The 144179-nt window shown below is 39.3% G+C and overlaps 2 long non-coding RNA genes across 3 annotated transcripts; one reads left to right on the top strand and one right to left on the bottom strand.

The window, feature by feature from the left end:
• Nucleotides 1-29784: 29784 nt before the first annotated feature.
• Nucleotides 29785-50490, bottom strand: LOC123383762. Its single transcript, XR_006593922.1, has 2 exons — nucleotides 50354-50490; nucleotides 29785-30394 (listed from the first exon to the last, which is right to left on the bottom strand). It is a non-coding gene; the product is annotated as an uncharacterized LOC123383762 (long non-coding RNA).
• A 4727-nt stretch (nucleotides 50491-55217) lies between these two features.
• LOC109497422 lies at nucleotides 55218-127410 on the top strand. 2 transcript variants are annotated; one of them, XR_002740673.2, is made up of 7 exons: nucleotides 55218-55425; nucleotides 61996-62117; nucleotides 91912-92113; nucleotides 124253-124406; nucleotides 125822-126041; nucleotides 127036-127154; nucleotides 127287-127410. It is a non-coding gene; the product is annotated as an uncharacterized LOC109497422 (long non-coding RNA). The 2 variants fall into 2 exon arrangements; XR_002740663.2 differs by having other exon boundaries at nucleotides 127036-127410.
• The last annotated feature ends 16769 nt before the right edge of the window (nucleotides 127411-144179 follow it).

Here is a 144179-nt window from a genome sequence, read left to right as displayed (position 1 = left end):
TCACTGGGTTATTTGTTTTTCGGGTGTGGAGTTTGGTGAGCTCTTTATAGATTTTGGATACTAGCCCTTTGTCCGATATGTCGTTTGCGAATATCTTTTCCCATTCCGTTGGTTGCCTTTTAGTTTTGTTGGTTGTTTCCTTTGCTGTGCAGAAGCTTTTTATCTTCATAAGGTCCCAGTAATTCACTTTTGCTTTTAATTCCCTTGCCTTTGGGGATGTGTCGAGTAAGACATTGCTACGGCTGAGGTCAGAGAGGTCTTTTCCTGCTTTCTCCTCTAAGGTTTCGATGGTTTCCTGTCTCACATTTAGGTCCTTTATCCATTTTGAGTTTATTTTTGTGAATGGTGTGAGAAAGTGGTCTAGTTTCAACCTTCTGCATGTTGCTGTCCAGTTCTCCCAGCACCATTTGTTAAAGAGGCTGTCTTTTTTCCATTGGATGTTCTTTCCTGCTTTGTCAAAGATGAGTTGGCCATACGTTTGTGGGTCTAGTTCTGGGGTTTCTATTCTGTTCCATTGGTCTACGTGTCTGTTTTTGTGCCAATACCATGCTGTCTTGATGATTACAGCTTTGTAGTAGAGGCTAAAGTCTGGGATTGTGATGCCTCCTGCTTTGGTCTTCTTCAAAATTCCTTTGGCTATTCGGGGCCTTTTGTGGTTCCATATGAATTTTAGGATTGCTTGTTCTAGTTTTGAGAAGAATGCTGGTGCAATTTTGATTGGGATTGCATTGAATGTGTAGATAGCTTTGGGTAGTATTGACCTTTTGACAATATTTATTTTTCCAATCCATGAGCAGGGAATGTCTTTCCATTTCTTTAAATCTTCTTCAATTTCCTTCATAAGCTTTCTATACTTTTCAGCATACAGATCCTTTACATCTTTGGTTAGATTTATTCCTAGGTATTTTATGCTTCTTGGTGCAATTGTGAATGGGATCAGTTTCTTTATTTGTCTTTCTGTTGCTTCATTGTTAGTGTATAAGAATGCAACTGATTTCTGTACATTGATTTTGTATCCTGCAACTTTGCTGAATTCCTGTATCAGTTCTAGCAGACTTTTGGTGGAGTCTATCGGATTTTCCATGTATAATATCATGTCATCTGCAAAAAGCGAAAGCTTGACTTCATCTTTGCCAATTTTGATGCCTTTGATTTCCTTTTGTTGTCTGATTGCTGATGCTAGAACTTCCAGCACTATGTTAAACAGCAGCAGTGAGAGTGGGCATCCTTGTCGTGTTCCTGATCTCAGGGAAAAAGCTCTCAGTTTTTCCCCGTTGAGGATGATGTTAGCTGTGGGCTTTTCATAAATGGTTTTTATGATCTTTAAGTATGTTCCTTCTATCCCGACTTTCTCAAGGGTTTTTATTAAGAAAGGGTGCTGGATTTTGTCAAAGGCCTTTTCTGCATCGATTGACAGGATCATATGGTTCTTCTCTTTTTTTTTTGTTAATGTGATGTATCACGTTGATTGATTTGCGAATGTTGAACCAGCCCTGCATCCCAGGAATGAATCCCACTTGATCATGGTGAAGAATTCTTTTTATATGCCATTGAATTCGATTTGCTAGTATCTTATTGAGAATTTTTGCATCCATATTCATCAGGGATATTGGCCTGTAGTTCTCTTTTTTTACTGGGTCTCTGTCTGGTTTAGGAATCAAAGTAATACTGGCTTCATAGAATGAGTCTGGAAGTTTTCCTTCCCTTTCTATTTCTTGGAATAGCTTGAGAAGCATAGGTATTATCTCTGCTTTAAACATCTGGTAGAACTCCCCTGGGAAGCCATCTGGTCCTCGACTCTTATTTGTTGGGAGATTTTTGATAACCGATTCAATTTCTTCGCTGGTTATGGGTCTGTTCAAGCTTTCTATTTCCTCCTGATTGAGTTTTGGAAGAGTGTGGGTGTTCAGGAATTTGTCCATTTCTTCCAGGTTGTCCAATTTGTTGGCATATAATTTTTCATAGTATTCCCTGATAATTGTTTGTATCTCTGAGGGATTGGTTGTAATAATTCCATTTTCATTCATGATTTTATCTATTTGGGTCATTTCCCTTTTCTTTTTGAAAAGCCTGGCTAGAGGTTTGTCAATTTTGTTTATTTTTTCAAAAAACCAACTCTTGGTTTCGTTGATCTGCTCTACAGTTTTTTTAGATTCTATATTGTTTATTTCTGCTCTGATCTTTATTATTTCTCTTCTTCTGCTGGGTTTAGGCTGCCTTTGCTGTTCTGCTTCTAGTTCCTTTAGGTGTGCTGTTAGGTTTTCTATTTGGGATTTTTCTTGTTTCTTGAGATAGGCCTGGATTGCAATGTATTTTCCTCTCAGGACTGCCTTCGCTGCGTCCCAAAGCGTTTGGATTGTTGTATTTTCATTTTTGTTTGTTTCCATATATTTTTTAATTTCTTCTCTAATTGCCTGGTTGACCCACTCATTCGTTAGTAGGGTGTTCTTTAACCTCCATGCCTTTGGAGGTTTTCCAGACTTTTTTCTGTGGTTGATTTCAAGCTTCATAGCATTGTGGTCTGAAAGTATGCATGGTATAATTTCAATTCTTGTAAACTTATGAAGGGCTGTTTTGTGACCCAGTATATGATCTATCTTGGAGAATGTTCCATGTGCACTCGAGAAGAAAGTATATTCTGTTGCTTTGGGATGCAGAGTTCTAAATATATCTGTCAAGTCCATCTGATCCAATGTCTCATTCAGGGCCCTTGTTTCTTTATTGACCGTGTGTCTAGATGATCTGTCCATTTCTGTAAGTGGGGTGTTAAAGTCCCCTGCAATTACCACATTCTTATCAATAAGGTTGCTTATGTTTATGAGTAATTGTTTTATATATTTGGGGGCTCCGGTATTCGGCGCATAGACGTTTATAATTGTTAGCTCTTCCTGATGGATAGACCCTGTAACTATTATATAATGTCCTTCTTCATCTCTTGTTACAGCCTTTACTTTAAAGTCTAGTTTGTCTGATATAAGTATGGCTACTCCAGCTTTCTTTTGGCTTCCAGTCGCATGATAAATAGTTCTCCATCCCCTCACTCTCAATCTAAAGGTGTCCTCAGGTCTAAAATGAGTCTCTTGTAGACAGCAAATAGATGGGTCTTGTTTTTTTATCCATTCTGATACCCTATGTCTTTTGGTTGGCGCATTTAATCCATTTACATTCAGTGTTATTATAGAAAGATACGGGTTTAGAGTCATTGTGATGTCTGTATGTTTTATGCTTGTAGTGATGTCTCTGGGACTTTGTCTCACAGGGTCCCCCTTAGGATCTCTTGTAGGGCTGGTTTAGTGGTGACAAATTCCTTCAGTTTTTGTTTGTTTGGGAAGACCTTTATCTCTCCTTCTATTCTAAATGACAGACTTGCTGGATAAAGGATTCTCGGCTGCATATTTTTTCTGTCTAGCACCCTGAAAATCTCCTGCCAATTCTTTCTGGCCTGCCAAGTTTCAAAAGAGAGATCAGTCACGAGTCTTATAGGTCTCCCTTTATATGTGAGGGCACGTTTACCCCTTGCTGCTTTCAGAATTTTCTCTTTATCCTTGTATTTTGCCAGTTTCACTATGATATGTCATGCAGAAGATCGATTCAAGTTACGTCTGAAGGGAGTTCTCTGTGCCTCTTGGATTTCAATGCCTTTTTCCTTCCCCAGTTCAGGGAAGTTCTCAGCTATTATTTCTTCAAGTACCCCTTCAGCACCTTTCCCTCTCTCTTCCTCCTCTGGGATACCAATTATGCGTATATTATTTCTTTTTAGTGTATCACTTAGTTCTCTAATTTTCCCCTCATACTCCTGGATTTTTTTATCTCTCTTTTTCTCAGCTTCCTCTTTTTCCATAACTTTATCTTCTAGTTCACCTATTCTCTCCTCTGCCTCTTCAAGCCGAGCTGTGGTGGTTTCCATTTTGTTATGCATTTCGTTTAAAGCATTTTTCAGCTCCTCGTGACTGTTCCTTAGTCCCTTGATCTCTGTAGCAAGAGATTCTCTGCTGTCCTGTATACTGTTTTCAAGCCCAGCGATTAATTTTATGACTATTATTCTAAATTCACTTTCTGTTATATTATTTAAATCCTTTTTGATCAGCTCATTAGCTGTTGTTATTTCCTGGAGATTCTTCTGAGGGGAATTCTTCCGCTTGGTCATTTTGGATAGTCCTTGGCGTGGTGAGGACCTGCAGGGCACTTCCCCTGTGCTGTGGTGTATAACTGGAGTTGGTGGGCAGAGCCGCAGTCAGACCTGATGTCTGCCCCCAGCCCACCGCTGGGGCCACAGTCAGACTGGTGTGTGCCTTCGCTTCCCCTCTCCTAGGGGCGGGATTCACTGTGGGGTGGCATGGCCCGTCTGGGCTACTTGCACACTGCCAGGCTTGTGATGCTGGGGATCTGGCGTATTAGCTGGGGTGGGTAGGCAAGGTGCACGGGGGCGGGAGGGGCAGGCTTAGATCGCTTCTCCTTAGGTGATCCTCTTCAGGAGGGGCCCTGTGGCAGCGGGAGGGAGTCAGATCCGCTGCCGGAGGTTTGGCTCCGCAGAAGCACAGAGTTGGATGTTTGCGCTGAGTGAGCAAGTTCCCTGGCAGGAACTGGTTCTCTTTGGGATTTTGGCTGGGGGATGGGTGGGGGAGATGGCGCCGGTGAGCGCCTTTGTTCCCCACCAAACTGAGCTCTGTTGTCAGGGGGCTCAGCAGCTCTCCCTCCCTTTGCCCTCCAGCCTTCCCGCTTTCCGAGCAGAGCTCTTAACTTATGACCTCCCAGACGCTAAGTCGCGCTTGTTGTGGGAACACAGTCCGTCAGGCCCCTCCGCTTTTGCCAGCCAGACTCGGGGGCTCTGCTTGGCCGGCGAGCCGCCCCTCCGCCCCGGCTCCCTCCCGCCAGTCCGTGGAGCGCGCACCGCCTCGCAGCCCTTCCTACCCTCTTCCGTGGGCCTCTCGTCTGCGTTTGGCTCCGGCGACTCCGTTCTGCTAATCCTCTGGCGGTTTTCTGGGTTATTTAGGCAGGTGTAGGTGGAATCTAAGTGATCAGCAGGACGCGCGGTGAGCCCAGCGTCCTCCTAAGCCGCCATCTTGCTGCTTCCTATTTCATTATAACCACAAGTGTTACCTACTATTTACAAGGGACTTTGGGGTTTCTCAAAGTGATATTAGGAAGAGAAAAACAAATACTTAGCATAGAGTTATTAGGAAGAGAGAATAAGAATAATTACAGTTGGCAATTATTCAGTACTTATTTTGCATCAGGCGTATCACATATTGAGGTACGATCTCATTTACTACAAATTGCCTCATTTAAATGTCACCATGATTCCCACAAGGTTGCTATTTGATAGTAGGTATACAGATGCTCATGATGATTAAGAAGCCTGATGAATAATAAGGATATAAATGGAGTGAAATTACAGTGACGTGGGAGGTAGGCTCAGAGAACACTGGTCAGGGAGGCAGCATGTGAATGAGTGAGATAGCACTTATCTTACGTGGATGAGAAGCCTGCCTTTTCCTCAAAATGGCGGGCGTCTCTCCATGTAAATAGACATGACCATATATCATTTTACTGGCTGTGTAGTATTCTACCTTGTAGTTGTGCCATGACTTGTGTCTTATTTTTGAACACTTAATTCCAGTTTTTGCTGCTACAAACAATGCTGCAGGGAGCTTCTTGTTCACATATCCTGAGCCCTCCTGATTATTTGCCTTTGTGAAATTCCCAGAAGTAGGATTTTGTAGTTGACAAGTGTAAGCATTTAACATTTTACCCACAATTCTACACAGCCTTGTGTGGCTTTTGTGTGGCAGTGGCCACACACCCAAGGCTGTCTAAACCAAGGCAAGGTTCCAACCACCAGGAGACTCTTCTACAGTCCTATTGGGAGCCCCTCCGCATCGTTTTTTATCTTTAAGTATTTGCCAACCTGGTAATTAGGAATTGTGCAAATTCTTATGATTTCTCTCTCCCTCCCAACATGCCCAAGACTGAAACGATTATCTGCCTCATTAACAAAAAGAAAAAAATCTATTTCCTCTCCTGTGTTCTCATTTTGTTTATCCTCATCACCATTCATTTCGTCCCTGAGACTGGGAATCTTGTTGGTTTCACCCCTGCTGTTCACCAGCCACATCCCATCAGCCACTAAACCTTGCCCATTTGACCTCCTCTCTCTAGATCTGTCTCATTTTTCCAGCTCCACTACCACTGACATGCAAGAGCTTTTCATCTTTCATGTGATCTATATTTCATATATTCTGTATTCGGTATATGTTGGTGTCCAGTATTACAAATGTCCACAGTGCCTCTGATGGCCTATCTTAGAGGAAGTGTATGGGAGAGGGTCACGTAAAACCCCGCTCAAATCCTTCCAGTGTTCCCCATTGCCACAATCGCTATGATGTCAAGTCCAAGCACTGCCATTGGGTGTGCTGGTCTTTCACAGTTGGCCCCAGCTGCCCCTTTACCTCCGAGCCTGCCTTTCCCCTCTTCCTTACGTCCTCACCTCCAGGCCCTGCAGTATTTCCAGTCTTCACAGAAACTGTGCTTCTCTGGCCTATTCTGATTTGGCTCTGCTTGCCCTTCACTCATGCTTTAAGACCTGGTTCCTGTCCTGTAGGACTCGTTCATTGACCTCTACAGTCACTGCCCGGCACCCCCTTCTTGGGGTCATCCATGTACCTCGTGCATACCACCAGCAGAGCAATATAAAAGGATTTTCACTCCTGGAGGCCAAGCAACAAACCTCGGTCTGGGCGGTAAGATAGAAGAAATAAAGTGGAACTCTTTTAGTGAATTTATCATGTGGGGATAACACAAGTACCTGTATCATGAGGAGGTTGTGAGATAATGCTTGGAAAGCCCTTAGACGTATGTTTGGCTCACTTAGTACATGTTGATTATCATTACTGTTTTTCATTCAAAATGTGTTTCTGATCCGATGGACATTGTAAAAAGAGAAACAAAACAAATTCACAGTGAGTTAATAAATAAGTACGAAAAGCTATCGAATACAGGAGACCTATTTCTTTCCAGAAGGATATTGAACAATACTGCTGTGCGTTACTATGGAAATTACCTTTAGGTGTCTGAGATCATACAATAATATTAATCCTTACTGTGATCACAACAACAACAGAACCAATAAAGATAATATTCCTAATAGTCATTCAATGCCTACTCTGTATCAGGCCCTGCCAGGCTAAATATTTTCTGTGAGTTGTTGCATTTAATTTCCACAGAAACCTCTCAAGGCAAGACTTTTTGTCCCCTTTGGACAGATGTGAATCCCCGAAATTTAGGAATTTCCTTACCCAAGTTTCCATAATTGGAAAGAGTGGAACGAAGGTTTGAAGAAGGTATAATTCATTGTGATTTCACCAAGTCCCTGATGCATGTGAGTCAATGTTTTAGCCCTCTTTTGGAACGTTACCCCCTATCTCCCTGCGCAAAGGTCGTTCCCCTTCGGACTGATGGAAGACAACTTAAGCCATCTCCTGGTTGAAGAGAATCAGGAATCACTTTCTGGGTCATCATCCGTGTGCATTTGGGAATATGCTTTTGAGAGTTGCAGGGGATATAGGAAAACTTTGTCTGAATTCTAAGTTCAGCCACTGTGGGTGATTTGGGACCCTTTCTATGCTTCTGAGTGGACTCGTGTAGCTAAAGAGGGAGGGGGTATGCATGCCTCTCTCTTTGTAGACTATGAATCCAGTAGGTGCTGAGCAAAAGTAAAGTGGGGAGAGAAGCTTGTATTTGAGAAATGTTATTCAGTTGGATTTTAAAAATAAGACATTTGGAACATCATATCAATGTGTAATAATGTGTCTATGCATTAAACCTTTTTTCCAAATAACTATAGGGTGTGCTATGGTCTAGATAGAATAAAAAGAAAAAAAATTTGCTTCTTTACATATTACAATTTGAATTTTCTTTTTTTTCTTATATTCATTAACTTCCATTATTAATAAACTGAGTAATTGACAATGTATCTCCTATAATTTGCATGCTTATTGTAGAAATGCTTGGTAAATATATCTGCTATCTACTGTGTAATTATCACTGGAAAGCCACATTTCCCAGGTAAACTGTTCATAGATACACATCAGTTCTTTAGAGATGTAGAGCCCTTGTCTCTCAGTCTCATCCACAGGTTCCCTCAGCTAGATTGCTAGATGGCTCAATAGCTGGTCAGGAGGATATGTGTGTTGAAAGAGGCTTTTAATTTTGGCCTTTCATTTAGACAACTTAGATCTCTTCTGATGAATCCATCCTATATCTCTTTGTTCAGCATAGCATCTCTGACTAGCTGATAATCATTGTTTCATGGGGATGGGGATGGAGCGGGATGCAAACAGATGTGGAAACAAGAGTCTGCTCCAGCAGAGCAAATGAAGTGCAGGACATTTGCACTTTCCTATTTTTTGGCTATTACAAATAATGTTGCTATAATCATTCCTTGCATGTCTGCTGGTGTGTACTTCTGTGGAGTTTATACCTAAAAGTAGAATTTCTGGGTAATGGAGATTGTATGTGTTGAGTTTCAGAAGAGCTTGCCAGTTTTCTAAATTCATTGGAACCATTTAAATGCACTGATGATTCCAGTTTTCCCTTATCCTTGTAACATTTTGTATTTATTGTCTTTTTCGTTTTTTGCCATTCTAGTGGTTCTATGTTATTATTGTTTTAATTCAATGCCTCTGATAACTAGTGACATTGAGCACCTTTTTAAATGCTTAATAACGTTTGGATATCATCTTTTCTGAAATACTTAAGCAAGACTTCTGTTACTTAAATTTTGGGCTCTTGGATTTTTGTCACTGTGTAGGGATTCTTTAGGGGTTACAGATACGAATGTAGTGTCACACATACTGATTGCAAATACAGTAAAACCTTGGATTTGAGTAACTTGTTCTGTGAGTGTTCCAACATCTCTAATAAATTTTAATTTGATAAACGAGCGACGTCTTGCAATACAAGTAGTACATAACGCCGAATGTCATGTGATCACAACTGAACCAATGGTTCTTCTCTTTCTTGCTGCGGGATTGTGGGGGATCATCTCCCATGCTCAGGTGCCCAGTCTCAGGAATGAGGTGGTTGGCAGAAATCAGTGACTTTTCGGAACATTGGAAGGTGCCCACAACTGGCACTAGGGTATTTTTTGTCACTTCAAAGCACGTGTGGACAGTCCTTTGCTTTTCCATACAAGAGTAAGCTTAGGAATGTTTTGCTTCATTCTAGGTCAGGCTGCCTGCATGTATAGGCCCTTTCCTCTGCTGCCTTATTGCCAGTTACATTACATACAGTACCTGGCAAGAGTTTATTAATACTGTGCTGGAGTTAAAATCTGTGCGAGCATATACAATGGCCCCCATGTAGAAAAAAGGATTCCACTGAACCAATAGATAGCAGTGATTCTGTTAGTGATAGTGAAAGTCATCCTACACAATAACTCTCCTCTCTCTTGTCTCCCACACACCAGTCATGAAGGTTTTCAAAGGTAAGTGCAGGTTAATTTGTTTATTTTTCTTTATATTTTGTATTTCCTTTATTGCTTTGCATTATATTACAGTTTTGCAATTATTTTTATATGAATATTTTTGGGTTGTGGAATGAATTATGTGAGTCTCCATTATTTCTTGTGAGGAAATTCACTTTGATATACAAGTGCTTTGGATTACAAGCATGTTTCTGGAACGAATTATGCTTGCAGACCAAGGTTTTACTGTGTCTTCTTGTCTGGGGCTCATCTTTTCACTCTCTTACTGGTATTTTGATGAACACATTTCCCAGTTTTATGAAGTCTAATTTTATGAAACTAGTTTTTCAGTATTTTCCTTGATAGTTAGTAATTTTTGTGTCCTGTGTAAGAAAATATGCCCACCCTCACTGTCTTGAAGATATTCTCCTAAATTCATTTTTAGAAGTTAATTTCCTTCCTGCTTGCCTGCATGCCTGCTATTCCTTCCTTCCTTCCTTCCTTCCTTCCTTCCTTCCTTCATTCCTTCCTTTCTTTTTTTTTAAATTTCCATTTAGGTTTGCAATCCACTTGGAATTGATTTTTATGTTTGTTTGTTTGTTTGTTTTAATTTCATTAATGAAGTCTATTGCCTCTAGCTATAGGATTCCAGGTTGGGTTTTTTTTTCTTTAAGCACTTAAAAAATGTCATTTCACTGTCTTCTGGACAATGCATACAGTCGAAAAGTCAGCCATCAATCTTATTATTGCTCTTTGAAGGTAATGAGGCTTGCCTCATAGACTTGAGTCTTCAGCAGTTTTCTAGGTGTGGTTCTCTTTGTATTTATACTTCTTGACATTGGTAGAGCCTCTAAAATCTTTGTCTCCATTGTTTTATGTCATTTGTCAGTTTTGCAAAATTCACAGCCAGTCTCTCTTCACGTATTGTTTCTGACCCGTTATTTCTCCTCTCCTTCTGACACTATCACTTGTAAGATTTGGTTCACAGTGTCGCAGGTTTCTCTCAGCTTTTTCTCTTACTTGCCATTCCTTATTTCTCTGTGTGGTTTCAGTGCATATATTTTCTATTGATCCTTTTCCAGTTCACTAAATCTTCCTTGTGCCCTGTTTAATGTATCATTTAACTCATCTATCAAAGTTTTCATTTAGGCTATTTTAATTTTTCATGTCTTTAATTCTCATTGTATTCTTCTTATAGCTTATGTTATCTGGTGAAACTCACTGTGTTGCCACCTGTTAAATAAGAATTACCAATAAACTAAAACCCATGTCTGATAACTCCAATTTCAGTTCCCCTTAAGTGTTTCAGTTTTTTTTTAACTTCTCTTGCTTTTTAGTCATTTGCTCTTCTTGCATATTTGAACCTTTTCTGCCCCCTCCCCCTTTGTTTTGGTTATTTCACTATCTTGCATACCTATTTTTTTCTTTAAAATAAAATTATTATCTACTGGAAACACTTGATCTATCATAAATGTGAATTTATTTTTTACTTTCAAAAGTTATTTTAATGTTTTTATTTTATTTTTGAGAGAGAGAGACAGAGTGTGAGTGGAGGAGGAGCAGAGAGAGAGGGAGACACAGGATCCGAAGCAGGCTCCAGGCTCTGAGCTGTCAGTACAGAGCCCAGCATGGGGCTTGAACTCAGGAGCCCTGAGATCATGACCTGAGCTGAAGTCAGATGCTTAACCAACTGAGCCACACAGGTGTCCCTCATAAATGGGAATTTAAATGTGTAATTACAATCTTCCCTCTACTTCACTTAGACTTCTTTCCTTTATATTTTTCTGTTGTGAGTCATATACAAGTTTACTTTATCCCCCAAACTCTAAGTCGCATATCAAGTTCCATGAGTTATCTCTTTTCTGATGATCTTTGAAGTGAGGTAGGTAGAATATCTCTCCATTTCCTTCTGTGGGTAAAGAAGGAAATGTCACAGCACTTCAATAATATTTTCCAATGAAATTTTCTTTTCGATCTCAGATCTCCTTCCTAGCCTTAATAAACACATTTGGAAATAGTTTAGCACATCATTTCAGAATAAAAGAATACTGATCATTGTCTTGTGGCCTCAGGTAAAACAGACAAAAACAATTCTTTTTAATAACCTGTTACAGTGACACCTGGGTGGTTCAGTCGGTTGGGCGTCCAACTTCAGCTCAGGTTATGATCTTGGAGTTTACGAGTTCAAGCCTCACGTTGGGTTCTGTGCTGACAGCTCAGAGCCTGGAGCCTGCTTCAGATTCTGTATCTCCCTCTCTCCCCCTCACCTCTGCTCTCACTCTGTCTCTCTGTCTCTCTCTCTCTGTCTCAGAAATAAATAAACATTAACATTATGTTAAATAAACTATTACAAATGTGAGACAATATCATCCTTCTTCCTGAAATAAAAAATTTTGTTAGTACCTATTTAAAATGTTTTAGTTTTAATTGTCTAAAATTTGATGAATCCCTAAAAAATGTAAAAATTATTAGTCTGCGTATGCCAATGAAGTAGTTAGCTCGTGTGTGCTAGAAGTTTGAGAAAACTGACCTGAATTTGTTGTAATTGGACATAATCACATAATCTAACTGCTAAGAACAAAACTAACAAACTTGGATTCTGTGCAGTCCTATGCTTTTGAACGTGTTGGATTTGAGGTGTCTGTAGAACACCACTATCCGATACCAGTAGGCAGTTCGAATTAGGAGTCTAGACCTCAGATATTAGGATATCGTCAATAGATAGAAGTCGTAGAAATGGCTGAGACACTAGGGTAAAGGATGCAAATGGAAAGACAACAGAAGCCAGAACGTGTAAGCTCAGAGGAAAGTGAGCTGATGCTGTTAAGACTTTATATATGATGAAAAAGAGATTCCCTTTACTCTGATGTACACAAATTAGCCTTATCACTCTTGCTGTGATCCCTAATTCCATGGCCCAAACTCAATATATATATTTCTAGGGTAGTTGACCCTGGAACAAAGCATGGGTGAGTAGCACCAAACCTCCTGAGCAGTATATAATTTTTGAGCAAATATAATTTTTGATTCCCCTAAAACTTAACTACTAATAGCCTACTGTTGACTTGAAGCCTTACTAATCAATAACATAAATAGTCAATCAACACAAATTTTGTATGTTGTATGTATTATATATTGTATTCTTAAAATAAGTTAGAGAAAAAAGTTATTAAGAAAACCTTAAGGAAGACAAATACATTTACAGTACTGTACTGTATTTATTGGGGGGAAAAAACTACATGTAAGTAGACCCATGCAGTCCAAACTTCTGTTGTTCAAGGGTTGATTGTACTTTTAACTCCACCTACTCAAAATCCAATAGGAGCTGAGCAGAGCAGAGTCTGAGATTATTTAAGTCAGTGTGTGGTGTGTGTGTGTGTGTGTGTGTGTGTGTGTGTGTGTGTGTGTGTGTTTGAAGTACTCCTGACCCTGTGACTCCTGATAATGATTACTTGGGGACAGAATGATGATGATGATGATTATGGAATGAAATGCCATTTTAGCTAAACTAAGCCGTTCTGTCTTCCTACAGATGCAAAGTTCCACATTCCCTTTTGCCATCAAACTTGCTGATATCTCACGTATCCTAAACTATCATCATTTTGACATTCTATCACTGCTACATGCCATTAGCATCCTGTTCCATAGCACTCTTGGAGAATCTTGACTGCCCTGTGAATTGACCCAGCTATTATGGCCAAATGCTTTAGGAATGCTACTATACATTATAAACACATCAATGGGCATGTTGATGTGATAATGATAATGATGAAATTACACTTTCTCACTTTCTGTAGCTTCCAGAAAGCCACTCACATGGGGATGCTTACTGGTCTAAAGTAAAACTCTTTGCTCACCAGTCCCCACAATGTCTAGGGCCTTGGAAGCTGGGGGGATTGTCCCAATGAGAAATCACCTTGGCCTTTGTCTTTGTTTCTAGTTCAGTGAGAGACATAAACATAGTATTATTAGAGTCTTCCAATAGGGTGCCTGGGTGACTCAGTTGGTTAAGTGTCTGACTCTTGATTCTGGGTTCAGTCATGATCTTGCAGTTCATGAGATAGAGCCCCACATCAGGCTCCATGATGGCAGTATGTGCCTGCTTAGGATTCTCTCTCTCCCTTTCTCTCTGCCCCTTCCCTCTCACTCTCTCTGTATCTCTCTCAAAATAAATAAATAAACTTTAAGATAAAAAGAATCCCCCAAGATTTTATACCCATTGGATTTATGTAAATTATTAATCTCAGAATATTCCTTTTTTCTCAGCCCACTTGTTAAAGATTGTGCTAAAGATTGATCACTTGCAGGGACTTGAAGGATTATAATGCAGAAATAGAGGAAAGTAGAGTCAAAATCTCTGTCTCCACCTTCCAGCCCCAGATGATGTTCCCACTCCTGTAAGTTGACTCCTTCGCTCCTCTCTGATGGTATCGTTACCATTACAGCCTGATCAGCACATGAATTTGGTAGTGTCTGTCAATCGAGTGTGTGTTGGCACTTTGGGGGAAAGAAGAGGTCAGATCCAGAAGGAATACTCCTTTTTGCTAGGCATTGATATATTTTTCAAAGTATGTGGGGGCTTTCACTGGATATTTAGACAAAAGTTTCAGAATTTTAGTGGACAGTATTGGTTTTGTTATTCTTTATACCATCTGTGGTCCTTCCCAGTATATACCCGATTCTTGTCGGGGGTAAAAAACACACTATCGTTTCCCTAACATTAGACATGCTAATGGATCCACTGAGGATCTTTTGATTTAATTCTCCATTTTTAGCTTTGATAATGTTATCTAGGGCAGGACTCTGAATCTCTCTGGACTGGAGTTTTCTCTTGTGTAAAACAAAAGAGTGAGAAAGAAAGAGAGCAAAGAGAAAAATTCTGGCTTTTTTTTTAAATTTTTTTTTCAACATTTATTTATTTTTGGGACAGAGAGAGACAGAGCATGAACGGGGGAGGGGCAGAGAGAGAGGGAGACACAGAATCGGAAACAGGCTCCAGGCTCTGAGCCATCAGCCCAGAGCCCGACGCGGGGCTCGAACTCACGGACCGCGAGATCGTGACCTGGCTGAAGTCGGACGCTTAACCGACTGCGCCACCCAGGCGCCCCCTGGCTTTTTTCTTTCGTACATTTTTTTCATCAAACATTTAATGAGGGAACGACAGGAATATCAGAAGAGTGAGATACAGATAATTCCACCAAAAAATATCATAGTCTACAGAGTAGAAAAGAAAAGCCCGTGAACAAAAGGCACTTACATAGTATGGCCAATGCTATATAGTAGGGCTATTACAATATACTAGAGGATCATACTTTCAGGAATAAATTATGCTTAGAAAGACATTTGGGAGGGTTTCCCCAAAGAAGATGTCAATTGAGTCGGGGATTGAATAATAATTAGGGTTTTATCCAGTGTGGTTGCAGGAAAGCAAATTCCAGGCAGAGGGAAGGGAATAGACAAAAGTTTATGCAATGACAGACACTTAGATTTTACTAGATAACATGTATGGATAAGGGGAATGGAGGTAAATGGAATGGTGGAAGCATGTGGCACAAAATCGTTAGGAGCACTGAATGTCATGCTAAGGAATTTAAGAAAATGGGCAAGCTAAGTGATTGTTTTTCTTCCGAATTTTGAAAACAGAAACCAAGATACTTCCTTAAAGGTGCTAATTCTTAGCTGGATGATTTCTTAATAAAAAATAAATAAGAAGAAGTAGGTATCAAATTGTCTATCTTTAGTGCACTGTGGACTCCTAGAGTAAGTCTCCTCCTTCAAGTATTCACTTCATCTGTTAATGTTTACTTTGGTTACTGGTATTTGGATTGGCTCTTGAACTATCCTGGCATTGATTCATCTTTTCAGACAGCTGCTCCTTTTGAAGCATCATTGCAAGAGATGCTTCCCTACTTATCTAGACAGTGTGTGTCCTTGTCAATCAACACATAAATAGCCCTGAAGCTACCTGCATGTCCAGGGGCTGGAGGAGAGACAGGGCTGCTTTCCCATTGAAGATCTGCCAACTTTAGAAAGATCAGATTCTTTGTGAGCCCTCTGAAATTGTAGAGAGGAACCCCAACATGAAAACTTTTGTTTCTGCTGTCAGTCTTTTAGAGATATCTTTTACTCTTCCAATAAGAAGTTTCTAAAAGGCTTCCTAAGACTACAAAATTACTACACTGCAGTGTTGTACCTCCTTTAGAGGCAACTGAATATACTTTTCCATTGCCTTGCCTTCTTCCGTATTAGCAGTGGAATTTTTTGCTTTTCTCTTAGTGCCCTACACCCTCAAAGGCTCAGGCCTGAAGTTTCTTGTTATTCAAATCACTGAATCTCTTTCTTTAGTGACATATAACAACGAAGGCCTCACGGGGCCTGAGAGATGACCTGTGAGGACAATCCATTCACAGTTTCTGAATCAGACCTGTCTCTCATGCCAAGAAGAGATTAATCCCAGGAGTCTCTGCAAAAGCCCCAGTAGGGCTTGTGATGGTCCAGTCACATTTCTTACAATGCCTAGAAGGTTGTGAGTATGACTCTTTCTTGTCTCATACTGTGTCTCCCTTTTCAAAGAAGGACTGGCTAGCAAACAGAGAGACTTGGCAAAGCAGGAGAGACTGAGTGGCACTGAGACCAGGGTTTCTGGTGTGTATTTGTTTTCCTGTCAGGTGTTGCTGGGAGATTCATCGCCTTCAAACCGCTGCCAACTATGTGAACTCCAACAATTTGGTAGGGCAAAGCAATCATTGGCAAATACAGCACAACAAATTGTTGGCTAATAGCAAAAGCTGGAGATGCCTCTGTTAATGAATCCAGCCAAGCCTTTTGTCAACTAGGTGAAAAGTCTAATCTAAATCCTGAGAAGCTGAACCTGGAGGAGGGACAGTGAGTCCAGGGAAATTGCAGAAAACAGAGGATTTGTTTCCATCATTCATCGTCTTTTAGAAAAGAAACCCAGGCTTAGGGTAAATTATGAAAAATAATGATAGTCTGGATGCTCAGAAACTCCAGTGACTTCAGAAATTGTAGAGAACAAAAACATATGGTATCATCTCCCTGTAGAATTTCAGTCTTTCCTCATCAGTTTCTTTGACAAAGAAGAAGAGATGTCACAATAATTTAAATGTGTTGTTCCTTGGCCCTGTCTCACAGAAATGAGATGAATTAGGAGTGAGATGATGATAATGTCAGTTCACAGAATTCATTGGTGCCACTTGATTAACTAACTCTACAGATTTTTTTCATGTGTCTTTAAATGTGTGATACCACTTTACTGTTTTCAACTTCTTCTACTGTGTTCAAATTTGTTGGTATATATTCACAAACATATAGATCAAAATTCTGTTGAACATTTATTCAGAAAATATTGTCAATTACTGTTTGTTAGGGAAATCCCTCACCTTTTATTCATTAATTTATTTCATCAGTAAATATGCTTGAGAACTCACTATGTGTTCGGCACCATATTGGGTGCTCAGGATATAGCAGTGAACAAAAAAAAAAATTCTTACAATCATGGAGTTTATATTCTAGTGAGAGAAGACAGATGACAAATAAATTTGTAAGCAAATATATAGTATTTTGATGGTAATAGAGAGGAAACTAGAGCAGGAAAAGGGGATGAGGTGTCAGGGGTGCCTGGGTGACTCAGTCCATTGAGAGCCTGACTCTTGATTTTTGGCTCAGGTCATGATCCCAGGGTGGTGGGATGGAGCTCTCTTCCTCTGCTCCTCTTTCCCACTCACACACACACACACTCTCTCTCTCTCTCTAAAATAAAAGAAAAAAAAAAGAGTAGTCAGAGAAGACCTCTGTGATTAAGAGTCATTTGCACAAAGACTTGAGGGCAGGAAAGGAGTGAGCCATGTTGGGTAAGAATATTCTAGGCAGAGGGAATCACAAGCAGAAAGATCTTAAGCCTGGAGGATGCTTGGTCTGGTTTGAGCAAAAGCAAGAAGGTTGGCGTGGCTGCAGTTATGTGCACAAGAAGGAGTTGTTGGTCTCGAGATGAGATTAGGTTTCCTGAGAAGGGCAAGCCAGTGCTGAAACATCAGGTAGGGTTTGGTTGCCATGCACAAGAACTTTGGCTTTTATGTAAGGTAGAGGGAAATAATGGAGGACATGACAAGACATGTTTTAAAGAAATCGTTCAGGCTATAGGGTTGAATGAGGGATATACATTACAAAATTATTGCAAGAATCTAGATGAGACATGATGAGGGCATTGCTTGTGCTAGAAGTGGTGAAGGTGGAGAGTTGGAATCTGGAGATATTTTGAAGCTGGATCAATAAGCTGTTGGAGTAGGCAGGCCCTGAGGAGGCAGATCTTGGGAAAGGCTAAGAACATTTCCCTGAAGGGACGTCGGCAGTTAACAGTTCTGGGAGCTGGAGAAATGAGTTGTTGGTCCTCTCATGGGCATCTAGATCAGTATCCACAACATCTACATTTGTACCTTCCGGTGAGGTAACCAGAGTTATGACTGTTATTTCCATTGGACAGATAAGAAAACTAAAGCTTAAAAACATTGAACAGTTTACTCAGATTCCCAAAGTTGGAGGTTATGCATCTGGATCTCAAACATATTCTGCCAACACCCTTTCCTCAATCCCATAATGCACCTGCCACCTGCCTGCCACAGGTGTTTACTTACTAAGTTGAAGACCAGATTCCATTTGCAGTGCTGAAGTACCTGCTCTTAGAGTGACTGTTATGACTAAGTTGCATGACTTCATGTGTGGTCAACCTGAAGATCTTTGCCCGTGAGCATGGGCATAGGCTGGCACATACCTGTATGTATGAAGGAGTGAAGTGTGCACCTTGCCTCTTCTTCAATTCCTCCCTCCCTCCTTTTGTTCGTTCTTTCTTTCTCCTTCCTTCCTTCCTTCCTTCCTTCCTTCCTTCCTTCCTTCCTTCCCTTAAGTAACTCATAATAAGGATAATTACATTTTGTGCCCAGCAAAATACTAAGTACTCTATCCATTTCCCATGTATTTATTACTAAAAGTTTGAATACGAAAGTTAGTGCAAGAACCTGAGTCTGGAGCCCTGGAGGGAGATTGGTTTGAGGTGGGGGGGGGCAGTATTCCGCTTTGAACACGCTCCTTCAGAGTTGCCTGTGGGCCACTTAGGATGAAAGATATAAGGCTTACGTTCAGAAATGTCTGCATAGAGAAACCAGTTTGAGAACTTCTGAACAGTCTCTTCTAAAAACATTTCCTAAATTTCTGACTGGCAAACCATGAGTTGGTTTCCTACTTTACCTTATCCTTCCTGTTGTCTCTGTGTGTGTGTGAGTGGAACAGGTAAGCTGAACAAACAACAATTGCATTTAAGACAAGCATAACTTTATTTTGCGTCTCACAATCCCTTCAAACTTTATTCAGTGAAGGTTTTCTTTCTCAGATGCTGGATGAATATGCTGGCAGATCCCCAAAGGAGAATGGGGTACCAGTTCCTACCCTTTGAGGGGCTGGAGGCCACACTTATCAAGGTGAGGGAGAAGATGTGTGCTCCTTCCTTTCTTCCTACTGAGGGGGCGAATGATTCCCTGGTAAAGAAATGATGGCAAATAACCCTCCTTCCCTTACATGTTTCTTCTCTGTTCCTCAGATACATAGGTAAAAAATACCCTGAAGGGGGAAATAAAAGTAACTTAGGAGGTTGCTTAGGCAAAAAGTTTGAGAGAGGTCATGAAGATTCTGGAAGACTGATCCCTATGATTACCCCCAAAGGAAGGGATCTTGAGACAAGCTGGAAGAAGAGCAAAGGAGAGGGTTCTGTTCCTCTCTCTGGTAGCCATGTCTCTCTTTACCTCAAATATCCTGGGATGTAGATTTGGTGGCACTGGCTTCCTGCCTTGTTATGTGCTGTGACATTTCATAGACCACGGTGTGCTTATGCACTAAAGGGGAAACCAGCAATTAGGAGAGGGGCATGGGACTGGAGATAGGCTGAGGTCCTGACTCTCAGAAGGTTCTCTTCATGCATGTACATTTTGTTCCTCCATAAATGTTAAGTAAAGGGAAATAGGTGATTTTGTGGATGGGAAAACCATTCTCAACTGCAAAAAAAAATGCTTATATGATTCCAAGAATTTCAGATTGCAAGTCAGAAATTTCACACTCAAGATGAAATTGGCAAAAAGCCCAGAACTCGCCATTTTCACTCTAGATACGAAAATTCTCACGTGGATTTACTTAGAGTAACCAGGGTGTTAAAAATGTCCTTTAGGCTTAAGATTTATTTGCATATGATCTATTGACATGATTATTTAGTTACCAAATGAATTTGGAGTTGGTTCTGTTATTTTGAAACTGTTCAGGAATCATATGTTCATTTATTTTTAAGATATTTTGTGATCAGAAAACATTGAGGTTCTTACAAAGAAGATGGGTATAACTAATGATCTATTGGCATACATCCACATCTTAGATATTTGTAAGAATTCAATATAGTGTTTTTCCCTAACTGGATGCATTAGAACCTTTATTAAGTGGTTAAATCGGTTGAATAAGAGCCTTGGCTTAATCCTCTCTAATTGGATATAGCAATTTCATATTTGTTGTACTCCTATAGAGGGCTATAAACTGCATAGGATACACTGACACATTGTTGTCAGTTCTCCATGCTCCAGAACGTATGTGTGCTCACCCATATAACCGTGCTCCACATGGGCAAAAAGCCTTTTAACAAATACAGTGGTCCTCATTCTTTGCGGATCCTGTATTTGCTTGCAAATTTGCCTGCTCACTAAAATTTATTTGTCACCCCCAAATCAATATTTGCAGTGTGTTTGCACTCATTTGCAAACATTTGAGTCACTGAAAAGGTGCATTCCCTGCTAAGGTCAAACAAGGTGACACCCTGCCCTCTTGTTTTAGCTCCTGTACTGTAGACAAGTATCCATTTCACATCTAGTCAGTGCCCTGTTTTTCACCACTGCTGATTTTGATGTTTCATAGGCCCCAAATGTGAAGTACTGTCTAATGTTTTCAAGTACGGGAAGGTTGGGATGAGCCTTGTGGAGAAAAGACGTGTGTTAAATAAGCTTTGTTCAGGCACGAGTTTCACTGTCGTTTTCTGTGAGTTCAACATTAAGGAATCAACTATGTATATTAAAGTGTCTTAAATGCATGTAAAGCAAGGTTATTTATTGATTGGTTGATGAAAATGGCCGGAGGCTCCTGGGAACCTAATTTGTATTCCCCTTAGGAACAACAGTTCAGTATTCACTAATTCAGTGTTTAGGCTAACTTTATAGAATATGACTACTGCAAGTAACAAAAATCAACTGAATCTGCTTTTGACTACATGTTGACTTGGGTATCTCATGCCCTTTGTCCACTGGATTTGATATATTTACACGGATGAGTCCAGTTTTTCATTCAACACATTTTTACTAGGCACTACCTACCTGGCAAGCCCAGTTGGATATTGGGGAAAAATGGAGAGCAAAGATACCCACAGTCCCCGTCTCACAGGCTAGAGGGAAAGACAGGAGATAAGCACACAGGTCAATGGAAAATTACAAAGATATGATAATGCTGACAAGACAAAGCATAAGGCATTAGGGGAGCAGAGCATGTATTGGAGGGACTGGTCATCATCTCATGGTGTTAGGGCGAGAAGTTCAGGCAGAGATCTGAGGTAAGAAAAACAGTTAGTTAGACGCGGTGTAGAGGTGTGGGTGAGATTTCCAGGCAGAGGAGGCAGTACCTGCACAGGCTCTGTGGCAGCAACAGGCCTGGCTCCTCCAGGGAACTGAGACCACCAGAGCTCCTGGAGATGAGGAGTAAGAAGGGCTTGGAGTAGGATTTGGCACCATAGATAGACACGAAGAGTCAAAAGGAAGCTTGCAACATCTTTGAAGACTCAGGTTTTTATCTAAACGTCCTAGGTAAGTCATTAAAGGGCCTTAAGCCTGGATATGGTCAGGTTTGTAGTTTTAAGCGATCATGCTTGCTTCAGAAGAAAGAATAGATTGGAGCAGTTGAGGAGCCCAGGAGGCTGGTTCTTGTAGAAGTTTGTGCACCAGGTGATGGCGGCAGTGAGTGGATTGGTGGGCGAAGACAGAGGAGAAGGTGCGCTGTGAGCGGTGGAGAAGGCAACATTGCTGGTGCGAAAAGCAGACTGACGGATATCGAATGGCAGCAGGTGCAGGAGGCTAATGATGGCCCCATAGATGCTAGCCATATGAGTGCTGGCATAAGAGCATGACGAAATGTGATGCTCCCCTCCCTGAGTGTGGGGACGCTTGTGAGACTCCATCATAAAAGTGAGATGTGGGGCTTCAAAGTTCAGCTTCCACGTTTGCATGTAATTCTCTTCCAGATTTGCTTTCTTTGAGTAAAATGTTTTTTTCTGCTTTTGAGAACATGTTTTAAACAGGCATACAGGGCTTTGTTAATATGACTCCCCCCTCGACCCATATTTTACAAAACAAGCAAATAAAGATAGCAAAATGCAGCTTTGCAGAAGTTTTACTGGCCATTAAGAATTATTATGGGATTGAAAATGATAATACTGATTTTATACATTACTTGTCATGGCATCATTTTATATTATTGTCTGATGTATTTGTAAGGTATGAATTAGGTCATTTTATTTCTTGGATATGTTTCGTCATGCCAACGAAAATTTTTAAGGGCATATAATGTTCTAAATAGTGCTTTTTTAATTGATGAAAAGATGAAAACGATTCATTCTTTAAAATGTAAGGATTAATGGGTCTATGCTTAATGAGGTAATTTCTACTTCAGAAAAGTATAAACTAGTATTCTTTTGATTTTTTTTACCATCTATTCTGTTCATTGAATGGGTATGCAAGAAGTGAATTTGATTCTGCCCAAATATGCCTTTGCTTTTTGTGTTCCAAAACATCTAGAGAAATTTTCTGTTTAGAAAGTGTTTGTGGCCAACAGGTTAGAAGATAAGCTTACAAGTGAACATATTGTTCAAGGTCTGAGGTCTCCAGTTCCACCTCTATTTCTCTTGTCAACTTATTAATTCAGTTATAGGAGCCCCCAAGGCTCTGCAAATACAGACATGAAAGGAACCTAGTTTATGTCCTTTGGGGTCTACTAAAAGAAATGGTCATGTAAATGAACCAAACCTGATAAACTAATGGGGAAGGTTTTATAAGTTGCTGTGAGAGCACAGAGGAAGAAGAAATATCAGGAAGGTTTTCTAGAGGAAGGGACATTGAAAGCTTAAAGGAAGAGTTAGGATTGACCAGACAGGTGGGACAACATATACTAAAGTAAGCAAGCATTAAAAACATGACATATTTGGAGAACTGCAAATATTTGGAAGATGGTTATTAATGAATGTAGAAAGATGAAAATCTCATAATGGAAGGCCTTCTCATTCCCCAGAGTCTGCCTTTTGGTGTGGGGGATGATGTTGGCTATGTAAGGAGAGATGTTGTGAATGAAGTATTTGATATAATTTCATTGAATTTAAATTAATTAGATAATGGATAGTGTAGACAAGAAAATAATCCTTTTGGGTTTTTATAATTAATTTTGAAAACTTACACCTGCTGGGATGTTGATAAAATAATTAGAATGATCTAAATTTATTTTTTTAAGCTTATTTATTTATTTTGAGAAGAGAGCATGAGTGGGGAAGGGGCAGAGTGAGAGGTAGAGAGAATCCCTACAAGCTCTGCGCTGACAGCACAGAGCCCCATGCACCTGATGTGGGGCTCAAACTCACAAACCATGAAATCATGACCTGAGCCAAAATCAAGAGCTGGACACTTAACTGACTGAGCTACCCTGGCGCCCTGGGTCTAAATGTCTTATAAATTGCTTTCAGGTTTTTTTTTTTATTAACCTGAAACATCCTCTGTGAGCAGGTCTCTTCTCCTTTCTTCCTTTATTCTTCTTTTCTTCTCCCAGTTCAAGCATAATAAAGATCAATATTTACCATCTTGTAGTTTTCAAGGTAAGACTGAGGCTTTGCAGGCAGAAGGAGATCATGTTTGAACACCTTCCTTCTAAGTCTCTGTTTAGATTAGTATCAATTCATTCTTGCAATCTAAGAATTAAAAGTTCCCCTTGATCATATTTTTTTGCTATTAAAAAAAATTAAAAACCAATTCCAAATTCTTTCAGATATATTCTCTATTTCAGAACTATCTGCCAGTAGAAAATTATTCAGCCCCAAGATTTTTAAAATCATGCTTTTAATAAAAAGCATGCAAACAGCTTACTTTAAACAGAATATTTCAAGGGAAGTAATGCTGAATATTAGCTAAACCATTTAATATAACTATTTAATCACCTACTCTGATTATAAAATTTTAAAGATCTTAAAATAGATTTCATGCAAAGCCTATGTCTTCTTACATAAACGAAAACAGCATTCTATTATCTCCAGATTTATTATTATAAAAGGTTTTAGGTTTTTCTTTCCAAATTGGATTCAGATCAAAGTTCTAAATAAATGAAACATCTTTTTCTTCTTCTTTAAGCTGTTCTGACTCTGAAGGCCTTGGTTTCCTCAGGTTGGAGCTGATTCAACATCTTGAAATGAAACGACTAATTAAAGTGTTTTTGTATTGGCTTGGAGTCTTTCTTTTTCTCTGGCTGGAGTTCTGTCTCTAGCTGCAGCCAGTGTGGCATGTTCACATTCCTAAATTTTGGTGGAAAATACCGTTGGTTGGGCAACAACAACAAGAAAAATAAGAATGAAGCATTTGACAATTGATTATCTACCTTTCTCTGCCTGATGCCAAGTAGGATATGTGCCAAGAATCCATCACCACTTTCTTATAACTTCATACCAACCAGGTCCTGTGATAAAATATTTTCTTTATGTGACTATCGACTTTATGCAGTACCTTCTGTCCCATGTTTCTGAGTGCTTATTGATTCCGGAAAAAAATAACTTATTTTATCAGCATTTTTTGAGAGCTTATATTGCCAGGTTTCGAGGATATCATACACTTTGATATTATTTCTTGCCTATTACTTGCCCTGCCCTCTAGACCACAAGGTCTTTTACGGAGAGCCCATGGCTTTCTTGCTCCCTGCTTAATCCCTCCCATGGGACAGTGTCTGAACATGGTAATGTACTAAAGAAATTGTTAACTGAATAAGTGAGTAGATGGGCTGAATAGAAATAGTCTCTGTGTTCAAAAAGAACATAGACAAATTGGGACAGAAAAGCGAACCAACTGAGGCATTCATAAAAAGAACTACAGAGTACCAATGATAGACCAGTTCCCAAGTGTTTAGGAGGGCTAGGAAATGTCAGAAAACAATTCATAAAGGAGATCCTGTCTCAACAGTATCCTGAAGAGTAAATAAGATCTCCCTAGTGGACCTGAACAAAGAGAGGGGAATATATGGCAGGCCAGGGAAACCACACTGACAAGACATGAAGACTTTATGACCATATTTAATTTCAGATATTTGGGGGCCACGTGGGGGAGATTCCCAGTGGGTTTGGAGCTGAAGATCAAGTCTCTTAACATAATCTTCTTGACTAATCATATGATATATGCATTTATTTATTTACCTTATTTTCCATAGATAGGTTAGGGACCCTGTGAAAGTCAAATAAATAATAGACAAGTTGTAGATTGATCAGATTTAGCTTAAAAGGCTCCTATGCACAATTGTGTAGAATAATTGAAAACTATATAGTTGAGATAGTACAATGCAGTTTTTTTAAAAGGTCTTCAAAATATAGTTGTCTATTTGAGAAGGACCCTCTCATTCCTACACACAGGAGGCATCATTACTTCCAACAATTTATTTTGTGTGGGTCATGTGGAGAAGATTTTCAAGGTGTTATTATCCTCATTTTCTAAGAACTTACAATATAATGTGTACTTTCCCATAAGAGGACACAAATAAACAAGAAAAACCATTGGGAATAGGTCTACTATAATGGGCTTTGCAATGTTAAAGGCAATGAAGAGTGAAGAATAGAAGAAACTCAGAGTTTGAGTCCAAGCCTGACTAATTAGAGCAGAAAGTGCCTTGCTTTGTGCACGCAGACCAGTGGGAAAAAGCATCGTGTACTAGCCTCAGAAGCTTTCAGTTCAAGGAGTTAGTTTGGGGAGACACACTCAGGCAATGGCTGAGTTTGGAAAGGTGGGGAGGTGGGAAATGGGTGGCCAGCGGAGTGTTGAAGGAGGGCTAGAATGTATTTGTGCCCAAAAGAAGTTAAGTAATCTAGGGCACTGAGAGAGAAGTTTTTGAAACACAAGGAAAGAAATCTGGGCCTTATCTTTCATGCGAAAGGCATTATAAATAGGTAGTGAATGTCTCCTTTCTCCAAGAAAAGAATATTGTAAGGGTAAAAAAAGTTATACCTCTGCAGGTAAATTTTGGGGATTATAACTCCATCTACCAATTAAATTTTGACTTTGAAATGCTATTGTTTTAAAATATCTTTCTCAGTTAGGGTCTTCCTACATGATAGACTATGACAACATCTACTTGGAAGTTCCCTTCCATGTGTATTGTGCTGAGCAGATGTATTTCTGTTTCAACATGGGCATTCTGAGATCTCTTTATGTGGTAGCCTTGAAAGTTGGCCTCCTCTGGTTATGGTTACGGCGGGAACTAAGAGTCCTGTTCTAGTAACCTGTAGAATATGTGCTATGTTTGTCTTCTCTGCTGAGATAGTCATCAGTTATGTGTGCTCTAAATGCATACTAATCTTTCTTTTAGAAGAAGGTTAAAGGATGCCAGGAATGTACCTCTGTGCTCCAGCATATTAAGGAGAATGAAATATCCCTAGAGAAGATGAAAAGAAAATAATTCAGGAGGCATGCTAAAAATAAAAATATATTCTAAAGAAGTACAAGGGAGTACCAGGAAAATCAATACCAGTGTTGAGAGGTATAGGAGTGAATGAATGTGACGTTGGGGGAAAAAGACAAGAAAAAAAATGATCACCTTTATTGCATGACTTAAAACTCTGCTTGAAGAGGAAACAATGTTCTCTTTTTCTGGGAATATTAAGAAGAATTTCTAAGTATTAGCCAGTGAGTAGAATCCTGCTAGAACCTCAGGAGGAAGTGACCCACATTCACTCCCTCTGCCACCCAAACACACACACACTCACACACACACACACACACACACACACACACACACACACACACACAGAGTGATGATGATGTTTGATGACTCCTCACCAAGAAATATGTAGGTAATAAGATGAGAGTGAAAAGCTGTCTGACAAAACCCAATGTGTCCCCTATTTTCAACTACCCAATGCATTTGCTTTTTGTATACTTAGCTGGAAATGGATGTTTCTGCAAAAATGAACTTAAGATGTATTCCTAGTGATTTGGAAGATTTGAATAGGAAGTTAATGGGCTTATTGGTATAATATATTATTTCTTCTTCCAAAGTCATGACTTTGAAAAAGAGATAAAAAGATATAGGACATAATTGGACAGCAGGATATAAGTAAGAAAATAAAAGAATTTGATCCTCTGGTGTGTGGTTTATGATAAGAAAATGGTAAGTAGCAGATCACATTCCATGAGAACTAGGAAGAAAATATTGTTGAGGAAAGTAGCTGACTGATCTCCTGAGAGCAAGGACCATATCTCATTCATCCCTGCATCTTCAGCATCTAGTACAGTGCTTTGCATATATCAGGGACTTAAAATTAAGATGCTTTAATTTAAGAAGTAGAAAAAAGAAATTGTTAAGCAAATGAAACTATAAATCACAATTCTATAAATGAGAATAGGTGAGAGCAAAAACTAAAACATAACAAAAACAACAAACGGAAGTGCAAGAGGTGTCCAGTTATGCTCATGAAAAAACAGCAGGGAAACTGGGCAAGAGCAATAACTTGTGGCTGAACTTGTTACATGTAAGTGCAGAACAATAAGGAATTCAAGCAAAATGAGCTTGAAATGTTAACACAAGGAAGCAGAAATTATCTCATAGCTATCACTATGATTCAGTGAACCAAAATAATAGAAGACCACACACTGTTCCAAGGAAAAACAGTTGAGAGGGACGGGAGTCTAGGGGGGTAAATTAAGAACACGATTAATTCCAATCAGTAATGAGCATGTGCTGGGGCTATCAAGATACGAGGATGACTAAGACATAATATTTGATATCAAAAACTTCACAATCACAAATGGATATGGATACATAAGTATTTAACTAAAGTGAGAAGTATAGATAAGAACTATAATTGGTAGTCCCAAAGGGCTACGTAGTCCTTTCCTGGAGCTACCATAACAGTGTACCACACGCTACGTGACTTAAACAACAGACATTTATTATCTCACCATTGTCTCTGGAGGCTGGAAGTTCAAGATCAAGGGATGGATGGAGTTGATTCTTACTGAGGTCGGTGAGGGGGGATCTGTTCCTTGCCTCTCTCCTTGCTTCCAGCAGTTTGCAGATGATCTCTGGTGTCTCTTGGCTTATAGAAGCATCACTGATGTCTTCTTCACATGGCGGTCTTCCTGTGAGCACGTCTGTGTCCAAATTTCTCCCTTTTGTAATATTATCAGTCTATTGGCTTAAGACCCACTCTAATAACTTCATCCTAACTTGATAATCTACAAAGACCTTGTTCCTAATAAGGCCACAATCACAGATCCTGGGGGTTAGGACTTCAATATTCTTTCTGAGAGGCACACGTCAACTCATAATAGCTCATAGAACATTGGAATCATTTTGGCATATGGCACAGCATGTCTATCCTGGTGGGAGATAGTAAGAATAGATTTAAAAATTGTTTAAAAATACAAAATTTAGCACAAAGGTGAGAAATAAGACGGTTGGAAATGGGGAGGTCTGCCTATTCAGTTAAGAAATTGAATTTGTGAAATAGAACTTGATTTTCAAATTCGCTAACCATGAACTGACCATGTACTATGGGCCAGATGCCATGCATGCCACCACAGATACAAAATTGCTAAGATAGTCACCATTTCCAGAGCATATAATAAGCACTTAATTTTATTTTGGCTGAAAAATGTCTCTCTCTCGGTCCATAGAAAACATAGTGTGACCATGAGTGTGGATTAAACTCATAATATCTGGAAATAAGAATTTACTTCTGATTCTGTGGGGAATTTGTGAGAACTTGGGAGAGAGTGACCACATCATCACAACATGATTACAGTGAGAGAAAGAATGGCAGGTATAACCAGACACATCCCCACACTTTAAGAAAGCACATGCTATAAATCTCAGGGGAAAAAAGAGTTGCAGTTCTGCAACCAGAGAGAACCATAGGATGCTAGCAGTCTCGTATAATGAGTTGGCCCAAACTGGGTGAGGTGCCCCACACAGGGTTGTCTGTCTCCCTCACAGCCCTAAGATTTGACTTTCATATCCAGCACCTAGGGCTTGTAGACCTTGAATCCATCCTTGCTGAATTGTGAAATCTGTTACAAAAATAGTATAGAGAACACGCACACACAAACACAGATACAAAATCACTTTTTGACGTAATATTATAAAAGTTTGAAATAAGTTTTTAACAAAAACTTTAAAAAGTGGACATTTAGTTAATCTTCAGGTTTTCATTAGGAGAAGCAATGCTGTTATGAATGCATTCTTGCAGATGGGCTCTGGGTACTTGTCTGCCCATTTCTGTAGGATTTGTATGACCCTTTACTGCATCCAATCTGATTTAAATCTCTCTCCCACAGTGCAGCCAGAACGAGCCATGCGACACGAGCATCTCTTGAGTGTCTCCCCATTGCCTGCAAACTAAATGTTTACAATATTTTTGTGACTTGTCCCAGCCTCCACACCCACACTTCATCTCTAGCCATACAGGACAACATGCTGAAGTCAATTTTACAACTCTGCTTGTGCTCTCACTGTTCCCTTTCTATTTTCACCTGATTCAATCTTACCTTTCAAGATTTCAGAAGTTCCCTGAATTTCCAGCCTGGGTGAAATGCCAACTCTGACTCCATAGAATCCTTGCATAACTCTAACTTAGCAAAGGCATGAAAATGATCTCTCGATAGTCCCTCTGTGCCACTACCAGAGTAAACTCTCTTTGTGGAAAGGCCATGAGTTTTCATCCTTGTAACCACACAGTCCCAAGTGTAATGTGTAATGTCAGGCTTAATATAGGTTGGATTTTAATATTCATAACCATGGAAATAAGGTGTCTGTGCTGATGCATCATCACACACACTGCCAACCAATAGTGTGATTGGTGAGAATTGACTGTTTGGGATAGGAGAGGGTGGGAGGCCAGAATGCCTTCAGAACATTCTATGAATGAGGTGACCTAGGTGGAATCAATTGGAACTTCGTGGCCTAATGGAAGGGCTCAATTAACATTTGCTGAAATTGAATGAAATCAATCATTTATTTATTCATTCACTCAAAAATATTTTACTCAAAAATTGCAATATCCCAGAATAGTGCTGGAGGAACGAAAAGAAAGAAGTTGAGGCAGATATGTAAACAAAGTGTGACTATGTGATAGCGTGAGTGTCCTAATAATTCTCTGCCTAATGTGCTGTAAGGGTGCATAGGAGGAAGACACTAACTCCATCAGAAGGCATCAGAGAAGGTGTAGGAGTTGTTCGCCTGTTTTCCCTCCGATGCATCCTCTGCCCTTCTCTGCCCTCTACTGTGTGTCAGGGAGCGATATTTCCAAAGCTGTCTTGTCTCCTGGCTCCCAAGGAGGCCACTGCAGAGGCACGGTGGAGAACTGAAGGGCAAGTTGAGGGAATAAATCACTGTCTCTCTTTCCATTTCTTTGTTTGGACGAGCATTCACTCCAGTAGCTGCTGAGTTTCCTGCATGACTCCAGGTTCCACTGGGTAGGTCCCTGTCATTCCAATGTTCTCCAAGCAGCACAGCTCCTTGGCTCTGCAAACACCATCTTCTTCCTGAACACCTCTTGCCTTTTCTAGTCTCTTGACTGTCCCCAGATAGGCTTCTTGGCTTTTCTTTTGCCTGTGAAATCCATATTCAATAGTAAAAGTCAATGAAACACCTCAACTGCTCTTTCCCAACTCAGCCTTGGCTGATTGAGAAGCTTCCCACAGAAAGGCAGATTTAAAAGCTAGTACGATGGGGCTGATTCTACAGATTTCATTCCTTTTCATACTTAGTATTCTGCTACTGTCTTGCTTGTGGCTATAGGCAAAGTTTTAATTTGTCCTGGACTCATATTTCTTACCTTAAAAAAATCAGAAAAAATATAATGTATTTGGTCATCTTGGAATTCACTCATTCATTCATTCATGCATGCATGCATTTGGCAAATTTTGCTGAAGCTCTACCCCCTGGAGATGCCATGCCAGACCTAGGAATGTATCACTATCAGGAAAGATGTGATCCAGGTTGCACCACAGACAAAGGGAATGAAAGATGCTTGAACCACATTCACTTTTGGAAGATGCTAGCTTTGATAACAGCACCTTAATATTCATATTTCCTTTAAAGCATTACCTTTTCCAGATCAGCATGCTTGATCCTTGAACAATGCAGGGGTTAATATGCTGACCTCCTGCATAGTTGAAAACCCACGTATCACTTTTGAGTTCCCCAAAACTTAACTACTAAGAGCCTACTGTTGACTGCCTTAACAATAACAGAAATGGTCAATTAACATATATTTTGTATGTTGCATGTGTTAAATACTGTATTCTTATAATAAAGGAAGCTAGAGGAAAGAAAATGTTATTAAGAAAATCATAAGGAAAAGAAAATACATTTATAGTGCTGTACCAGAATTTATCAATCAATCAATCAATCAATCAATAAAAAGCCATGTGTAAGTGGACCCGTGCAGTTCAAACCATGTTGTTCAAGGGTCACCTGTGTTAGTAAATGACCATGTTATTGTTTGAGGATCACAAAGTCTGTGGAAATCTCTCATTAAAATTAGATGGAGGCCACGGATGTTTTTAGCTCATGCAGCTTTATAAATACAACTAAAGGAATTGTGAAATTTATAGTTTTGAATAACCCCAAAATGATTTGCTGTAACCTTCTTAATCAACAGACCTGCAATTAGGGAACACATGCACCCTCTTTGTGGCTCACTCTGAATGAAATATGTTTGGCAAGAATTTCTTCTCAGAAACTGCTTTTGTTCAGGAATGCTTGCCCTTCCTTTATGTGCTAGGATAGGGTCTTTCACAGTGAAGAACAAATGATTATCTCAAAAGGATGAGGGATGAACTTAATCAATCCCTTATTCTGTAGGTGGGAGCATATCAAATTCATTGAATTTTGATCAGGAGAAATCTTAGTTTTACATACTTTCAGAATATAAATTTTAATATCCTCCAGAAATACATTTCAGTATCAGGAAGTTTTTCATCTTATCTAAACCTCACAGGCTGTTCTTAGCGACGATGAAGGACAATTGGCTACAATCCTCTGTATCACAGACTGAAACCATAACTATGTGTGCATTTACTCTTCCACTCAACAAATTTTTACTGAGCATCTACTACTAAGAGTCAGGCCCTGGGATAAAATAGTGAGCAAAACCACACATGGCCCCGCAGATTTCATGGCCAAAGGATCTTCGTTTCTTATATTTTTCTTTGACCTATTTTTCCAACCGTTAATTTCTATTCATACCATCTCAGTTACATGCCTTGTGGTTTTGGGTAAGCCACTAATACTGTAACATCAGTTTTCTGAATCTGTAAAATGGGGTCAGGTGTACTACTTAGTTCACAGAGTTGTTTTGAGGCTTGAATGAGCAAATTGATGCTCAATGGCTTCTCTGAGTCTCAGTTCATTTGTTTTTAAAGTGGAAATAACATTACATACTTTCCAAAATTGGGTTGAGTATTAAGTGAACTAACATATGTGAAAGCAAAGGTACGTTGCAGTTACTAAATAAATGTTATTTCCTTCCTACCTTTTTTTTTTTTTTTAGTAGTACCACTAAAAGTTACAAGAAATCCTTAATATCACAGTTGATTGCCCTCTAGGGTTACCCAACCTTGCATGTGAACAGAGAGTCCTACAGTAAGTTAAGCATCCCACTTTGGCTCAGGTCACGATCTCACAGTTCATGGGTTCGCACCCTGCGTTGGGGTCTGTGCCGACAGCTGAGAGCCTGGAGCCTGCTTTGGATTCCGTGTCTCCCTCTCTCTCTGCCCCTCCCCTGCTTGTGCTCCGTTCTCTCTCAAAAATAAATAAACACTAAAAAATTTAACAATAACAACAACAACAACAACCCAGAGAGCCCTGTAAGATAAAACACAGATTTTGCAAAGCAGATAATCTATTCTCCTTCCTGACATTCTGATTACCATTTTGTGTGTTCTTAGGGCAACTCAGATTATAGTACATTTTCAATTACCTAACCAATAGAAGGGAGAAATGGTGAAAATAATCTACTATGACAGATAACCCAAACCCTAGATAGATGCAAAAATCATCAATATTCATTTATTTTAGAATGTTTGCTGATTCAATCCACGTTTATCAAAAGTCTTCCAGGCAAAGCCTTATGTTGGGTGCTATTTGTTTCAAAATAATTGTGACAACAGATTTACCCTAGCAATTGATTGGCTGGTACTTATTTTTAAATTGGTTTACATTCCTTAAGCACAGGGTGGCTGATGTTAGAAGATGGGGCAGCTCAAGGTGGAGTGGTAAGAGAAGGGTCAGGCTGAGATTAGAAATTCACTCCAGCAATAGTCTGTGTGTAATTTCACCTGTAAAATGATGACTTCCCAGAAAGAAAGAAAGTTTAGCACTTCATGAGCAGGACTTTCAGCCTGAGAGAGCCTTCAGGACATTTCCACATGACTGAGCGCTACCCTCCCTCTCTATAGAGGCTGCAGTGATGACCTTCGATCGATCATGTGCCTCCAATGGGCCATGGAGAGGGTACTGGGCACAGGATACAGATATTTCCAGTGTGAGCCTACAGGGAGCATCAGGTACTGAAAGGATGATTTAAAGACTTAGCAGGATCACCCACTTCTTCACACGATTCAACACTGGAGGATGGGATGACCAGCGAACTGTACAAAGGGAACGCCAACTGATAAAACAGCAATGCATCTCTTCTACGATTTCTTTAAAATGGCCCTGGTAACTTAAGATGGAAATACCTGTTTACTGGATTTTAATTTAGTAAATTAAAATCATGCACCAAGATCATTTGGGAAGTGAAGGGCAACAAAGCCAGAGTCAACTCACGAAATATGTTTTGGTCTCGACAGGGAAGCTTCTGAAGTCTGTGAAGTCTGTTTTGAGATGTCAGGGTGCTTTGGGTGTTGCTATGACCAAGTTCCAATTCTTCCTTTAGTAAACCTAGGCAGCATTTGGCAGTATCCATTCAAGAGTATACCATTCTCATTAAATGTTCTAGCAATTCAGAGTAGTGAGTTCTTGGTGTATCAGATTTGGAGTTGGAGGGAAGAACATTGAGTAGGCACTTCTGCACCTGTGGTGGCGGTAGAGATGTAATTTACATTTTGGCATAATTATTGACAAAGTTAGGGATGAATGGATGAATACGTTGATGTGGTATTTACATTCGCTGAGAATTCAATGTAGAAAGCCGATAATTAGGATATTTGGAAACATGTAGTTTTGACCATTTTTCTCTTTCACTGGGAAAGTACGTGGGACACAACTAGAAGCCCCGTATAGTGGACAGGAGACTAAGAAAATATTCATAAATTTCTCTCATGCTCCCTAATCAAAATGTTCCTGTGTTTTCTTCTCAAAAATCATCACTATATCAGGAAACACATATCTCCGTGATATCTCCTGAATCCAAATAGGATCAAATGAAATGAGTTTATTTCTCCTTGTTCAAAAATCCTTTTTTTTTTTTTTTGGTACCAGGAAGAGATAAATATCTCCAAAGGAAAATGAAGAGGAACTCAGAAGAGAATCTAATTGCCCACTTCAATCACTCCCACTCAAAATGCCTGGCTAAAAGATGGGCAGACAGAGCAGCAGCCTTTTGGCAAAAATTTTAATAAAAAGAAAGGGGAAAATTTTTTCCAGCAAGAGTTCTGTAGAAAAATGGAGACAGCTGCTGCTTTTTCTCCCGCCTGCTATCTCTTGTACCAGACCCGAAGACCAGCCAGTTCTTAGTTTTAATTAATCACTTGCAGGTTTGATGGTAGAGAAAAATGGGGTTCACCTACTGCCTCTTGGCCAAGGAGCAAAGTTCCCAGAGAGGGGTGGACTACATGTCACTCAAGGAAAAAAAAAAAAAAAACAAAACACTTCCAAAGAGACCAGAATGTGAATTTTTCTTAATGTTTCCTCAGTGGCTTTCATTTTCCTCACTGAGGCGACTTTGCAAGCCCTATTATTAACCCATTTTAACTTTTTGCACCCCTGTAAATTCAAACTCAGATCAACACAACTACTTTAAAGTTGTGTCCAGATCCCTCCAACATTCCGAAGCCCTCGTTCAAATTCTTTCCCCTCCAGGAGACCTTCCTTGATTAATTAAAACATCCACACTGTCTAAACTTCCTCCATCTGAGGAAGAATCCTGGGGCTGCTTTTAGACTAAGCTGGAGCAGGGCAATTGAAAGCACTAGAATGAGAGCCAAAGAAGCAAGAAAGCCAAAGGTCAGTTTTTGAAAAGCAGCTGAGTCATACTTGAATGCAATTTACAGGCTGTAGTTAGGACTCGAGGCTGGGACTAAGAATTTGGAACTGCAGAATTAAATCAGGAACCTAGATTTCATGCTGTTTAAGAGGAAAGTGTCAGAGTATTGACCATGAAAGAGATGAACTCCCCAGAGTCCACACTGGCTGGTAGCTGGCATCGGTGGTGGAGGGAGAGTGTCGGAGCCCTACAAGGTTCTTGAACTGCTTGGCTCACACCAAGTACTAATTAATGCATTTTCTGTTTTCTCACATAACCCTACAAAAACCCCAGGGGCTTCTGGTGTCTTAAGGAGGTCAAGTTGGAGGAGGTCAGTTAGTGTTAACATAGAAATAAAAAGGAAATCCATTTTTTTTTTACCTGCCTCTATTAAAGAACTTTCAAGGGGATCCGATTCTACATTGACTGCTCCTTTTTAATTGTCCAAGACCCTGCAGCCTTTCTCATCACAAACTCCAAACTTCCTTCACTGCTCAGCCTGAGATTTTCTTCACTCTGTTCCCCTGGCAGGAGTCCTTCATTATGTACACAGTGAAACCTCTCGACTATTCTTACAGGTTTCTTCTCAGTCTTCCGTTTGGTCCTCTCACCCATTGTCCAGATTCTACATCAGACAGATCAAGGACCTGGACTAGCCCAGCCTTGTTAGCAGGCAGGAAGTTGGGAAAGAAGGCGGCAGGCTGCGCTCATTAGTGAGTCTTGGCTCCCGCTCAGCTTTTTGTCTTTTATGTTCCCCTGCATCGATCCTCTTGTTTTTGATGAGCCCTGCTTTTCTGACCCCGTAAAATAGTCTGTCCCATCACTTTGACCTTTCCAGATTTGAATTCCTAGAGGATAAGGTCTAAAATATTAGGCACTTTCGAATCACTTACCGTGTGATGCAAATAAGCTACTTGTAATCAGAATGACAGTGGGGAAGATTAGATCTGAAATGACTTAGAGAAAAGTGGAAACGCAGGGCTGAATCTCGTTGGGTAGGTGTCCAGTTGAGTCAGGGGCAGTAGGAAGGATTGAAGACACTGGCATATCTACTCAACTTCTTAATGATCTTTTCACAGTAACCCATTTGCTTTGAGGACTGCGTAAGGGAGTGTTGTTATAGAAACATAATCCCGAATATAGGGAACATTTAGGGAGGAATATTAATAATCGATACCATTTACTGAAAATTCACTATATGCTAGACTCTATTACATACTTTGATAGTTCTTATAATAGACCTAAAATGTAGCTATTTATCTATCCCCATTTTACGGTTATAGATACTGAACCTCATTCTGAAGAATTTATCTAAGGTCATGCAATGAATAAATGACAGAACAGTAAATTAAACTCATGCTTTCTTCACCATTAATCTGGATTCACAAATGCACCTACCCATACACAGAACACATGCCTCATGTGACTACATGTACCAGATACAGAACACACGCACAGCATGTATAGTACGTATTTATATACCTACTTATTTATACCTAGAACTATATGTGTGTCAGACCAAATAGAACTACTAAGAATAGAAAGAGGCAGTGGGTTAATCTTGTTGTGACCAAAGGGATCAAATTTCATCTGAAACAAAATTCAGTTTTATAGGAGGTTTTCAAAAGGACAGAATTATCAATTATTTTGGTTTATCCTCACATGCTATCACGGCAGTTACTCATTTTTCTTGTAATGTGAATTTTATAACTAAACTTAAGGAAATAGTTTTCCATTTAACTTAAAGATATCCATGGGGTATGTGAACTTGATTTTTAAAGTGGGGGAAGGTAAAAGATAAAAGCAGAGCTTGGAGGGGTGCCTGGGTAGCTCAGTCGGTTGAGCGTCCGACTTCGGCTCAGGTCACGATCTCACGGACCGTGAGTTCGAGCCCCGCGTCGGGCTCTGGGCTGATGGCTCAGAGCCTGGAGCCTGCTTCCAGTTCTGTGTCTCCCTCTCTCTCTGCCCCTCCCCCGTTCATGCTCTGTCTCTCTCTCAAAAATAAATAAACTAAAAAAAAAATTTTTTTAATAAAAAAAAGCAGAGCTTGGAACGTGGGCATGGGGGGAGACCAGAAAGTCTCATGTCTCCATTCAATTCTGTGTCAGTTACGACCACCCCTTCCATACCCAACACATAGCAAATGTGTCACTGAGAAGGTGGATGCGAAGTCTCCATGTTCCAGGACTCATCTTCTGATAAGCCAATAATGAATAAATGTGATTGGTGCTCAATGTTCTCAAGCCATGGGACTGCAAAGGAGAGAGCAACACATTCTATAGATATACGGATGGATTGAAAAGGAAGTTTTCTGCTGTGTCATAGGATGGAAAGGCATTTTAAAAATGGAGAACAAGAGGCACCTGGGAGGCTCATTCAGTTAAGCATCTGCCTCTTGACTTCGGCTCAGGTCATGATCTCATCATCATGAGATTGAGCCCTGCATTGGGCTCCATGCTGAGTGTGGAGCCTGCTTAGCATTCTCTTTCTCCCTCTCCCTCTGCTCCTCCCCAGTTTGTGTACACACATGCAAGCTCTCTCTCACTCTAAAAATAGAGAAAGAAGAAAGAAAGAAAGAAAGAAAGAAAGAAAGAAAGAAAGAAAGAAAGAAAGAAAGAAAGGAAGAAAGAAAGAGAAAGAAGAAAGAAGAAAAGTTTTAAAAAATGGAGAACAAAGGATAGGACAGTTCTATTGGGAGTTCCTGCATGAGCAAAGGTAGGGAGTTGCAGAACAGGCAGTGCTTGCAGAAAAACAAAGTAATTAGCTAGTTGACTACTTGGGGTTGGACAATAGGTATGGACCAAAGGAAAGCAAGTGGGATTAAAAACGTCTGGGGCCCTGCTGGAAATAGATACATTCATGTATTCTTCTGGTTCTCAAGGAAAACATGGAAGCTGTCTTCTTTGGATCAATATTGAAAAGTTGGCACAGCTAGAGGAATTTTTTTTTGTTTAATAATTGGGCTTCACTGTCTCTCTCACCAGCTGAGAGAGGAGTTAGTTTCATTTATAGTTAGTTTCTTTAAATATTAGTTTCCATGACTTCATTAACAAATTGCTAAAAGAACAGACATTTATTTTCTTACAGTGGTGGAGGACAGAGGTCCAAGATGATGTTAGAGGTCTAAAACCAAGGTGCCAGCAGGGCTGGTTCCTTCTGGAGGCTCCCGAAAAGAATCAGGTCCTTGTCTCTTCCAGCTTCTGATGGCTGCGCACGTTCCCTGGCTTGTGACCACATCACTCCAATCTGCTCTGTCACATTGCCTTCTCGTCTCTACTCAAATCTCCCTCTTTCTCTCTCATACAAGGACACTTGTGATTACATTTGCGGAAGATCCTGACAAGCGCTCTATATCCAGATCCTTAATATAATCACCCTGCAAGGTTCTTTTTGCCATAGAATAATTACAAACTCCAGGAATCCAGACGTGGTTGTCTTTGGATACTGTTATTCAGCCTACCACAAGCATCTTGGCCTCTCAGTTCTTTAGTCCTTCCCAGATGGACTGTTTGTGTCTCCAGACACTGCTGAGATATGTTTGGCTCCTTGGGCTGCACATTTCTCTTTCAGTGAACTCTGCAGCCATCTGAACCAATCTCGGCCTTGAGGTCTGCGTCTCTTCTATGGAGGGTAGAATCTGGCTGAATGATCCTTGAATGACAGGATTTGATGTAAATAACATGGGGCAGGGAATGGCAGCTGCTGATGTAGGTCTGATAGCTAAGCAATGCCAGCAATGAAAGGATCAGAACACATGGAAGAAGGTGCTAGGACATGTTGAAAATTCGGGTGCTTGCTGTTGGTACAGGGCCAGATCGATAAGAACAAGGGACAGAGAAAGGGCAGCTTTGCGGACAAATTTCTGCAGACATCAAAGTCCCTCTTTCCAGTTTTGCCCTGGAGCCATCTTCTTTTGTTGTTTTTCCCTGCCCACGTCCAATCTGTCACACTAGCCTGCTGGTTCTGTCTCTTTACATCCCTGTGTCTATTCTTTTCCCATCTGATCATTTACCTCTACGAGGCTCTGATTCCCTGACCTGGTCCATGAAAACCTGGACTCCTCACGTTCGCCACTCAAGCCTCTCTGGCGATCACCCCAGCTGCATCTCTCTCTTCATTTGTCTTGCTGGTCTCTTTTCTGTTTCAGTGCAAATGATCAATCCCTATCGTTTTCTCCAGGGACCCTTCCCTCTTACCTTTATCTCAAGACCCAGTTGAGCTCCCTATTTGGGAGTTGGGAAAACTATCTTGCCTAGTTTCCCTTATGTCATCGTACATAGTACTTCTCTTTCTTTTCAGTGGTCGCATTTTCTGGCCTGCCTGCCTTCCACATCTCTGGAAAGTGACACGGCAGCCCCTAATCCCATCAACATTGGCTAAAATACCACCTTCTCCACTAGCTCTGTAATTAAATGGAGAGTCAGTGTGGTGCAGTCTTCCAGCCGCAAGGGCACTGAGTACTTTCACTTTATACTTCATTGGGTGGTGGTAAGGCTGGAATTATATGGCACGGGAGCTTAGAATAATGTGGGGATGTAGGAAGCACTCAGTAAACATTAGCAGTTGTCATTATCATCATGATTACTGGGTAGTTCCCTTAGTTTTACACTAAAGATCAGTTCTTTCTCACATTATTGATCAGTTAATATATGTAGATCAGTTCTTTCTAGTTTGCCTATCTTGTCCATTTTTGTAGCAAGTCTATATCAGAACAGACTACTTTTGAAAATGTGTTCTGCAGGGGCGCCTGGGTGGCTCAGTCGGCTAAGCGTCCGACTTCGGCTCAGGTCATGATCTCACAGTTTGTGAGTTTGAGCCCCGCATCGGGCTCTGTGCTGACAGCTCAGAGCCTGGAGCCTGCTTCGGATTCTATGTCTCCTTCTCTCTCTGCTCCTCCCCTGCTCATGCTCGGTCTCTCTCTCCTTGAAAAATAAATAAAAAATTAAAAAAAAAAAAGAAAAAAGAAAATGTGTTCTGCAGTTCAATGACTAATGTTTTGATTAGTGTCTAGCACAGGGCAAAGCCTTTAAGGACATTTATGAAGAATCACTCAAATATGATAATTCTTTAAAAAGAAAGATTCTAAAGAAGAAAAGAAACTATCGATGCCTCACACCACCTTCATCACGTGCTCTAATCGTTACCATAATCCAGAGCCATCAGCACACAGAGACGGCAGAAGTGACAATTTATCATGAGAGTTGGGACTGAGCGTTCTGACTTGATTGGACTTATTCTCTTAACCAATGCCAACTGTCAGGGATAAAAGGATGGCTCATATAAGCAACTTGAATTTCAAAAGTGGTTTCTGTCTTCCTGATCTGATATGTAAGTTTATCACCGGATCAAGTGAGAAAAAGACCTGTTTAAGGTTATGTCAGGTGACACTGTTCTTCAGATTGAACTGAGCATTCTCCTGATCCAAATCTATCAATGTGTAGACCTTCTGCTTCATTTGTATTCACTCCCTAAGAGTGTGCCATATGCACTTACAAAGAAATACACATCTATATCTGTAGGAGAGGGCCAGGCATCTCTGAAAAGAAGCCAGCCAGAAGGAAAAGGATGGATTCTGTCTACCTTGCTCACCAATGCATGGCATGAGGCACAACATGATGAACGCATTGAAAGTGTGTCATAGAGGGGTGCCTGGGTGGCTCAGTTGGTTAACTATCTAACTCTTGATTTTGGCTCAAGTCCTGATCTCACAGTTTGTGAGATTGAACCCCATGTCAGGCTCTACACTGGCAGTGCAAAGCCTGCTTGGGATTCTCTCTCTCCCTTTCTCTCTCTCTGTACCTCCCTTGTGCTCTCTCTCTCTCAAAATAAATAAATAAACTTAAAAAAAATAAAGTGTGTCATTGATAAATGAACAAGTGAATGAACTGACAAGTCCAGGGACCATAGAGGAGACATGACTTCTCTTCCTTTGAATATGAGAACACGGTTCCTCCTTGTCCATCCTCTACTGTAGGTCAGGTTGAGCACAACTTCTGAGTGTCTTCTCTGTAGAAGTCTGCTTAGGCCTTGAGGCCCCTAAAGGGAGGAGTGGAACAGGGAGTATCACAGTTGCTCCATCCTCTCTCTTCAAGGTCCACAAGGGCTAACTTATGATGCATTAGCTCATTAAAGCCTTTATTCTAATGTAGTTACTATGCCTTTATTTTCTCCTTAAAATGCAAATTATGAAGATTGCTTGTGTGAAAACTGACCTTTTTTTTTTTTTTTACAAAATGTTTCCATACAGTCAACATGCCTTTGCAGTGTCATTTAGAAATATATTTGAGGCATTAAAAAGCAAAGAGAACTAGCATTATTTCTCTCTCATTTTCTGCAACAAAATTCCTACCCTTTTTTAAAAGGTAAAAAAATAATACATTTCTATACCATCCCCCAAAACAGTTTTTAGAAATGCTTACCAGGTGCCAAGTAGTACTTGGTAGTGGATATTTGTTGGGATTAGCTGCCCAGCAACCACCTAGCTTTTCTACTTGGAAAGAATCCCATAGAAGTTGAAGGGAGACAGATATTAGGTTTAGTAGCTCCTTGGCTGCTAGAAGGTAAACACATGAACATACCTGGTCCATCCAGTGCCCTCACCAGGGCATAGAATCCAGAGCCTATAATGTAAATACCTGAGAACCGCTTGGAAGTCTGGCTGACTCGCAGCGATGGTGCTCTGGTAAGTTGTAGGCCTCTATGGTAGCAGCATCCTGTATTCAGTAGGTGCTCGTGGTATCCATGCCCATGGTGATGATGCACAGTAAACCACAATGGTGACCGCAGCCTCCTGACCACGTTCCTTAGAAGGCACAATTGAGGTTGTGTTTCTGGCTGCCTGGACTTTTCATGGCTCCTGACTTCTTCAAATCTGGTTTTAAAGCCTTCTCACTGATACTTTTGGAAGAAGATGGTCTTCCAAAAGTTTCAGTGCAAATCGAACGACATTTATCAAAATTAAATGAGAAAATATGGTACCTAGCTCCTAGGCATTTATAGTTACAGATTAGCCTGTCTTTCAGCAACCTTAATAACATATGTAAAAACGAAGATTCACAAATCCAATGAATTAAAGGTGAGTATTTCTTTCATCCTAAAGGTTTTCTATAAATTGTTAACTCCCCTGTGGATTCCGAATAATGTAAGGGATATATAGATAATGCATTAAAATAAATATAGCTATCAAAATAGCCCACAAGAGGACACATTTAGTTAAAAAAATATGTAGGGTTGCAATGGCCAAATGGCAATCTTGCATCAGATGTCAAAATCTGAATTTGTAGGGAGGATGAGCAGATCTGAATTGTGGAGCCTTGAAGCTCTTCTCCAGCCCCTGGTCTTCTCAGAACAACTGCTCTTTAGGCCTTTCCTCTTACACTTGGATTCCTGGATCTGAACCTCTTCAATTCAGCTGACAACACAACCCATCCTTTGAACAAAGCATTGCGGTATTTACCTAAGGACAGGGTAGAAGTGGTGGTTGTGGAGTTTATAGTTCATTTTAGAAGCACCGCCTTTCTTGATTTGCCTTCATACTGCGAGCACTTTGTTCCTCTTCGAAAAACATGTACTTATCATATTTCACTGTAATCAAGGAACCAAAAATAGTTCTGAAATGGGCTTAGCATCTTTACTCCAGGTGTGGAGTTTCTGTTGTTCTTTTCTGTCTTCAGGCCATGGTGTAAGAATCCACCTGTTGTTTAGATTTCTGCGGCAATGTCAGATGGTATGAATTCATCTGCACCCACCTAGTCGATATCTTAATTTTTAAACTATCTTAGAGACAGATCCTAAGAGGAAATCAATCAATGGTGAAAATGAAGAAACATGACTCTAATAATGGATAGCACTTCACTTTACTACATGGAAATTTGAAAGTACTATTAACAAGAGTAGTAAATGAAAAGTATAGTCTCTGTTTTATTTGTGGTTTTCTTAAGCCTTAAATGATCCCAGATTTGGGGGAGGAGAAAGCGAAAGGGAAGTTCACTAAGCTCTGATATTTACATTTCTCCCAGTCTCTGTGCCTAAGAAAAATTTCCTGTTTAAAAATGTGTGTAAAAATCCATATATATATAAGTAAGCATATACTTATAGCTGAAGAACCTTGTCTTGATAACTGTGCTCCTATATTTTAAAACTAATGTCAACTTTTAAAAATGCTGAGTTGATTGCAATTTCTGAAGCTTTAAAGGCAAATTTGGCATTGCTGGAATCTTCATTGTGCGTCTTCTGGGTGATGAACCGATTCTTCTCTGAAACTCAACCTTCTTCTCTCGAGCCCCTTCATGCCTTCCAAGCACTTTTACAAAACTTTGCTCTGGGTAAGTTGAAATCTTTGGATGACCATGTTCTTTCATTCCTTCCCTGCTACCTATAAGCTGCCCTCCTCCCAAATTCAAAGGAGCAGGGACTCTCCTACTCTCCAGCATCGGCACTGTGAATTCATGCCCTCTGCTACCCCAGAGACTCCTCCATCAACTACCTCTCTTTTTTCTTTAGCCTCCCTTTACTACTGACACCCCCTTCTTATGCCTCCCTCACTCTTAACATAGAAACAAACATATAGTCAGTTATCCCTCATGTGAGAGCCAAAGCGCCAACATTTTATTAAGCCCTAAACATTCTCTGTGTCAGCTCTTTGAGGGACAAACCCAGCCCTGCTCTGTCTCTTACTCACTCTGACCCTGTGGTCTGACTTCCAATCCCACCCGCTGTGACAAGGCTCTGACACAGGCCCCCGATTATCCACAATCATGGAAGCCAACAGACTCATCCCAGTTCATATCTCACTAGATCTGCCTTATACTTGATCCTAATGGTCACAACCTCAAATTAAAAACTCTCCTTGGGGAGCCTGGGTGGCTCAGTTGGTTAAGCATCCCACTTAGACTCAGGTCAAAATCTTGTGGTTTGTGAGTTTGTGCCCCACATTGGGCTCTGAGCTGACAGCTCAGAGCCTGGAGCCTGCTTCAGATTCTGTGTCTCCCTCTCTCTCTCTGACCCTCCCCTGCTCACTTGTGTTCTGTTTCTCTCCCTCTCAAAAATAGATAAACATTAAAAATTTTTAAAAAGTCTCTCCTTCATTGGCTCCTCTGGCATTTCTCTCTTAAGGTTTCCATGTTTCCCCTCTGACCTTTCTTTACCACGTATAGATTTATTATTTTGGGCCAAACTTTTGGTATTCCCCAGGATTATGTCCTTAACACTGCCCTCTCCCCTTTATGTTTCCCACCAAAGCCCATGGTTTCATTTATGACCGATACTCTGGTGATCCCCTAATCCATATTGTTCATAGATCTTTCTGTCAGCCTCCAGCTCATATTTTCTGTAACGTGTGAGACATGTCCAAGACTTAATTTGTTACACTGTTGCTCCAATCCTAACATTTGCATCCTCCAGTGACCCTAGGAGGAAACAAAGACACAGCTTAAAACATCTTAGATATTTTCTGCATTGACCGTGATTCCGCCATGCTTCCCATCTGTTACTAATTCCTATATTCTGCCTTAAGCCAGATTCTCTGTAAACCACCATCTCTTTCTTGACCATGGCCATTTCTCTAGTCTTAGTTTCAGGACCACATTCCTTCTCCTCTTGACCACTGTAACAGCTTCCTGAGAACTGGTTTCCGCCCTGCCTCTACTCCCTCTACTGCAATGCTCTTTACTGCTGCCATAGCAGTGTTTTCGGAATCACAAAACTGCTTATGCGACTCCTTTGTTTGAAAATTGTAAATGTCCCACATCCTTCATAGAGTTTTCAGGATAAAGAGCCAATCCCTTAGTTTAATGTGCAAGGTCTTTGTGTTTGACTCCTCTCTTCTCTGTACGATGTTTCCAAAGTTTGTTTCTAGGAATACAGGGGGAAAGAGGGAGAGGGGTTCTTTTTTCCAACTGAAAGCCTTTCATATGTTAATGTGCACTATTAGTCTACCAGAGGTGATACAGTTTATAACCACACGGTGTTTCCTCAAATTGTTCGGCGGAGGCATCTTTTTTTCCAAGGACACTTGCCCTTGCACACTATAGTCTAGTCAAATGGAGATTCTTGAGGTTCCCAGGAAATATACTTTTTTTAAATATGAAATTTATTGTCAGATTGGTTTCCATACAACACCCAGTGCTCATCCCAACAGGTGCCCTCCTCAACGCCCATCACCCACCCTCCCCTCCCTCCCACCCCCCATCAACCCTCAGTTTATTCTCTTATCGTTTGGCTCTCTCCCGTGAAAATATGCTTTTTTTCACCTCTGCCTCACACAGGCATTCCCCTCTGCCTACCATACCTTTTCCTGATGGTTCCTATTTTTTTTTGTAGGATTAGTATCACTGCCTCTGAGCATTCCTTCCTGCTTATCTTCACCTCCTGGATCTGATTTTGAACTTTTTCCCCTGTGTGCCCGTTAAACTCCAGTCAAAGTGTATACGATGTATTCACATCTGACTCTGTAACAGTCAGACTATGTCCTATTTCACTTTGTGTCATAGGCATCAATATATATTGCCTGGCACAGAGTAGATGTTCAATAACTGTTTGCTGGATTTAAAATGAATAAATGGGTTGGGTTGGAGAAGAGGCAAATGTGACCCAAGATATGGCATTCTTGTGGAAAGGTTTGTGATCAGGACAATGGCTGAAACCAGCTGTGTGCTTCTTAGAAGGGGAGGGCTGGAATGTAAAGGGGGAGAGTAGAGAGAGCTTAGGAAGAGAGGGAACAAATGTCTTGCTTGAGGAACTGGATTGGGGCCTTGCTTCCCTGCTAATCTATAATAGATAATTTAACAAAATCAGATTTTTAAATGACTTTTGTCTTATCATTAAAAAACATTTACGTTTGTTGTGGAAAATGTGGAAGTCGCAGGGAAGCACAGTGAAGAAAATATTATCATTACTCAAAAAAAAAAAAATCGTTCTTAAGATCCAGGATGAAGTTGCCGCTCGGATCAGCAAAATTGAATTATACTAACATTATTTTGAGACATGCTTTTCTTTATTTAATGATGGGCTATAATCATTTTTCCAGGTCATTTTATATTCTTACACAATGTGATTTTTAATAACCGCAGTGCATTCCATTGTATGCTTCCTCCAACTTTGTTTGATCATTAATTATTATTGGATATTAGGCTGTTTAAAATTTTTTACTACTTTAAATAACATCACGATGAAGGTACTTGTACTTAAGAAATTTCTGGGTCAAAGGGTTTGTACATTCTGATGATTCTGATTGCAATTTGTCTTTTAGAAAGATGATATCAATTTGTACTTTAATCAACAGTATATGAGAGTGATAATTTTCACTCATTCTCATCAATTGGATTCCAAAAAGAATTCTCCCCTATTTGGGAGATAAAAAATGGTATCTCCCTTAATTTCAGTTTTTTTTGTTGTTGTTGTTATTAATGATATTAGAACTTTATTCATTAAGTTTCTGACCATTTGTATTTTTCCTTTATAAAATGTCCTTTGTCCATCTCTATTGGGCTATATATTTTGATTTTATGGATGAATATGTAATGTGGATTAATTACTAAATTACCTTTTGAAACACAGATTAGTGTTATTAAAATAGTTAACGATAAATATTACAGATGTTCTAAAACTAAAAATTTAGATGTCAGTAAATCCTTAAAACTAGATGGCAGCCATTTAGTCTTGGTAGTTCTCAAGAATGAAATTGTAGAATTTTTGGCCAATTAATTGCTTCCCTCTCATCTGTGTTCCCAGAATATATTTTATTTTATTGCATTATATTTTTATTTTATTTTTTAATTAAACATGTTTTTAAATGTTGATTCATTTTTGAGAGACAGAGGACAGAGCATGATCAGAGGAGGGGCAGAGAGAGAGGGGGACACAGAATCCAAAGCAGGGTCCAGGCTCTAAGCTGTTAGCACAGAGCCCAACGTGAGGCGGGAACTCATGGACCGGGAGATCATGACGTGAGCCAAAGTTGGCCACTCAACTGACTGAGCCACCCAGGTGCTCCCCAGAATATATTTTAAATCATACCATATGCAAGTATTCTTAATTATGTTTTGACCAGCATGCTCTATGTGGGCCTTTGAGTGAAGGACCATAGTCTTTGGATTTAGAAAAAGCTGGGTTAGAAGCTCCACTTTCATAGTTCGTGAATTTGAAATTCAGTCTCCCTAAAGTTAAGTTTGTTTTATTTTCTGTAACAAATCGGCTTAACAAACAATTGGGTTAATATCTTTGACACTGGGTTAGTGTTTAAGCGAGATATGATAGAAAAGGAGTCTAGGTCAATACTTAGAACATATTAGATGTGCTATAATGAACCTAATAATAGTATTTCGTGATTGTTTACTATATATGATCTGGACAAAAAAATAATAATAGTGCACAAGATTTGGCAAAACTCTGCCTCATCCACACTAAGGAAGAGTCTGTCTTGCCAGCTTTGTTCCTGGCTCCATGTCTAAGCCTGGAGGTTTTGTGAGATCAGTTGGATGACAGACCAGACTACAGAGTTACAGTGAAAAAGGTGCTGAAGACAGATCTCCATGAGGCTGTGAGGCGACTGAGCCTCTGGCTGAAATAAACAGGCAAGATCTTCTGGCTCCAGAGCCTGTGTCCTTGCCAAATTTAATATATTTTAAACCAAATTTTTTATATATTTCCTAGACTGAGTTCCCTTCCCAATAATCTAGTTTCTGTGAGCAGCGTCCCTTTGGATTCATCTCTATTTCCACTCTTTTCCTTAATTTGTCATCCTGTTGAGCTTTCTGAAATGTTTGTTAGAATCTCCCTTTCTGCTCCCATGTCTGCTGCCTAGTGTGGGTCCTCATCAATTTTGATTTGGGCAAATGCAGCTGCCTGCTTTCCTGTCTCCCAACTGGAGACCCTCCATGACATGATTGCTCGTCATCTACGTCAAATCCAAGTCCTCTTGTTCTCTTAAAGCCCTGTCATTTTGTTACCAGGTTTGGGTCCTTAGACCCAGCAATTATACAAACAAGGTTGGACCCCAAATTTAAAAGCACTGGCAAGTCTTTACTGGGGCAACAGCTGCAGTGGAAGGGAGACACGATCACGACAAAGGTGCCAGATGGACTCCCTGAACAACAGCGGGAAGATACAGGGAGTTGGGCACACAGGAACAGTTGACAAAACATGCTTATTCATACATCATATATTGCATTTGCATGTTAAGTCTCCACCTCTGGGGATGATTTTTAGCATTGTAATGAGGGGAAACGCCTGTGAAAAGTCACACTTGGCAGCCATCTTGTCTTGGACTAGTTTGAAGGGTCTAGGCTTGCTTCTTGGCTGGTGCTTTGCTCTGCAAGAAAAAGCAATAGCTGCTCTGCAAGAAAAAGCAATAGGTTGTTCTGCAAGAAAAGTGATAACAGTCACCAGTGAGTGTCCCTGGTGCATAGGAGCTTGTTTCCCGGATCCCTGACTCTCTCATCAGTTTGGTCCCTATATTCATTGTATTCAGTCACACTTTTTCCTACTCTCCGGTGTGACCTTTCTGTCCTGCAGAACACAAATCATGCTTATTTTTGGTGCCCCTGGTGCTCTTCCTTCTGCTCAGAGCAACCTATCAAAATCCTGAGCACCTCTCAAGGCTTAGCTTGCGTTCTTTCCTCCATGAGGCTTTCTCAGATTTGTGTCTTACTTTTCTGAGTCCCTGTTCCCTGATAATTACATTTAAGGTCAATGGTTTTTGTGTGTCGGTTTTTTCTCTGCAGCCCTGCTGTGGAGACTCTGGAGGGAATGCTCATCTATACACATCTATGGCTTTTCCAGTGACTGGTCCAGGTCTGGTACCCATACTTTCCTATCAATGCCTTATGAATAGGATGTGGCTGCAATGGGGCAGCCCCAGACTGTCAGGGTCCTTTCTGCCCCTGAGCCTTCATTTGCTGCTGGGAATGCTCCCTCCCTCTAGCGCATCCTGTACAGTCCTTGATGATCTGCCAATCTTTCTTGCCAACCACAGCTCTTTCTCTTTTTCTCTCCCGAAGATATTTCTGGTGTATATTGATCTCCACCCTTCCTACTCTGCGCATCTCTATCCTTTTTGACACTTACCTGTATGCCGTTGGTTATAGCCACATCAGTACTTCATATTTGGTGAGCTGTGAGCATTTTCTACTTTGAGAAGCCTGGGGCCTGTTTTCAAGCTGAGGAGCCTCCTTATGTTTCCCTTCTTCCACTCTCAGGCCCTAGGGATAACTCAGCCTTTCTTTTGTCTTTGCAATAACCTCTACCTACTTTATTTCTTGGGTTCTTTTACTATTAACACTCGCTGAAGAGTCAGCCCCTTGTATTATACAAACAAGCATATAGTTCTTTTAAATTTTTAGGGCTCGGCTAATAACTAAAGGGAATGTGAATTTGAGGGAAAGTATAGGGATGCTACACAGATATACAAAATAAGCTACACAATATAAGGAATAATATTATGCTTATAATATTTTATTTATCATTTCTGATATTGTTTACCAGTTGCAACCCAGAAAGGCTGCTTATCTCTAGCATTTTTCTTGTAATTGAATAACTTAGTTACTTGCACAACAGTTTACTATGCATAAGACACTGGGATAGCACTGAGATTGGCAGATGGATAAGACAGAATTCCTGCCGTTAACCTACAAATATGCTCAAGCCGTTGTATTGGAAAAAGTACCAAATTCTCCTTACACCTCCTCATTTCTTCAGAACCTACAACGTAGGTGTTAAAAGTCCCATTTTTCCATTGGGCTCTTTAGTCCTTAAAGTATAATTAGAGGGGGAATAATAGGCTCTAACTAGCGTCTTATAGTTGCAACTTCATCATAACTATAAAATGTTGGAACTGGCATTTTTAATATGAATGGTGGAAGCTATACATGGACATGAGATTTATCATTCTAAGTAATTCTCTTGGGAGTCTACACATTTATTTCACTGATGTTGCTCTCGCTAAAAAACATTTTTTAGCATCTTTTTAGATATTGTTTTCAAACCAATCTGATCACCATTTAGGCAAATTATACCCAACACATTTTAGCTGCACTTAATTTTGTATCCTAAATAGTAGACTCTAGCTTAATCACAAAACTTATTTTTTAGGCTCAGCTTAGAATAACTTCTGGGTATTTCCAAAAAATATACATACGTACCCCCAGATGGTAAAAATTTGGCACTTTGGGGTAGATCTCGCATAAAATGTGCTTCTAGTTCTAAAAACAGATCATCAAATGGAATTCTCCATAGGTTCTGAGCAAGGGCAGAATGATTAAACTTTGTGTAAAGCTTCCCAAAGGGGTCATTTTGATTGACAATCCCATGCTAGGTTGGGTTACCTGGAGACAGACTTTGAGATGTAAAGTTGTCTGCAGAGATCGTCCTGGGAAATGCTCTTGGGAGCACTTCTTTACCCTGTAAAAAAGTGAGAAAAGTAGGACTGGGTAGAAGGGAGAAGCCGACTCTCAACGCAACTGTTGCATAGACACAAGGATTTAGGATTCTAGAAGACCATAAAACATTCCAATAAGCCATATGCCCTGAATATCACTCAAATTATACAAAACACTAAGGCAATTTAGTAAGGAGTGTTGCTTCATGGATACGATATACACTGATCTGACAGTAAGCTTCTCATTTGATACATATAGGCCTACTAATACAGATCGAATTATGCCACTTAAAAAAATGGTCAACAAAGGGCAGCCGGTTAGAGAATCCCAATGTAATTTAAATTTCTTTAGTAGATCGCAATTTTATTGTAATTACAGGAATTATTTCTCAGTTTCTCAAGTTGGTCCAATTTTATTGTTTGAAGTATATTTTGATTAACATTGAATCTATACCAGCAGGTTTATGTGGAGAAAGGAGAAAGGAATCTATGCTAATCAGTTCAGTTGGGCTCAACCAATGCCTGGAGTAAGGGGCAGCTGAACTCCTGTCTTAGCATTAGCATTTCAGTAAAACCCTCAGCCTGACTGATGCTTGTTACTTCGCTGAACAGATAATAGCTGAATGAATAAATGAATAAATAAGTGTATGTTATTTTGCTGGTTCCAGTTTACTCTCAAACAAGAAAGAGCACCATGAATGGTCAGCCTGCACCTTTAGGCTGTGTAGATAGGATGCTCTATTAGAACTTGTCTGGCTAAGTGAGCATAGGGGAACTTTAGTCCCTAAATCTGATAAATCAGGTGCTGTCTTGATTGCAGGCTCTTCCACCATATCCACAAATTCTTTATCAAGTCCCCTTTCACCCAGGTCTCCTGTGCTTCCCTCTATGTGCATATACTTCCCTCGTAGCATTTAGGGATCCGTATGTCCATTTATCCCCACACTGGTTTCTGAGCTACTCAGTGGAAGTAACAGCTAACTACCCGAATCAGATGATAGGAATTTTAATAGCTTCACTTTATAAATGAGAAAGAAACACTAGAACTTTCTCAAAGTCTCACAGCCACTCAGAGATGGAGCCATGACTCAAACTCATGACATTGTATCTCTCCTTACCTGTGTCTGTAGAGTTATGTCCTAATCATGTCTGTATCTCCAATATGAAGAGAGTGCCTGACACATAAAGGACCTATAACAGATAATTTTCAGCTGCCCAAGTAATTGAAAGTTCCCTTTAATAAACTCAGCCATCTTAAAGAATATAATAGCTATAATTTTTTTTAAGTTTATTTACATTTGAGAGAGAGAGAGAGAGAGAGAGAGAGAGAGAGAGTACATGGGAGAGGGGCATAGAGAGAGAGGGTCAGAGGATCTGAAGCGGCCTCTGTGCTGACAGCAGTGAGTCCGATGCAGGACTTGAACTCATGAACCGTGAGATCAGGACCTGAGCTGAAGTTGGACACTTAATTGACTGAGCCAGCCAGGCGCCCCAAGGAATATAATTGACTATAACCTACATAGGTTTTCTTGTCCAACCGAAGTTGTATCCCACACAGACAATCCAGCATATTCTCTGTCCCTGTTGTTCTAACTTCTGAGACACAGGCACTATTACTGACTCTGAGGAAGTATCCTTCCAACCTGTAACAAGATCCAATCTTTTCCCCTAGAGTTAGAAATCCCAGTGGAGAGACAGACCTCTTTTGGGAGAGGGGTAAGGAAAAAATGTAACTATTCATCTGGTAGGTACCAGAATTCTACATGGCCTTTCAAATCATTCATTTACCCTTTCATTTGTCCCCTTTCCTCATGAGGTCTATTACCAATCACCATAATGGTAAGAATAATCCCTGGTGCATTGGTAGGAGAGCACATGAATAGGGAATATTAACATTAATTCTCAGTGCAGACTTTACTATTAGGGCTGCTGATTTGCTAATGAGTTGATAGGATGATGGAGCTGGATCCAAGATGAAGAGAAACACAAAATGAAGAAAAGCACTTATTCTGAGGGACAAATCATTACCCAAACTATTGGTACCTTCAAGGACTCCCAAATCTACATGTTCTTATCAGGGTCACTGAAGACCTTAGAAGAAATCTTTCAAAGCTTGAGTGAACCCACCTGCCTAGGTAGCCAATTGTTCTACCAAGTTGTGTTCGTGTTCCAAGATAACGAGAGAGCAGTTAATTTGATTTCCCATCAGAATAAGGCTTGCTGGGCTGCAGATCACCTTGGTGCACTGGTTTTTCTGTTAGTCTCCTGAAGGTCATTGTGAACTTAAATTAATTTTCTATTTCATTATCATTGCATGTTCCCGATATTTAGGCAGCAGAACTTTGTGATGGCTTCATGACTGGTTCTGCAAGGCTGATGGAAATCTCTGGTGATCTACTAGTTTTTCTGGCACAGTTTGCCACTTAACCATAACCATAACCCCTGTCCTGTCCAGAGTTTCGATGCCACCCTACTTACACTGCCCTGCATCGTTGTCTGTCATAGTATCTGAATTCTTTGCCTATTCTTTTGGTGTGTGGAGGAGAATGACAGTTGAGCTGAGATAAAGCATGTATTACAAAGACATAGGAGTTAGCATATAGCATTTCCTGAATGAGATTTCAGGACTTTTTAACTATTTCTTGCCTTTTAAGTTGAAGGAGATGCCCTGATGTAGAAGAGCATATTCTGACACTAGCTTTTCTACATTACGGTACAAAAGGTACTAACAAAGAGCACTCCATCTGGAAAGAAAATGCATATTTATCTTGAAGAGAATAATGGCAATCACAACCAAAAAATTAACAAAGACAGTATCCAAAGGCTGCTGTAACACATTACCACAAACTTAATGACTTAAAGCAACAGAGACTTATTATCTGACTGTTCTGGAGGTCAGAATTCAAGGTATCGGCAGGGCTAAATCAAGGTATCGGCAGAGCCTTGCTCCTTCTGGAGGCTCTGTGAGAGAATCCATTCCTCGCCTTCCCTAACTTTCAGAGGCAGCCCATGTTCCTTTGCTCATGGCCACATCCCTTCAACCTGTGCTGCCATCCTCACACCTTCTTCCCTGTCTCTACCCCTCCTGCTTCCCTTGTGATTACATTGGGCTCACCCAGATAATCCAAGGTAATCTCCCCATCTCAAGGTCTTAACTACATCTGCAAAGCCCATTTTGCCACGTAAGGTAACATATACAGGTTCTGTGGATTAGGGCAGGGATATCTGCAGCGGCTCATTATTTCTGCCTATCACACATACTATTGCTTCTGGTGTTGAATAAAAGATTTATTTGAGTAGATAAGAAATACGACCCCGTGCATGCTGAAAGACAGGATGGAGGTTAGTAGTACACCACGCAGTCATTTCAACCTGCTTCCCTCTCTTTGGCCCTCTTGTGTTGTCCATCTGCTACTGAACGTACATTAACATTATATTCATGCACTTGCTTGCATATTTTTCCTTCTTCCCTTATCTATGGACAACACTTAGGCACTTACACCTGTGCTATGCATGTGTCTACACATGAACATACAAACTCGACAAAGACCTCCTCACAGTGGCAAAAGTGAACTCCCTTCTGAGCCCTTTCCTGGTAGCATCTGTGGCAGTGGAGTGCTCATCCAGCTTGGGATTTCTCATCTCAGAAATTGTTGAGGTAGGAAATAGCTTTCCTGAATCCTCAGGATCTCTCTGAGAACATCATTAGATGCAATTTTCTGACTACATTGTACTACAGAGAGCCTTCCATGTCTGGAATAGCGACATCTTGTCTGCGTCCACCCTTTATGTCATGGCTCCAGGCACAATAGGAACTGGCTAAAATCTCAAATAATTCGTTTTTGATATAACAAAGTTTAAAACTCTGGTTACACTGATGCTACAAAAACCAAAAATCAACACACACACATACATATATGTGAGAATGTTCTACTAACATAAGTAATAATTGTACATTTCAGTAAGACTAAATGATTCAGAGGAATTATCAGGAAAGAGCTCAAATATGAATCTTGCTTGCTTATTTATTTATTTATAAATGTTTCTTTATTTTGAGAGAGAGACAGCACATGCACCTGAGCAGAGGAGGGGCAGAGAGAGAGAGAGAGAGAGAGAGAGAGAGAGAGAGAATCCCAAATAGGCTCCACACTGTCAGCACAGAGCCTGATGTGGGGCTTGATGCCATGAACTGTGAGATCATGACCTGAGCCAAAATCAAGAGTCAGAGGCTTAACTGACTGAGCCACCCAGGCACCCTGAATCTTTAGTCTTTTAAAAAGTTCTTTATGTCTTTCCTTAAGGGAAAACTGGGTTTGCTTTTGCTAAGCAGTTTTTAATTTCCTTTTTATTTTAGGTTCTACGGGATGTATATAATTTACAGTTTTCAAGATGTTCGTTGTTTATTCTACATGAAAGTGATACAGTGTTATCATACATTTTAACTGATGATATAGAGTTAATCACTTTTTTGGTTCAGCGACCAATGTATTAATTTCTAAAGTGGTTCCTCATTCATAACCATTGTTTTAGGCTATTAAAATGAAATTATTCTCAAAATTACTTTGCAAAAGGCTAAATATTAATTTTGCATTTTCTCAATCATGAGAGTTCTTTGAAACGTTCATGGTACAGAGTAGTATGAAATGGTACACCAGGCAGTACTGTGAATTCTCCATTATTCAAGAGTCTTTCCTCAAGCAGAGACTTCAGGCAATTTGTGACTTTGTGATCAATTGCTTGTAGCTGTTTTTTGGTTTTCCCACTTACAAAGCTACGAACACTGTTTTTGTTTGTTTGTTTTTTAGGATAATAATTTAGGCCGGCTCTTGAGGAGAAAATTGCAATAATAATCAGTGATTGCAACACGTTTTAGAAAAACGTAAGATTGAAAAATAGATTTACTGTGTTCACCAACAGATTCACTGAAAACTAAGAGACAGTCCTGGAGTGTGGTCTAGCGAAGAAGATGATTCACCTGCAGATAATTTAGAATGTTCCGTGGTTTTTGCTCTGATGGAGGTAAGAACTGAGTGGTAAGATACAGAGGCATGGAACTGCCTCATTTTGTTTGGGAAAGCTAAGGCAAGCTTCACAGTAATGGTGTTTGAAATGTCTTTATGTTCTTGTGTTTTTCCAGATAGCGATATGACCGGGGGAGTGTACTATGGATTGGCCAGCGAGTCAGAGGGGAGAGATGGGAACTTTTTTCTCATATAGATCATAAAATTGCTATAGGCATGATGAAGAAGTGATACAGGACTTTAAATATATAGACATATCTTGACAGTCTTATTCTGCTGAAAGTGAAGCAGCTGATAAGCTCTTGCCTGGTTTTGCTGGTGGGTTCCTCATTTATAGGTAGTAATGAAAGAAAAAATGTTAGTGAAATCGCTTGTCCAATTTGAAAAGTTTTCTGACTTTGCAGAAGAAATTTATCAGATGATTTGATGACTGCAGTTTTGCACAGTGATAAGCCATAGACTCAAGTGTCAGCTATGCTCATTCAAATCCCAGGTATACTATTTACCAGCTGAATTACTTTGAACAAGTTACTTCTTTGAGTCACATGATTTTTATTTGTGTAATGAAGAAAATGTTAATTCATATCACATAAAATTGCTGTCGGGTTTACACAAGATAGTGCTTATAATGTGCTTGGCACACAGTAGGCACTCAAGTATTTGTTGTTTTTATTATGATTAAAAATAACTTTAGAAAAGGGGCTCCTGGGTGGCTCAGTTGGGTAAGCAGTCAACTTTGGCTCAGGTCATGATCTCACAGTTCATGGGTTTGCGCCCTACGTCGGGGTCTGTGCTGATAGCTCAGAGCCTGGATCCTGCCTCAGATTCTGTGTCTCCCTCTCTCTCTGCCCCTCCCCTGCTTGCCTTCTGTCTCTCTCTCTCTCTCTGTCTCTCTGTCTCTCTCTCTCTCAAAAATGAATAAATATTAAAAAATTTTTTAAAAAGAACTTTAGATAGGTATCAATGAACAAAGCCTGCATAGACCTGTCTTGCTATGCTGTATTACTCATGAACATTACTTTACTTTACAACCTACATGTCTGGCGTAAAAAGGCAGAACTGTCTTTGAGGAGTTGGAATCAATTATGTGTTAACAAGACCAACATGTATTTGGAATTTTTAACCCTTCTGCCATTAATTAATCTGGGAACTATGGTAATAAAATTTAAGATTTTTCTTCTTTTAAAACTAGCTGTGAATTGCATCTAAATTTACATTAAGTAGGCTATCAAAATCTTCTGCTTTTATTACAAAAGACTTGTGTAGTGGAGAGAGACAGTTTAAATGCATAAGGAATGAGGTAGAATAATGATTTGGTGCATATATTCTGATAATTACTACTTCCTTTCCCCAGGCTCCCCTGCGATAAATGTGCTGTCTTTTTAAACTTCATTAACAAGAGATTACAAATTTTAATGGGGTACAATAATTTTACCTTAATTTTAGAGCAATGCATTCCAGGTATCTGATGTTCCTGAGTTATTTTCCCTGAAATAACCTCATGATTCAGAGAAGTTCTTTAAGAATTGAAATACTATATAGTGTTAGTACCAAATGCATTAATAATTTAATTCTCATGTTAGAAATCATTAAATCTTTAATAATGCAAGGGAAACAATAGACAATTGTGTTCTTCTACAAAAACCAAAATCTTTTGACCAACTTTAAAAATTTTTAGTAGGAATTTAGATTTTTGTAGCAGTATGTGTGGCTTAGTGGATAACACACTAAGAAAATCTGGGAGCCAGATCTAAGGGCCTAAACTGACTGGGCTATAATTCAAGAAAGCACTTGGACCATTTTAACATTTTATGAAAAATCACAGCAACAATGAATATGTTTCAATACTGAAAATGGCAGCTGTTCAATTCAGAGACCACCATGGACAAAAGCCTGGCCTTTCATTCACTGGTCTGGCATCTAATCTTTGTAACATTGATTTTTTTTTCTTTTCTGATCATGTTTCATATCCAGTGATGTTTTTAAACCTCTGAATTTGAAGAATGATAATCTACTGAAGCAATTAAGTACACAGATCCACAAGTTTACACAAAATCCATTTCCAAAGTTCAAGAAAGAGCTAAAAAAACTTTTCCAGAATGGTTTGCATTTAGAAGGAACTTCTAAGTGAGAAACAGAAATTTTCCCCCAAGAGAAATTGTCCTTTAAAACTGTCAAGAATAAACAAACAACAACAATTATTCTCTGGTTCTCGCTTCTCCAAACACTAATAGCTTTCCAGATTGGTCCTGTGGGATATGAGAAGCCTCTGCGTTTTCTCTAAGTAAGAATTTTTGGATTTGACTTCATACTTGTAATTTTTTTTTCCTGCCTCATCATGTTATCAATTACACCCTAAGGCATTTTTCAGCTTCTGTTTAATTGATTTCCATACTGTTCTGTAGAGACTGTCACTGGTCATCAATTCCTTCAGAGTTTAATTAATTAATTAATTAATTATTGAAAGGGGGGATGGGTAGGACAGGACAGCATCCTAATATGTTTCATTATGACTCCTTCATTCAATATGACTTTCTATCCAGCTGATCCAATGGACTGGCTCAGAGGAAGGGCACAATTAAGATAATTTAAAAAAATAAAAATAAAAGAATTAGTAGATTCAGTCATCCCTTCTCAGCTAATTTGTTGGCCCTTAGGGATTTTACCTGTGGAGAAATTATGTGGCAAATTGCTTTTGGACAATCCTGCTGGAGTCAGAAGCTCTTTGTTCTTCAAGGTCTTCTCTCCCACCCAGCCCAATTAGCCCCTTGTCTCCTGTGACTTCAAGGTCATCTGTCCTCTGAAACCATTTCCTGCCCATGCCAGGAGATAAAATAAGGAGAGAGCTCCAGTACAATTTATTGGAAAGGGCAAGAGATTTTCAGTTAGGTAAGTTGGAATTTCCTTGATTTACAGATGGTTAAAATGAGTTGAGGAGGAAAAATGTTTTTCTATCTTCTTAGTTTTGTACCTGAGGACTGAAAATTAAATAAGAAAATACAGATCAATAGGGGAAAAGGAACACACTTTTTATAATTTTTTCATGCACAGGAGTTACAGAAAAGAAATGAAAGTCAAAGCAATGGTTAGACTTAGGTGCTTATATACCCCTTTAACAAAAAGAAGAAGGTTTGGGCTTCAAGGGACAATAAATTGTGGGGAAGATACCAGGAAATATATGGGAGAGCTAATGGCAGTTAAGAATTATTTTTGTGAGGTCCATTTATGCAAGCTCATCTTGGTGTCAACTCACCATCTTCAATGACAAGAGTTGCTCCTCTCTACCTGGAATGGGGGTGAAGGGAATGAAGTGAGGGGGAGAGAAAGGCCCCTCCCTCAAAGGGAAATTTATGCCTTGATTTTAGACAGACAAAGGGAGGGCAGAGAACTCTTCCTATATCTATTAATTCTCAATTGCTTTATGCCAAAGTGGCACATGTGGATTGGCATATTCTGATCCCTTTCATGAGGATAATTATAGGTGACTCGTCAATAATTGTCAAATTCCTTTGGATTTACCTTTCATCTTCCCTGTTCAATTCATACCCCCTCCCCACATCTTTTCACTCTTGGCCCAGAGAACTTTTTCACAAGGTCTTTGTATATGTCCCTCATTTCTATTACCTGATTTCCTAGATAGAATCTTTCTTTTCTTACCCTTCTTGTATCCCTAAGTAAACTTAACTTTCTCTTTCTTATCTGGCTTTGCTGACCTTGATGTATGATCAGATCATTCCTGACCAACTGGACTCCTAGGCCTAACTCCAGCGCCAGGTCTTTTCTCCAATGGTCATTCAATGTATATTACAAAGTCAAGGTCTCAGGGATGCATCTTGTCAAGGCATCTTCATCTATGATGATATTATCACCTGCTGAGAACTTCTCGGTGAATACAAATTAACAAGAAAGAAATCTCTTCTGTATTTTATTCTTCATGCTGAGATACTTTTGAAAACTATGTGACATATAATGTCATCAGTTTTATCAACCGTATTGGCTTTCTCTTTCTATCAAATAACTTTCAACTCATGGAGTAATGTTAGCTCCCTCTTACTTCTTTCATAATTAGTTATGATTAAGTCATCTCAAACATTTCTTACTTTAGCCATTTCTTTACTGTCCCAGACCATCCCTACCTCACCTCATATCTGAATAGTGCTTTCAGTATCTATCCCTTTAGATTCTATACGCTTTCCCTTTTCCAGTCTGCCAAATTGATCTAAATATACTATTTTTGCATTATGCTATTCTCCTGAAATACTTCCAATGTCTCTTTATGGTCTAAGAGATAAAACCAAAGTTGTTATTTTGGAATTTCAAATATTTTGCAGAGCACCTGGGTGGCTCAGTCGGTTAAATGTCCAACTATTGATTTTGGCTAAGGTCATGATCTCACAGTCATGGGATCAAGCCCTGTATTGGGCTTTGCTGAGCATGGAGGCTGCTTGAGATTCTCTCTCTCTCTCTCTCTCTCTCTCTCTCTCTCTCTGCCTGTCTCCTCCACTCATGTGTTCTCTCTCTCTCTCAAATAAATAAAAAATATATAAATAAAATATTTTTCAACCTAGATCCTTCTTCAGTCTACTTCTATCCTTATCATATCCTATACCTTTGAAAGAATTCTTTAACAAGGACTGATCAGGCTTTTTTAATCACAGTTCATAAAAAACCTACATGGCACCCAGCCCTTGCATCTCAGACATTCCTGCCACTTCATTTCCATTCTTTCCTCAAACCTTAAATCAAGCATTTGCTGACCATACCTCCTGGTTGGTCTGGAACATGCACAATTATGCCTGTGACCTCATTATATTTAGAATAAGTTCCCTCTTTGTCCTTCAAAAGTGTCCCGTTTTGGAAGAGAAATGATATGGTCACTCTACTTATGAATCTTTCCTTTTATATCCCAAACTACAGTGACTATTTCCCTCTAGAATCTATTGAGACTTTTCTGTCTAAAGCACATAGTATTGCCCATAATAAAATGTGCCTACTGTATACAAGGTGCCTTAATATGTTATCTTTGCTTTGATCTATAATCTATTAAATCTATCTTTTAGATAAGAAAAAAAACTACAAAGAGTGGTTTTAAATAGCTTACCAGAGGCAGTTGTAGAGGCAGTTGTAGAAGAACTTTGATTTATACTTTGAGCCATTTGTCTTCAGGGCTTGTGCCTGGTTCCTGAAGTCCAGGCCAGAGGTTTCACGAAGGACAGGGCCTATCCTTTATTGTGTAGAATTTATGGAGAGTTTCTTGCTTGAAGGAGGACTTAATCTATGTTTGGTTTTGGGTAAACCTCCGTATTTATAATCCAAAAGAAATCCTTTGAGGGCACTCATTTCCTATACTAAGTTTGAAGGCTGCTTCAGAGTGAACCCTTTCTTCCTACAATTTTTTTTTCTTATTTATTTATTCTGAAAGTGAGAGAGAGAGAGAGAGAGAGAGAGCGCACGTGGGAGGAGCAGAGAGAAAATCCCAAGCAGGCTCCGCATTATCAGCACAGAGCCCGATGTGGGGTTTGAACCCACGAACCGTGAGATCATGACCTGAGCCAAAACCAAGAGTCGGATGCTTAACCCACTGAGCCACCCAGGCACCCCAACCCTTTTTTCTAAAATGATGTATATTGGGTAGCTCACTTACTTCTTCCCAAGTCAAATCTGGGGACAAGCACAGGCCTTGTGTTTCATGAAGCCTCAGGCCGGGGCTTCAGGGAACTTTGCTGGAACTGCAAATACGTTCCTCCAGTTTGAAGGCTGCATCTTTTGCTTCACCTATGGCAACCCCTAGTTGAATCACATGGTGGTAGTGGTGGTGGAGTCAACACTTGAAGTGCCATTCAATTATTGGGATTTTTTTTTAAGTTTATTTGTTTTGAGAGAGACAGAGAGAGAGGGAGAGAACCTCAAGCAGGCTCCACACTATCATCGTGGAGCTAGTACGGGGCTCCGTCTCACCAACCTTGAGCTCATGATCTGAACTGAAATCAAGAGTTGAACACTTAACTTACTGAGCCACTTAGGCACCCTAGGAATTTTTTTTAAGTAAAACAAAGCCATCTATACACTCATCAGAAATTACTTATTTTAGAGTTTGCTGAGGAATACAATCATATTAATTAAAGTACTTATGTATTGTGTAAGCCCATCTTAAAAAACTTTGCTGAAAAATGCTTGCAGAAAGCAATTGTCTTATACAAACCACACAGAAGTTGAACTAATCCTCTTGTTCTCTTCAAATGGAGGTGGACAAGGCTATTAACTTTCTGTTGTCCTTATGTCCCTTCACCTATCCTTTTAAAATTTTTATTAGGCGCTTTAATGTGTGGGTTGAAATCAATAGAGGACAAGCTATTAAAAATTATTGGCCGGCTGTGGCTCTTCACTAAATATTAAAGCAGCTTGGCAAATTAGCACATACCTCTAGGCATTAAGCCTGGGAGAAATAATGATCTAGGCAAATAGACAGTATAATCCAAATAGAAAATATGGCCAGCATGCTGCTTTGGGGTTTCCTTTGGCTGTTGTTGTTCACCGTTAACATTATTCTCTTTTTTGCTTTTATTAGTGTGAAGAGATGAGATGGGGAGCATTAACTATTGGAAGGATCCATTTTAAGGACATATTATATCAGGATCTAGATAGATATCAGAGCATCTTGGGAGATTTAGGAAACAGGTGCAGAAACAGGTGAGTGGAATACTGCTTATTACTGCCCTGGATTAAGTGCCTGTGAGAAATGGGCAATTTTTCTGGGTGCTGTGTGCCTTGTATTCTAGGAGGACAGATAGACAACCTGTTAATGCAAACAATACAAGGAAGATTGTCAACTGAGAAACTTAGGGCAGAGGTAGGGCTGTGCAGGCAAAAAAGTTATTTTCCCAAGTGAATGAAGAGAAAAGCAAGAGTGAGGCGGATTCTGTAGGTATATACTAGAAGCTGGAAGATTCAGGAGGAAGAATTAGTTCTGAGATAGGGATGGGGTCATCAAGAAGATTAGGATAAGATGGAAATACCCAGAAGTCAGAAGAATTTATTTTGAATCAAAATTCCTTCATATATCATTTTTGTTCTTTGTCAATTTCAATATGCAACAAGTTAGTGTCTCAAATCTTATTGCTAAATGAGCAAAAGAAATAAACAATCCCACAATGCACCCCTGTATTTTTCTCAGTATGAAAAGTCAAGAAGTAATGGTATCTTTTGGGTACCCACGTGTAAGATGAAGAATTTATGGTCAGTTATTCTGTCTCCACCCTAGCAATGACCCCAGTCTTTGCTAACCTAATCTGGGCATTGAACCTAAGATTCCATTTTGCACCCCGTATTTTACTCAGAAAAGATTTTTAATGTTTACATTTTGCCTTATAACTACTGACCATATTTACAAAAGTCATCGAGACTAAACTCTGTTTAACTCATTTATAGCTTATAGGATACTTCCCCATTTGGAGATTATTAATTTTTTTTGGTCAAATGAATTATATCAGAAAGTTTTTCTTTTTTTTTTTTTTTAATTTTTTTTTTCAACGTTTTTATTTATTTTTGGGACAGAGAGAGACAGAGCATGAACGGGGGAGGGGCAGAGAGAGAGGGAGACACAGAATCGGAAACAGGCTCCAGGCTCTGAGCCATCAGCCCAGAGCCTGACGCGGGGCTCGAACTCACGGACCGCGAGATCGTGACCTGGCTGAAGTCGGACGCTTAACCGACTGCGCCACCCAGGCGCCCCTCAGAAAGTTTTTCTTAGGAAATTATATGACAGGGACTATTTGTTTTTGCACATGAACAATTTGACTGAACATAAGATTCTTGGCTCATGACATTTTCCTCTCAATGGTTTCACACGTATTGCTCTGTTATCATCTAGCATTTCATATGGCCAATGAGAGCTTTGAGGCCCACCTAATTTTTTACCATTTGTGTACTTTTGTTGACATGTATCATGCTTCTGTTTCATCTCTTAAGCACAAACATTCCTATACAGGACAGATATTTTTCCTATAGTATAAATAATGAAGGATGGGTGTAAGGCACTGGGAATAAACCAGAGTTCCAGAAAAGTAGAGAAACCATACCATATGAAGGAAGAACTGATGGAGAATGTAGGTCACCCATAAGAATCAGGTACAAGAAGACCCAACATTATGCTGCACAATGATAAACTAGCCAAATGTCCCAAGAGGAAAGCTGAGCACCCAGAATAGTTCTCTGAGCATCCAGAGATAAGTCCTCTGGATCATTTTATTGATTACAATGAAAAAATAATGATACCCAATGAGAAATAATGATACACAATAAAGCAATTACAAAACTGAGGCCAGATATCCTATGCCGAAAAGAGAAGGACGTTTAGGTAGAAAGGGGGAGTTCTAGGAATGGAGTTGGAAGTGGAAAAGTGGCAGGAGCAAAAAAAAAAAGTGTATTTCTGCCGGTACATCTGTCAGATGCTCTACCTTGTCATCAAGTCTCTGCCAAATCAGTCCAGAAGCAAGAGCTCTTGAGTGGAAGCTGTTCAATTGTGTTGATTAGTTACTAGAGAAGAGGGAGAACCACATATGGGTTACCTTAAAAGTGCCCTCTCTGGTAGATTTGGAGGCCTTTTAAATAGTAAACTTTGTGGGTCCTCATTTCTAGCCAAAGCACCGTTTGGAGATAGGTCAATATCTTATGATATTTTTTATTCTTTTATTTAAAATATAGCATAATATATCTAAATACATCATTAATTGGCAAATTCTTTCAGTCTGCCAACTTACTTTTTTTTTAATTTCAACTGAGAAACATTTTCTTCAGTTATGTCACTGGTTATTAGTTCTGTTGATTTATTCTTTCTTCCTTGATTTTCACATTTACCACATTCTCTTTTTGTTCATTTATTTGCCTCTTCCCCTGCTTTATGGGAGAGCATGTTGAATTTTAATTCTAGTATCTAATTTCAATTTTATTAGAATCTTTTCTTATCTCAACATGTTCCCAGTGTTTCTCACCCTTATCTTTTTATATTACATTATTTTCCTTTATGGATTTCTGTTCCTTTTTCATGGAATATGCTATTTTTGCACTGAAGATACAAAATGGTTTCCCAAATTAGATGTTCTTCCTTAATACATTATTTTCAGAAACATATCATCCCGCTGAGTCTTCTAGTCTTTTACAGACTGTTAATCAGGATAGGATAAGTTAACTTATAATAGCAAACTAGCAAAAGATAGGATAAGTTAACTTGTAATAGCAAATTTTTTTTTTGCCTCGCAACAAAATTTACTTCTAATTTCAATGGTTTAATTTGTAAATCTAATGCAAAGCTTACTGCAGATAGGATGTTTCTCCAACGTTCTCATCCTCCGTGGGGATACTTAGCAATCCAGGCCTTTTTGGTCTACTTTTGCTGCACTGTCTTGGTGTTCAGCATTCACAGCCTCTGATCTCTCCAAGGAGGGGTAAGTATAGTCAAAAGGGAACTCTGACCTCCTTTCCTGCCACTTCTGCTCACAGCCCCATTGGCCAGAACCAGTCACATGACCCTGTCTGACTGGAAAAGTGTGCTCAGGGAGAAGAGAGGGGAGAGCTGAGTGTTGGTGATCACAAATAATGCTTACCACAGCTATAACAAGAAGAAGACTGGTCAAATAAGTTTAGAAAACACCACGTTAACCAAAATTCTATAGGTCTCCTCATGCTATGAATTCTCTGTGCTTTTGTTCCACTGACATTGTGAATGATCAAAATAGAGATATTGCGGGCCATCCTTCTTTCCTATACTTACATGTATTCATGCAGGGACCACAGCGCTGTAGAGCATACTTGGGAGATGCTCTTCTTTCTCTGTAAGAACCAGGTGTTCCCTGCACTGTATCCAGGATTCAGGGAACTTTGGGTGGGCAAAACTTTCCCCTAAACATATTCCTCTCTGTTTAGGTATATCTTAGGTTAAACGAGCACAGCATAATGCCCAAAGTTATGGTTTCTGCTTATACATGACAGGTGTGAAATAGGTGGACACTGTACTTCAGAGTGAAGTACAGAAAATTTTCTTCAAAACCCTAGCCTATTCTTTTTATGTTTTTCATGACTTAGTTGTATCTATTTCAGTTCAGATATCCCAATTTCTGATTTATTCTTTTCTTCCCTACTAAAACCTGGAGGAATTGGACTTCAGCTCATTCATACTGATTTATAACTTTGACCAGGTGCAATTTTCAAGCAGAGCCTCAGGCTTCCAGAATATGGATGGTGTGGAGAGGAGAATGGACAGTAGTGCAGGAAAGTAAAACAAAAGGGAGCATGTATTTTCCTTGAAATGTAAGCCACCCGAGGACTGAATTGTGTCTTCCCAAAAGTCATATGTTGAAGCCCTAGCCCTCAAAGTGACTATATTTGGAGATGGGACTTTAGGAGGTAATTAAGGTTAAATAAGGCCATTAAGGGAAGTAGGTCTAACCCAATCGAGTTGATGGCCTTATAAGTTGATGGCCTCTCTCTCTCTCCTCCTTCTTTTCCTCTTTCTCTTAGCTTATGCTTAGAGGAAAGACCATGTGAGGGCTGCAATGAAAAGGCAGCTATCTGCAGGCCAGGTAGAGAACTCTCACCAGAATCCAAACCCTGCTGGACCTTCGTGTTGGACCTCCAGCTTCCAGAACTATGAGAAATAAATTTCTATTGTCTAAGCCCCCAGTCTGTGGCATTTCGTGATGCTAGTCCATGCAGACTAATACAGAGGTCAAACCTATTTTAGCCTCTCCCCAAGGCTTGGAAATTTGGTCCTGTGGCATTGTCAGAGGTGACATCCTTCAGCTACTCAGGACTGGATTATTTGTGCTTTGGTAACCCTGGCCTCATCCAAGTTCAGCTGTAGGATGGAGCCCACATTATTGAAGCTCAAGTCTACTCTGATCCATATTGCCTGCACAAGGAGGTGGCCACCATTCCCACCATTTCAAGGGCAAGAGTTAGAGATAATGGTGCTGGATCTGGTGCTGGGGCTATAGGTGGAGAGAACTCACAAGTAAACTGTGCCCTAAGGTCACGGTGAATAAATTTAACTTGTAATAGAACACGTGAGGTTTTCAGGGTGTCTGCATGGCCGAGCTTACACTTTATCAGGGAGCTTGTTAATACTGATTATAGATGTTGAAGGTGTTCAAAAGTTAGAAGAGAAAACTGATAAAAGTTTTATTTGCTTATATTAAAAAATACCAAGAACAGTCATTTATACAGTTAGTTAGCATTTATGCCTTTTTGCCATGTAGCAAAATATTATGCATCTCATCAAATTGGTGTCAAATTAACTGTGTAAGCTGCCATTGAATAAACTTCACACTTAAAGTCTCATGGTTCACAATTTAAAAACTTGGAGTGAACATTGACGTGTATCATTCAATTTGTCAGTGACTTGCAGTGTTTTGTCTTCCAAGTTTTGCATTTACAGCATTTGCTTGTCTTCCCAGATACACCAGAAGCAAATGAAAGAAAAGTTACATCCTTCTTTTGTATTTCCACTGAATACCTAGTAGATTCTCATAAATATACATTGAATAAATAAAATAACATGTATAACAAAAATCAACTTTATTATCTGTACTTAATTTATTTTACAAATAATATTTTAAAATCCATCTTTAAATGTTAAAATAGAAAAAAATAGAAATATTTGTGGAATCAGAGCATCAAAAGGAACTTTGGGTGCTATGCAATCTAGACCCTAGATTCTGGATTGAATGGTAAGCCAATCAGTTGGTTAAGATGAAAAGTAAATAATTTAGAAATATTGTGGTCAGCTCTCCTAATGCTTTACCATAACAATAGATTTCCAATTCTCAACGAGATCACTCTCCATGGGCTTTGAATAGTACCCCATTAAATATCTTTTATATGCCTCTCAAATTCTTTTGGAATGAATCACTACATCCTGATGCTTTCAGGCAACTTCATTTATGGCTCACTTATAGCCATTATGTCTTGTCTTTAATATCTCTTTATAAGATAGCAAACATCTTGTCAAAATTTGAATTCCTTAAGGACAAAGTTTGCAATTGCCTCTGTACAGATCTGCTGATTTCTGGGAATTTACTCTTGTAGTCAGTATCCTGGCATATGCAAGATCATCACGGGGTTTTAAATCTGGTGCCTAGTATCTCTTCATTGTTATATCTTTAATCTGAAAACAGAAGTGAGATATGAAATAGAATTAAATTTATTTGTTTTAAAGTATACGTATAATTTTTGTTAAATGGGTTTTACTTTGAGATATACATGCTTATGAGATATACATGTGATATATATAACATATGAAAATCATGGACTTCATATCTATAAAATTTTAGGCTTGTAATATCTTATTTTTCGTATATCTTACCTTCTTTGGCCATTTTTATAAATGTCAAGTCTTTTCTTTTCTGTCCATTTTCGTCTATTTTTTAATATTTAAATTGTAAGTTTTAGTTCCATTTTAGATATTCTACTTCTTGTACCCTCCATTACAGTCTCCTGCCCACAGGTATCTTTGGTGGCTGTTCCTATTATTGACATCAAAGTTCAAAGGTCATCTCAGCAGAAACAGTCTCCATCATTCATCCCTAAGGAAAAACCAGAGCAAATAAAAACAAAGCGGCAAACAAAAAGTCATCATTTTTATTGCAGTCATTGTATCACATAGCCCTATGTTATTTTCCTTATCCATGAAAAATATGAGATGACCTTATTAATATCTTTGTTTCTTTACCCCCCCCCCCACTAAAATGCAAAATTCCATGTGACACAGGTCCTTGTCTTTCTGTTTTCAAGGAAGAAGCTCAGAGCCTAGAGTAGGTACTGCCTGTGTTAACACTGTAAGCCTGGAATAAGTGTTGTTAAATGAAAGGAGTATAAAATCATGTTCCTGAATGTCAATGAATCTAAGGGAAATGTTGGAATTTATGGTGAGGAATGGGCTATCACACGTGATAAACCAACCGAAGACCAGCACCAGCCTCCACTGAAGTCCTATGAAAGTGAATGAACGCCTGAGGGCTTCTGTGGGTGGTAGCCGCTCTCATTTGAGGATAGGCCTATCCTCCTTCAGCTTAAAGCTCTAAACACAATCTCTCCCCCATAGCTCATTTCTTCTATAATCCTTTTCGACGGAATCCCTTGCCTCATCCCAGCTACATTTCTTTCATGGCTGGGCTGACTGCCAATGGCCCAGATAAAGGCAGAAACTTGAGTGGAATATTTTGTTCTGGGTTGACTTTGACCTTGTAGCTGCTCGAACTTCTGGGAGAACAACAGTCTGTGCTGGATGTGGAGGTGGAAAGGTGTTTCCACATCTTAATAGCATCTCTGAGAGGGAGCAGGGGAGACACTTAAACAGCCTGGGAAGGAATCGGTCTTCTTGGAATCCCGAGAATGATAGAGCTTCTCCAATTGTGCACTCTCTCTTCAGCTGTTCAGAGAGGCACAATTTGATTACTCATGCTTGTATTTCTTTTCCAGTCAGGACTGACTTTGAGGATGTTCTGAGTGATAATGACAGAAATATCATTCTGCTCAACCTTTCACTTAGGCATCTCCCTGGCATAAAGCAGTGGTCAGAAGCAGCTAATTCCTCTGACTTTGGCAATGCTGAAATAAAGGCTATTTGAAGTCATCCAGTTGGAAAAATAACACTAAGGCTCTAGAAGAGAGTACAGAAGAAGTAGAAATGGTGGAACTCTAGGACTGTAATTACTGCAAGTGGTCAGGTCAGCTTAAGAAAGGGTCTGTCTGGGATTCCTGTCCTAGGCACCCCTGCACGGGCTTGGAGGAGGCAAGTAGGGGGGAGGGGAGGACAAGACAGCAGAAAGCATAAAAACTTGGTTGCTGATGCATGAATAAAATCTTCAATGTTGAAGATTTATCTGGTGATTCAGCCTCTATTCATCTTTATGATATGTTAGTACCAAAGGTTTTAAAGGAAAGGTACTATGCACATTAAAGATTCTATTTAGCAGGGGCTACAGAAGACCCAACCATCTCTCTCTTAGCACGTTCCCGCCCCCCCCCCCCCCCCCGCCCCAGGAATAACCATTTCATGATTTCAGGCTTTCCTATGGTCTGTTTTGTACATTTACAGTTTGGCCAAGCCTTCTGACATTCTCAGGGTACTATTCTGTGGGGGATAAAAAGCTAATTTGAGTTTTCTGCTATTCAACGTTTTTTTTTTTTCCTTATAAAATCATCTTGTATCTTCCCTCCTCACAAAATTCTGGCAATCCAGATATTGTTGAGATCCTTTATAGAGAACTGACCTTTCCAGGTTGTTAAACTCTTTCAGCTCCTGGAAAAATAGATTACTTTAGATGAGGTCTAAAGGGCTGATGGAAGTCTTAAACTTACTACAATTCCCACAAGTAATGATTGTTATAGAAGCCTTTCACTGGCATCATTGTTCAAATGAATAACTGAGGGTGAGGGGAGAATAGACTCATTGGGTTGTTTGCCCTCATGCATATGAATTCATAAAACCAAAGACCTGAAGGGGCGAACATTATGAAATCAAAACCTCCATTCCCCCAGCCTCCAGGGAAGAATTCATTCAAATATCTCAAGATAGAAAGTCGACTGTACTTCACAATCTCCATAAGAAACTCTGACACTTCCTGTAATAATACATCCCAGTGTCATACCAATCCTTACAGACAGGTGATTTGTCATGGAATCTAACTTGAATAATTCCAAAACTAGGCTAAAAGTATTATTGTCTGTTTTTCTCGCTTGTGTATCCCCAGTTTCTTAAGAGAATGATTGGCATCTGGTAGGCACTGGCTAAATATCTTTTGAATAAATAAATGGATAACTGAAAAAGTAAATAAAAATTAAGCTACACAGTAGAGAAGACGACGTGATTGTACAAGTTACCAAGTATGATTGAGAACATATTCTGTGTTTAGTGCTATTTAGACACCGTATGGAATTTGAAGATGTAAAATGGAAGAGTCCGTTAACCCCAGGTGTTGACTATTTCTCACAGTCAAATAGGGGTACGTCTACTTTCACAAGTAAACACAATTCAAGGCAGATTACAAATGATGCTCTCACTGTAATCCAAAGTATAATGAGGTAGCATGAAGGAAGATATGTGTTTGTACTAGGATAAATAAAGATGGCCTTCAGGTAAAGATCATGAACACTTTGGCATTCCTGGTAGGATTGACGTTGAAGGCCCCGCCCACAATAGGGGCATATAGGCAGGAAAAATACATGGTTGGATCCAGAACCATTGACTGTCTGGTGTGTCTTAGGGTCATGTGTGTCTGCTGGTGGTAGTGATAGAGGTGGCAAGAGCAGGTGAGAATGAACTGGAAAGTTTTGCTCGGGCCCCAGAGAGTTCAGAGTAGAAAAAGATCATTCATGTCACATACCACCACATGTAGGCACCATGAAATCTGGAATGTGTGTCCATTTTATCTACAATTCTACCTGGGGCCCCTGGAATAATGCCTGGAAATAGTGGGTGCTGGATAAATATTTGCTGAGTGAACATAAAATACTATTGCTCTATGGATGGCAATCATAAATCGTGCCTTTGTGAACTGTTCAACTCTTATTTTGTCTGTCAAAGAGACAAAATTCAACCTGAGAGAGGTAGAATAATTATGAATAAAGGACATTTAAGGTGAAGACAGTAAAATAACATCTAAGTCCTTGAAACAATTTCAATATTTTTGACTGTTTAAAAATGATGTATTTGGGTACTGAAATTAATTTCAGATATAATTTCACAATTATTATCAATAATTTTTGAGAACTCATGGAGAACAATAAAGGTGACAGGAAAATGTATTGGCTTATATTGGCCTAATTCTTAAAAGCAAATTCTACCAAGGAACATGCAAAATTTTGGTTCCTGGCTAAATTCTAGAACTCTAGATGATTATTATTAAGCAGTTTTGGTGGTTTTTTTTGTTTGTTTTGTTTTTTGGGGTGTTTTTTTTTGTATGTGTTTGGGGTTGTTTATTGCAGTAGTTAGCCTGTGCCATTCTTAGCTGGAAGGTGGTTGGAGAAGAAGCTATGGATGAAGGACGAGTCACAGATCTAAGTGAGTTTTAGCTGTGCACTTTCAGAGCAATGTAGCAGCAGTAAAATCAGCCTTGTGTACAGTCATTGGAAATGAGGTAGGTCTTCTAGTCCAGTGGCAATTAATCAATCAGTAAGACAGTAATCAAGTTGTAAATGGCCTAGATTCTGCAAACATGGACCGTGGCTGTGAAAACAAGGATAATCACTAGTTGGAAATTACCACTGAAACCGTAATCTGACAAATGCATACGTACTTAGTACCAACAAACAGAAGTTATAGTCAGACTAATTTAAATTAGTTCCCAACATAGTTTCAAATGTGCAACCAAGGCTTGGCCACTCACAAAAGTCCTACATTACAGGGTTATTTTCAGGTTCAAATAAGTGAATTCTTGGAAAGTGCTGAAACAAATGCCTGCTACAGAGTGAGGACTCAATTACTAGTCGTAGTACAATAAAAATTAAACATCTTTTAAATAAAACCTTCATAAAAATTTCACTTGTCACGAGAAAATGATAAACATCTTACTTTTCATTAATTAAAAAATGGGAATAAGCAGCGGTGAGAAGATTTGTTGATTTCTATAATTCATTCATATATTTAGGCAATGAATACTTATTGTCACCTTCTATCTGCTAATATTTCCCTAGATACTGGGACAGGAAGACAATGAAGAATATATTTATTCTTAAGAAGCTCAATCTAGTGCAGGCTCTCATAGTAGCATGTGTAAGCCTTAAAAAACTTTATTGCACATATCAGATTCATTATTATCTCTGTTAGATTGTAAGCTCCCTGACAGCCAACCTATTTTCATCTTTTTATTTCCACCTTTTTTATTTCCATCTTTACACCTTTGACAACTAGAACCTACCACCTAATACACATATATGAATGGTGACTTCTGATCGCATCAAAATAGACTCCAGTTATAAATACCTTGAAATGCAGAATATAATACAACAAACATTCTTTTGCATGCAAAGCTGAGCTTACAAGGCAGAAATGAAATCCTCCAGCTGCCAAGATCAGAGATGGATTGGGAAACTAGAGCCATAAGCTCAGGCATTGATGCTGTAGCTACTGTGGGTGACAATGCCGGTCTCAACAATGAAGGACTTGGGCTTTAATGCCAAGAAGAGCAGGGGTGAACTACCAAAGAATGGACTTCATAAAGAAGAAAATTGGGGGGTGCCTTGGTGGCTCAGTTGGTTAAGTGTCCGACTTCAGCTCAGGTCATGATTTCACAGTATGTGAGTTCAAGCCCCATGCCAGGCTCTGTGCTGACAGCTAAAAGCCTGGAGCCTGCTTCCAATCCTCTCTCTCTCTCTCTCTCTCTCTCTCTCTCTCCCCCTCCCCCATTCATGCTCTGTCTCTGTCTCTCAAATATGAATAAACATTTTAAAAAAAGAGGAAAATTGAATCCAGAGGAATGACTGCTAGTTAGGAACCAAACATGAACCAAGAAGTTGTTATAAATAAGTATTGGTTGTATAAATTATTATCTATAATGTTTAATCTGGGGGAGAAAAGAAGCAAGGTGACTTAAGATATCAATACAAATAGTACGTAAGATGGAGGAAAAGATGTGTGCTGGAGGAAGAGAGAGAGAATGGTCAAATTTAGACTTTTTTAGGCCAAGTATACAAACTAAAAATTTAAATGTAATCGTCAATAAATAGATTTTATAAATTCTAAGCCAGGAGGGAATAAAAAAGGAAGAAAATATATTTGATAAAAGTCAGAAAAGAAGGTAAGGAAACAAGAAACATGGTAAATTGAAAGCACTAAATAAGGTAGTAGAACTAATCCCAATTACAGCTTTTAAATAAAATAAATTTACAATGAGAAAATAGAGATTTTGAGATTGGATTTCAAAAATGTAGGATATCCTATTTAAAGAGACATAATAAGAGGGCTCAGAAATTCTGGAATAAATGTAGAAAAAGATAATACAAGGCAAATAGCAAATCAAAAGGAAGTTGATATATCTATATTAATATCAGAAAAAAACACATACATTAAGCATTGTCTTAAATGTATGTAATATATTATGAGGTCAATTATAGGGCTTATCTAAGTTACATTTGGAATATAAGTTTTTATTCCAATGATGAGGAATTATCATTTTTCAGAGCAAAGATCTTAGATTCATGATTCCATCTGGGCATGAATTATGGTCAAATATACTAATATTAATAACAACAGCTAGCAGAAAATAACAATGATAGCATTATCTGCCAGCCACTTTATAAGTGTATTTTATAATTTCAAGTTTAAACAATCATCTGAAATATTTACTCTCACTAAACTCCCATTTTAAAGAAAAACTGAGGTTTAGGGAAATTAAGAGCTTTTTCTCAGTGACATGAGCCACCCTGGAGTCAAATCTAAGCCTGAGACATCTTGCTTTTATCCTGGATGCTCTGTGACCTTGGTTGGCACAGAAACATCTTGATAGATAGGTGAAGAGCCTTGGAGACAGATGAGGACAGCATGAAGTGGAAGTGAAGATCCCATGCACCGGGTGCTGTGACTAGATGTCCACCAGTGAGTCATCCCAACAATGTGAGAAGACCCGAGAGACAAGGACCTTGCACTTTTAGAGTTCCTCATTTTGGATGGGGGACTCAGAACACTGGAGTCCCAGAAGCCATGGATGGCTCCTAGGATGGAAATCTTGAGCGCCGGCAGTAAAGTCATTTTGTTCTGAGACATCTTAACCACCCCTGGGGCCACCACCAAGAATTGTTCCCTGTGTGAGGGCAGTTGGACAAGGGTTCTATTTCCTGGGCATAAGGCTTCATAATCCCCAGGAGGAAGGGATTCCTTTTTTGAATCTCACACAGAGACTGAATGGGCCAGGGGCATTTCCAGCTGTCCCTTTTAACCCTGCGAGCCCAAGTACCAGAGATATATCTGAATCCTAGTTTTTCCCACACATACACTTCTTTAGGTGTCTATAAAGTCTGTTTTGAAGACTTGTCTCTGCAGCATGCCTAGAAAAGTCTGCTTCAGTTATAATATCTTAGAAATGAATGTCTTCTGATTGGCATAAACCCATTCAGGTCATTCCAGTCTTCCCAGTGCCAGTGTCCAGTATGCTTGAAATGATGGCTGTCTCAGACAGCAGTGAGTGTCACTGAAAGCATCCTTACCACCCATCATTCCACGGGCGAGGGATATTTAAATGCCTCACGCATCTGGCCTCTTCTCCTGACCCCATTTTCCAGGCCGGAATCCAGTATGAGCCACACCATTGACACTTGAAAGCTCTTTTAGCATTTCAACTTCTAACTTGAAGGTTATGTGGTTTCCCACTGAGCCCAAGTTCAGCACTTGTCTCTCTTGTTCCACCACATACAGTCCAATGCTTGTTTTACTTATATGTACAGCAAAACCCTGGTTTGTGAGCATAATTTGTTCCAGAAACATGCTTTTAATCCAAAGCACTTGTATCTCAAAGTGAATTTCCCCAAAGGAAATAATGGAAACTCAGATGATTCGTTCCACAACCCAAACATATTCATATAAAAATGACTACAATACTGTAATATAATACCAAATAATAAATAAAATACAAAATATAAAGAAAAATAAACAAATTAACCTGCACTTACCTTTGAAAACCTTTGAAAACCTTTGTGGCTGGTGTGAGGGAGACAAGAGAGAGGAGGCTTATTGTGTAGGATGACTTTCACTGTCACTAACAGAATCATTGCTATCTGTTGGCTCAATGGAATCTTTTTGTTCATGGGGGCCATTGTATATGCTCACATGGATGTTAACTACAGTACAGTCTTAACAAGCTCCTCAAATACTATTTTAATGTCACTGGCAATAAGGCAGCAGAGGAAAGGGTCTATATCTGCAGGCAGCCTGATCTAGAATGAAGTAAAGCATTCCCAAGCTCACTCTTGCATGGAAAAGCAAAGGACTGTCCATCGGTGCTTTGAAGTGACAAAACTACACTAGTGCCAGTTGTGGGCACCTTCCAACTTCTGAATAATCACAGATTTCTGCCAAACACTGAAGCCTGACACCAAAAATCCAAGTGTAGGGGATGACATCTCACAATCCCGCAGTAAGAGAGAGAGAGAGAGACAAAGAAAGAAAGAGAGAAGAACCATTGGCTCAGTTGTGATCATGTGACATTTGGAATCATGTACTACTCATATTGCAAGACATCACTTGTATATCAAGTTAAAATTTATTAGAAATGTTTACTCGTCTTGTGAACACTTGCAGAAGAAGTTACTAGGCAATCCAATGTTTTACCATATTTGCCTTCATAATTTATCTGACTTGGGAGGTCAGAGAGGATAATGTCCTTCACTAATTCAATAACCATATGCCTGGCCCTCTTCTAGATTCTGAGGATCCCATGGCAAACCTAGCAGTCAAGTTTGCACTGAGCTTGCCTGTAAGTTACATGCAAATGCATACTATGAGGTGCTGATAAATGCTAAGTAGGAAAATACAGTAAGGCAAGGCAGATTAGGGAGAATTCGGGTGGGGGATGTTATTTTACATTGAGTATTCAGGGAAGGTCTTCCTAATATTTGGCAGAAAGAGAGAGCTAGGGAAAGAGTGAGCAGAGTTAGGTTATGTGGAACGTGTGGAATCTGGGGAAAGAGCATTCTAAGCAAAGATAAAAATCACCAAGGTCCTGAGGCAGGAGCCAAGCTGGCATTTTCGAGCAAAGGTAGGGAAGCCAGTGTGGCTGTAAGAGAAAGAGAGATGAGAGTGTGGAAGCAGAGAGCTAGTAGGGAGCCGAGCATGGGAAGAACATCTGGGTATAAGGGGGCCGTTTCAGCATTGCATTTCTAGCTTGAATGTTGAGTCTGAAGTCAGTTTCTGCAAGGCTGTTTTTTCATCTTTGATTTCCCTCACTAATAAGGTGCAAAGTCATGGAATATTCGAATGGAGGAGTGACAAAACCTGATTTAGCTCTGAAAGAGCCCTCTGGCAATAGCTGTGTTTATATCCTCCACTGAATGAAGCATAATGTTTTCCATATAGTAGGCTTATTAAATAAATACATTAAATTAAAGAGAAATTTTGATTTTCCAGGATCATTTCTAGGCACTCTTATTCTAGATTTACAGCAACAAATACACGGATATTTAAAGTGGCTCCAAATAGTTACTATTGACATGAAATAAATAGTAAACACCAAAATGAAAATAATGCAGTCTGATTCTTCTATTTTTTTTTTGTCCTTCATTCCTTATTTATAATGTAGTCAGATTGTTCCGGGAGATAATAAGATGCATTTGAGCTAAATAAAAGTATGACATCGGATTACAGGAGCTTGTGTTCAGTTATTTTAAAGTCTGAGGTACATTTTAATTAAGCCAAAGAATAAAAGGTAGAACTTCAATGCATATCTGAAAAATAATGTAATCTTCACTATCAGTGACCATCAGTTTTGGAAATGTTGCTTGTTTATTTTTTATTGTTTATTTTATTGTTTCTTATTTATGTCAAAGATAGAATTTGAGTAGAAAATTATTTCTTTTCTGCTTTCATTGAAGCAGGATGATATACCAGCATGCCAAAATCTTTTCTCTCTTTTCTTTTTGACTTTTTGGTATTTTTTTATTCCTGGACACTTAGGAAATTTATTGGAACTGAAAGTAAAATATGTGTGTCCCAGGAAGGTTGTTAGAAATTGTGATAATGCTTTCTTTGGACTCCAGTCTAAATTGCCTTTTAGTGGCACTTTTTTCTCCACATGTTACAATACAGTTGACCTCTGAACAACGAGGGGGTAGGGATGCAGACTCTTCGTGTACTCAAAACGCCACATAGAACTTTTGATTCCCCCAAAACTTAACTACTGATAGCCTGCTGTTGACTGAATCTTTAACCGATAACGCAAACAGTTGTTTCACACATATTTTGTATTTTGTATGTATTATACACTGTGATCTTATAATAAAGTAAGCTAGAGAAAATGTTGGTAAGGACATCAGAAGAGAAAATACATCTGCCACTTATAGTACTGTGCTATAAAAACAATCCATGTATAAGTGGCAGTGCAACGATGTGTTGCTCAAGGGTCAACTGTATTCTCAAAATATTTTCTTTTAATTCAACCCGTATTGATTTGCACATTTTGAATGTTTAACTATCTTATACGGCAGGAGTGCAGATAGAAGGTTAATGAAAAGGCCAGTGTTAGAGATCCAGCCGTCCAGTGTTCTTCAGCAAAAGAAATGTTAAAACAAGAAACATTCAATTAGATTTCAAGATGGCTTTGTCAAAAAACATGCTGCCAATAAACTGTGGAAATGCAAACAACAGACTGTTGGAGCCAAGAGGAAAGAGATAAGGTCTGAAAATTGCTGACTGTGCTAAAAAAAGCTGAAAGGATTAAAAGGAATAAAAGCATTTTCAAATATATTGAAAAAGAGAGATAGAGCATCAGAAAGTAGGACTGCAAATGAATAGGGAGGGAGAAATCCATGTTAGCTAAAGTGGTTCAAGACTGAACTGCTTTTAAAAATCTGAGTCTGACAAGGCAAACACACTGTGGGCAATTGGGACATAATGAAGACCCAGTTTATTAGAAAATAATTTAGGCAGCTGGTGGTGTTTCTGCATTCTGATGGAAAGAACTTAGAATCCCCAAACATACCTGCCGCTACCTGTACTAAAATGTCTGTAAAGTAATTTGCAATCTAAGCTGCTACCTTTATCCCAAAGTGAAGTCTGATTCTGCCTTCAGCCCCTGAACACCTCCATGAAATTAAAAAATCACATAGAATGTATAAAGTCTCAAAGGACTGATAAAAATACCAGGATACCAAGGCTATGAATTTTAACCCTACTCTGGCTATTGGCTCCCTCAATGTCACTGTAGATCTGTCTACATATGTTTTCTGATCAATAATAAGGATGATTATACTCACCTACCAACAGTATGTGACTCAAGAAAGTTTAGCATGTGTCATAAACAATGTGTTTGTATGATAGATCATAAGAAAAGAGAAAAGATTCAAGTCAGTAAGAAATCGGTTGTGAAGTTCAGTTACCCCATAGAGGCAACGTGCATAAGCGACTAAGTGCATAGTGTGTGGAGACAACTACCTAAGTGTGACTCCTCTTCTTAGTGCTTACTGGCTGTGTGACTTAAGGCAAATGACTTAACTGCTCTGGACCCTCTTTTCCTCATTTGTAAAAGATAAGACATTGTGCTCAATATTTTCAGTTATTATTATCAGAGCAAAACCTTCCTAGACTTATAAAGAGAATTCTGGATTTCCAAAGTTATATTTGTGCAAATGAGCTTACAAGAGTTGGACTTAGAACATGTTTAAAGAGTACAGTATCTATCAATAGAAGGTGAGCTAATGCAATGTAAAAAATAAGTGTTGTGTAGCCTTGCATATGTAAAGATTAAGCACTGAACGTTGCCTTATCATTTGTTTGGAAGGAGAATTGGAAAATGCATGAAAAATCAGTCATGTTTAGCAACCACAAATGGACCATGAGCTCATAAAACTCAAAGAAATCTTGAAAAGTCAGTTAATTGGGTATTAATTTAATCCATATTGGAGACATTGAATGCTGTGTATTTGTCTTTCCCATCCTTACATATTCAGGAAGATAGTACTGGACACATTCCATAATGATCAGTTCAGTTGTTCAAGGACACCCAGGGTTAGAGGTGGAGCAGGGTTCTTGACCCAGGTTCTGACATTTCTGTTGGTCACAGCTCATACACTCTGTGATTGGAAACCACTTTAAAAAAAAATGCAGGAAAGAGGATTCCTTGCTAATGAGAACAGAAGCCATTGTTGACCACAGAACTTGAAGGGTCACTCTCAGAGCTCTGGGACCAGCAAAAGTTACCCAGAATGCAGTATTTACATGAATTAGACTAAACCATTATTGAGCTTTTCACCAATTGCCAGATGCTGAGAAATAGCCCGGTCATTTGAAGGGCAGTAAGATAAAATTTCTGTCCTGGGGAAGCTCAAATTCTGAAATAGCATTATATCAGAAGTAGGATCAGAAACATTCATTTATTCAACATATATTTATGGAAGTTCTATGTAGCAGGCACTGGTCTGGACATCAAAAGCAGGAACAAAACAGATATAGGTCCATGACTTTATTACATTTGCTTTCCATTGGTGAAGGAGGGAGCCAGGTGGTAAATAGTAACATGATTGCCTCTATTGTAAATGTGGGATTTTAATGTATCGAGGTGAATGAGTGCTGATATGGAGAGACTAATGCCATTGTAAGATATATATATATATATACACACACACACACACACACACACACACATATACATTTATTTATTTATTTATTTATTTATTTATTTATTTATTTATTTAGAGAGAGACAGAGAGAGAAGGAGAACTCACACAAGAGCACCCATGAGCAGGGGAGGGGCAGACAGAGAGGGAGAGAGAGAATCCCAAGCAGGGTCTGCACTACCAGTGCAGAGCCCAACTCAGGGTTCGATCTCACAAATTGTGAGATGCTGACCTGAACAGAAATTAAGAGTTGAACTCTCACTTGACTGAGCCACCCAGGTGCCCGGAAAGAATATTTTTGTTACTTACATTTCCTGAGAGGAGGGGATACACTATGCCATTCAGGGCTCAGGGGGAAGCACCAGTGCCAGCCAGAGGCAGAAAAGGAGCATGGGAAAAGCCCAGGTGCGTCCTTTATTGTGTTTTCCATAGGAAAGTCAAGGCAGAGCAGGGTTTGGCTAGTTGGAATAATTCCAGCAAGCTTTTGGGCTTACAGATTTTCCTAATGGCTCTCTGGTACCTTGTCCTGAGTTTATTTAGGGCCAAAGAATATTGTTTGGCCATGTAAGGATTCGAGGAGATGGCTGAGGTGTGGGCTTTGGATTGATTAGTTTGCATGTGAAAGACCCCTGGACAAGGACTCTGCTAGTCTAGGAATTGTCTAAACATGAAAAGAGCAAGTTTCTTTCCAGTCAGTGAGTCCACAAATGCCAGATCAAGAATACAGAAAATAGGAAAATATATGTACTATGATTCACCCTGTGAAGAATGGATGACGAGTAGACAAATACAGAGTCTAAGAAAACATAGAACAATGATAAACAAGTAGAATCATCCAATGTATTGTAAGGTGATAAATGCTACAGAAAAAAAAAAGAAAAAAATAGAGCTTGCCTTGGGACTTAGGGAGTCCTGGTGGGAGGCATATGAATAGATTGCAGTGTTAAATAATTTGGTTGGGTCTCATTGAGAAGGTGAGATTCAAAAAAAGACCTGAGCCAAAACTTGCTTCTAAATAGAGATGCTAATATTTTAGGATTATAGCAGTTACTGAAATTTAACACACCCATAACATAAGTCATTTACTTATTCATTCAGTTGGCTCTCAGATATTAAACAAATTAAGCATTACTAAACAGATACAATGGCAAGCTAAAAAAGACATAGACTGCCGTCTAAAAACTAAACATCTAGTTGAGGAAACAAATATTGATGTCATGAACTCACAAATAAATGGTTAATTACAAGTGGAAAATAGCTACACAATTTAAGGGAGCCTGTAATAAATGTGTTTGATCTAGTTAGGGAAGTTAGGGAAGCCTTTACTGAAATCTGAATTATAGTGAGGTATTGACTAGGCAAAGAAGAAAAAGAAGACTATCCAGGTATAGAAAATATCATATGCAAAATCCCTGAGATGGAAGATGTTTGAGAAGTGGTGAATGGAAAGAGCAAGGTACACCACGGGGCAGATGAGGCTGTAGGGGTGTGTAGGGGGAGGCTGGGAATCATGCAGGCCCTTCAGGCCACATTAACAGTAATACATTTTCAGGGTTCCTTGGTGGTTCAGTTGGTTAAGCATCGAACTCTTGATTTTGGCTCAGGTCATCATCTCATGGTTTGTGGGACTGAGCCCCATGTTGGGCTCTGGACTGATGGCCATGGAGTCTGCTTGGGATTCTCTCTTTCCATCTCTCTCTCTCTCTCTCTCTCTCTCTCTCTCTCTCTCTGCCTCTCCCCTGCTTGTGCTCTCTCTCTCTCTCTCAAAATAAATAAATAAACTTTTTTTAAAAAAAAAGAAAGTTCTATAATTTCCAGAGAACAATGGCCAGTGAAGGAAGGACTTTAAGCTGGGATATCTAACATATGACCTGATTTGGCTTTGAAAATCGATGTAGGTAGGACAGCGAGAAGTTGGAAGTCCAGGTGAGAGATGATGATAGCCTGGAACAGAGAGTTGTGGGGCAGACAAGAGAGAAAGAATGGTTTGGTGATGGATTAGATAGAGCAGTGATGAAAAATGAGGCATCAAGGGTGCCTTCTGGTCTCTAGTGCTTGTGGTGGTGTCATTCATCAAGACAGGGGGCACTGGAAGAGGATCAGGTCTTATGACAAAGATCAAGGAATTGATGTCAGACACTATGTGATCGAGATTCCTCTGAGATATGTTTGAGGAACACTCAAGTAGGCAGTTGGTTTTAGGGCTCTGATCTGAGGAGGGATGCAGCCTAGTGATACACATTTGGGAGGAATTAGTTTATACATGTAATTAGTATATAGGAATTAGTTTATACATAGGGTTGGGTCACATTTCCAGGAGGGAGAACATAGAGTCAGAAGAAAGACCATCTGAAGCCTGGAGGACCGAACACTTCTTTACCTGAGTAGAGGAGAATGAAACTGCAAAACAAAAAACAAACAAAACAAACAAACAAACAAACAAAAAACAGACAAAAACAAAAGTAGGCATCCAGTGTTCTTCAGGCTGCAAACTTCGAGGTCAGCCCAGGAGAAAGCATGGATACATGAAGAGTATCTGCCCTCTGATTAAACTGATTAGACCTGCTTAGAGCTCCTTTTTCAGATTCAAACTCTGAGCCTCTACCCTCACCCAGGAAACCCCCGCTGAATCCTAAACTTTCTGCCTATTACCTGAAACATCCCATTGCTCATAAATGAGACCTTATCTAAAAGCCTTCTCTCTATGGAGGCAGGCAGAGACAAAGTCTATGGGCCCTGGAGCAAACCCTCTTTTCTCTCCCCTGCAGGCCATTCGAGATAAAAGAAAGGAGGAAAGACTAACGATGTTGCCCGTTGAACATTTCCAGCCTCTTGACCTATCAAGGAACTCTTTGTTTGTCTCTCTGCTTCCTATTGGGGGCTGTATAAGTTGGACATTAAAATACAGGCTTTATAGGTAGACAAGACCTGGTTTAAATCCCAGGTCTACAATTAATTTGACTATGTGAAGCTTGGATTTCTTCATGAGTAATATGAAAGTGATCATACCCACCTGTTAGGTTTATTATGAGGATTACAGAAGATGATATATACCGTAGGGGAAGAAATGTTTTCCTTTCTACCCTTCTAGGTTCTGTGGCTGGTCCAATAATTAAATTGACATAGATAGATACAAAGAAGAAAAAACATACATTTGATTAGTACATACACATGGGAATTTCACAAAGTTAGGAGACTTCCAAAGACAGCCAGATAATCGAGACTTCTATAACATCCTGAGCTAAGGGATGTGTTCGGGTTTGGGACTTCTAGGTGAGGGAGAAGGCAATTGAAGGAATGTGGGGGGTAGAAAAATGGTAAACAGAGGTTGCCTTGCTATGTAGATGAAGTCACTCAGGTGAAAAAAAAGATGTCATCTCTGGGAGTTGCTCTCCCTGGAACAGGTACCATTTCTAAGAGAAATTCCCTTTATAAATGTAGATTTCCCTCAAACACTGGGACATTTATACTTTCTTTTAGGCCGTTAATGGGGAGATAAGAGCTTTTCCTTAGTCAACTGGGTGTTGGTTGCCCTCAACTCAAAATAATCCACATAACAAAGTGGTAAATTTGGGCGTAGCATATTCTGAATCCCTTCAAGGTAAAGTGTTTTAGTACAGTACTGGAACATGGCATGTATTCAATACACGAAAACTATGGCTTTATTTATTGTTGACACGCACTCTGATTTCTCACCATTTTTAGTCAGTCTGAGAATCACCACCATTATAGAATTGAGAGATAATGTAAAACAAAAAGTCAATATGCTCTCAAACTGTAAAATTTTATGGAAGAGAAAAAAAAGGAATCCCATGGAAGCCTAAGTATTTATTTGCAGCAGATTTATTAATCTCATAGTATTACCCACAGGCTCACATGCATCTAAACCTACTTCTGCACATGTATGCTTCCTGCACAAGAATGTCATGGTTACACTATCCATCCAAAGGGGCTTTGACATAGGTCTCTGCAGAGAATTTCATTGTAAGATCTCTAACCCTAGATCCTCTTGATATCTCTTTTAGGAAATACAAGAAGTTTTATTAGCTCTTTCCATGTAACTTATTTATCATTCTATAGATGATGACTTTTTAAAATTTTTTAAATGTTTATTTATTTTTGACAGAGAGAGAGAGAGAGAGAGAGAGAGAGAAAGGGAGACAGAGCATGAGTGGGGGAGGGGTAGAGAGAGAGGGAGACACAGAATCCGAAGCAGGCTCCAGGCTCTGAGCTGTCAGCACAGAGCCCGACGTGGGGCTCGAACCCACAGACCACGAGATCATGACCTGAGCCTAAGTCGGACGCTCAACCGACTGAACCACCTAGGTGCCCCTGTAGATGATGATTTTACCATCTGACATTCAACAGTGTCAGAGTCTGTTCAATCTTGCTTGAATCTATTAACCAACACTTGGCCAGAGCTGGGATATGACTGAACTCTGGGAATTTCCTGAGCCTTGTTCAAGCTGGTCCCAAGTTTGTCATTCATTCTTTTCTAGTCAGATTTCAATGTCAAGAATTGACATGCTAAATCATGTTTCCAGGTGGTCTCTGAAAAACCATTAATTCTTTCCCCAAACTTCCATGATTGACTGTTAGTATAAGTACAGTTGTTAAATTATGATTCCCTAATCATTACTGATAATTGGTGATATGTTTATAGAGGTAATTTTTATTCTTAACTTTGCTCTGATTTGTGATCAATAATTGCTTACCATTGCATTTATAAAATTAATAGTAAAATGGCCCTTGAAACAGTTTGATCTAGATGTATCAGTCATTTCTTCTTTATGTAGTCTTCCTGGTAGAAGCTCTAACGAATCAAGTGTGACCTTTGCAGGAGAAGACACATAGGATAGTGTTTCATTGATTTAAAATTTCATTTTAAGCCCCTAAACCTCTCTTTCAAACTGATTAACTGCTTATGAAACAGCTGTTTTATTTCCTTTCCTCACATGTGCCCAAACTCCATGAAGCCATCTTTGGGTAGTGACATAGTCTTGAATGGGACCCACAAAAGTAATAGAGAGGAGTCTTTCTCCAAAATAGTTAGGCCTTATATTTGGTGTCAGAACTCTTCAGCATATAACCTTGTATAAATCACTTGACCACTCTAGGCTTCATCAATAAACAAGTACGAGAACACTTCTTCGTCCAATCATCTGAGATTAATGGAAGCTCTTCTTTGCTCAATGTAAGTTTTATAAACTGCAAGGGCCTTATACAACTGTAAGTTGTTATTAGCCAACTTTCTTTTTAATCAATACATTGGGAATTTAAATTTACGCACACACACACACACACACACACATACACACACCATTGTAATCTCTACATGTTTTTTATTAGTTCCTTTACTAAATACCTGTGTTGCCCTCTGGTACAGATACAAATGAACTAATAGAACACATACACACATGGGATTCTCCCCGGTAGAGCTTCCCAACAAAGCTTAACTACAAAGAAATTCAGAGAAGAAGGTGAACCTGCTCTATAATACTCTGTGTCTATTCTAGATTTTTGATTAGTGCATTGCCTTATGTCAGTTATTTTTACCCCAGTTTCTGGAGGCCTTAAATCTAACCTCTTAGATTTTTCCCTACTATTAGTCTTCCAAATGCAGTCACTTTTTTGGTATTATATTGCCTGTGAATTAAGAACAAGATGATGCTCAATATTATCAACAATTATTTAATTTCTTCTATTTTTTACATTCATCTTTCCTCATGTGCTTTATCTCTTTATACCCCTTCTCTTCCTAGCACCTCATATTTGGCTAATGCTTAGCACATTCTCTTTGGAATAGAGTATTATGGAACTGGAACCTCAAAACAATAATTTAATGAGGTATGAAATTCAGGAACAGCTATTAGCAATTTTTTGTATGAATAAAGAATCTTAGTTTTGCCTCCTTTTGCTTTCCCCACACTGGCAGAATGGAGATTGGAATCCCCTTTGTTAACCTCAAAATTATGTTTTTAGCTAGATACAACTTTGGGCTAAGATACTTTACCTCTCCTTGTTTTGGTTTCCTAATTTATGAAAATAAGGGGATAGATTTGGTGATCTAGAAGGCCCTTTTAGTGCCTTTATCTTAAAGTTGGGTTCTAAGTCATAAAATATTTACTGTACCCCTGTGTGTAGTGCTTCTAACTCTAAAGACACAAAGAGTCATAAAGTACCCTCCCTAATCTACCAAAACTTCATAATCCAGCTGGAGGGTTAGCAAATGCTAATGTGAAGATAAAGAAAGATTCAACGTCAAACTTGCTAACTCCTCCATGACCCACACACAAAAATAAGTCTTATGGGTGTGGACAGAAAGTCACTGTGTCTCCAAAGTATTGACAAATGGATTGACATCCAGACCTCACAATTTCAAAGTAAGGAAGATGTCCCTCAACTTAATAATGGCTACAGGACAATATTAAGAGGAAAAGAACAAAAGTTGTTTCTACTGATAGAAGGGAAAAGCTCATGTTAAAAAAGTCAATTAAAAGGAAGAAAAATATCAGTGGTAGAGGTGGTACTCATTCAGTTTAAAACTAATGTAGAGTGTATCATGAAAATCTATAGTAAAACATTTCAAACTTTTTTCACTTGTTTCAGGGTTCTGTATTCATTGAACATGGAACGAAAATAAAAATCAAAGCAAAGCTTTAAAAGGACAGAGATATGTAGGCTAATGGACAATTTGTCTGAGGGAATGGCTTTTAGGGCTGAAATTTCTCTGTGTGTATTTTTCCTCAGAATTTAATGTTTTTAAAGATGGTGCCCTGTGAGTTACCATGACAACCTGTAGATATCATCTTTAGAAGGCTAAGGCTACAGATCTCAGCTCAAAGTATTATATCCACACACTTTTAGAAAAAGTCTGTTGATGCACTTTGGATGGGCTGAACAACAAACACATGGAGTGCTTGCTGCTCTAATGGCTCATTTCTTTGAAATATTTTAACATGGCTGAAGCTACTTCTATAGTGTTGACGGACACCCTCCCTCTCATTTCATCATTACCTTTAAAGTCTAAAGCATACTTCATTTTCAGCTCTTTGTTGAACTTCTACCAAGACAGGCAAATGTCAAGGCTAAAGCTCATTTCCTGTTTTACATGCTTCCTTCCAAAGACAGTAAAGATTCAAGTGTTGTTGGTCCTACTGCGATTTTAGAGCTGTTCTTTGTCATTGGGCTGTGTTTTCTCAGGATAGTATCCTTAGTCATAAAGCTGGGCAAAAAGCTGACAACTAATTTGTAGTTGCAAAGGAAAGGACTGGAAGGTACAGATGAGGTAAAAGTTCCCCAAGGCTTGGCTGGTTTCTGCCACCTTTGTAGTCCAAGGTGGCTGCCTGGGGCAGCAATGATTATGGACGCTGCTAAACAGTCACCTTCTTAGACAATCAAGTTCAGCAAATTCCCCCAGACAGAATAATGATTGTGATCATATGTTGTCTGTGTGTTTTTCACTGATTAACCATGGGATGGGACACGAAGATACTTAGTTGAGTAATTGAAAACAAATATCTTCAACTAGTTTAGGTAAATGAAACATTTTTTTTTAGAACCCGCTATTTAAAAAGATATTGATAATGCTAATTGCTTGGTGGGATTATTTTGTAAGCAGTCTGAAACTCAGACTGTCAGCTGCACTGAGGAGTGGCTAGGTGACACAGCGTTCAGTGACATGAATTTGATTTTTTCCCCCAAAGTTTCATCGGGTACCCTCGCTTTGGCTAATAGGGCATTTCTTTGCATTTACGAGGACAGATTTGGAGTTTGAATATCACATGGGTAGCTGAACCTTCCCAGACCAGAAGCACCATATGGCTGTGTTCAAAATCATTTGATGGAATGTGATACATTGAAGTTCTCTCAGAGACTTAGTGTTTTGTAGTTTATGGCCATGGTAATCTCAGGCCTTCAGGATGTCAAATTATTTGATGAGTATGAAATAGTTTGCCCTAATTTTCAGTGATTTTTTGGTTATGATTATGATTATGATTTTGTAGTGAAGACTGAATTATATAAACATTGAATACCCAATGTTTTATTTGTAAGAATAATCTTTATATATCACATGATTGCTCTGCAAGAACTTAATGAGAATAACAGAACAACCATAATTTAGTGTAATTAATGAAGCGAAAGTTCTTGTTAGGTCATTCAACTAATGTGACTGTTGAAGTAATTGGGCTGATTTTTATGGGCTTTGGTGTTGTCTTAGTATAAATGCATATTCCTAAGAGTTAATGGTAATTATGTTTTAAGCTTATGAGAATGCACTTAACAAATGATTTTCAAGGGTAAATTATCTTCACGAGGCAGAGGAAGATTGTGCTCACCAAATTCACTTAGGTAAATGAAGAAAGGCTTAAAGGAAAGTCTGCATTACATTTCATAAAGTATTGATACTGAAAAACGAACAATGAATAAGTTAGAAGAATATATTTGAAATGATTTTTAAGACTCATCCTAGTGAAAGTTGTGTTCCCAAATTGACAAACATTACCATCACCAAATAAGGCGGAGAAGTATTAGATGAGATAAAGCTAATACCTGGGTGTCTTTCTCCTTCTCTCTTATCTTTCTCTGTCTCTCTAATAATGCTGCAAAACAATACTGCAACATAATAGAGTAATTTTATATAAATTGGCCTGATGTAACAGAGGAGAAAGCATAGAATGAGATTATTGACAACACCAGTTTTTAATTCGTCACTAAAAATTTTACTTTGAATTGTAACAGGAACCATGAGTTTTACCTTATCACTCTTTCTAAATATTCATGAGAAATATCATTTGCAGTTATAAAGTGTATAGGCAATACATTTGCCATTGGCAAACTGAACATTTCTATCCTGTGAAAATGTTAACAGACTGACAATTGTTACTAGTGAGAAAGGAGAATGGATTCAGGGTTCATGGAAAAGAGGAGGAGCACTAGGGTTTGAAAAAAACTAAAGCCACATTTTTCCCCTTATAGAAGGAATACAGCTTTGTATTCAGTATTTGTTGTTTGCCTCCCCTTCCCGACAGCAGCTTGGATTTTTCTCTGGGAATCTGTGTCTTCCTAATTTTCTTTCCACTTGGTATGAGTAGGGCTCCCAGAGAGACTAGGGCAGAGCACGTGACCAGCGTCAATCAGTGCTTAGCATTCTCCCACATGTAATTAGTTTATTTTGAGCACATGACTTAAGGCAGACTGATCAGAATGGATCTTAGGAGTTTGGCTGGGCATGTGAACTTGAACCTAAAATATTCAGCCCCTAGAACCGGGACCTCAAGGGACAGCCTTTCTCAGAAGGAGTCAACACAGGAAGTATAATTTAAAAGAGAAATAGAATCCTGATAAACTACTTTGAGCCCCTGTATTTAGCCACCCTTGAGGCAATGCTTATCCCAGAACCACTGCATTATGAAAGCCAATAAATTTTCTTTATTTCATAAGTTAGTTGGGCTGAGCTGTGGCAAATAAATCCTAATACATACATTGCTCCCCATGGGAAAATTGGAAAACACAGAAAGGTGCAAAAAAATTATAATCACCTTTGATTCAATTTTAATATATTTTCTTTTCTTTCTCTTATTGCTACATAAACAGAGGCAACTTTGGTTACAATTTTCATGTATTTTTCCATTTTTTATCCCTGCATAAACATAAAAATTTTAATTTTTATCAATTCAAGTTATTTTTATGTATATGGATATATGTTTTTAACATACAGAGATATATATCACAAAATTAGAGTTATGATATATTAATACTTTTATATCCTTGTTCTCATCTAACATCGTGTCATGAGCATTTCCCCATTTCATTAACACAATTTTTAATGGTGGAATGATATTCCATAATATACACAAACTAACTAATTTAACTTTTCCATTATTTTTGGACATTTATGTTATTTTCATTTTTTAAAAACCATGCTGTTTATGTTATTGGTAAGTAAATATTTCTCCAATTTTCTATTCTTTGGGTTGGTTTCCTTGCAGGGACATTATGGACCTTAAGTGGATGTATTTTTAAGGACTCTTGATATATACATCAAATTGGTTTTCAGAAAGTTTATACTCATTTATATTCCCAAGAATTTTGCCAAACTAGGGTATCATTATTTCTTATCATATTTACTAATTTAATAGGCTCTCATACTGTTATATTAGAATTTCTCTATTTTACTTTTGGGAGGTTGAATATTATTTTTTCATGTGCTATTGATCTTTCCATTTCTGTAGTGAATCGATATTGCTGTCCCTTCCCTATTTTTTTTAAGTTTATTTATTTATTTTGAGAGAGAAAAAGAGTGTGTGTGTTCAGGGAGGGGCAGAGACAAAGAATCCCAAGCAGCCTCCATGCTGTCATGGAGGAGCCAGACTCGGAGCTCAAAGCCACAAACCCATGAAGATTATGACCTGAATCGAAATCAAGAATTGGACGCTTAACTGACTGAGCCACCCAGGTGCCCTTTGCCCCTTTTCTTAGTTGTTGCATTTGAGTTGTTTTTATTTTTTTCTTAATGATTTTAGCCTCTTGTTTTTCAAAGTCAGTGATTGCAGTAAGTAATGTCGTACCATTAGCTATTCTGGTCCTTACTGGTCCATCACAAATAGAGTCCTTGGGACTGTCGACTGCCCTAACTCCAAACTAACCCTTGAATAGATGTTTCTTATCTAAAAGTAGCAACCAATTTGGCTTTCTCTAAAATGGAGGGTCAGGCAGTGAATTTGGCACCAAAAGCTAAAACATGCAACTTCAGCATTGCCCATTGTTATTGATTTAACTGCACAAAGAAAATTTGTGTCCTGTTCATTATGCAGCATTGTAGCTCGCAGATGTGATTTTTATTTAAGGCATTTGTTCGGTGTAAAATCCTGCTGGAGGGTTTGAAACAACTCTTTCTTCCCATAAACTGTCATCTACCTGCTTGCAACTTTATTTACTAGAAAGAACACATTCTGTTTTCTGAGGGTAGTGTTGATTTTTCTTCCAGAACAGCAGCGCAACACCTTGTCAGTTCTTACTCAAAAGGTTGTTTCCTCATATTTTGATGTTAGATCATTTCCCAGAGATGAGAGATAAGGAAACAACTTCTGAATACAAGTCTACAAAATCTCTGCTTTCAAAACCTGCTTTTATTGACTGAGTCAAATTGGCAGTGGATTTTATTACTGTATAGTGCAGAAATCTCAATCTAAAGAAGGAGGAGGAGCCAGGTAGGCGGGAGGAAAAGGGGAGTGACAAAGTCTACTCAGTTAAAACTTTTATGAAAAGCCAAAAAAGTCTCAGTTCTGCTTTGCTTCTTATGAAATCCTAATTGCTGACAAAGACTTGCTAATTTCACTATGAGAACCCATATCATAGGTAATGTATAATTTTGTAATAAAATATATCTCTTTTATTATTTTCTTGACCCCCACCTAATAATTAATCATCTAAAAGTGTTTAAAAAGTGACACAGAGTCATTTTAGTGCAATATTTAGTGCTGTTCCCCATATTTAGATACATTAATGGGGTTATAACATTGCTCTTCAGTGTGAATTACCACAAAACCTGAGCACTTCCCATTACATTTTCCTCACCATTTATTATCCAGCTTTGATATCTTGATTATATTTATTATAATATCTGCTAAAATTCCTTTCTGGCAAGTTAAAAGGCATATGTTAGGAAGAAGTACAAAATCTTTTCTTTCTCATGGTTTTAGCATATGTTTTGGTTCTGATCAGCCAAGATTGGATTTGATACCATTCTTTGTAATTTGTAAGTATAAGATAATATAAATATTATTATAACCATGTTTCAGTTTAAAATTTCCTGAGAAGAAATAGGTAAGCGAGCCAACAACTAAAATACAGGGCGACAGGGGCGCCTGGGTGGCGGCAGTCGGTTAAGAGTCCGACCTCAGCCAGGTCACAATCTCGCGGTCCGTGAGTTCGAGTCCCGCATCGGGCTCTGGGCTGATGGCTCAGAGCCTGGAGCCTGTTTCTGATTCTGTGTCTCCCTCGCTCTGCCCCTCCCCGGTTCATGCTCTGTCTCTCTCTGTCCCAAAAATAAATAAACGTTGACAAAAAAATTTTTTTTTAAAAATACAGGGTGACAAATGATATTGATTCATTCAAGAAGAGGGGATTGAGATTTATGAAGTCAAAAAAAAATGCTTATTTCCAGGGTTTCTCCTGTTGTGGCCTCAGAGCTGTTGGTTTTCTTCTGCCTCGTCCACTTCTCCAGGCAGAAGTACATCAGCGGTTGATTTCCCCAGAGCAAGAAAAGAAGCAGTAAAAGATTTGAAGGGATACGTGGTAGTGATGCAGGGAAACGTGCCTCGAAGCTGCAGAACTGTGGGCTGGTGGGGACACCGCTTCATGACCAGGTAAGGAGAAAGAGGGAGGGAAATGGATGGGGAATCTGTTAGGAAGAGGGAGGAAACCTTAGAGAATTCAGAAAGGGAAGACTGGAGAGGCTCTGGCGAGGTGCTCCATAGAATGGAGTAAAGCCTGAGCAAAGATAGGTCCCAGGACCACTGCCTTAAGCCTAGCTCCAGCAAGGAGCTTCTCTCCTTCTCTCCCCCCGACTTACCATATTGCCAAACACCAGTGTGGTTCTGGCCTAGTCATGTCATTCCCGGATGACCTCCAGCCTCTCGCCCTCTGAGCTGTGATTCCTTCTGCCCCAGAGGTCTCTTTCTGAAACACAGATCAGATCGTATGTCCTCTGATTTGAAATCATTTTGAATGGGTGAAAGACGAGTGAAATGTCTCCAAAGAAATTGTATAGTAAGCACGTGGAAAGATGCTTACTGTTACGATAATTAGGGAAATGCAAATCAAAACGACAATGAGAGAGCACTTCACATTCATTAGGATGGCTATTATATATATTAAAAAAAAAAAAAAAAAACAGAAAATACCAAGTATTGGTGAGGATGTGGAGAAATTGAAACCCTGGTGCATTGGTGGTGGGAATGTAAAGTGCCTCAGCCACCGTGGAGAACAATAGGGAGGGTCCTCAAAAAAATTAAACAAGTAGTTCCCATTTGATCCAGCAATTCCACTTCTGGGTGTACTCCCCAAAGGAGTGCAAGCAGGAGCTCAAAGACGTTGAGAGCCCTGTGTTCATGGCAGCATTCATTCACAATAGTCGAAAGATGGAAACAGCCTGTCTTTTGGTGGGTGAATGAATAAACAAAACATGGTATACACATACAATGGAATATTATTCACACTTAAAAAGGAATGAAATTCTGGCACATGCTATGACATATGTTGACCCTTGAAGACATTATGCTAAGTGAAATAAGCCAGTCCCGAAAGGACTAATATTGTTTGATTCCACTTCTATGAGGTACCTGGATAGGTAAACTCATAGAAACAGGAAGTCAAATGGTGGTTGCCAGAGGATGGGATTGGGGGAGGGGGATGACTGTTTAATGACTAGAAAGTTTCAGTTTAGGAGGATGTAAAAGGATCTGGAGACGGATGGTTGTGATGGTTGTACAACAATGGAAATGTACTTAATGTCACTGAACTGAACTCAGTCATTGAACCTGAAAGTGATTAAAATGGTAAATGTGATATTGTGTGTATTTTAAAATAAAAAATCACTTTGTGGTCTCCCATTAATTTTGGGATAAAAACCCAGTGTATTAGCGTGATATATCTATCTTTCAAGATACGATCCCCAGCTCATTTTTCCAGTGTGTCTAATGCTTGGCACTTCTTTGTCCTGTAAGAGTCAACTCAGCTTTTATCACCTTCTCTGGGAAATCTTCCCTGACCCACCTCGCACATCCCCCAGTAGCAGGCCCTACCCTCATCTTGCGCGGGTGAGCCTCCTCTTATCTATCATAGCAGTCTGTGTACTCTTTCATCTATCATACTGAATTCAAAATTTTTAAATTTGTTCTTATCAGTAAGCCCCCATTAGGCTGTTAGCAACTTGAAGGTGGGGACTGTCTTTCATCTCTGTTGCTCCACTGCTTAGAACGTGGCTTTATGCCCTGTAGATGCTTAATATACGTTTGCTATCTGAATGAAAGAATACAGCTGATTGGGGAAGAAAGGGAAATTCTGCAGCTTGAGCCAAGCATTCTGTCTGTAAAAAGGAATAATAACAGCACTCACCTCTCAGGATTTTTGGAGAATGATGTGACATTGGTAACATTGGTAAAATATTTAGAAGAACACCTGACCCATAAGTACTCAATAAATGTTAGCGATTTTTCACTTTTATTATTGCATGACCTACGAAACTTTTAAAATAAGATTCTCGTATTCCTGGTGCTTGGGTGGCTCAGTCGTTAAGCATCTGACTTCGGCTCAGGTCACGGCCTTACGGTTTGTGAGTTCAAGTCCCACATCAGGTAATCTCGAGCCCTACTTCAGGTAAAATACAAGCCCCACTTTGGGTGAGCCCCCCTTCTGTCTGTCTCTCTCTTTCTCTTTCTCCCTCTGCCCCTCACTTGTGCCCTCTCTCTCTCTCTCTCAAAAAACAAAAAAGATTCTCATATTTCCTTTAGAGTAAGGATTGTCAAAGGGAAAGATGGGGGTAGAATTTAGCAAGGATATGCCAGAGACAGACACCCTCCCCCTGGATTCCAGGCTCTGCTGTGGTTTGCCTTCAGAATTGGTGAGAGGCATGCCTGCTTGGTCTGAGCAGATGGGTGGTGGTATGGAGGGCTCCTATTCCAAACCAGCCTTTCCTGATACGGTTGTGGCTTACACCACCCCCGAGCCTGTCAGCCTTCTTGATACTCAACCTCCTTCAGAGGTGGCACCTCCTTTGGGTGCACAGGGGACTTTCCTTAGGAGGAGGACCCTCGAGGCCGCTTCCCACTTGAAGATCGCTAGTGTGCTTGACAGCCTGATCTCCCACCCAACCTCACTCTCGTCGCCCAATACCACAGGTCCCACAAAGCAGGTGGCGTTTCCATTTGGGTTTCCTCTACTCCATCAGGGTAGTTTCTTGAGTCCAATTAAGAACAGGGAATGCGCTCAGACTGTATTTATTGCCAGATCCTTCCTGAATTTTCCAAGTTTATTTTTCTCATTTCTCCAAACTATGCAACTGTCTAAAATGTGTATCAAAGAGGTATATGTCAAAGAACACTTCTAAAATTACACTATGATTTCTGCTGGTGACCTTTTCTCCTTGCCCAGTTAGAGCTCAGGGAAAATCTGAGGAGATATCCAAAAGTATGTTTTATATGTGGGTCAGAGGTGTTTATTTTAGCCTAAAGGAAATAAGGGAAGATCCTGGATCCTGAAAGAAGAAATAGCTTTACCTGAGAGCACATAGAGGGGGCACTGAGAAAGCTCAAATGTTTGACCAGGCCTTTCTGCTTTTATAATAGAATGGAAGCAGGATCAACAGCCTGGAGACCAAGAAGATAAACATTCTGTAAGGTTTTGTAACACAATGATTGTTTTTCTGAAGTGATCAGGACTAAAAGTCTGACAACAGAAAGAGCCTGTGTGCTTGACTTTGGGGCCATAAGGAGGAAGGAAGCTGTGGGAATGTCAGCCCTTTGCACTGCTTGTTGTGTGTGTGTGTATGTGTGTGGTCACAAAGAGAAGAGTAAAGCAGACCGAGTCCTATAGCCATGACAAGGTGAAAGAAAGCACATACAGGTGGCCCCAGGGCTTAACTCTGGAAAGACATACTTACGTGGTTTCCAAGTAAGCACTAATGGCAGTTGGCTCAAGAGCAGCCTTGAGCTCTACAAGAGGGCGAGAACTCTCTTGTGAATGTTTATGACATTTCTGGTGGTAAGTGCCTTTCATAGCTTGTCCCGTAAGCTGTGATTGGAAGGAAATGTGATCTCCTTTCCCCATAATTTTACACTCACTCTCTTTATGCTGGCAAAGGCCATGGCTGACTCTGCCATTCCCCTAATAAGACACCCTTGAGTGGCAGTGTGGTTCTGATGTTCCTTGAGCAGGCAGCTGGAGATCATGGTGAGGAGCAGGGGCACCTCTGTCCTCTGCAGGATGTGTGGAAGATGGGATTGAAAAGAAAATGATATAGAAGAGAACAATGGCATAAAAATTTAAATTTGGATGTGTCCAGGGCTATTCAGAAGGATGATATTTGGTCCAGGGCAGTGACTGCAGGGCTGGCACACATCCTACCCACTCACCTATTTCACTCTGACAGCTGTCATCTCCATTCAACCCGAGGCAATTGAGAGAGCCAGGAATTACATGCTTTATTGCATTATCCAGGCCATTGTTCCCCTCTATTAGTAAGGACATTGACCAGAGTTACATCTCATGCTATATCTATTATGATTTAGACTCTGCCTACATGAATACTGAAGAATTGGGTCAGACTAAAATTTACTAAGTCCTGCAACCAAAATTTTAGCAAACTGTGTATATGTTAAAGGTCAGAAAATAGGTCAGTGAAATCTAAGATAATAGGATAATAGAAACTGTCTAAACTTCTGGTAGTCATACATTATTTGACTAAATAAATCAGAATGACAAATCCGATTGTTAGGAATATGGTTCTATATATTCAGTATCTATTTATATGAAACTTTCAGATCCATATTGAAGCATTAATTTTAATACTTCAACACATCAAACTTATGTACATAATTGAAAGAGTAAATAACTACAGACTCCAGTGTTAAGAAACTTAAAAAACATTTTTTAATGTTTATTTATTTTTGAGAGAGAGACAGAGCATGAGCATGAGCATGAACATGAGCAGGGGAAGGGCAGAGAGAGGGAGACACAGAATTCAATGCAGGCTCCGGGCTTTGAGCTGTCAGCACAGAACCTGATATAGACTTGAACCCACAAACTGTGAGATCATGACCTGAGCTGAAGTCAGACACTTAACCGACTGAGCCACTCAGGCACCCAAAGAAACTTTTTACTATGGTTGTTTTTATGTGATAAACAAGCTTTTTCCTTCTCTTTTCTCTAGATATTAGTGTTACCTTTAACTCATTGATTATAGTACACATAGTTTAATCTCTTAAAGAGCATGAGTATTGATATATTTATCTTTCTATATTCATGCACAGTCCTGAAACAAGAAAAGAGTCTTTATACAGCGAGATTTCGCTGTGATGAACTCTTGTCATTTGATCTTTGTGAGAAAGAGGGTAAACAGTGTTAGGTCAGAGATTTTTATTTTCCATCTTCCTTTCCTGAAAAATAAAATAGTTGTGTATCCCTGGAGCTCTAAACAGTTCAGCAAATTGAAGAGTTAAATACGTGCTTAAGTGTGATTCCAAACCATCTGACATAGAGAAAAGGGATAATGTTTTGTGGTATTAGTTTAGATTCTGAATCTCTAACACTTGTATTTATAACTTAAATGATGCAAAATTTTCAAAAATGTTAAAGAAAATTCAGAATTGCCTACAGCTTTCATTTTAGAGGGTCTTTTATAAGAAATTCAAGAAGAAACAAAAAAAATTAACTATACAACATTTTTATTTTTAATACGCAGTAGAAACCAGCATTAATTCAAAGGACAAAAAATAGACTGGGGGAAATATTTGCATTAGATATAGATGTGATAGATAACAGTATATCCAGAATATTTACTATTCAGCAGCAGAGAGATCTTTATAAATTAAACTATGTCAGTCTTTTGATGAAATTCTGACCGGCTCGTTTTGCTGAGTAACAGCCAGCACAATTACTATGACTGAGGAGGTCCAGGGTAATCTGATGGACAGCTACTTCCTGCCTTCCTTACCTGCTTCCAGTGCCCCCCTCCCCCCCCCGCCTTCCCCCCCACCGCCCACCCACCCCTGCCCTTGTCCACTCGGCCCCACCCACATTGGCTTTTTGCTGTTCCATGGATATACCACATCTGCTGTCATTTTAGAGCCTTCCACTCTTGCTGATGCTTCCCTTTGGGATGCTCTTCTCTAGATATTCCCTTGGCTCCACCTGAAGATCTTTGCTCAAGGGTGCTGTTATCAGTTCCCTGAACAACTTACAAAGAAGAGCAGCCTCTCTCACCTGGGCTTTTCCTTTTCATTGTTTGTTTTCTCTTTGGTACTTTGACACATTCCTCCTACTTTTGTTTATTTGATTTTAGGCTATCTCTTTCCACTAGGCAGAGCATTTCATGAAGTCAGGGATTTTGTTTACTGCTCTATCCCTGCAAAAGTGCCCTGAATGAGAAAAAGATTAAATTCCATTGGAAAAATGGCTATAAAATTCACAGAATAAATCTAAGTGGTCAGTAAATATATGGCAAATGCTTAAATTTGCATAAGTAAAGAAAATATACAGTAAAGGAATAAGATACCATATATTTACCCATCAGACTGGCAAGAAGGTTGAAATCCATTGGCATCCAGTGCTGTCAGAAACATGAACCATTGGGCTCTCCCCTTGCTTGCCGGTAGATGCATGAATTGTTGCTACATTTGGGGAAAATGATCTGTCAGTATTTGTTAAAATGAAATGTGTACATCCTTAAGGAAGCTCTGGAATTCATGGAACCCAAAACTTAACATTTCATTACCTTCATTCATTTTTGCTTTTCGTTCACTATTCTTTAAGAAAAGTAATGGAAAGTTACAAGTACAAGACTAAGTCTAGACCATTTAAGGGGCCTGTACAACCAGGGCTCTGAAGCTGAAACTTCATTGGCTTCCTGGCAAATCCTCCTCCATTATACGTACCCTCTGACTATAGCCCCATTTCTGGGAAGGAATCAAAATAAGAGCAATAAGGATTGAGAGTTTCGGTACATAAAAGATGTATGTATAAAGCTATCTACTACATTATTTTTAGTGGAATAGAAATTGGTGACAATCTTAATGTCTGTCAATAATGAGAAGTTCAAATAAATATAGTACATCTATTCTATTTATTTCCATTAAGCTATTAAAAACAATATCTATGGTATATTTATGCAAAAAAACTGTAAAATAATGTGTTTAGTATAATCCAATGCTGATAAAATCAAGAGAGAAGAGAGAAAACAAAAGTAACACCACATCTATCCATCTGTGTATATATTTACATAGATGTGTGTGTGTGTGTGTGTGTGTGTGTGTGTATGAACAATACAAAGGTATAGAAAGATATACATTACTATCACTGGGTACTTCAGGTCAGGATTGGGGGTGGTAAGGGATGGGGAAATAAATAGCAAATTTTTATTTATACATTATTGAATAATTTAACTAGTTTCAAAAAAATACATTCATACTTTCACATTTCTTCCATAGCTTTATTGAGATATAATTGACATATAACATGTGTAAGCTTAAGGTGTAAAACATTTAAGTCAAGCCACTTATGTATTGCAAAATGATTACCACCATAGCATTAGCTAACACCTCCATTCCATTCCATAATTACCACCGTGTGTGTGTGTGTGTGTGTGTATGTGTGTGTGTGTGTGTGTGTGTGTGTGTTGAGAACATTTTTAAGATCTACTCTCATAAAAACTTTTAAGTACATAATACAGTATTATTAGCTATACTTACCATGCTATATATTAGATTCCCAGAACTTGTTAATCTTACAGCTGGAAGTTTGTACCCTTTTACCACTACTTCCTAATTTCCCCGCTTCCTCAGCCTCTGGTAACCACTATTCTATTCTGTTTCTATGAATTCAGTATTTATTAGATTCTACATATGAGACCATACAGTATTTGTCTTTCTCTACCATACTTCAGTTAGGATAATGGCTTCAAGTTCCATCCATGTTGTTGCAAATGGCAGGATTTCCTTCTTCCTTGTGGCTGGGTTGTTTCCACATCTTGGTTATTGTGAATAGTGCTGCAATAAACATGGGGTTACAGATAGCTCTTTGAGATCCTATTTTCACTTCCTTTGGATATATGCCCTGAACAGGAAATGCTGGATCATATGATTGTTCTATTTTTAATCTTTTTGAGAAACCTCCAAACTTTTTCCCATAGTAGTTGCACCAATTTACATTCCCACTAAGAGTGCATAAGGATTCTTTTCTCTCCACATCTTTGTCAGCACTTATCTCCTGTCTAATATATTCATACTTTCATAATTTAAAAAAGGAATACACATTTTAACAGAAAAAAAGAGACAGACCTGTCATTGAATGTAGTGTTGGTTTTACAGTGGAGATGGTTATACTGACAAAACATGTTTGATTTGTTGCTCATTGGCATAGAGCTGGGTAACGTGCAGCACTTCTCTTAGAAAGCAGACAGAGACAAGAAAAATGTTAAGAAAATTAAAGGTTAGGGGTGTTCATTGAGGAAATGATAAAATGCAAGCTATGCTTAAAAAAAAGAATGGATGATGAACTAAAGGATAACATTACAGCAGAGAATTGGCATAATCAATAGCAAACAAACACTTTGAGAGGCAACTCTTAGGTCAGTGACCTCAAGAGGGGCAAGCACCCAAGGGTCAAGATAGACACTGACCAGAAACACTAATTATGATACAGTATCAAAATTAATGAAGGGATATCATATGCCAGGCGCTGTGTTGATTACTGTGGCCTAGCTGAGTTATAGTCAACCAATGAAGTGGACACTTTTACTACACCCATTTTATAGAAGGGACAATTGGTTCTGACAGGTTCACATGACTAGAAAATGGTGGAGCAAAGACCCAAGCACAGGCCTGTCTAATCCAAGCTCTTGTGCTTAATTGCTATGATAATTGGCCTCCTAGAAATATAATAAGTATATGCACTTTTTTGGATCTTATATCTATCAGGCAAGAGGTATTAAACAATTAATAAGAGGCCGAGTTGGCCTAAAAAAGTACTTTCTAGTAAGAACTTGCAGTGTTAGAGACATCGAATATGTAACTTCGTGTAGGAGTTGAGTCACATCTGAGCCACCATTTGTCCTGCACCAAGGGTTGGATGAATTCTAATAGCAGCACGTAGCATAGATTAAGAAATTGGTTTTATTGGGCAAAGGGCAACTTACAGAAGCCAAGGGTCAGTAAGAGAAGAGAAGGATCCTTGTGTCTATTTAATAACAGGCATGCCAGGGTCTGTGTGCTCTGGGCCAGTGGTGTGGGTCCACATATACCTATAAAGATGGCAGCCCAGTGACTTCCATTATTACAGATGAACATATGTATTGAGAGCCACATGTGTTGAACATACAACATGGGTACAAAGAAGACTCTGGAACTTCCAACTTCAAAGAACTTAAAGTTTGGTTGGAAAGTCAGACAAGGAAGCAGATATTGTGATTGTGATGTAGGGGCTATGACAAAGGCAGGTTCTGGGTCCTTGGGGTGTGAAAGAAAGGCATCTGATCAAATTTTGTGCAGTTCAGGAAAGGCTTCTTAAGAGAAGTCTTTCTCAAGGAGAATCTTTACCTCAACTACTTCAAGTTAGGGGACTAGACTAAATGAGTACTGTAGCCCTTCCTTACACAGAGTTCTGCGACACTGCGCACAGAGGATGGAGCCTATGGAAAGGACTTCACCTCAACTTCTAGGCTTTCCTACTAAAGAGAAGAGAACAAAAGGGCTTTGAAGGACCATGAGAGAGAGATGGCTAGGGTGACCATCTCTTCAAGGGTTTTTTGGAGGCTTGCTGGATTTAAAAATTCTAAACTAAACAATGCTAATAAAATTGTTGACCGCCGCAGTAAATAACTGCTAAATTGTTGTGGGATCTCTGACTTTTTCAGAGCTTCTAGATTTGAGGAGGTAACTATGTGCTGGTCTGAAGTGACACTTGATCTGGAGATGGGTATGGAAAATGAGGTCCTCCTACAATCCTCCCTGGACTTGAGATTTTCTATTCCACCTGCCACCTGTTTCTTTCTAGAGATTAGGAAAACAAGCAGCCTCTTGGACTATCAGACTGAGCTAGTGGCTGTTTCAAAGCCATCGGCCAAGAAAATGAAATTGTTTATACATTCTTTCTGTGGTGTTGCCTTCAAATTTCTTGATTAAAAAAGAAGGGGAAAAAAATAATGACCTAAGTGAACACAGGAGGAGGATGGAGGGATAGAACAGATGATATTTATGACTGACTGAGAATTTCAATCCCAGCAGCTAAAATGATGAACTAGGGATCACTGGAAATGGAAATAGTTGACTTAACAGATGGTAGGCGGCTCTTGTCAGAGAAGTCTGTTCTGAGCATGAGCCTAATTGAGTAGTTCATATCTGTATAAATTAACATTTTTTAAAGCTACGATATTCTCAGGAGAATTTTCAGGGTAAACATTTAGAGTTTTCCAGGTCTTTTCAGTGGAAAACGTGTCATTGGACAAAGGTTAATTTCACCAGTTCAAAAATTATACATTGGAAATTCAAATGGACCATGATCTGTCTTAAAAATGATGCAAACATTTGAGAGCTATAATGCACTTTTTTTTTCTGGCTCTCATGATGTTCTTCTGTAAGTTCTGTTGTCTGAACAGCTCCTTGGGGCAAACATCTGCCTACTTGAAATCTTATTAGGAAAATAACTTCATTTAAATCTTTCCTCATAGCCCCTCTAATGCAAATTTCAGTGTATAGTCAGGCAGGCCAGGGAAAATTGAAGTAATTAAGTATGTCTAAATTAAACTATTTTGTTATTTTTATGTTTATTTTATAGTAATTTTTACACCCAACTACACGTTTAACACTGAATATCCATCGTTTTTGTTTTTCTTTAGATTCCTTAAGATTGGTCCAGTAACACCTAGAGCTCATGCAATACTGTTTGGGGGCTTGTTGTTCCTAGAGACTTTAAAACTAGACACTGCTAATAAAGTGACAGGTGTAAGTCCAAGTGTAGAACTCACACAGCAGCACGACACTTTTTTATTTCTAAGAGAAGAAAATCATGTAAGACAGGGAAGCAACAACACAAAAAAATGCTAATCCCAGCTCATAAACACGAGAAGGAAGAGAAATTCATAGTAGATTGGTGATACTTGTGGTTTAACCAAGAATTCTTAGGGTCAGGGGTGCCTGGGTGGTTCAGTCAGGTAAGCGTCCAACTTTGGCTCAGGTCATGATCTTGTGGCTCATGAGTTCAAGCCTCACAATGGGCTCTATGCTGACAGCTCAGAGCCTGGATCCTGCTCGATTCTGTCCTCTCTCTCTCTTCTCCTCCCCGACTCACACTCTCAAAAATAGGTAAACACAAAAAAATTTTTAAAAACGAATTCTGAGGAACAAAGAAAATTATTGGTAATGCTTGTCATCTTGGGCATTAAGTAAAATTCAAATGATCTCCTTTTCCATTTTAAAATTTTAACAGAAAATATTTATCCACGGTTAAAAAAACATTCAAAAAGGATAGAAGGATGTAAAATAAAATAAAAACTTCTCTCCCAATCCTGAAAGTCTTCTACCTGACCCAAGCTTCATTCCTCCAAAGGCACAATTTTTTTACCTTGACCGTTTTGATTCTCCCAGTGGCTACCTCTGTACCTCTAAATCACGGGATTACAGCAATACTTTTGGGGGCGGGGGGAGGGTTAAACAAATTAAAAGTACCCAGTAACATCCCATTGTGAAAGATGACACATTCAGCCTACTTCAGTTTCTCTCCACTTCTCCCACTTACTCCTTTTTGTTAATTATGTTATAAATTTTGGATTTTGTTTTGGTTACCTTTATACCTCTCTATAATGTACTCAACTCTTGTCATCCGTCAACTTTAGACAGTCTCTCCAGACACCTATTAGGAGAGAAAATATGGCTTCATCCAATTATATTCCATTGCACTCTAATGAAGACAGCCTTAACAACCCACAGGCCAGTTTTCCCAGTCCTCCCTTGGTGGATTATAACTTTTTTAGAGAAGAGTTTCACAGTTTTAGCTGTGAAATACCACTGTGGTTGGGGTTTGAGAAGTAGTGGTGGGGCAGACCTCCTGGCAGGGGACTCATAGACAGACCTTCAATTGCCACCAGATTTTTGCTTTCTCATTCTCCTCACTAAGTCTAACTTCAAGCTTCTCCTGAGCTTACCACAAGGAGTGTTTACCACTTCTGATGCTAATTAGGGACTTCCTGCATTCTTTTTTATCTACAAGGATGATCTCGGTAAATTTCCATCCTCTGAAAATTTGTCAAAATCTCTGGCTGGGCAATATACTCACTCATTCTCAATGTTATTATGGATCTGTTGCTTTTGTGCTTCTTTGGGGGAGGGGGTGAAGTACATATGCAAGGGCCGCCCGCCATCTTGAATAGAAAGTCTTGATTTTTGCATTCCAATCTTTCCTCTTTAGTCAAAGCTTTTGACTTTCTTCTGCTTAGGTAGAGATTGGAATGAATACAGTCACTCCCTCTTCAAATACATGGAATGTCTTCCCCTGTCTTCACCCCTTCCTTGTCCTTCAGCCCTCTCTGACTCAGTGCCAAACAGCTGAACTATAGCCTTGCTTCCCACTACTTTCTCACGGACCCTTTGCTCCCATCAAACTGAATTGTTCACAATTTCCTGAAAATAACTTTAATTTCCTGCTTTTATGTTTTTGTGCTGTTGTTGTCCTCCCCCCACCTCCCAGAGTGCTTCCTCACCTCAATATCTGCCCCTTTCAACACTATGTAGCCTGCAGAAGTGCAAGTCAAAGACCAACTACTTCGATGAGTTTCCTCTGACCTCAGCCAGTTGCCCTCTCTTGCTTCTCTGTGATCTCACAGCTTGTTGTAGAAGTTTGCATCTCTTTGTGGGATTTATCACATTCCTTTCAATTGTGGTTACTTGTGCAGTATCTCATCTTCCTTCACCCGTTGCCTCATGGAGGAGAGGGTGTATGTCTTAATAAAGTTTGGATTTTCTACAACTCCTAGAACAGTGGGAGCCTGACAAGGATTTGCACGGTTCTCACTGGAGAAAAATGCCATATATTCTGCTCCTATATGTTTACCACAGATGTTTCTTAGGATTCTTTCTGCTTTCTCAACAATTTGTTTTAATAATTTTTAGCATGAATTCATTGCTACACTCGGAGGCATCTAGGTTAGATGTTCTATACAAAAGATGGATGGGAGTTTCAGCATGGGGTGCACTGCAGGTAATGGGAAGTGACTGAGAAATAAAAACGGCTTGTGAAGAAACTCTATTCTTTTACCACAATGGCATCCTCAACATTTGGAACCACCACTGGTATCATGGGAAGCTTGGAGTAGAATCTTTAGAGGTGGATGGGATCATAGCTGAAAAGTTGGCCACTTTCCCACTTACTCCAATGCTGGAAACTCCATGAGTTAGTCAGTTCTGCTTGGTTGTGCCAGAGTTACAAATAACTCTTTGTGACTTACAACACACATTTAGTTTTAACGCACTTTGCATGCCAGGTGCAGGTCAGCCATATCTCTGCTCTATGTGTCTTCCTTGTGGGATCTGGGCTGAAAGTCAGCCTGTCTGGGAAAGTTTGGCTTTGTGGCAATAGAAAAAGAGTCATGAAAATGTTCTGTGGTGATTTTGTAAGTTTCCCCCCAAAAGGGGCACAAAACACTATTACGTTTCATTGGCTAAAATAATTCACATGACCAAGCCTAATGTCAAAAGAAATACAATCTTCCCAAAAGGAGGGAAGAGAATAATTTAGAAAAATTACATAGGGGTGCCTAGGTGGCTCAGTCAGTTAAATGTCCAACTTGGGCTCAGGTCATGATCTCGCGGTTCCTGAGTTTGAGCCCTGCATCTGGCTCTGTGCTGACAGCTTAGAGCTTGAGGCATGCTTCAGAGTCTGTGTCTCCCTCTCTCTCTCCACCCTTACCCCACTTGCACTCTGTCTCTGTCTCTTTCGAAAATAAATAAACATTAAAAATTTTTTTTAAAAAGAAATCATATAAACTAGCTCACCCCAGAAAATAAGTATTAGTGACAATGACACCAGCAATAATAAATTCTAAGTGAATAATAAAAGCTACAAGTGGGAACCTCCATGGATGAAACACTAAGTCACATCATACTTTATTCTTTAACAGTGCTAACACCTAATGGTAGAAGACATACTTAGAAAGCTTAGTTTATTAGCCTAAGGCCACCTAGTTAGTTAGAGAACCAATACTCAAAACCAAGTCTTCTGGCACCCAATGAGAAGGAAATCAATCCCATTATAATGCCAAGGTAAAGCTGTGGGGCTTTGCACAATTATCCCAGCAATGTGTAAAATGTGCCCCCAAAGCCCTGCATTATTCATAGCTCTGGTTCCAACTCTTCATTCGAAGCTGCCTTGGCAGTCTCCAACCTTATAGCTTCTGATCTCTTACCTTCCTTTGCATGAAACTTGGGGTTGTCAACATTGTTATCTGACACTGTCTTTTGAGAAGTGTGTTTTTTAGTTTTGTTGTTTTGTTTTGTTTTGTTTTTGCTCTACCATCTTCTGTTGCCCTGAGTAACCCTCCAGAGCCTATCCAGAAATCCTGGAATCTCCTTCCCATCCTGGTTATGGCACCAGCAAAGACTGAACCCCGTCAACCCTTACGTGGCTCATTTTAGACGAGGTTTGGCAAAGTCAAGCTACTCTTAGTGACCCTTTATAAATATTCATAGGCAGGGATCTTTCTGATAATTTATTATGAATAGAAATTGTTCCTCCTTAGTTTCAAGTTGTCATCTGTTAGGCAGTCCTGGTATTTCATTTTAATGTAAAAAAGATCACTTAGTGATATACTCTGATAATTCCTGAAATCTGTCACCTATCATAGGAGAATAATATTGGCGGTCCTCCAAAACTTACCCGAGGCAAAGCGCTATCGGTAAAGAAAGTAAATATTCTAGGAAAAGGAGGTTGGTTTTTATAGCGAACAACCCTGAATCATACATTGCAGAATGTTAATATAATTAGCAGCCTGTTTATCAGCATATCTGCATCATGAGTGTGTGAAGCGTATTGACAATGAAAGGCCTTGCTTTTCTTCGTGATTTAAATCGCCTGTAAAATTCACGAGCGAAAAGCAAAGCAGGGACCAAGGCTGGGGCATGAGTTGGTTATACAAGTCATCGGTAATGAGTTTAAATGCATTCTTTTCTTCCAGCCGCTGGCCTGCCTGTGTGTCAGGCACACAGAGCCGGTTTGCTTAGAGTTCACTTTAACTTTGATTTTACATCAAAAGTGGAGCATCACTTTGTAATCATTAAGTGTTTTGCTTAGCTATTAAATATTAAAGTTCCTCTGATTGCTAAGCCCATAATTAAGAGAGGAAGGAAACCCGTAATGTTACAGATGTTTTCCTATTTGGTAATCACGTGGTGAAAGTAAGCATGAATATAGATACAGTAGTTATTTGGTATGAACGGGTACCGCTGAGGAGACTCAGAGATAATAAAGAAAAGCATTTGGGACATGTGACTGTGATAGCAGAGGAAGGAGAAGGCCCATGTGTATGCAGGAATTTGGGTGACAGAGGAAAGGTAGTGGAGAGTTCTCTGGTTGGATGTTAATAATCAGCAACCGTGGGCTGGATGCAGAAGTGGTTCAGGATTCAATTTTTTTTGGGGGGGGGGCCCTGAGCATACTGTTCAGAGCTTCACTTTTCTCACCTGTAAAATAAGAATAATAATGTCTTCCCTATAAGACTGAGAAGAGAATTCAGGGAGGAGGTGGGTATAAAGGCTTTAGCATTTGATGATTTTAGCTATCATTACCCACTTGTCTGTAAACTCCATGAGAACAGGGACTTTGTCCAATTCACTGCTATGTTTTGGCCCAAAAGATATAATATATATATATTATATTTATATAAGTGAGGATGCCTGGGTGGCTCAGTTGGTTTAAGCATCTGACTCTTGGTTTGGCTCAGGTCATAATCTCACAATTTGTGAGTTTGAGCCCCATGTGGGGCTCTGCGCTGACTGTGCAGAGCCTGCTTGGGATTTTTTCTTGCCATCTCTCTGCCCCTCCCCCTCTCATGTGTGTGCACTCTCTCTTTCTCAAAATAAATAAATAAATAAACGTAAAAAAAAATATATATATATATATGAATAAAAAGATATCTGGCTTATAATAGACTTTCAACAAACATGCATTGAAATAATGAGTACAAGAAGGGTAATAAGTGAATAGAAATGAGAAACTTAAAAGAAAACAGTATATTGAAAAGACTGGTTTATGAGAAAAAAAATTAAGAAAATTCTGGTTAGTTAACAAGAAACATGTATGTGAAAAGGTAAACTCCAGGACAAGGCAGACATGTTCCAAATAATCGTATAGAATTAGCAGAAGTAATAGTCTTGAAGGAAAGTGTTATTTTGGGAAATCATTTTAACATTACACTTTATTAGTCTGGAGAACGATGTTCCTCAGTGAAGGTAAGGGGCTGTTCTCATTAGAGCACGGTTAATGTTGTAGGGATACGTAACCCCGCCACTGCACTTTGCTTGACAAAATGACTCCACCAGATGGTTTTCTGCCTCTGCCTCTAGTTCTCTGATAATCTATAGGCAAAAAAAAGGGGTTAAGTGCTTCTCCCAAGAACCCTAGAGATATGGAGTCTGAAACAAGGTGTTTGACCCTGTGCCTACATATGTTTGCTTGAAAACATGACATAACCAGGTCCCATGATGATGTATTTGTACACTCATAGTTGGCTGCTTTTGGAATAATCCCCAGCATTTTGCTACTGAGACTGCATTCTGACTCATTTAAGGTCCCCTGCACAATAATGCATTGTGATTGGACGATTCTAGTCTTTTAAGACAATGTGTTAGGTTTTAGCGGAATGACAGTATTTACCTCAAAACAAACCTAGAGTCATGGCATTTTAAGATATTGTAAACCAAATATGAGATGTAAAAGGCATTATTGAAGGTATTCGGGTGGGTCAGTGCTGTACCTTTGAGTAGGATTCTAGGATGAAAGTTTTCATAAGACCAAGATTTCAGTATGAGGGCTAATGTGTAATTATGATCAAAGTCAAAATGATACAATATTCTGGGATATCTGCAGGCTGCTTTTTGCTGGGGTACACATAGTATTACTCAGTGCACATTAAATAATAGGTTATACAGTGCTTAAGGCAAAGCAAAGTGAAATTATTTGCTTTTTGTTGAAAAATGAGTCACTAAAGACTCCAGAAATTGGAGTCTAGACAGAGTGAGTGAATAAACCAGGCAACAGACGAGCCAATCATTGCAATTGATCCCGACAGCTTTGCCTGCATCAATCTGCACTGCCTCAGAGAGGCCATCGAAATGACTAGATCAGAAGGGCAGCTTCCTTTGTGTCTCCAGGTGGGTCCTTAGGTTCGTGTACCTGCAGTAAAACCACTGAATGAGGAAACAGAGCATAAACAGCACAGCAGCACTTGCACATAACAGCACCTTGAACAATGATGCTCCTGAGGAGCAGGATTGAGGGCGGATGTCAGTTGGCTCCAGAATTTCTGTTTGGTGACTTTTTATGGGAATTGATCTGCCCACAGATCAACTGGCATTATTCACTTCGCGGTTAACCCAAACTCACTGGGGACCCATTGTTTCTCTTCTAGTGTAAAAGCGGCTCTCCTTTCCCAAGCAACTCATGACTTGTCTCAAAGGAAGGACAAAGCCTCTACTTAGAAGTATAATATTCCCATACAGGAGAGGAGAAAAATGCGGTTCCCAAGTTTCTAACAATTAGGAGGCATCTCCCTTCAAATCTGGAGGCAAAGGCTGTCTCTGGATTTGCTCACTGGGCCTCTCTGCATAGTCCAAAGCCCTGCACCTAACAGTGATTTTGACTTAATCACATTGAAATTCTCTATAACAGGTATTCTTTGGAGAAGGTGGTTTCTTAAACAAAGCTAAGTTTTGCCTAAAGTGATTTCATTCGGCCATTTTTAGGAGCCAATGCCAAATTCAGTGCTTCTCCTGCTTTAACTTTATAAAGTTTGTTTTCTTTCTGTGTGAGTTTCTTCATCAATAAAAAGAAGATATAAACACTACTTCTAATCTTTTGATTGCATATCAAAGACACAAGAAGGCAAAAAAATCCACAGCAGAATAATAGACCATGCAGGGGGCTGTGAGGTTGGGTGCTTTGTTTATCAGACAAATCCAGCTGCTCCCAGGCTTGGTTCTACCAAGAACGCGCGGGTGGGGAGGCACTGCTGATCTGGGCTGGAGCCCTGGGTGTGCTTTCCTCTTGAGCATCTCACTGTTGATCTGGCTGTTATTGACCAGGCTCTGGTTGAGGTCTCCCAACCTGTACCTCACCCCTCTTTTCTCACTGAGACCCCTTTCCTCAAGGCTTGAACAAATACTGAGAGCAGGACAGAGGAGAAACAGAAGACAAGAGTGCTCAGTACACATTTAATAACAGCACTTTTATTTTAATACTAAATATATCCTCCACACATCCAGAGTGAGAGCCTGGAGGTTTGGGGAGGGTGTGGATATGGGTAGGCGGTACCTTCCATTCTACATAATGGAAGGGCAGACTTGGAGCATTCCAAGAAAATTTAGTTGCTGATTGAAAACTGAGGGCTCCTAGTGCATGATGACCTTCTCTCTGGGGCCTTACCTGCTATCTCCTGGGGCTTTACTATCCTTAGCAGCTCAGTCCCTCTTCCCAGACTGTTCATAGCTGGTTCCTCTGGCACCCAGAGTGCTCCTGTACCCATCCCAAGCTGCTGGTCCTGGGGCAAGCTCCTGGCTTCATCTGGGTCCTTTTATTCTCTTTTATTCCTCACCTTTCCTGCAGTGCTCTAAGATGCTGATTTATAGCATTCTGACCAAGTTGCCAGGAGAGTCCCTGCTTTTGTCACCCTCTTGCCCTTCCAGCCAGTTACCATTCTCTACCTCATTGTGTTGGGAGCCAGGAACTTCCTGGGTTTTGATTTATTTGGTTTTTTTTTTTTTTTTGATTTATTTGTTTTTGGTCCAAAGACTGCCAGGTTAGACAGCTGATGAGCTGGAGGCATGGTTCTTGGTTCTGTTTCTTTTCTTTCCCATTACCAGGCTGAAAGAAAAAAGGCTGTGTCATTAGATATCTTCATCTGCTTCTTCCCACCCTTGGATATGTTTAATGGCTTTTAGAGGAACAAGTAGAAGTTTTAGCAAATCGGAGTTCAATAAAATTCACTTATTTTATCTTCAAAGCAGTGTTCTAGATCATAGAGGTGGGTGGAGGCTGGCAGGGATTGGGAGGTTCCTATCCTCACTGGTTCCTGAGGTCACTGTGCTGATTTAGAGAAAGACTGACCACTAGTCCTTGAATCCAATGCAAAAGGTCAAGCATTTTTTATGATTTAAATATTTTTGTAAATAAAAATTTTCATGTTTTTATCTAAAACAGAAATTACTCTCAGATGCCCAGATTTTCTTTTGTATACTTAATAATTAATCCCCAATTTGCCAGTCACTCCCATGCTCAGATGACAACCATCATCTAGATTTGCTGTTTGTCTCCTCTTTTTTCCAGTGGAGTCCCTGGCAAATAGGAAGCAGGCAAACACGTCAAAACTTGTTTTTTTTTAAAGACATCTATACTTTCTGAAATAAAGAAGCAACACATAGCAAATAAACATATGAGAAGATGCTATTCATCATGTGTCATCAGGGAAATTTAAACAACAATGAGGTACCACTACCCACCTGTTAGAATGACCAAAATCTAGAACACTGACAACACCAAATGTTGGTGAGGATGTGGACCAATAGGAACCCTCATTCATTGCTGATAGGAATGTAAAATAGTAACACTTGTACCACCACCTTGGAAGACAGCTTGGCAGTTTCTTACAAAACTAAACATACTATTACCATACCATCCAGCAATCTTGCTCTTTGATATTTACCAAAAGGAGTTGAAAACTTACATTCACACAAAAACCTGCACACAGATGTTTGTAGCAGCTTTATTCATAATTGCCAAAACTTGGAAGCAACCAAGATGTCCTTCAGTAAATGAATGGATTTGTAAACTATAGGCCATTCTGCAAATAAAATGTTATTCAGTGGTGAATGCTATTAAGGTATGAAAAGACATGAAGAAAACTTACCTGCATATTGCTAAGTAAAATAAGTCAATCTGAAAGGACTACATACTGTGCCTCCAATTATATGAAATTCTGGAATAGGCAAAACTACAGAGATAATAAAAAGATCAATGGTTGCCAGGGGTGAGGGAGAGGGGGATAAATAGGCCGAACACAGGATTTTTAGGGCAGTGAAAATATTCTGTATTATACCATAATGGTAGATACATGTCATTATACATTTGTCCAAACCCATAGAATGTACACCAAAAGTGAGCTCTGATGTAAACTATGGACTTTGTGTGATTATGATGTGTCAATGTAGGTTCATCCTTGGTAAAAATGTATAATTCTGGAGAGTGATGTTGGTAATGGGAGAAGCTATACATGTGTGGGGTCAGGGAATATTTGAGCAATCTCTGTACCTTCCTCTCAATTTTATTATAAAACTAAAATTGCTCTTAAAAATAGAAAATGTTATTTTAAAAAACATGAAAGTAGGATCATCTCTGGGGAGTTGACACAGAGGGACAGAGTCCTGGAAAATTAGTCTATATGAAACAGCCACCATTTGATGCAGAATAAGGACCTGGAGAAAGCCTTTGGTGTTCTGAAATCCCTACATCGTCGGAATGATGAGTATCCATGAGAGGGCTTGGTCTAGAGGAACCGATCACCACAGGTGTATCAGGCCCCACACGATTCCCTTAGGTGACCTGATATGTGCACAAATTCTCTTATATTAATGACCATTTATATGAAACTAATCTATTTAAGCAGGTCTACACTTAAGGAAAGGTATTGATGATTGGCCAATGACTGGCCAGTCCCACATTCATGTCAATTAGTCGGGTAGATGGTGTTCATCCCAATCATCTGAGAATAGCAGCGTGGAGCAGGTGTCCATCCTGTGGATCACAGATAGACCCTGGGGGGCACTGGCCTTGATGGAAAGGTGGGGGGCGTGGCCTGGAGTGATATGTGGGCTCCATGCTGATGAGGTCTTGGGGGGATGCTGAAAGGGAAGAAAGAGCTGAAGAAAAGTGAGATGAAGCCAAAGTCAAATATGTTCTTTTTCAAAAGTTGCTGCAGGATGGCCCTAAGCTGGGGAAACCAGGGGAAGTTCATTTTCTCACTTTGTTCTTCCTCCTTTCACCCAAATGGGCCTAGAAGTAGTATTCATCTGCATTATGGGTTAAATAAGCATTGAGATTTAATCACCATGTAGAATATTGTTCCCATGGGAAATATGTTCCGACTTCCAAATGACTGACTTAGAGATGCCAGTCTTCAAAGGAGTGGGTTAGTTGCCCCTGAACTAACATTTTTATTTTATTTTATTTTTTTATTTTTATTTTTTTTCAACTTTTTTAATTTATTTTTGGGACAGAGAGAGACAGAGCATGAACGGGGGAGGGGCAGAGAGAGAGGGAGACACAGAATCGGAAGCAGGCTCCAGGCTCTGAGCCATCAGCCCAGAGCCCGACGCGGGGCTCGAACTCACGGACCGCGAGATCGTGACCTGGCTGATGTCGGACGCTTAACCGACTGCGCCACCCAGGCGCCCATAACATTTTTATTTTTAAAACTTTTTTTGTGATCTTTATTGATTTTTGAGACAGAGAGAGAGCATGAGTGGAGGAGGGGCAGATAGAGAGAGGAGACACAGAATCTGAAGCAGGCTCCAGGCTCTGAGCTATCAGCACAGAGCCCGACGCGGGGCTCAAACTCACAAGCCCTGAGATCACGACCTGAGCTGAAGTCGGTTGCTTAACTGACTGAGCCACCCAGGTGCCCTGCCCTGAACTACCTTTAATGGACTCATAACTAAATATAAGCACTCAGATTGTGGAAGTTCATGACTGAGATTATTTCTAGACTCTTGACCTCCTTAAGTAAATTTTTTATCCCTTCTCATTTTGTGGTGCTAAGCTCTCTATATATTGTTTATGTTAACATTTCTAAGTTGATTTTTAAGAAACCTCTTTATTTTTCCCAAATCATAAAGCATCTATAATTTGAAAAACAAATCTGAATGCCTTAATTATAGAGAACCAACAAATAATGTGGATTAACTTTTCACTAGAGGGAGAAATACAATTAAGCTAAAATCTTAATTACCAATGTGGTCTGATCTGAGGCACCCATCATACTTCAAGAGCCCACAGATCTCACCTGCCTTCTCTACCCACATTGCAGAAACCATCATTGCTACCCTTTCATTCTTAGCTTAGGGGTGCTTTATTGCCAAAGGATTCTTGTGTGGTATGGGAGGAGCTGAATTTACTCTTTAATGTAACATGGTCAACAGCACATGTCCTCCTAACCCAGGAGGAAATTAGATGATGTGTATGAATAACCATTGTATATTTTAAAGTATTTTAAAAACCCACACATCTTTGGAGAGCAAATAATTAAACAGCAAAATCAAGCAACTCTACATAGGGAAGATTTCTTATTCTATGACATGGGAGAGAACAGTGATAGTAACTTCCAGACAATAGAACAGTTTTGATTATTGTTTTGTCTTTGCTTTTGTTTGTTTTACTTTTTTTGTAGCTCTCAGCCTAAAAGTTATCTTATGTCCTTTAAAAGCTATATTGGAACACATAACCAAATATAAGCACTCAGACGGCAGAAGTTTATGATTGAGATCATTTCTAGACTCTTGACCCCATAAAGTAAACTTTTGATCCCTTCTAGAAAACAGAGCTTAAAACAAAACTTATATGATGATACTTTATTGAGGAGTGAATCCCAAGAAAACAGGAGTGAGAAAGAAATGGAGTGAGGCTAGGAAGGAGGGTGAGCAAATACAAGGGAGTGTGTTTCAGAGATGCCTGCACTCCTATAACAAGAGATGAAGAAGGGCATTATGTAATAATTACAGGGTCTATCCATCAGGAAGAGCTAACAATTATAAATGTCTATGCAGCGAATATGGGAGCCCCCAAATATATAAAACAATTACTCATAAACATAAGCAACCTTATTGATAAGAATGTGGTAATTGCAGGGGACTTTAACACTCCACTTACAGAAATGGATAGATCATCTAGACACACGGTCAATAAAGAAACAAGGGCCCTGAATGATACATTGGATCAGATGGACTTGACAGATATATTTAGAACTCTGCATCCCAAAGCAACAGAATATACTTTCTTCTTGAGTGCACATGGAACATTCTCCAAGATAGATCACATACTGGGTCAAAAAACAGCCCTTCATAAGTATACAAGTATTGAAATCATACCATGCATACTTTCAGACCACAATGCTATGAAGCTTGAAATCAACCACAGGGAAAAGTCAGGAAAACCTCCAAAAGCATGGAGGTTAAAGAACACCCTACTAACGAATGAGTGGGTCAACCAGGCAATTAGAGAAGAAATTAAAAAATATATGGAAACAAACGAAAATTAAAATACAACAATCCAAACGCTTTGGGATGCAGCGAAGGCAGTCCTGAGAGGAAAATACATTGCAATCCAGGCCTATCTCAAGAAACAAGAAAAATCCCAAATACAAAATCTAACAGCACACCTAAAGGAAATAGAAGCAGAACAGCAAAGACAGCCTAAACCCAGCAGAAGAAGAGAAATAATAAAGATCAGAGCAGAAATAAACAATATAGAATCTAAAAAAACTGTAGAGCAGATCAACGAAACCAAGAGTTGGTTTTTTGAAAAAATAAACAAAATTGATAAACCTCTAGCCAGGCTTCTCAAAAAGAAAAGGGAGATGACCCAAATAGATAAAATCATGAATGAAAATGGAATTATTACAACCAATCCCTCAGAGATACAAGCAATTATTAGGGAATACTATGAAAAATTATATGCCAACAAACTGGACAACCTGGAAGAAATGGACAAATTCCTAAACACCCACACACTTCCAAAACTCAATCAGGAGGAAATAGAAAGCTTGAACAGACCCATAACCAGCGAAGAAATTGAATCGGTTATCAAAAATCTCCCAACAAATAAGAGTCCAGGACCAGATGGCTTCCCAGGGGAGTTCTACCAGACGTTTAAAGCAGAGATAATACCTATCCTTCTCAAGCTATTCCAAAAAATAGAAAGGGAAGGACAACTTCCAGACTCATTCTATGAAGCCAGCATTACTTTGATTCCTAAACCAGACAGAGACCCAGTAAAAAAAGAGAACTACAGGCCAATATCCCTGATGAATATGGATGCAAAAATTCTCAATAAGATACTAGCAAACCGAATTCAACAGCATATAAAAAGAATTATTCACCATGATCAAGTGGGATTCATTCCTGGGATGCAGGGCTGGTTCAACATTCACAAATCAATCAACATGATACATCACATTAATAAAACAAAAGATAAGAACCATATGATCCTGTCAATCGATGCAGAAAAGGCATTTGACAAAATTCAGCACCCTTTCTTAATAAAAACCCTCGAGAAAGTCGGGATAGAAGGAACATACTTAAAGATCATAAAAGCCATTTATGAAAAGCCCACAGCTAACATCATCCTCAACGGGGAAAAACTGAGAGCTTTTTCCCTGAGATCAGGAACATGACAGGGATGCCCACTCTCACCGCTGTTGTTTAACATAGTGTTGGAAGTTCTAGCATCAGCAATCAGACAACAAAAGGAAATCAAAGGCATCAAAATTGGCAAAGATGAAGTCAAGCTTTCACTTTTTGCAGATGACATGATATTATACATGGAAAATCTGATAGACTCCACCAAAGGTCTGCTAGAACTGATACATGAATTCAGCAAAGTTGCAGGATACAAAATCAATGTACAGAAATCAGTTGCATTCTTATACACTAACAATGAAGCAACAGAAAGACAAATAAAGAAAGTGATTCTATTCACAATTGCACCAAGAAGCATAAAATACCTAGGGATAAATCTAACCAAAGATGTAAAAGATCTGTATGCTGAAAACTATAGAAAGCTTATGAAGGAAATTGAAGAAGATACAAAGAAATGGAAAGACATTCCCTGCTCATGGATTGGAAGAATAAATATTGTCAAAAGGTCAATACTACCCAAAGCTATCTACACATTCAATGCAATCCCAATCAAAATTGCACCAGCATTCTTCTCGAAACTAGAACAAGCAATCCTAAAATTCATATGGAACCGCAAAAGACCCTAAATAGCCAAAGTAATTTTGAAGAAGAAGACCAAAGCAGGAGGCATCACAATCCCAGACTTTAGCCTCTACTACAGAGCTGTCATCATCAAGACAGCATGGTATTGGCACAAAAAGAGACACATAGACCAATGGAATAGAAAGAAACCCCAGAACTAGACCCACAAACATATGGTCAACTAATCTTTGCCAAAGCAGGAAAGAATATCCAATGGAAAAAAGACAGTCTCTTTAACAAATGGTGCTGGGAGAACTGGACAGCAACATGCAGAAGGTTGAAACTAGACCACTTTCTCACACCATTCACAAAAATAAACTCAAAATGGATAAAGGACCTGAATGTGAGACAGGAAACCATCAAAACCCTAGAGGAGAAAGCAGGAAAAGACCTCTCTGACCTCAGTCGCAGCAATCTCTTACTTGACACATCTCCAAAGGGAAGGGAATTAAAAGCAAAAATGAACTATTGGGACCTCATGAATATAAAAAGCTTCTGCACAGCAAAGGAAACAACCAACAAAACTAAAAGGCAACCAACGGAATGGGAAAAGATATTTGCAAATGACATATTGGACAAAGGGCTAGTATCCAAAATCTATAAAGAGCTCACCAAACTCCACACCTGAAAAACAAATAACCCAGTGAAGAAATGGGCAGAAAACATGAATAGACACTTCTCTAAAGAAGACATCCAGATGGCCAACAGGCACATGAAAAGATGCTCAACGTCGCTCCTCATCAGGGAAATACAAATCAAAACCACACTCAGGTATCACCTCACACCAGTCAGAGTGGCCAAAATGAACAAATCAGGAGACTACAGATGCTGGAGAGGATGTGGAGAAACGGGAACCCTCTTGCACTGTTGGTGGGAATGCAAATTGGTGCAGCCACTCTGGAAAACTGTGTGGAGGTTCCTCAGAAAATTAAAAATAGACCTACCCTATGACCCAGCAATAGCACTGCTAGGAATTTACCCAAGGGATACAGGAGTACTGATGCATAGGGGCACTTGTACCCCAATGTTCATAGCAGCACTCTCAACAATAGCCAAATTATGGAAAGAGCCTAAATGTCCATCAACTGACGAATGGATAAAGAAAATGTGGTTTATATACACAATGGAGTACTACGTGGCAATGAGAAAGAACGAAATATGGCCCTTTGTAGCAACGTGGATGGAACTGGAGAGTGTTATGCTAAGTGAAATAAGCCATACAGAGAAAGACAGATACCATATGTTTTCACTCTTATGTGGATTCTGAGAAACTTAACAGAAACCCATGGGGGAGGGGAAGGAAAAAAAAAAGAGGTTAGAGTGGGAGAGAGCCAAAGCATAAGAGACTCTTAAAAACTGAGAACAAACTGAGGGTTGATGGGGGTGGGAGGGAGGAGAGGGTGGGTGATGGGTATTGAGGAGGGCACCTTTTGGGATGAGCACTGGGTGTTGTATGGAAACCAATTTGACAATAAATTTCATATATTGAAAAAAATTTTTTTAATTTATAAAAAAAGAGATGCCTGCACTCTATGATGAATTGATTTCTCAGTGCCATAGGAAGCTCTGGAAAGTACACACAATGCCACTATATCTGCCAACAATCATTCCAAGGGGAGAAAGAGAGAAGGATTATTCCACTGGCTTCCAACTCCTATTAATCTTAACTTGCATCTGTAGTATGTTGATGCCCTTATATCCTTTACTTTTTGGATGCACATCTGTTTGCACTTTGCAGCAACAGGGGAGCATTAGAGAATTTGTAAGGTGAGACACCCACACAACACCAGGGATGTGACTCAGAGCCCTGGGTCTACAGAAGAAGGAGCAGCAGCAACCAAGCTCCATGACTCTAAGCAACACCAAGGCAAGTGTGTGGGTCTGGGGTGATGCCCAAACCATACACAAGAAAAGAGAGCATAGAAGAAAGCCAGCCACTTTAGATCATTTCTGCTGCTACTTTTGCTGACTGCACTTTTGAGAAGGGAGGAAATTTCTTGTTCTCAGACTGCAGAGAGTTGTATAGAGGCCATTAGTGATGGAGATAATTAGAGGTATAGAGTTGATCAAAACTTGACCTATAATGACCACTTTGAGAAGCTGCCACAGAGGGAGTAAGATTTTTCTGCAAAGCAGTATTTCAGATATACAAGGGAGCAATTTGATACAGATCAGTATAACAGGGAAAAGAATGCAGGAAAGACGTTCTAGTGATACAAAAAGACAGATCCCGAAGAGCAAAATAAAATGGTTCTAGTGCTGACCAAGCTTCATCAGTCCTTATAACCACATTTAATTGAAATGTTGGATTTATTTTTTGGTATCTATATGTAACATACATATTTATTCATGCAGTACATATTTATTGAGAACTGACTGAAGACCAGGTTCTGTTCTAGGCTTCGGTCGCACAGCTGTTTCTATGCTCTGGGCACTTGGATTCCATTGTAGGAAGACAGACAAGAGCATGTCAGAGGGTGGTTAAGTGTCATGAAGGACAATAGAGCAGGACAAGGGAGAGAGAGTGCGTGTGAAAGAAGGACAGGAATGCTATTTATACAGGCAGTCAAGGAAAACCTCTGTGATAGGGCAACACTTGAGAAGAGCCCTAAAGAAGAGAAAGGAGTGAGCTGGGTATCTGGAGGAGAGAAGGCAGAAGCCCAAGGAGAGGCCACAGGTGTCGTTGAGGAGACAGACATTCATGCGATGAATACATGCACAGGCACATATCTTTCCAAAGTGAACAAACTGGTAAACTGCATAGAGTTTATTGAATATTCTCACCAGATATTCTCAATTTTATTGGCACCATAAATGTTAGAACTGAAAAAAAAGCCTTTATGCTATTATTCAAAAGAGTTACCTGAAAATGGGAAACCCCATTGACAATTGCAGTCAAGATCCTGGCATCCAGGGCCCAGTAGCCCTGACTATGCAAATAGGATCATCTGGGAAGGTAGGAAGAACTTGTCTATGGATGGATGTGACACACACCTAGGTGTACATGGCAGATGGGTCCTGGAGGGACAGGATACCAGACCAGTATAGTTTAAGGTTGAGTTGGGAGGAAAGAAAAGTTCTGTCTGTGGTTGACAGCTGTATGCCTGAGGCCTTGTTTTGAGGATGCTTTGTTTGGCCTAAGGATAATAACAGTTAATATACTGTTGAATGTTTTTTTAAAAAATGAGTTTGAATGCCTTTAGGTCATGTGTCTCTTGTTTTTGTAGTCAGCTGGAGTGGGGCTACAGACTCCTGGCACACCAGCATGGTGTTTATATCATGCCAGACCCACATCTCTCAATGTAAGAATGAATGGTAAACATGAGGACAGAAGACACAAGGCAGAAATTCAGATAATTCACACATGTGGGGTACACACGTTCATGGATCCAAAACGGGGTTCTGTTGGTGTGTCAGAACAACTGCAGTTCATCTGTATTTGCTTGGAGGTCTAGGCTGTTTTTCAAGGTTTAAATCTTGGCTATAAAAATGTATTGGTGACATTTTAAGTCCCAGCCTGAGAACAAATTTTGATTTTTAAATTCAAACTTATCATTCCAAAACTCATTCTGGCACCTTTTTAGGGCTTGATGAATTGTTTCAAAGATGTTTATTGCTTTTAAGTCCCTATTTTATTGCCAAGCTTGTAATACACAAACTGCTTTGAATTTTGTTAAGATAGTGAGTGATTAGACAGTGATATGACTTTAAAACAGAAAACAACAAAGAGATTTAACTGGATTAAGAAAGAAGGATAGTACATTTTATGTAGTTACTCTGTTTCTAAGAATTAAAATATGCTTCCTCTGGATATGTATTTGCATCATATAACATAATAAGGGAGCTCCAAAAATATCACTGTGTTCTTTGCAAGAAAGGACAACAATTTGTTCTGTATCAACAGCAACATTGTCTATTTCAAACAGCTTTCAGCTGGGATCTCTAAGTTCCGTACAAATATTATCCAAACCAACTAATACCGGATGGATGTTGCCATGGTTGATCATTGATTAGAGCAGTAGGTTGACAGCTAGTTACTCTTGAAGTTGGCTCAATTTCTTTTGACCCAAAGTCAAGTGGCTTAGCATATCCAGGTGCCTCTCAGGCCAAGAGCTCTAAATGGTCAAACTCAGTGTCAAGTATCTGGAGACCTTAAATAATCAGCCTTGGGTGAGACTTGATAGGTCCTATCCAACTATACAATTTGATACATCCTAAGATTTTAGGATCCATCCTGATTGCAAGTTATAAAAATCAACTGAGGTAAAGTAAAAATGGACGATTTATTGTGCAGAGCCAGGGACCTCATAGAACATAAAGACAGGAATGCAGCCAGGCCTCAGGAAGTATGGGGAACTAGGAAGCCCCTGGGAACCTAGACGTATACTCACTCAGATTCTGGTCTCTGCTTCTCTTTGCGTCTATCCTTAATTGTTTTTCTCTTAAGAGACATTTCTCTGCTCCTTTATTTACATGGCATCATGTTGCCACCCTCAAATGCCATATTTATATGTTTTAAGTTTTGCTTCCCCAAAGGTCATGACATCTGTCCCTTTGTATTAGTTATCTATTGCTGTATAACACATTACCCTAAGGCTTAGTAACTTAAAGCAACAAACATTTATTATCTTACAGTTTTTGTGCCGGCAGGAAATAAGGTGTGGCTTAGCTGGGTGCCTCTTCCTCAAAATCTCACACAAGGCTGCAATTGAAATGCTGACTAGAGCTGCAGTTTTATTGAAAGGTTTCACTGAAGGAGGATTTGCTCCTAAATTCACTCATATGGCTGTTGGCAAGATTCAGTTCCTTGGAGGTTGTTGAGCACACTGGCTATTGACTTCTCATAATTCCTTGCAACATGGGCCTTTCCATAGGGCAACTCACAATATGGCAGCTGGTTTCTAGCAGACTGAGCATGAAAGGGAGAGCAAGATGGAAGTTGCTGTCTTTTTATAACCCAATCTCAGAGTTGACATACCATCACCTTTTCTTATTCTACTTGTTAGAAGTGAGACACTAGGTTCAGTCCACACTCAAGAGAGCATACATTCCAGTATATAGAGATCACTGGGGGTCTTTTAAGAGGGTACCTATTACATGCTCTCTGTCTCCTAATTCCACATTCCCTGGCAAAGCACACCCCCAAGCTGGGTCAGGTGACTATTGTTGTTCCAATCAGCCATAGAGGGGGTGTAGACTCATAGTATATATGGCATGCATGCTGCTGGTCATAGTAGTAAAAGACCCAGGGGGAACCATCATGGACAAGGACAGCAGTTAAAGAGTTTGGACCTGAGTAAAATACTCCAAACTATAACCACAATCAACTTATTTAACCTTTTTTTCTTAATGGGAATAAAATTGCCTAGCAGATTATTCATCTCCCAAAAGACTAGGTCTCTGCATACAGATTTGCTGAATAATTCAGATTCTTGAAGCCCTTACTCCTAAATTATATATGTAACTAAGAATAAAGTGCTTTTTAAATAATTCACAATATGTGCCATTATCCTTTTTAATTTGTTTTTTGTTTAGGAAATTGTGGTAAAATATACATAACATGCAATTTACCATTTTAACCATTCTGAGTCATACAGTTCAGTGGTGTTGGGTCCATTCACAATGTTGTACAACCATTACCACCATGCATCTCCAAAACTTCTTTCATCTTCTAAAAGTGAAACTTTATACCCATTATACATGCTAACTGGGTTTCTCTTGCCCCTTGCATCTGGAAATCACCATTCTACTTTCAGTCTCTATCAATTTGACTACTCTAGGAAATTCATAGGAGTGGAATCATACAGTATTTGTCCTTTCATGACTGGCTTATTTTACTTGTCATAATGTCTTCAACGTTCATCCGTTTGGTAGCATGTGTCAGAATTTTCTTCCTCTTTATGGCTTAATAATCTTCCATGGTATCTGTATACCACACTGTCTTTATTATCCATTCATCTACTAATGGACACATGGGTTGCTCTACCTTTCGGCTATTGGGAATTATCCTACTATGAACACTGGTATACGAATATCTGTCCAAGTCCCTGCTTTCAATTCCTTTGGATATATGCTTAGAAGTGGAATTACTGAATCAGAGTAATTCTATTTTTAACTTTTTGAGGAGCTGCCATACTGGTTCCCATAGAAGCTGCACCATTTTACATTCCCACCAGGAAAGCACAAAGATTCTGATTTCTCTATATCCTTACCAATACTTTTTTTCTGGTTTTTGTTTTTGCTTGGTAATAGCCATCCTAATGGGTGAAAAGTGGTATCTCATTGTGGTTTTGATATTCATTTCTCTAGCGATGAATTATGTAGAGCATCTTTTCATGTATTTATTGGCCATTTGTGGAGAAATGTCTATTCAACTCCTTTGTCCATTTTAATCTGTCTGGGTTTGTTGTTGTTGTTGTTGAGTTGTAAGAATTCTTTATATATTCTAGATACTAACCCTTTATTAGATGTATGACCTGAAAATATTCTTTGGGATTGCCTTTTTCACTGTGTTGATGGTCTCCATTTTAAATTTTTATATAATCCAGTTTATCTATTTTTTTCTTTTGCTGCTTATGTTTTTGGTGTCATGGAGAAGAAATCATTATCAAATCCAATGCCATTAAGCAGCTTTTCCCCTATTTTTTTTTATTTAAAATTTTTTTTAAGGTTTATTCATTTTTCAGAGACAGAGATACAGAGCGCGAACGGGGGAGGGCAGAGAGAGAGGGAGACACAGAATCCGAAACAGGCTCCAGGCTCTGAGCTGTCAGCACAGAGCCCGACGTGGGACCCGAACTCACAGAGGGCAAGATCGTGACCTGAGCTGAAGTTGGATGCTTAATGACTGAGCCACCCAGGCGCCCCACCCCCATTTTCTTCTTAAGAGTTGTATGGTCTGAGCTCTTGGATTTAGATCTTTGAGCCACTATCTTTTGTCGGCATAACCTGAGGAGCCAAGAAAGTTGATATTAAATTATGACTGACATCTCTGTTTGTGGTTAAGTGGGCATCCACCATTTTCTTTTCTAAGGCATAGAAAAAAGAAAGCATTTTCCACACTTCTATCCTCATTATGATATCTGAGAATCACAAAGATTTGCAAAGACATAACAAACATTACTGAGTTCTCCAATTATCTCCCTAGGTGTCTCAGACAGTGTTCAGGAGTCTATTATATCAGAAAATCTGAACTCTGACATGATCTAACAGATGCACTTAAAAGTTTTTGAAAAGGCCGAGTGAAGTTATGTGTTATTTTCAGGACATCATTCCTAAATGTTTGTGATATTTTAAGTGTGTTTAATGGTCTTGATTTAACATGATAGTTTTAGTGCTCTCTCTGACATACAGTAGGTATCTAAAATCTTTGGTGGGTCATTGTTTATTTATTTTGCCTTCCCTTTGCTAACTCTAAGTTTGCATTTAGGATGCAAATGTTCTTATCTGCACCATAGGTGTTTATCACCACACCTAAATATCACACATCTGTTCTTTCTACAGTCACCAGTAAGAAAGGAGAAACATGTTCGTGTAAAACAAAGTGCTTGCTCCACGGGTTAACCCTGGCAGCCTCTGGTGAAACTCCTTTATTTAAATAACCTTCCCTAAGCACCTGGTGCCTCTGTTGCTACAGGAATCACTAGAAACTCCATAGGTAAGTGGATTAGTTATGAAACTTCTGGCTTTTATGATACATTTGAGGCACTAGAAAATCCCAGTTTGGTCCAAACTAATTCAAGTGATTATTTGGCTAGAGTCAAAGATTTGGGAAAGGCCCCCCAAAAGGCTTTGGGATCCAAACCTTCTAGCAGCTCACCCAGAGCTGGAGGAACTTGTTCCTTTGGCCTCTCCAGTTCCATTCCCCAGGCTTGGCTGGGGCTGGGAGGAGCAGTGTCATGGCGGGTGATAGTAGTCAACAGTAGAAGGGTTGCCTAGACTGTTGCACCTCATCCAGCTTACCATCCCAGATCTTTCCCTCCCCGTCCATACTATTAACATATGTATTAGGTAGGGTAGGCTAAATTGCTGTGAGAAAGAGACTCAGAGTATAACAGCTCAACACAAGAGTCCCCCCCCCCCCTCTTATGAGCCCAGGTTCATCCCAAATGAAAACATGCTCTGTCTTCCAGAATATTTTCTTGAGAACCTAGAGATCACTTATCATTGATATGAAGTCAGTAGAAGCAAATTCCCTTGGCAATGGCTGAAGTTATTTTTTCGTCGAGGGATATGGGGCAGAGGTCTGGGTTTTGGTATGACAACTCAAATTGGGCCAATACATGGAAGAGGAAGCTTCACTTAGCATTCATTTTACCATTTTCTAGTTTTTAAATCATATTTATATCCATAAATTCATTTGTATAAGCTCCTACTATAGTAATGAAAATATTTAAGCTTCTCAGCCTAAATAGCTCATTAGGATTTCAGCCTGCAACATTTTCACAGACAACTCATTATTTCTGATGATTTCACACTGTTCAGTACAGCTGTGTCATGACAATGTGGAGCAGTGAAATATTAGGGGTAAGCTGGGCCATCCATTATGAATCCCTGTTTTAGCTGCTTATTGATGCTCCCCCCCCCCAAAGAAATGAATAAACCCCTGACATTCCATTGTTTGACATCATACTCAAAATTCTTCTTTGAAGAAAGTAAAAAAGCTGCTCAGTTCTGCTTAGCTACAATTATTTCTCCCCTCAGAGTGGTGGATTGGTGGAAAAGAGTTCAGTGAGGGATGTGTAGAGCTCTAGAGAACACTCATCTTTGCTGTGAATTCACATTAATCAAATTGCCTGAAGTACAAGTCCTCTCTTTAGGTCTTGACTGAGAATGCCTTAATTCCAGAGGCAGTAAGAACAGGGAGTCAAGACGAGGGTGAAGAAAAGCCTTGTGGCTGATCACTTTGCATCTTCACAGGGGATGGAAAGCTTTCTCCAGGGCCCAGCGACAGACAAGATTAAGAAGGAGGCTATGAAAATATTTAGAGATGGGACTAAGATTCTGAAGATTCAGATTACCAGTGTGACTCTGGAATTAAACTGAAATTTTTCTACTTTGGTTTCTTACCAGGATGTAGGAAAACATGACCTCCTTGAAATTAGAGCAAATGGTCACAAGGAGTCATCTGGACGAGAAGAAATGATGGGTGCCTAATATGCCCTCTGAGACAAGTGGAAGTTGGAGGCACCAGACCCAGGCAGAGGTTCCAGGATGCCAGGTCACATTCAAGGTCTGGGAGGAGTAGTACCAGCTACAGAGCGTGAGGTCAGAGTGATCCAACTAGAGCTCAGTAAGTCTGCCCCAAGAGGTCAGCCGGAGAGGCTGGGGAGGAGGGCAGATTCCAGGACCCGGGGCTCAGGAGGAATCCCAGGGGGAGCCTCAGCTGAGGCACTCTGTGCTGATGCTTCCTCAGCGCTTGATGGGAGGCCATCTGACCTCATAGGCTGTAGGAAGCCTGCAAGACTCTGAGCTGGTTCACAGAAGGACAGAAACACAGGGTGAAATGACAAGGAAAGAATAAATAGGGATTTGAAAGGTGTAACCACAGAATCAACTAATTCCATGTTAGATATAGCAGAAAGACAAGTCTAGTGCTCTAGCCGTTCATCAGCTGTGGCTTTTTGAGAAATCAACTTATTCTTTCTGATCCTTAGTTTCTTCGTCTATAATATGGGGTCAGAATTTAGTGACAGTCCTCATACGTGACACAATTAGGGCCAGTACTTGGTCGGTTAATAAAAATCAAGCAAACAAACAAACAAACAAAACAGCTCAGGTGTGCAGTTTTGAGCAATGATAGGCATTATACTGGCAATTTTTTTTAAAATACAGGAGAGTGCATTTATTACCCAACATTTTGGTGCAGGGTTGAAGCATTTTTCTGAATAAAGCTGGAGTCCTTCCTTTCTTGCAAAAGTGACGCCTGTGATGAATTGTCACCTCTCTTGTATTTTTGTTATTAAAGGGATTGAAGACTTACACTTCAGTTTAAGTAAACAATCATTCCAGATCTTTATTCCCACTCACATTATCTCCACCCTTTGTTTATTTTTTTACTTTTTTACAAGAGTGTGGCCCGTGACAAATTTGATTACAGCTTTTCGTTTGTTTGTTTTAGCTGACTTGCCTTTAAAACAAGTCCTTTTAGGTCACTCAACTCCGTTTTCATAGAAACCACAGCTTTCTTTCATTTTCACTTTTTCACTGATATGTTAACTATCGCATTAGATTACCTAATTATAATTGCAAGCGGTTTGAAAGGTGATGCAACTGGTGTTTGGCAGGCAAACAACTCAAATGGTGAGAGCAGAAGCCAGTGAGCGCACAGAACAGCCTCCCCGCTGGCTGCAGACATCCCTTGGCACATGGAGAGGCTGAAGAAAATCAGTCATTTCAATGTCCGGTGAGTGAAGATGTTGTGAGTGCATCTAATGAACTTCATAAAATTATCGCGGGGATGAAAGAGCAAGTTGATGTTGAAGGCTTGTCCAATGGCTTATCCTCGGTAGAAGTTGATTTCCTTCCTTTCCTTCAGAGGCCCCCAGAGCACAGTGCCTTGCAGAATGACAAGACCTATGCTGGGAAGTCAACTCAGTAATTAGATACTCAAGACCGTGGTTTGAAATTTCACTGCCTGGGCGCCTGAGAGAGTCAGTTAAGCATCCGACTTCGGCTCAGGTCATGATCTCATGGTTTGTGAGTTCGAGCCCCGCGTTGGGCTCTGTGCTGACAGCTCAGAGCCTGGAGCCTGCTTCAGATTCTGTGTCTCCCTCTCTCTGCCCTTCCTGGCCATGCTCTCTCTCTCTCTCTCTCAAAAATAAAACATTAACAAAAAAACAACTTTTTTAAAATTTCAATTCCTTTCTGCCTTCTCCTCCATTGCTGTAAGCACATCAGTGTCTCTCATAGTTTTGGGTCGTCTTTTTTCCCCATGCCCCAGGACCATCTTGTTCAAAACTGATATCCGTGACTTCGGCAATTCACAACTTTCTGTTCAGGCTGAACTGTTGGAGTGCTAACATCAGGCTTCTAAAGCAAATTGCTGGGCAGTTTGCTCTTTAAAGATTAATGGCATTTGGAGTTCCACGTGATTTTGTTCAAGGCCTGTGGGATATTTATAACTGCCTTTGATGTTCTATCATGTTTGACAGTACAGTTTCCAAAAAGTCAAGTAGGGTCCACTCATGAGTTAGGTGTCAAAGATTATATTGGGGAGAAGTATTGTACTTCGTTTGTAAATCATTTTGCTTTCAGAGGCACTTCCCGTGTTAGTACAACAAAAGCAAGCCAATGTGAGGTGGGCGAGCGTGCTTCCTATTTCTGAGGAGTGTAATTTTCCTTTCTCTGGCTCAGCAGGATAGGGGCTGCACATGCTCCTAGAGACCCCCTCCATTCTTCCAAGGCGCCTCCTGTGATATGTTTATGTCTGGACGGAGGGGAAGGGGGGCCGCATTCAGCTGCCCACCACTGGTCTAGGTACTTAGAGAAAGGGTAAAGTCTACCAGTCAAGTGAGTGGTATTAGAGAACTTGGCATGCCTTAGTCAGAACACTCCCTCTATTTTTCAGCATCTTTTCTTGGTCACGCATTGAGGGCTATTGTTTCTCTGGTTCTTTGCACAGGAGATCTGGCTGCTCTGGAAAAGGCCTAAAACTTTGTGTGAGGTCCTTCTAATGGCTCACCACAGCCATAGAGAGATTCATTACACATAACAGAGGAGAAGCCAGTGAGTGCCTATTCTTCCTCTTCTAAGCCATTAAAGTGTATTAGTAAGGAGCATGAATAAAGAGTAAAGGAGTGTCTTTCAAATATGTCACTTCCAGAGGTATCAGCAGAGTTTGATATATTTCCACTCAGGGCAGAAGCAAGCTCTCACTGCAGAAGACTTCACAAACATTTCTGGAAAAACATTAAAATGGCTGAGTGGGAAAAGGAAAGAAAAGGAAATAGGTCACTTAGGCCCCAAGTGCAAACTTTATTTCTGACATCATTTTGCATGTATCTGGCTGGCGTCAAGTTTGGAAACTGGGAGGATGAGGTCATACATTCAACCCCACTGCTTCTCTCCATAGTTTTGACGATGAGCTCACAGACTGATGCTTTGGGTCACAGGATGGAATCCCTATAGTACCACATAGCGCTTTGTAAAATTTATGGCATCTAAAACATGTAGCAAAGACATGTGATAATTTGGTGAAGAATGGCTTCTGAGTAAGAAAACAGGATCTTTGGAGTCATGCTGAACCTCAACAGTAGAAAACCCATTATTCCTTGACTCAAGTTTATTTATGTTTTTTAGTTGCTACTACACAGCTCTTGGGAAATAGATCACTTTAACCTAAAGAGGGCCCTTTGAATAATGAAATCAAGCAAGAAATAAAGGATTGCTCAAAAAGAAATAAAAATTTTAAGGATCCAGGAGAAACTACTGTTGTCTGAGCTTTACATGGCCTCGGGCATTCATGGATATGTGCTGTTCCCTGAAACCCATGTAACAAGAGACATAGCAACAAATCTGATGACCTCAAAATGGGCTCCGTTTAAAAACACATCAATTCTTAATTTCAGTAAACTCACTTTTGTTCTCTTTTACCTTAAGCTAGTGAATAGATTTAGTGTTGTAATAATGGTACGTGTTGTGTCCTGCATGCTCACGATACTGACTTAAAAAATTTTAAATGAAGAACTATGATGTTTTGGATCATAAAAGCTGCTGGGTAACTGCAACTGTAACATTTTGGAGAGGAACTGGCAAAAAGGATCTTTGTACTCCAGATCTATCTCCCCGTATGAACCTTGAGTTATGCAGAAAATCTCCAGCCCCATTTTTAACAAAACCTATAGCCAATCTGAAACATGTCTAATTTTGGATAACTAAAACTACTAGATGGTTAATACTTCTGTTCTCAACCTGCTATCCTAAAATAAGGGTTCTTTTATTTCAAAAGATTATTTTAAAATTAGTTCTTGGCATTCTGAGATTTGCCATTTCTGAGTTTGTAGTTTTTAAGTAACTGCGACTTCTTTTTTCAAACTTTTCCTGCAATAAAATAAGATGCAATCAGGGGGCAACTGGAACTCCTCTCATTTTCCATCAGGAATAGGCCATGGTATTAATAGCTTTATTGTTCAATTATATGTAAAATCTGGAAGCCTTTTTGGCGTCTTTAGTACTAAATCATTATATAAACCTTAAACAGGGTGACTAGACATCCTATAATCACACGTTGGAATCTGGTGCCCTGCCTTCTGTCTAGCATTCACTATGAATTTATCATTTTCAAATATGGTATTACTAGTTATAGTTGTATTAGAATAAAGCTGGATGGGTTTGATAAACCTTCACTGTGTCTTTCCAGCTGGTGTCTTCTTGTAGCGTGTGGGATGTATATGCAGTGAACAGAATTCTCACTTTAACACACTGTTAAATTGGGAACATGATCCATGTTCTTTCTCAATCCTTTCCAGATGTACTCAATTAACCCCTCCCTTTTGCAAACCGCAAGTGGGGCTCTTACTGAGAAAATGAAGTGTTCTGGACATTGGTAATGGCGTGGATGGTGGTGGGAGAAGCAAGGTATGCTGTGGCCTGTGAGATGCATGAAGACACAAGTCAGCAGCCAGTTGGTAGAGTCAGTTGGAGTCCATTGGAAACATGGGAAATTATAATTTAGGTGTTCATGAAATATGTCAGGGAAATAAAGGCTGAAGTTGTGCAGTAGGGTATATCAATAACAATCTGAACACCCTTGCTTTGCTGGTTTTGTCAATAATTTTAAGGCATACTTCTATAACTGTTTCTTCTTATTTCATAATATATTTTTCCCCCAGTAAACCTTTTTGACAGCAACAAGCTAAATGAGAAATGAAAGTCCGTGTTTAGTTAAAATTAAGTACTGATTTTCTGTTTCCCAAGAAAGTGATAATAACTGTGTGATTTGCACAAAATATTTGTAAACATTTATCATCCATTATGAGTGTTGTCATGATTATCACTAACTGCAAGAGAACGGGAAGACACAAATCTGCTACAGAACAACAATGTACACTTCAAAAATTGGTAGTTATTAAAAAGAAATGCCCAAGGATGACAACTTAACATGAGTAGTAGCAGGACGTGTGCTTTTATTTTTATTACATGATTATTCATTTAGATCAAATGGTTGCTCTTCTAAATTTATTTTACACAGTTTAGACCCAGTGGTTTCCTGTGCAGGCATGAAAAGTGAAAGATAGCTGTTAGTTAAGTTGGACCTGTTATTAGAAGAATTTGGCAAACAATCGAAGGATACGACTTTTACATCAGTGTCATTACATGTCTCAAATAGAAAAATCAGTCAAATTAATTCCAATCATAGGTCAATATTTTCAATTTATGTAATCAAAATAAAGCTTCAAATATTCATTAAAAATAAGTTGAAATATCTGCAATTATTGCAAATTTTATCATAAATTTTAAAAATTTATTCTAAGTTTGGTTAAAATTTTCAACATTGGAGATAAAATTATTTGAATATAAATGTTGGTGTAGTGCTATATCATGATATAAAGAAAAAAACTTACTAAATTAAGAGACTGATCGAGATGAATCGTATTTGGAATTGATTGATTGTAATGCATACACAACTCACAGAAACCAGTATAATCTTTGATACCCTACCGATCGAAGTTGAAATCAAGACTTGTCAAAATTTACGAAAATTTGTATATATTACATGGGTAGAATAAATGAGCTACAACATATTTGTGAAGAAGCTAATGTTGAATTTAGGAGAGGCACTTTTTTTTTTTTTAATTTTTTTTCAACGTTTTTATTTATTTTTGGGACAGAGAGAGACAGAGCATGAACGAGGGAGGGGCAGAGAGAGAGGAAGACACAGAATCGGAAACAGGCTCCAGGCTCCGAGCCATCAGCCCAGAGCCTGACGCGGGGCTCGAACTCACGGACCGCGAGATCGTGACCTGGCTGAAGTCGGAAGCTTAACCGACTGAGCCACCCAGGAGCCCCAGGAGAGGCACTTTAACGTGATGGCGCGTGCTTTCTCTCCCTAGTGCCCATCATCAGTTCAATTGCAGAAATGTTGAATTTGAAGAACTACTTTATAAACTTATTACAACCTCCGTGTGCCCCCAGAATCGAAAACAAAAAGAAAAACAAAACAAAACAAAACAAAACCTTCTATTTTGTTCAAAATTACTTCGGGGGTGCCTGGGTGGCTCAGGCGGCTGAGCATCCAATTCTTGGTTCACCGGTTCGTGCCCCATGCCGGGCTTTGCTCTGACAGTGTGGAGCCTGCTTCGGATTTTCTGTTTCCCTCGCTCTCTGCCCCTCCCCCATTTGTGCTCTCTCTCTCTCTCAAAAATAAACATTAATTTTTTTTTCCTAATAACTCGGCAACCTTTGATCAAAGCATTTAACATACCAAATACTGAAAAAAAATTAATCTTTTGAGACTTTTGGCTAATTGCAATTGTTGAAAACATGGATCAGAAACAAGAGGATGGTTAAAATTATTACCACAGAAGCAGAGGAAGAACTGCATGTATCAAACAATGGAAGATGAAAAATGTTTCAATTTTCAAAGTAAACCATTTCAAGTTAAACACGGTTGTTTTGAATTTCTTGACTTACACGAAGATTTTTTTGTTAGCATTCCTGTCTTTAATTGGATAAATTTATATTCTAGGCCACAATGCAATAGAATTGAAGATGACTATGGTTTTGTAGCCGTATGCCTGGCAAAACATTGAAAAGAATAAAATTCTGTTTTATAAAAATATCAGAGAAAGGCCTTTTGGATGGAACAAAAAGACAGAATGTGTGAAAGTACTTTGGCTAAAATATTTACATGTTTCAAGATAAAAAAATAGAATTGAGAGTGTCTTTTATCAGCAGAATTTGCTCTGAGCTTTCCAGATACCTCAACATTTGTGGGTCTCTTATTTTCTCCGTTAAATTCTAACATTTAAAATAGAAGAAATCTAAATTAGGAGTGGAAGTTTGATGTCCATCGGTTATTCTCATTTCCTTGTTGGTCCTCTATTTCTCTCTGAAATATTTTTGAATTTCCTCTTTGTCTTTGATATTCTTTTTTTTTTTTTTAAGTTTATTTATTTATTTTGAAACAGAGAGAGAGAGAGCCCACAGAGCCGGGGAGGGACAGGGAGAAAGAGAGACAGAATGCCAAGTGGGCAGAGCCAGATGTGGGGCTTAAGGTCATGAACTGTGAGATCATGACCTGAGTCGAGATCAAAAATTGGGGTGGGGGTGGGGCTTAACCCACTACACCACCCAGGCGCCCGTCTTTGTCTTTGATATGCTTAAACTTCGCCATAATGTTTCCACAAGTTGTTTTTTTCCTGTTTGGCACTAGATAAACCCTTTCAACCTGATGTTTTTCATCTTCCTTTGAGTCTAGGAAATTTACTTTCATTATTTGTCAGATATTTCCTGCAATCTTTTTATTTTTCTTTCCTTTAAGGAATCTATCTTGTGGATATTGACACTTTTGTTTCTATATTCTATATCTCCTAGCTTCCCGTTTTGTTTTAGCTCTTTATCATTTTCTTGTGATTTTGGGGATAGTACTGTACATTCTGATGCAATATTCTTTTTTTTTTTTCATGGAATTTATGTGACTCTCAAACTCATTTATTGTATCACTTATTTCAACTGTTATTTTGTTCATGTCTAATGTTTTCTCTCAACTTTTAAATATTTGCTGTGCATATAAAGGTGAATAGTAGAGGGGCGCCTGGGTGGCTCCAGCGGCTAAACGCCGACTTCGGCTCAAGTCATTATCTCCCCGTTTGTGAGTTCTAGCCCCGCGTCGGGCTCTTTGCTGACAGCTCAGAGCCTGGAGCCTGCTTGGGATTCTGTGTCTCCCTCTCTCTCTGCTCCTTCCCCACTCGTGTTCTGTGTCTCTCTGTCTCTCCAAAATAAATAAACACTAAAAAAAATTAAAGGTGAACGGCATATACTACTTTTCTAAAAGATTACATGCTTAGATTAAAGCCAGTTTTCAACAAACACACAGAGGTCTGATTTAGTACTTTAATCCCTAATTCTTAATTCACTTTGTTTTATCTATTACTCCTCCAATATTTCAGGCTTGAATGAAATCCTTCTTTTACTAGGTGCAGGGGTTTGAATTATGTCCCCTCAAAAGATACATTCAAGTGTTAGTCCCTCGTACCTGGGATTGAGGCCTTATTTGGAAATAAGTCTTTTCCAATGTGTTAGGGGAGGCCATCCAGAGAACATGACCTCCAGTTGACCCGTGAGCTGGAACCTGGCGATCAGAGGCTGTGAAATGTGCATTTTGCTGGGCTTCCCTGCTGCCAGAAGCCGTTTCAAGGACACAGCCTCGAGACAGCAATGTGGTGTTGAGATCATCTGGACAGTTTATGTTAAGGCCTCTGTATAAACTTTTAAGATTTGGTGGGTGGGTACAGAGATCTCATCTCGCAGCTGCCCAAGGCAAGCTTCATATACAAATTCTCTTGCTTATTAAACCCAGCCCTAGCAGTCTGGAGTGGCCTGCCTCTTTCTTTGGTCTCTCTCTGACCTCAGGATATGGGGCCTGATTTCAGATTATACCTGAAAAGCTTCTTGAACCAACAATATGTGATCAAGTTAAGCTCATCCCGGATTAGCACAGTGCCTAAAACTGAGGACTGATATCTTCATAAGAGAAGAGGAAGGGAGATTTGGATGCAGAGATGCAAAGGAATGAGGCCATGGGGACATGGAGGCAGACATGGAATGAGACACCTACAAGCCAGGGATTGCCATAAACCACCAGAAACTAGGAAGGAGGCAAGATTCTTCCCTAAACCCTTCAGTGGGAATACGATCCTACCAACGCCTACCAATCTTACTTCCAGCTCCAGAGCTCTGAGAGAACAAATGTTTGTTGTTTTAAGCCACCCATTTTGTTGTAATTTGTTATGGCAGCCTTAGAGAACTGATACACTATGGAAGGTGTTTCCAAGATTTTATTTTTAAGTCATCTCTACACCCAACGTGGGGCTCGAACTCACAACCCCAAGATTAAGTGTTGCATGCCTGACAGACTGGGCCAGCCAGGCTGCTCTGGAAGATATTTTTAATAGTTTGAAGCCCTTCCAAGCCAAACACAGTTCGTGAATCTCAGCAGCGTTTCAGATAACATTACTCCCCCAGACTGTTCATTTCTCTATGGAGAGGAACTTGACAACCCGCTTAAATCTGACCAAAATACAGACTTTGGTTTACATTAAAATTCCTTCACACCCCAAATTTCTCCCAGATTAGTGCTTATTTTGGTTTTGTTTTTAAGTGTCCTCTGACTTTCATAACTTTGCTGACACTGTATCTAAAGGAAGAAGTAGAAAGAAACTAGTGAGGTTTTTGGGCAAAACACGGGCAGTGGGAGGAACCTCCCTGAGTGTTGATTCCTGTGGATGCCCTTAGCATCCAGCTCTCCTGTACAGGTGGTAAAAAGCCATTGTTTGAATTGAATTTAAAGTCAGTAGGAGGACGCCTGGAGGCTCAGGAGGTTAAGCATCCGACTCGGGCTCAGGTCATGATTTCACGGTTTATGAGTTCGAGCCCCACATCAGCTCTATGCTGAGAGCTCAGAGCCTGGAGCCTGCTTCAGATTCTGTTACCCCCTCTCCCTACCCCTCTCCCCTACACTCTCTCTCACAAAAATAAACATTTAAAAAAAATTTTTTTTAATGAAGTCAGTAGGGAGTCTTTATATTCATGAGAGTGTAAAACTAGATGAGTGTCTTTTGTAAGGACCTGAGAATGGTTTTCCACTTTCAAACTTCATTCTGCAATAAGAATTTGTGTTCTTCATAATGCTTACCGCATAGCCCCTTCGCCATCCACAAACCAGATTGGATCCATGTTTCTTTTTGCTGCACTATGGAGATAGTTGCACAACCATCAGCTGTAATAGCAGCACTTCATAATAACTTGAGTGATTTCATGATTTGCCACGATTTTTCACACATATCACTTGCTCTCTGAAATAATCATGGGCTATTTATCATATGCTATTATTACTTACCCCTATCTGTGTGTGGAAACCAAGACTCGGCAAGATTTAGATATGTAACCAGTCACAGAACCCAGTTTCGAGGCCCTCTCCAGTAGAGTCTTTCAACAACATTTTAAGAACTGTGAGACGGGCGCCTGGGTGGCGCAGTCGGTTAAGCGTCCGACTTCAGCCAGGTCATGATCTTGCGGTCCGTGAGTTCGAGCCCCGCGTCAGGCTCTGGGCTGATGGCTCAGAGCTTGGAGCCTGCGTCCGATTCTGTGTCTCCCTCTCTCTCTGCCCCTCCCCCGTTCATGCTCTGTCTCTCTCTGTTCCAAAAATAAATAAACGTTGGAAAAAAAAAACTGTGAGATACTGAGAATGTCGTCTTCAGCCTTTTGCCACATTTCAGGTATGTGCCACGTGCCCTGGTTAAGGCAGAGAATATTTTTTTGTCTTTCAGGCTCAAAGCCTATCCTTTTGGTTTTGTATTATGGAGAGAGGAGACTACACTGTCAGTGGGCTGAGGAAACTCGGAGTGGGTCATGGGGCAGGGAATGTTTTGCAGAAAATGGAAAGTAATATGTTCAAATTTCTTTGGTGGGACAATCTCTTTGGCAGTGATGGATGAGAGAGATTTAAAAGATGTCTTATTTTAGTGGCATTCTTGATAATTTAGATGAGCTGCTTATGTAACTTTAAAGAAATTCAAGAGATAAGAAAGAGCAGTGGGTAGAAATGTGGGTTCAGCCCTTATTTTTTTATTAGTGTTTATTTTTGAGAGAGAGAGAGAGAGACAGAGCCTAAGTGGGGGAGGGGCAGAGAGAGAGGGAGACACAGAATCTGAAGCAGGTTCCAGGCTCTGAGCTGTCAGCACACAGTCCGACGCAGGGCTTGAACCCACAAACCATAAAATCATGACCTGAGCTGCAGTTGGATGCTTAACTGACTGAGCCAACCAGGTGCCCCAGCCCTTATTTTGAAAAATGTTCTCCATTGAGATAAATGCCCATACTCCATTCCCACTGAAAACACCAGCTACACATTAGAGCCCAACTGTTTGGACTTCTTAAGATTATGGCATGGTTCTGAAATACTTTGCTATATCCTAGGAAAATTCAGTTAAAAAATGGCTTTCCATTTGAATTTTATATAGATTAAAAATACTTTCATACTTCCAATTTTTTTAGATGTTCTGTTCCAAATAATTTTCTTATGCTAAAATTCGCACCTAAAACCTTGCTATTATCATCTTTTTTAGTCACGTTCAGACCGGTAATGAGGAAAATGACAAAAACAGCATCAATATCACATGAACTGATGTAATGAGAATGTGCATGATAGATGAACCAGAGGGAGGGGATCTGGCAATATTTTACTTTCCGTGGATCTCACCAACCTTGCATACTATAGCCCAGAATATGTCTGCTCACTGGATTATTTTGTGTTTGTGTCCATTCTGCACAATTTTTCATGTCAATGCATTTTTATTATGTGCCTTATAGAATAATTTTCAATGAGATTGAATTTGCTAAGGCCTACTGTCACTTTTCCTGAAGAACATATATATATTTGGAACTGTGAAAGTGTTAACCGAGCCCTTGCTGTTAGAGCACATTGCCAGTCATATACCTATGTAATGAGATCTTGGCCAGGATTACCATTCCAGGATTATATTGTACCAAAAAGGAAGATGATGAAATAGGTGGGAGTTTTTGTCTATATCACACTGAGGACTTCATTCAGGGAAAAGTCCAAAATCTTCATCTTTTTTTGGATTCAGAAAAGATCAAGTGGTTAGGCTGTCACATCAGACACATTAATTTGCTGCTTATGTGAAGTTTGATAAGGAAGAGAATGTAGCAGAAAAGACTTGTGTAAAAAGATATCTTTAGATATGGTACATGTGTTTGATAAACTCAAAAAATGTATAGAACAAAACATTTATTTTTCATTAACATCGTCTGCCAAATGGTATTACTTTGATGCAAACAGATTTAATTTTTTTTCATTCAATGACCATTATTTAGTGACTAGTCTTATCTATTGACAAGTTTAATTTTATTTATATATAATGCACTGCAAACTAGGAAGATGGGCTCATTTTTCATAGCCGCCCCTACCTGAATTCCCTGCAAATCACTGAAAAAATGCAATTTAAAACATTCTCTCATGTTTTAATGGTTAAATATACAAGTATCTTAAGCTGGTAATAAAAAAAAATCTACTTGAGTTGATTTAGTAAATATGAAATATTTATGAAATAAATGTGTTCCTGACATTGGTCAAATAATATGCTATCTCTTAAAAAATACTAAAAATATCTGTTCATTGGATAATATTCATAGGTAAATACCATTGTCGATATTCAAAGGGAAATTTTAATGAAGTTTCTTTATAAATACCCCTTTAGTTTTATAATTCATTATTTTTATAGAACAATTTCATAACGAATGTACATTTTATAAACAATGTATTAAAGACTATAATTCTGTCCACTTTGACCTGAGGAAAACGTACTGTATAAATTTGTATTTTCTTCAATCTTACTCTCCTAACTATCCCCAGAATTTCTTCAGTTCTGGGCTTGCATGAGCCTTGGAGAGAGGGTCTGGATTCTGGGTATTGCCTTATCACACACAACCCATTTGCAGAATGGCAGAGAAAAAGGAAGCCATGATCTCTGCAAGCACTCATCAAGAGCAACATGAGAGGTCTGAAAAGAACTCACCTCAGGACCATTTGTGTCTTTATTAGAATTGTATAGGAAAAAAAAAGTAGAGGTGAACATCAGACTCTATAAAAGCTATTCTCCCCTTGGTATTAGTTATGACATTTCATTTCCAGGAGGCTCCATACAATGTAGTGGTTAAGAGCATGAACTTTGGGATCAGATAGCTCAAGGTGTGCATCTGACACTTACAGGTGTTTGACTCTGGGGGGATCTGCTTAACTTCCCTTTAGCCTTCATTTCCTCACCTGTACTAGTGCCCTGTAATAATACCTACCTTCTAGAGTTGTTCTGAGAGTGAATTATACACTAAATGCTAAAACTTCTGGCACCATAAGAACTGAGTAAGAGTGTTGGGTTGCTGTTGCTTTGTTACCATTATCATCCATGGAAAAATATAGGAGAAACCATAGGAAAATATAGGAGAAAACAGAGTCCTTACCCTGCCAGGACTAGAAAACTTTGATCACTGGCAGAGAAGGGCATTTCACCATTTGTTATGAATCACAGTCCCTTGTTACTCAAATATATGCTACTTATGTAATTCATATTACATAGTATAAGACAGTATTGGAACAATGAAAAGTCTAGAGGGGAGTCAACCTGCCTGAAGCATACAGTTTTCAAATTTTCCACATCAGTTCAAAGTAGCACATGTCAGAGTGAGCAATATTCAGATGCATGGAGGTGGTTATTGGCTTGTGTTAAGAAACTTGTTTCTGTAGGTTTCTATAGAGTGAATTATTTCTAAGAAGACACCTTTACCATTTAGGTGGTCTTCCTCTAGTCTAAATTTTCAGTGTATCTGATTTATTTTAGATTAGCAGATACAGTGCTTCACTTTATTTTAGCTTTTTATTGCATTTTTAAGGATCAGTATAATGGGGAAAAAACTGGAGAGAGTCTGTTAAAAATATTTTAGATATCCATAAACCCTAATCATTCAATATCCATATCCTATTATGATTTGAGTATCTCTATATGAGGTCATTTTGGCTAATGATTTTATGTCCCAAGTTTCATCATCTCTACTCTGGTAAGGTGATGAAAAGGTCAAGGAAAAATATATAACTTTTGAGGAATAGGGGCATTTAAGATAAAGGGTCTCTATTAAATGGTGACTTTAAAAAATATGGCTCCGGAAAAAATAGATCTGCTCTTGCTATTCAGCAATTCCAATTTCATTTTTGAGAAAAGAAGAAAGGTTATGGAAAAGTACTGTACATGACATTGTATTTTTTTGTATTATGCTCACTGTCTTAATGCATTACCATTAGGTGATTTAGATTTCTTAGGAAAACTATCTGGTTTTGCCTAATATTCATTGGTGTAATTGATTTAATATAAAAGATCTGCGTTCTTTCCTTGTGTTCTTTCCAGAATTATTTTTATAGAAATAATCTTCAGGACTGCTGTTCTTATGCCCATCACAAGACCGTATGATGAGCAATGAGAGTTGGAAGATTCATCTTTGAGATTAAGTCTTTTTGTTTAATAAGAAGGGTTTTGCATGTCTAGAAATCTGGCTGAAAACCCAATGCAGGATTTGAAGTGTGTCTGATAGGGTTTACCTGGTCTTTCTGGTCCACTGTTTATCATACCTGTTACATACATTATTCAAATCTCTTTTGAAGGAGAACATTGATTAATTTTTTCTTAACTTACATCATTATCATGGCACTGGTTGTCAAAATTGTAGATTCAGTGAATGGACATAAGTCACTTTCCAAGTATACAAGTAAGCAGTTATATGTTCATATCGGATGAAGGTTTTAAAGTTAGGCCATTGGCACTGAATTGTCTAATAATAACAGCACTTACAGAAATATGCATGCGAATACAAATATGCATTCATAAATATGTATATGAATTTTGTTTGCTTTTTAAACTGAAGTATTGTACATGGTAATTTCCGGCATAGTGCTCTGTCTTCTAGATCAGTAGTGTTCAAATGTTTTGGAAATGCATTTCGTTGGTAAACTTTTTAAAGCAAATATCCTTTCTCTTCGCATTTATTTTGTCAATTACACTACTACAGTAGTGTGGATATTATCAACTATACAGAAAAATAAAAACTTAACAAAATTTATTTCATTTTATTGACACTCCATAAAACTCTCACTTTTTGCTCTGGGTGATCTGAAAATTTAGAAAAATCTCAGTTTTATACTTTATGATAAAATGTTTCAAAGGTCTGGATCTCAGCTCAATTTATTTTGATATTTGCCTTTAATGGCTTTTATACTATATATAGCTAATGATCTACTTTTATTCTCTCTTCCTTCAAATCTCCCCTCAGTGCTTCTAGTAGGCACAAATGTATTTGACTAGTATTCCAAACCTTAACCTCAAAGTAATATGGAGAATGTAATTCTTTGCATATTGGGTTTTGCAGTACAATTCAATACACTTGAGAAATAATCTTGGGGGTATTGGACACTGCAGCTCACTGTGAGACAGTGTTGGGCCAAAACTCTACCTTTTTTTGTTTCCAGCTAGTTTCAATGATGCTTATACAAAATGAGTTTGAGTTACTAGAAATTCCTCAGATAATGAAAAGGAAGAATCCAAAGGCTTAGGCAGATAAGAATTTTTAATTGAGTTTTGCTTAATTTTTAATTGAGTTTAAATGAGTTTGACTTTCACCTTCTGCTTTACCATGTACCCAGAAAGGGCCCCAATGACACTTCCCTAACCAAGGACTAAAATATGTATTAGCTATGTAAAAACAAATATTTTTGTAAAATTCTCAGACATTTTGACAAACGTCTCCGATAGGCTCAAGTACAAGCTTCAGAAGATCCTGGCTTTGAAACAGGTTCTCTGACTTAAAGTTTGATGGCATTTCCATGTGGCAGAGTACCAGCCACAGTAATTAATCACCAGGAAACGGTTGTCTGTTACTGAAAGAAATAGTAGGTAGGCTAGTACAGTAATCACAATAGTTTGGCCTGTAAAGATCTTTGTTGGTGGTTAATTGATCATGGGATCCCTGGGACTCTAAAACATGTGTAGGCTTGTAAAGCCTTGCTTGATTTATGAGACCCCAAACAAACAAAAAAACAAATGTAAAACTAGAAATGAAGGTGTGATTCGGGGCATATTAGTGATGGTCATGGTCACTTGATACCCAGATATGAATTAATTCACAAATGCTTGTGGACAGATCCTAAGACTTGGAAATAATTATATATTGTATAAGTTTTCTTTTATGCATTCTCAAAGAGATCTATAGCTACTTGCTAAAAAAGAAAAGAAAAAAAGAAAAGAAAAGAAAAAAACCCTCTGAATTGGGGAAATAAATATCAAGAAACTGTGGGGATTATTGATCACTGATTTTGAATTATGTGAATCCTTTAAGACACAGAAAGCCACCAGGGAGGCTTTTAGTGGGTCAGGGGTTAAGTGGAGTTTGGACCAAAGCCTGTCTCACAGTGGGTCCCAATGTCCATGTACGTTGTTATTCCATAGTTATTTCTTTGGTTCCTGAAGGAATCGTTGTAAAGACAAACTTGGCTGCTGGCAAATTCCCCAGCATAACTCTGACAAAAGGATCGAAGGCAACTGGGGGGCAGGGGGCAAACATAAGACTATTATAAATGTCTAATATAAGCAGTACTGCATCCCAAGGTGAACTTCAACAGACATTAGCACCCCATCCAAAGATGTAAAATACTCAGAGATTATTTTACTCAGAGTCTATTTTATTTCCAAACAAGTCACCTCTTTCTCCATGGAGAAGATGAAAGGTTCTAGGAGACTATTATAAACCAATCAGGTGGTGATTGAAATTATACCTATTGTTCTAGGTGAAGTCTTTCTGGTAAAATAAATCATCACTACCCAACATCTGCTATGCAACTATTTTTCTGGAAAACGGTTTTCTGAAACTATTCTAATAAACAGAGAATTTCAGAAGTAATCCACTTTCACCCAAAAGGCATAGCAGTACACGTTGGCCATTTTACCTCAGAACAATGCAACTCTTCCACTGACTACTGTAATTTAAGCCATGATCATCTCATCAGTCCACCCTACTCTGGTCCCCTATATTAATAATATCTTGAATTAGTACATGCCCTTGATATCTGGCTTGGAAGATTGTATTTTCCCAAAAAGTCTGCAGCAATATCTCCAGCCCCACCTACTTTTCTTCCAATGGGATTCTGACGCTCTTCCCACTTAGAGATGGGATCTATGTTCCCTTCCCTGAAGCTGGGTGGGATTTTCTAGCTGCTTCAACCAGAAGTGGTGCCAGGTGTCCTATTAGGCTAGGTCATAAAATATGAAATGATTTCCATTCTACTCAGTAGAATAAAATGCCTTCACCTTCAATATAACCTGAAGACCTCTGTGCTACAAGGCAATGGAGAGATAATACAGACAGTGGGCTGCATGAAGAGAGAGTTGCCTGGCCCTCCTCCAGCTGCTTCACTACCCAATCTGTTCCAATTCTAGCCAGAATCAAACTGCAACTACATGAGAGATCCTGAGCCAGAACTGCCCAGCCAAACTTTTCTCACATTTGTGACTCACCAAAAGCTTGAAAAATAATGAAATGATTGTTGTTGTTTGAAGTCACGGAGTTTTGGAGTGATTTGTTACATAACAATAGGCTCTAACGCCTGGGAAGATATATTCCTGTCCAGGGTGGAATATAAACCCAATGAAAATTTATGTGCCTGTCATCTCAGAGAAATTTCTGGTTACTCCTGTAATACATGTAGGACATGTTAGGATATTACATCCAAAGTGAAAGACAAGTTTGCAAAACTCCCACCACTTAAGGAAGGAACTTTGGGGATTTTGAAAGCAACAATTTATCACATTTGGGAGCAACTAAACCAGGCTGCGTTGTAAGCAGCTTTACTCCTTGGACGCTATATCATGGCGAATCTAACATTGTTCGAAATTCACTATGATAGATTGGGATACTCTAGGGATCTTATGGGAAGACCCATTAGGAGAATCACAGTGCAAGTCCCTTGAGTTTTGGAGCAGAACTGTACTTTTCTAAGAAAATATTTGTTCTTTTTTACAGAAAAAAAATCTTGGTTTGCTGTTGGGCCCTAGAGATACCAAGTGACCATGCAAATTGAGTTTCTATCATAAGCAAGGTATTATATGACCCACTGAGCCATAAATGTGGGTAGCTGATCATCATCAATTGTAAAATTAAGTTTGAGTAGGTGTTGAGGGCACCAGTATGTTGCAAGATCCAGTGGTTCATAGTGTTGGTGCCTCTATTTTTGCTTCATTACTCACCTCTCCCTCACTCTAAACCTATGACCACATGGGAACTGAGGAGAATATTCAAGCCTGTTTTAGAGATAGTTCCATGCAATATGTTAAAATCAGTCCAAAGTGGGATACTGAGGTTTTTTTATTTAAAAAAATTTTTAATGTTTATTTACTTTTGAGAGAGAGAGAGAGACAGAGACAGAAGCATGAGCAGGGGGGCAGAGGCAGAAAAGAGATACAGAATCTGAAGCAGGCTTTGGGCTCTGAGCTGTCAGCACAGAGCCCAATGCAGGGCTCAAACTCACAGACCATGAGATCGTGACCTGAGCTGAAGTCAGAGGCTTAACCGACTGAACCACCCAGGTGCCCCAGGGATATTGCAGTTTTTTACGTTATTTTAGGAACATCCCCCAAGAATGCCTAAGAAGGGA

Source organism: Felis catus, chromosome A1 (assembly GCF_018350175.1).
Source record: "Felis catus isolate Fca126 chromosome A1, F.catus_Fca126_mat1.0, whole genome shotgun sequence".
In the NCBI taxonomy this organism is placed as follows: Eukaryota; Metazoa; Chordata; class Mammalia; order Carnivora; family Felidae; genus Felis; species Felis catus.
The sequence above is the reverse complement of the archived record's forward strand: the minus strand, read 5'-3'. Positions and strand labels throughout refer to the sequence as shown.